This window comes from Mytilus galloprovincialis, chromosome 12, assembly GCF_965363235.1.
Source record: "Mytilus galloprovincialis chromosome 12, xbMytGall1.hap1.1, whole genome shotgun sequence".
Classification (NCBI taxonomy): domain Eukaryota; kingdom Metazoa; phylum Mollusca; class Bivalvia; order Mytilida; family Mytilidae; genus Mytilus; species Mytilus galloprovincialis.
This window is the reverse complement of record NC_134849.1, coordinates 65,425,489-65,569,667: the sequence shown is the minus strand read 5'-3', so window position 1 is coordinate 65,569,667 and position 144,179 is coordinate 65,425,489. Positions and strand designations below refer to the sequence as shown.

The following is a 144,179-nucleotide window of genomic DNA, read 5'->3' as shown; positions in this document are numbered from 1 at the left end:
CAAAGTCAATACCGCATATAGTTATCAATAAAAGGCACTGAAATGACATTGTAAAACAATATTCAAACGAGAAAATAAACGAACAAATTTATGTAAAAAAAATGAACGAAAAACAGCTATGTAACACATAAAAAACGACATTCATTGAATTACAGACTCCTGACTTACCACAAGCACATACATACCGAATAAGGCGGGTTGAACATGTAAGCGGGATCCCCACCTCAACACAAAATCAAATTTGAAATTTTTAAGTGTCACTTTTACCGTTCAAGAGTTATCATGTCCCTTTAAAAAATATAAGAAGTGCTGACTATTTCGTTTCCTTTGTCTTAAATAAGGAGGCCCCTCATGGGGGGGTCCTAGTAATCACATAATCACCATTTTTTTTGCCAATATAATCACATAATCATTAAATATTTGCTTATCTTTAGTAATCAAATTATCATAAACTAAAAATACAGTCCTAGGTAATCAAATAATCATGAAATATTTGGCTTAATAATCAAATAATCATTAAAAAAACGGCAAAGTAATCACATAATCAAAAACCCCATGAGGGCCCTCAATAAGTCTGACTCAATCAAATATTATGAACCTTATACGCGATTCACATTACCCCATAACACAGATCTGTGAAGCTCAATATTGGGTCACGATGGCGTCACTGTTCATGTTTTTTTTTATATGTAAAAAGTTGTGGTACGATTACCAATGATACAAATGTCAACCCGGAGCCTTGAGATAGGAAAACTGCTAAATCTATTGTTTCTGTTCTTTAACTTTAATTTGCCTCAGCCAAATGTTTTGAAACTTATTCACAATGCTTATGGTCACAAAACGGTGAAAATTACGCGAATCCTGCATCTATATGTGGAAGTTTACTCATTTTTTTCACAAGCAGGGGCATCTGTGATTAATAGACATATTCTACATTTATTCAGTAATCAGCTTATTTTCTTCCATTGAATTCTTTTTTAAATAAACTGAACTTGCACATTTTTTTTCAGGATCTCGGTGCAGTTTGGTAACAGACAGTGATATCAAGTTAAATGTGACCAACTTAACAAAGTGTTTCACTAGATTGAGCTCTCTGTCTAAGTGTACTTTAATGGTTCTTAGCATTGAGTTCAGTTTATTGATATGCGTATACCTTCTGTGTGAATTTTTATGATGTAAAAGCAGACTATTCATACCTACATGTCCATGAAATGAAATCTAAGGTAAAATGATTGAAACATTTTGCATTATCTATCACAGCTGGCAGAACATGATGCTACTGAAGCAGTAAATTTTCTTACTTGATATTCACGGAAATTAAAGGATTTAGTTTCATCTGAACCAAACATTCTAAAAAATTGAGAATGGAAATGTGGAATGTGTAAAAGAGACAGTAACAATGTCAAAAGAGCAGAAAGCAGTCAAAGGCCATTTATGAGTCCTCATAGCTGACTATGCGGTATGGGCTTTGCTCATTGTTGAAGGCCGTACGGGGACCTATAGTTGTTAAAGTCTGTGTCATTTTAGTCTTTTGTGGATAGTTGTCTCATTGGCAACCATACCACATCTTCTTTTTTATATCTTCAACAAAGCGAGAAAATCCCTCTTCCAGAGGCGGGCTTCAGATGGCCCTTAACAAAATGTGTACCAGTTCAAACTTCAAATTATAAAATCAACTTACAATTAAAAATATACAAGACTAACAAAAACCAGAGACTCCTGACTTGACGTCAAGGTAATCATACCAAGAGACACATCCAATATGCAAAGGTCAAGAGTCAAAAAGTCATAGTCTGGTCAAGAGATTCTTGTGAAAAAAAAGGATTTTGATAAAAGGGTCATTGTGGTACACTAAACTAACAATATATCTTATGTATCTAATATATCTTAGAAGATGTGGTACGAATGCCAATCATACAGTTAATTCTCCATTTAATTCAAACAAAATATACAAGTTTTACATTGAGGACAAAGGTCAAGCTCACATGAAGTTTCTCGTGCCAATAGACTCATATAGAAAACCTAGGGCAGAGACAGAAACACAAGACATATAATAACTAAACTCAATTGAATGGAACTTGTATTGCAGGTCACTACAATTGCCTTCAACAAAGAATATAAACTCTCGCAACAAAGCAAGATTAACCCCGTCTTTCACTAAAGTTTGAGCAGGATTCTTTGCAACGATTATCTTAACACATATAATTGAGAATCGAGTCGTGCAGTTATGTCAAGAAATTAAAACGGTAAGATTAAACATTAAAACAGTAAAAACTAGCCTAAGGGTTTACCATTAATTTTTAACCCTACCATATGATAGTACTATGGTAAACTTATGGATACACATGATACAGTCATGAAATTGAATATTTGAAATAGTACGACCAGAACAATACAAGACAGAGTTGTAAACAAAAGAAAGTAATGATGCATATCGAATTTTTAATTCCAATGCACAAATTAGGAACCGTAGTTTTCATTCAATTTATTTATCTAAAATGTACGCTTGGGTTAAACAATGGAAATTAACACTGTATATTTATATAAACGATCAATCTTGTAAATTCAAAATAAATAACAGCCATTCATTAAACCAATCAGAAAGCTTTATATTAATACTTGCCGATAAAAGCATAGAACATCTAAGACGATATTTAAAGATATAAAGTCACGCAAGATATTTTTCGATAGAATTAAGGTGTGCGGGAATAATTATTTTCTGCATTTAATTCATCGTGAGACAATTTTGAAACATGGAAACAGATCTATACTACGCTGAAGATGATATTATCAGAAAAGAATTGGTGACGTTACATTCGCCATCACAAATACGCCTATGGGCCAAACAACTCCATCTATCGTCCCATCCTTTAATATCTGAACGAACTTTTGGCTCATAAACAAACCAAACATGAAGGTATTCGATATCCATGTACAAAGTGTCACAAAGCATTCGCTCAGAGCTATAAAACTTGAAATGCAAACACGAAAATCAGTGCTTAGGCAACCCCACTGGGTTACCGACATGTGAATGTATGATTTGTTCCAAGCGTTGTGTGACGGCTAACGGATTACGACAACATCATCAATACAGTCACAGTCCCAAGAGTCAATAACTGAAAAGACCAACACAAGTATTCATGGAGCAACCAGCCGTCAAGAAAACACGCACCAATCCCTCGAAACCAGCCGTTCAGCGTGTCCATTGTCGACGATGTAATGAGTCATTCACCAATAAACGGGACTTGTACCTTCACGGTATGCAACGACACTATCAGATCGGACAGGGGACACAATTGCTAGCGTCTCCTTATGGACAAGGCCCTTATCCTTGGGAGATAGAAGGAGGTGAAAAAGACCTAGCTTTAAAAGAAGTGTACGAGGCCAACGCTCCTTTAATCTTGGAAAATCATCGAAAAGATCACATTCATTCCGTATATAACATACCACTAACGAATGACGTTGACATGCACCAACTCATGCTAGCTGCCGACAGTATATACCAGCGTCATACACGCCTTTAAGCTTACCATAACCTTTGGCGTCATTTTAATTCACACAGAAGAAAAGCGCTACAGGTTTTTCAAACCTTACGAAAACGATTCCGTCTTTGAAGAAACCCTGTTTATTTCAAAGAGAAGGGATCTTGAAAAACTACGGCGGAAACTCACGGACTTAAATCTGCGAGAATACCTGATGAAACAGAGACCCGACACCAAATGGAAACCTTTTCTAGTTACCAATGCGCTATTTGTAATCGACACTACCAATTATACGATAGGAAAAGGAGAAACGTCCCTGCCGGACTATATTAAAGACAAGAATAGCATACAAGCTCTCGTGAAAGACGATAAACATTCTAAGCCATTTACGGATAAACTCTGCGCTTTTCGGTGCTTAGCGTTACACAGAGGACAAACCATCACTAACTTAGAATGCAATGTGCAGCATTATTTTCAACAATGGAATGGCTATCAGAAACGACGAAATGAAAGTACATACGAAGCAAAGCTGTTTCCCGGATTACAGTTACAAGAAATTCCAGAATTTGAATCCTGTTTTCAAGTGAATATAAACGTCTATGAATTAAAGGAAGACGATACGGATTTTTGCGTGTATAAATCTCTCTGTTGTTTAAAAGAGACAATGTATTTAAATATGTACGAACATCACCTCTCTTACATTAAAGACTTTGAGAATATCCATCTAAAAATAAGGAGATGTGGTAAGATTTTGAATGAAATAACTTTCAATCAGAGATCATTGGCCGTAGGGGAAAACAATTTTATACTAGTACATGTATTTAACCATATAAAAATAAGGATATTTGGTATGTTTGCTAATGCGACAATTTTCTACTAGAGACCCGTTGAGGTAGAGGGAAAACAATCCGATGCTAGTATATATATCCATATAACAAATACAGAGATGTGGTAAGATTTCAAATGAAATAACTTTCCATCAGAAACCAATGGGCGTAGGGGGAAAACAATCTAATACTAGTACATGTTTACTAGCACATATTTGTAACCATACAAAAATAAGGAGAATTTGTATGATTGCTAATGTGACAACTTTCCACCAGAGACCAATTGACGTACATGTAGGGTGAAAACAGTCTGATACTAGTATGTAACCATACAAAAATAAGGAGATGTGGTATGATTTCGAATGAAATAACTTTCCACCAGAGACCAATTGACGTAGGGTGAAAACAATCTGATACTACAATGTAACCATATAAAAATAAGGAGATATGGTATGATTGCTAATGGGACAACTTTCCACCACCAGAGACCAATTGACGTAGGGTGAAAACAGTCTGATACTACAATGTTACCATATAAAACAAGGAGATGTGGTATGATTACTAATGCGACAACTTTCCACCAGAGACCAATTGACGTAGGGGGAAAACAATCTGATACTTGTATGTAACCATGTAAAAATAAGGAGATGTGGTATGATTGCTAATGCGACAACTTTCCACCACCAGAGACCAGTTGACGTAGGGGGATAACAATCTGATGCTACAATGTAACCAAATAAAAATATTAATGAGATGTGGTATGATTGCTAATGCGACAACTTTCCACCAGAGACCAATTGACGGAGGGGGGAAACAATCTGATACTAGAATGTAACCATATAAAAATAAGGAGATGTGGTATGATTGCTAATGAGACAACTTTCCGCCACCAGAGACCAATTGACGTAGGGTGAAAACAATCTGATATCAGAATGTAACCATATAAAAATAAGGAGATGTGGTATGATTGCTGATGAGACAACTTTCCGCCACCAGAGACCAATTGACGTAGGGGGATAACAATCTGATACTAGAATGTAACCATATAAAAATAAGGAGATGTGGTATGATTGCTAATGAGACAACTTTCCGCCACCAGAGACCAATTGACGTAGGGGGATAACAATCTCATACTAGAATGTAACCATATAAAAATAAGGAGATGTGGTATGATTGCTAATGAGACAACTTTCCGCCACCAGAGACCAATTGACGTAGGGGGGTAACAATCTGACACTAATATGTAACCTATAAAAATAAGGAGATGTGGTATGATTCTTAATGCGACAACTTTCCACCAGAGCCCAATTTACGTAGGGGGGAAACAATCTGATACTATTAGTTACACAGTGTGCAATTGTCCTAATACGAGAATTTATCGGGTCAATAAAATTCATATCGGGTGAGGCGAAGCCAAACCCGATATGAATTTTTATTGACCCGATAAATTCCGTATTAGGACAATTGAACACTGTGTAACGAATTTATCCTGATTTTGTTATATTACATATTATTATATTCAAATTCAATGTTAGGACAATATCAATAAATATATTTTAGATATTAAATAAAAAAATGTGAAAAATAAAAAATATTATGACTACAAAGCAACTCAATTGTTTTTTTTTTTATTTATTAGGTCAATGGTATAAGGGAGATAATTCCAATTGATGTAATAAATAAGGGAGATAATTCCAATTGACGTAATAAATAAGGGAGATAATTCCAATTGACGTGATAAAAAATTGTACTGAAATTTAATAGGACAATAACAGCCAATCAAATTGCGAGAAATTACTCTAAATCAGGATAATACAATGTAACCATATCAAAATAAGGAGATTTGGTATGATTGCCGATGCGACAACTATCCACCAGAGACAAATTGACGTAGGGGGAAAACAATCTGATACTTGTATGTAACCATGTAAAAATAAGGAGATGTGGTATGATTGCTAATGCGACAACTTTCCACCACCAGAGACCAATTGACGTATAGGGGGATAACAATCTGATGCTACAATGTAACCATATAAAAATAAGAAGATGTGGTATGATTGCTAATGCGACAACTTTCCACCAGAGACCAATTGACGTAAGGGGGAAAACAATCTGATACTACAATGCAACCATATAAAAATAAGGAGATGTGGTATGATTGCGTATGCGACAAATTTCCACCAGAGACCAATTGACGTAGGGAGAAAACAATCTGATACTAGTATGTAACAATATAAAAATAAGGAGATGTGGTATGATTGCTAATGCGACAACTTTCCACCAGAGACCAATTGACGTAGGGGGATAACAATCTGAAGCTAGTATATATATCCATATAAAAATAAAGAGATGTGGTGAGATTCCGAATGAAATAACTTTCCATAAGAGACCAATGAGTGTAAAGAGAAAACAATCTGCTACTAGTGTGTAACATTAAAAAAATAAGGAGATGTGGTATGATTTCGAATGAAATAACTTTCCACCAGAGACCAATTAACGTAAGGGGGAAAACAATCTGATTCTATAATGTAACCATATAAAAATAAGGAGATGTGGTATGATTACCGATGCAACAACTATCCATCAGAAACCAATTGACATAGGGGGAAAACAATGTGATATTAGTATGTAACCATATAAAAATAAGGAGATGTGGTATGATTGCTAATGCGACAACTTTACACAAGAGACCAATTGACATAGGGGCAAAGCAATCTGATTCTAGTATATATCTATATAAAACTAAGAAGATGTGGTATGATTGCTAATTCGACAACTTTCAACAAGAGACCAATTGACGTAGGGGGAAAACAATCTGACACTAGTATGTAACCTATAAAAATAAGGAGATGTGGTATGATTCCTAATGCGACAACTTTCCACCAGAGACCAATTGACGTAAGGGGGAAAAATCTGATACTAGTATGCAACCATATAAAAATAAGGAAATGTGGTTTGATTGCTAATGCGACAACTTTCCACCAGAGACCAATTGACGTAGGGGGGAAACAATCTGATACTACAATGTAACCATATCAAAATAAGGAGATTTGGTATGATTGCCGATGCGACAACTATCCACCAGAGACCAATTGACGTAGGGGGGAAACAATATGATTCTAAAATGTAACTATATAAAAATAAGGAGATGTGGTATAATTGCTAATGCGACAACTTTACACAAGAGACCTATTGACGTAGGGGTAAAAATCTGATACTAGTATGTAACCATATAAAAATAAGGAAGAGGTGGTATGATTGCTAATGCGACAACTTTCAACAAGAGACCAATTGACGTAAGGGGGGAAAATCTGATACTAGTATGCAACCATATAAAAATAAGGAAATGTGGTTTGATTGCTAATGCGACAACTTTCCACCAGAGACCTATTGACGTAGGGGGGAAACAATCTGATACTACAATGTAACCATATCAAAATAAGGAGATTTGGTATGATTGCCGATGCGACAACTATCCACCAGAGACCAATTGACGTAGGGGGGAAACAATATGATTCTAAAATGTAACTATATAAAAATAAGGAGATGTGGTATAATTGCTAATGCGACAACTTTACACAAGAGACCTATTGACGTAGGGGTAAAAATCTGATACTAGTATGTAACCATATAAAAATAAGGAAGATGTGGTATGATTGCTAATGCGACAACTTTCAACAAGAGACCAATTGACGTAGGGGGAAACAATCCGATACTAGTATGTAACCTATAAAAATAAGGAGATGTGGTATGATTCCTAATGCGACAACTTTCCACCAGAGACCAATTGACGTAGGGGGAAAACAATCTGATACTACAATGTTACCATATCAAAATAAGGAGATTTGGTATGATTGCCGATGCGACAACTATCCACCAGAGACCAATTGACGTAGGGGGGAAACAATGTGATACTTGTATGTAACCATATAAAAATAAGGAGATGTGGTATGATTGCTTATGAGAGGTATCCACCAGAGGAGTTTAAATGAAGTGGTTACATGCAATTATAGGACACAGCACATCCTTAAATAATAAGCAAAATCCACACCCAAAGCAAAAATGTAAAGGCTCTGACATGTCTAATGTAAACCCGAAGCAAACATAACTGATTGCAAGAAAGAAAAAAATACACAAATTTTCTCTTTGTGATGTGCATAAAATTAAAAAATGAGAAATATTTAAACCATCGTAAATACTTTAAACAATATGAAAATAAGTAGACGTGGTATGCTTCCCAACAAGACAACTATCAACCAATGAAAGTTCAAATGAAGTGGATGTAAGCAATTATGGGCAATCATATGGCCTTCAACAATGAGAAAATCCCGTACCGATAGTCGGTTATAAAAGGCCTCGACATGAAAAATATCAAACAATTCAATTGAGAAAACCAACGGCCTTATTTATAACAAAACACTTTACGAAAAACAAATATGACTGAAACGAACCAATACAACCAGTGAACTACTGGCCCCTGACTTGGGACAGGCATATATAGAATGTGACGGGGTTAGACATTTTTGTGAGCGCTCAATCCTCCCTTAACCTGGGACAGTGGTATAACAACACAACATAAGAACAAACTATAAAAATCAGTGGAAAAAGGCTTTACTCTTCAGATCGATACAAAGCAGAAAAACATAAAACAAAAACACTGACGGGAGGTGCTTTTTTAGGACTTGAATCTGTCTTTATAAAAACAATTGGTTCAAAAACTATCAAAATTTCAAAATGTTCTCTTTCTTAACATTTTCCACAATCAGCTCATTTCTGATGACCTTTGTTTTTGTAACACTTGACCCCAACAGGAAGTTGTCTATGCATTGGACTAGATAGCAATACGGTCTATTGACATTGCTATAACTTTACAAGAATATGTCTTCATAGGACACAATGCCCCATAACTCAGTCTTGTGTCCATGTTCGGTGATCCGTGCAATTAGCTCTAAATTGTGATTTTGTACTAAATTTTAAGTTAAACCTGAGAGTTGACTAATTTGAAACTATCACAGTTCTTAGTTCAGTGAACCATGTAATCGGGATAAAAATCACCTTCATCTGCTATATCATCTGAAAAGTTCCAATTGTTCTAAATTTTCAAGTGGATGTACCACACCTTCATGATAAACTTTTTAAACCTAAACTTGATACCGAAAGGGCTAAGGTCTGCAGCAACCATTTGATTTTCCGAGGGGGGAGGGGGGCTATGGATTTTTTGTTGGAAAAACAGTTTGTTTCCAGTTTTTGGAGAAAAACAAATTTGTTTTTGACCCTGAGAAAACAAATTGTTTGTTTCACCCTTAGCTGACAATATATGTAATGCTAAAATTGAAAGAAAATCCATAGCCCCGCCTCCAGAAAATAAAATGGTTTCTGCCTAACAAACTGACACACAGAACAAAAAAAACAAAGCCCACCTCCCCCCTTTTTTCGTAGGTTGGAATTTAAATGAATGTTACAACAGTAATAAGCTCTTCATTATTTCAGATACATTGTAGCAAACATAAGCTTTCAATTGGTTTATGTTTTGTTAAAATTAAGTTTAAGTTAATTCATCTGTACTCGATACTTGACTTTTATGTAACATTTATTGAATTCTATTTTTGTCATTCATTATAGATAAATATTTTTTTTCCGTCTCTGAGGGTCTTACTCCAGTGTCCTTCAGTTCGGTAATCTTTATTTTTTATATCATTTTTCTCTATTCTTTATGTTATAGCCGCAAATTTATCTACATTTTTTATGTTCATTATTTATTTTTATTTTTGCCTTATTTTTCTCTATTCTTTATTTTTCTGTAGATTTGCCCCATCATTCTTTATTCTGTTAACCCCATCAGACCCTCATCTATAAGTACTATCTCGTGATTTCAATTGTTTTCTGTCATGTGGTTTTCATTCATATTTAAATCAAACAATTGTCAAAGTTCAAGTATTTTCTACAATTGTTGTGAACTTGTGAAAGTACGTTATTTGATAAAAATGTAAACAATTATTTCCGTATCAGTTTCACATTGTTTGACTCGGTACTGAGACCCCTCATGGGGGGGGGGGGGGGGTCCTAGTAATCACATAATCACCATTTTTTTGCCAATATAATCACATAATCATTAAATATTTGCTTATCTTTGGTAATCAAATAATCATAAACTAAAAATACAGTCCTAGGTAATCAAATAATCATGAAATATTTGGCTTAATAATCAAATAATCATTAAAAAAACGGCCAAGTAATCACATAATCAAAAACCCCATGAAGGCCCTCGGTACTGTGTACAGATTACATACTGAATAGACATCTGGCTTTTGTCGAAGACTGGAAGTTGCACTCTATTTGTCTTTTATTTATTTGTGTCGTTTGGTTGCTGTCGCGTTGGTAAAAGGCTTTAAGCCCACATTCTTTAAACCTAATCATATGTTAGTTTAAGTAATCAGTCTCAGACTAACAAGTCTGCTATATAGAATAGAGTTAATTCCCTTGTAAATATCGGTTGTTGTTCTTGCATTTAAGGCAATTGTTAGATATATATATAGGGAAAACGGTAGTATTTAATTTTCCCAGCATTAGGTTGGCCTTTTGTGTACCCAAGGCAGGTGAAGGAAGTCAAATTAGGAGCGCTGTGATTGGATGTAAGGGTACAATATATTTTTTTATTTATCTATGAATAACTGCAGTGTGTATATTTACAATATAAATTTTAAAACCTATTGAAATATTTTCTAGAGAATTATTCGAAAAGACTTGCAAAATTTCATAAATTTGGTGCAAAATGACGGTGGGCATGGATAACATAAACAAGCTCCGTTGGAAGTTGGTCATGATACTATTTGGCTTTAATTTTTAAAACAGAGTAATAAAGTACTAACACAACATATAACTGTTTTATCCAGGTTTTTATCTTAAAAAGTGGTAAATTTAGAAAATGTTAACATTGTCGCCAATGGCAGAATAAATAGTACCGTTTTCCCTATACTGAAGATAGCAAGGGAAATCAAAGTCACTCAAACTTCAAATCTTTTATACTATTTTGAAGCTTTTGATTAGTACATTTGATTTTTATCACAAAGAATAGAAACTTTTCACTGAGAACAATACTGTGTTGAGAAAAGTGCTGAGTCATCATGATAGGTCAAATTGATTGGTAATGATATACAACTTTATTCTAGGATGTCAATATTAACTATATTGTGTAAAATGCACCATATTATAGTTCTTTTGTATTTGATTTCACCTTTCGCAATGATTTTTTCAATTAGAAACACCAGAATTCAAGTCGCGACAAATATTTTTTACTGAAATGTTTGCCTTTTTTGCTGCTTAATTCCCTAAATGTATAACTTGGGTATTTCTGTAAACATAATCTATTAAAATGGGAAATTGTCTGGTTTAGTTTGTACTGTTTATGGAATTAGGCAATATTTGGTCACATTGAAAGCATTTTCAGTGTTAGAATTGTTCATCTAAGAAAAAAAGAGGCCCACTTGAGGCTAAATTTACATAGAATTTATACTCTCCTGTGTAAAGAATTGTTCACATTCTTGATAATGCATGCAGCAAATATTTCAAAAGTGCTTCATTTTGTAGTTTCTTTCTTTTATTATATCAGACATAAATAATTTTTCATTTCCTACTGTTTGAAAGGACTTTTGTTGGAAATTAATACTCCCAAGGGACATAATTCAGCTTTTTCATTGATTAATGCAGGCAACAAAGGCAACTTTACAGCTGAGTAGTTTGCATATTTAATGTTTAAAGTGTCTAATATCTTTGTTTTCATCATCTCAAGACAGAATAATAGATTTTATAACAAGCTCTAAAAATTGTAACCACAATATGGCATATACTAAAGCATGGAATGGAGATTAGTATGAAAAATCTTGAATTTGTGCATTTCTTGTAAATTTTTGATAAAATGAATACAAATTGAATGGAACTGTCCATTTTATTTGTTTAAATGGAACTATTTATCATTCTTTTTAAATAAGATAAGATATGATTGGATACAGGTTGTTTATTAAGGCTTTTCTGAAAGAAGTAGAGAATGAGGTAAACAAGCATGTAGGGGTGGGGACATAAAATGATCTATGTTTCTTTAAGTACTGGGGACATACAAGTATTTATTATAGCCAAGGTTTTCACAATAGCCCAGTATTGCATTAATAATGTCATAAGAATTCTTTATATCTTTATGTCACAGTATAGGGAAAACGGTAGTATTTAATTTTCCCAGCATTAGGTTGGCCTTTTGTGTACCCAAGGCAGGTGAAGGAAGTCAAATTAGGAGCGCTGTGATTGGATGTAAGGGTACAATATATTTTTTTATTTATCTATGAATAACTGCAGTGTGTATATTTACAATATAAATTTTAAAACCTATTGAAATATTTTCTAGAGAATTATTCGAAAAGACTTGCAAAATTTCATAAATTTGGTGCAAAATGACGGTGGGCATGGATAACATAAACAAGCTCCGTTGGAAGTTGGTCATGATACTATTTGGCTTTAATTTTTAAAACAGAGTAATAAAGTACTAACACAACATATAACTGTTTTATCCAGGTTTTTATCTTAAAAAGTGGTAAATTTAGAAAATGTTAACATTGTCGCCAATGGCAGAATAAATAGTACCGTTTTCCCTATAGGAGCATTACTGTGAAGTTGTGAAAGTACATTGTATGAGAAAAATGTAAACAATAATTTCCTAATAGCAGTTTTAAGTTGTTATAAAATTTATTCATCAATTCAGTGTTTTAAAGGCAAAAATTAAACTTTGTAAAGCAAGAATTTAATACATGCATTCTATTACTGTAAATAAAAGAAAGACAATAATATGCATCAAGTTGTCAATAAAAAGAAGATAATATGTAAGATAAAGAATGACGCACAACATGAACGAAAAAAGAGTGATATACCCAAAAGAGTGATATACCTAAAAGAGTGATATACCTAAAAGACTGATATACATAAAAGAGTGATATACCTAAAAGACTGATATACCTAAAAGAGTGATATACCTACATTTTGTTGTAAAAGAGTGATTTACCTAAAAGATTGATATACATAAAAGACTGTTATACCTAAAAGACTGATATACCTAAATGACTGATATACCTAAAAAAGTGATATACCTAAAAAAGGGATATACCTAAAAGAGTGATATACCTAAAAGAATGATATACCTAAAAGACTGATATACCTAAAAAAGTGATATACCTAAAAAAGGGATATACCTAAAAGAGTGTTATACCTAAAAGAGTGATATACCTTAAAGATTCATATACCTAAAAAAGTGATATACCTAAAAGACTGATATACATAAAAAAGTGATATACCTAAAAAAGGGATATACCTAAAAGAGTGATATACCTAAAAGAATGATATAACTAAAAGACTGATATACCTAAAAGACTGATATACCTAAAAGACTGATATACCTAAAAAAGGGATATACCTAAAAAAGGGATATACCTAAAAGAGTGATATACCTAAAAGAATGATATACCTAAAAGACTGATATATACCTAAAAGACAGATATACCTAAAAGACTGATATACCTAAAAAAGTGATATACCTAAAAAAGGGATATACCTAAAAAAGGGATATACCTAAAAGAGTGATATACCTAAAAGAATGATATACCTAAAAGACTGATATACCTAAAAAAGTGATATACCTAAAAAAGTGATATACCTAAAAGAGTGTTATACCTAAAAGATTGATATACTAAAAGAATGATATACCTCAAAGACTGATATATCTAAAAAGACAGATCTACCTAAAAGAATGATATACCTAAAAGACTAATATACATAAAAGAGTGATATATCTAAAATAGTGATATACCTAAAAGACTGATATACCTAAAAGACTTATATACCTTAAAGAGTGATATACCTAAAAGAGTGATATACCTAAAAGAATGATATATCTAAAAGACAGATATACCTAAAAGAGTGTTATACCAAAAAGAGTGATATATTATATAATACATAAAAGACTGATATACCTAAAAGACTGATATACTTAAAAGACTGATATACCTAAAAGACCAGTGGCGGGTCCAAGGGGGGGGGGGGGTTGGAACCCCCCTTTTTTTTGGCCGATCAATGCATTTGAAAGGGAGCATATAGTTGGAACCCCCCCCCCCCCCCCTTTACTCTGGGTTGGGAACCCCCCCTTTTTAAAATGGCTGGATCCGCGCCTGAAGACTGATATACCGATATACCTAAAAGACTGATATACTTAAAAGAGTTTAGACTGATATACCGATATACCTAAAAGACTGATATACCTAAAAGAGTTTAGACTGTTATACCGATATACCTAAAAGACTGATATACCGATATACCTAAAAGACTGATATACCGATATACCTAAAAGACTGATATACCTACATCAATAACAGTCCACAAAACACTACACAGAAAACTTAAGCAAATGAACCCCACCAACTGTAGATATGAACTCAAGAGTTCCGTTCCTGCTCCAATAGCGAATTTTTGGTAACCCACACTAATGCCCCCACCAGCTGTATATATGAACTCAGGTGCTCCGTAAGGACTAGCAATTTCTGTTCCAGCAGGGAATATTTGGTTACCTACACTAACGCCCCCAACAGCTGTAGATATGAACTCCGGTGCTCCGTAAGGGTTAGCAGTTTCTGTTCCAATAGAGAATATTCGGTAGCCAACACTATTGCCCCCACCAGCTGTAGATATGAACTCAGGTGCTCCGTAAGGGTTATCAGTTTGTGCTCCAATAGATAATATTTGGTAACCAACACTTATGCCCCCAACAGCTGTAGATATGAACTCAGGTGCTCCGTAAGGGTTATCAGTTTGTTTCTGTTCCAATAGATAATATTTGGTAACCAACACTTATGCCCCCAACAGCTGTAGATATGAACTCAGGTGCTCCGTAAGGGTTATCAGTTTGTTTCTGTTCCAATAGATAATATTTGGTAACCAACACTATTGCCCCCACCAGCTGTAGATATGAACTCAGGTGCTCCGTAAGGGTTATCAGTTTCTGTTCCAATAGATAATATTTGGTAATCCACACTAATGCCCCTACCAGCTGTAGATATGAACGCAGGTACACCGCAAGGGTTGCCAGTTCCTGCTGCAATAGAGAATATTTTGTTACCAACACTATTCCCCCCACCAGCTGTAGATATGAACTCAGGTGCTCCGTAAGGGTTATCAGTTTCTGCTCCAATAGAGAATATTTGGTAACCAACACTAATACAGTATTAGTGAATGCAGGAGAGTATGACTCAGGGTTTACGCAGTATATATTGGACGATATCTGTAGTCTTTCGGAACACCGGATGTTATTCGGAACACTTCTGTTCTTTCTATGACCACCTTTCAAATACATGCGCAATAGCTTCTATGACCACCTTTCAAATAAATGCGCAATAGCTTACTAATCTGTTGAAAAAGCATTAGCATCTTAAGTTGCTATAGAGATATTTTACGTATGATTTGAAATTTATTATGATATAATATTTCCTTGCACACGATTACAAGCTGCTAATATTAACCAACATGCGTAGTATAGAGTCAAACGTTGAAACCAGCTGTGTTTAGATATCAGATAAGATTTCATGTAAACAATGCGATTTATATTCTAAACGAGAATAATTAAAAATAAGATCTTTAAAAAAAGTATAAGTAGCATTTTATTTTAGATTTTAAGTTTAGGGAAGATGTACATGATGTAAAAAGCAAGCTATTTATTTTTTATACTGAAATTAAAGGGAAGTCTTTTTTGCATATGATTAAATTACAGTTATTTTTTGTGATTAAATATTGCAACTTTAATAAAAAAAAAATGGTTATTGAAAATGTAATTAAATAGATAATGAATATGAAAAAATAAAATAAAACGGAAACCTACAACTAAAATATATTTTTAAAAAATACACTTGACTATGCAAATGTTTTGTCGTTTTTCGTTTGTTAATACAATACATGCAAACATTAATTTGTTTCTAACTTGAACCTGTTTAAACGATTATTTTTTTTCTACGTTTAAAAAAAGTATGTTTTTCAACAACATGAGCATGAATTATTGAAAGTTTAAATAGGGTCAGAAAAGAATTATTAAACGATGTTTCTACTTCTGTAGCAGTTAGAAAATAACAACAAACGCCTCAAAACGTTTTCAAAACTTTAGTTAGAAACAATTGCACCCTAAAAGTGCCGCTTTAATTACGATCATAAATCTTAAAATTAATCATGCATGCAATTTCGGTAGACTTAATAGGGTCACCGATAAGATATCAAATGTCTATTTTTAGATACCGAGTGATGACAGATGCAGATAGAGATACGAACAAATACTTTCTATTTGTAGTTACATTAGCCAGGGAACTAATTATCACTTCTGTAGTAATTAATTTTAAAATGTTCCTCTTTCATGTCTTTATAAAAACAAAATAATTATTTTTTTGTGAAAACAATCTGATAATGGATTTTCGTTTTTTATAGATTATCATATGTATAAATTTGATATTTAGGTTTTTTATGCATGTAAAATAATTTTATGAAATTTTGAATTTTGTTTTATTAATGATATTTTTTTTAAATTTTTATGAAAAGCAACAAAGCTTTGTGTGATCATTTTGATAATGTACTGATATAAACGCGTTCTCTATAAATTAATTAAAAGCTCTTAGTCTGGATCCTTATCGTTATTAAAATGTGAATAAATAGATATTAAATATGAAGAAAAATCTAAAACTGAAATCTAAATCTAAAATATATTTAAAAAAAGGTATATTTGACTATGCACTTTTAAAGGGCCGAGCCACCTCATCAATAAGATATCAAATGTCTATAGACACCGAGTGATGACAGATGACGCAACGTTTGACATTGCTACCATGAAAAATAGCGTTTAGTAAATATTTGATAGGAAAATATTCTTAGAAAGCTGAAATAGATATGTCAAATAATATATAGAAATGAAGATTGCTTCTTAAATTTTCACATTATGATACAGAGAGAATAAAAATATAATATTCATAGACGTCTTCGGCAGACACAGATTATCAGAAAACAAATTCGAAAAATAAAACTCGAACAATTCATGATATGTTCACGCAAATCTTTGAAATTTTGCATGAACATTCTATGACGTGATATATTTCAGTATTGGTTAACATGGCTGTCTTCATTTAAATTTTGCATAGATATTTTGAAGAAAAAAAATGATGAAATGAAATGTCCCAGGGGAAATTTAGTTTGAAAACTTGAAATATTTCATTGACACAACTCCCTTTCAAGACACAATATGGTACAATTAGGCAAATGTAAATTTACAGGTTACATTTTTTCTTTCAATACAAACCATCTCAGTGATAAGTAGGTTATACAGTGCACCCAAATGACTAGACTAGTATAAGACGGAGAAGAAGGATTGGTCAATATAGGAAACCTACAAGGCTACTTCAGTTCAATTTAAATATTTAGATTATTCTAATGAAATAATCAAATGTCAGAGAGAAAATGTGTTTTTAAAGTGGTAGGAATACCAAAGAGAACTCTCCAGTAAGATACAGTGTAGTCAAAGTAAGGAATTACAGGTTATAATACAGCCTTCAATATTTGGCTCACTTTGAACTGCATCCTACTAAGGGTACCAACACACTGTTATAACAATTCAAACAACATGCTTCTGACTAAGACATGTGCTTATGAATATATCTGTTTTAAAAAATCTAACATACATACCATCAAACATTAATGTAACTATACCATGTAAAAGACACTTTTTAAAAGTTAATGAAAGAACATGTTCAATTATAAAAGGAACACATTACAATTTTCATAATTGTGAATTTAAAAAAAAAACTCATGTTTAACAAAGGGTAATCAGTGATAAATTCAGTTCGTATATGTTATTTTTTTTTAATTTAAATTTCAATTAAGTTTGTTTATTTGTAAGAACTTAAACTTTTCAGAGCACAAATCACGCAAGTTTAAATTGCCAATGCTTACAACCCTAAGCATCACTTAAACCTTGCAGAACTGGTTTAAGGATCTTAATAATACAATAACAATTAAGCCCTTTTTCAAATAACTATGAACATACACTACAGCTCAGATAGATTCTGCTTTGTCTACCGGCCCACCAAAGGAGTGGGCACCGGGTGGACAAAAATTCTACCTTGTCCACTCTGCCCACCCATAAGAGTGGGCATGTAGTTTCTTTTGTTTAATCTAAAAAAACATGCAAGTACAATCACTTGAAAAAAGCAGATAAGCATTTGTAATCAATATTTTTACAAAAAAAAAGAGATTATAGCTAGAGTGGGCACGGGTGGGCAAGTGGAAAAAGCAAAATCAAAAACAGGCTGTTGTGTATCTCAAATTCTAATAAAAACAGCTATAAAGTTTCACGTATTGCATTTCTTTTTTATAAGCACAAAAATCATTAGTTTGTTATTAAGCCTAGAAACCAACTCTTTTCTTAAAAAATATCTAATATTTAATACCAAACATGCATTTTGGGTTTACGATTGCGTTTCTTTTTTTTTAAAGAAAGCAACTTGTTTATCTGTTGTTGCTTTAATACATCTATGTCATTTGGTCTATGGCTGGCAGTCGTCTCATTGTCAATCATACCGTATCTTCATATGTTTGTACTTAAGTTCACTATATCTAAGTAAGCATCCATTCCAACAACCGAAACAAAGGTTGCACTTTGTAAATACACCTGTTTCAAAAACCAAACCTCTTTTGGGGAGATATATAATATTCATAGATAGTTTGTTTTGTTTTTACCTACTGGTTTCCAAATATGATCACTTGGGAATTTTTCACAGCCGCACAGCCATATGTTTTGAAAATAGTACTGCATAGGAGTTTTCCGTTCTAGGATATAATTTTTTAACAAAGCTTTGCAGTAAAAGTTGCACAGTTTTGTTTGTAAAAGGAGAATCTATGGAAGATTGCATTGTCTTTATTTACAGAAGTTCAACCTAAAATGTGAAAATAATTGAGCATTGACAAACTATTAAATAATAGCAAATACATGTTTTTTAACAAAGGAAATTACTTTCTATTTAAGTCAAACATCACCACCGTTTAGTAAGTCTAAATAAATCAGCCTTTGGAGGGACACCTTTGGGATCTTCAAGTTCATTAGAATCAACTGGTTCTGCTAATGCTTTTGGTTCATCAGGCACCAGTTCACTTTCTGCTGCTGGTACAAGTTCAGCATTTGGAAGTTCAGGTACCAGTCCACTTGGTACAACCTCTATATTTGGTGAAACAGGTTCAAGTTCCACTTTTGGTTCAATAGGTTTAATCTCCACCTTTGGTACAAAAGGCACAAGTCCACTTGGTGCTACTGCTGCATGTTCAAACTTTGGGACACAAACATTTGGAGCTCTTAATATTCAAACTCAATCTGGATCACCAGCTACATTTAGAACCACAACATTTGGAGCAGGAACCTTAGGAAGTTCTAGTCAAGTACCTGGATTAGAAATAAAACTTTTGCTGCATTTTTTTATGGTACGCAAACCGGACCTTCACCGTTGGCCTTTGGTGCACAGCAAAATCAAACATCTTTATCCTTTGGTCAAAAAACTAGTAACTAAACATTTAGTGGGTTTCCGACTGTTGCCCAGTCATGTTTTGGTGCAAGTCCTTTTACAAGTCAGCCACAGTCCACATGATTGCTTGGAAAACCAGCACCAACCCCTGCAGCCAACATCTTTGAAAGTTTTACAACATAACTATCTTCAAGCGATTTCCCTACTGCAGGGCCTACCCCGTCTGCTTTCCCCTCATGCGGGGCATCACAAAATGCTTTCCCCTCAACATCAGCTAGTAATATTTCAGACAGACAGAAATATACCCCATTGGATCAGTTAACAACAGAAGAAATCGAAGCATTCCAAGCACCTACATTTACCCTTGGAAAAAATCCAACAAGACCTCCACCAAAAGAACTTTAATGGTTTTATTAAAAGAATGTCTAACAACGCACCTTGTCTGTAATATTATGTCTAAAATCTGAAAAATAATATGGTGACATTAGCTCTGATATGTTAACTTGTAAAGTTTTAGAATGGATTCGGTAGATTCTTAGTTTCTGCAGAAAAACAATTCCTCTTAGGATAGTCAATAGGTCTTGACTGACAGGTTGCTCAATGATTCAGTAACTTGTGTTTTGCCATTTCTTTTTGAATTATGTTGAAATGATTTTTGTCTCGCCTGTGACGAAAGTCGCAGTATCCGAGACATATGTTTTACTATACGGTGGCGGCGGCGTAAACAATTTTGTATAAAGCTTTATATTTCAGAAGGTAGAAGACCTGAATGTTTCATATCTTGTATGCAGATACCTTATGTTACTAAGTTTTGATCTGTCCTTGACCTCTTTTTCATGGTTCAGCGACTGCTAGAAAAAAAAAGATTTATTTTGTCATGTGAATTCCTCACTTGGTAATAGTAATAGGATAACCAAATTTGGTATACGGATTCCTTGCAATGTCTACATGCCGTCAGACAGGGTTTATCTGACCTTCACTTCATTTCACGGATCAGTAATCAAGGTTAAAGTTACGCGATTAGGTCTGTTTCTCAAATATTATAAGCAATATGTCAACTACATGTGATGTATCGAATAACTGAAATGGGTACATGTCAGGCTGGCAGGTTTCATCTGACTTGATCTCATTTTCATGGTTCAATGGTCAGTAAAATTGATAATAGAAATGGAGAATGTGTCAAAGAGACAACAACCCAACCAAAGAGCAAAAAATTAACAACTGAAGGCCACCAATGGGTCTTCAACACAGCAAGAAAATTCCCAACCTTGAGGCCTGCCCTAAACAAAATGTTAAGTTTTTGTAGTTTGGTCTGTTTTTCAAGTACTATGAGCAACAGGTCAACTATATTTGGGGTATAGAATGATTCTGAGATGTACATGTCTGTCTGGCAGGTATCACCTGACCTTGACCTCATTTTTATGTTTCATTGGTCAATGTTAAGCTTTTGTTTTTGGTCTGTTTTTCGGTAATTTAAGCAATAGGTCAAATATATTTGGTATGGAATGATTGTAATGGGTACATGTCAGTCTGGCAAGTTTCATCTGACCTTGACCTCATTTCTATGGTTCATTGGCCAATAATAAGTTTTTTGTCGTTTGTTCTGTTATTCAAGTACTATAAGCAATAGGTCAATTGTATTTGGTGTATGGAAAGATTGTTAGGTGTATGTATGTCTGTATGTCAGCTATCATCTAAATTTGACCTCATTTTCATGGATCATTGGTCAATATTAAGTTTTTTGTTGTTTTTTTTTGGTCCGTTTTTCAATTATCATAAGCAATATGTCAACTATATTTTCTGTATAAAAATGGTGTATATATGTCTGTCTAACAGCGTTTATCTGACCTGAGTTTCTGTCATGCTTTTAGCTAAGCCTTTATCTTTAAGACTTTCAGCATAAAATCAATGGTCAGTAAAGCAGGAGAGACATTTCAGCGTGTGCACTTTTGTTATCAATGTGTTAGATAAGAGAAAGGTTTAAACCATGTTTTTTTTTTAACATTACACTCAGGCTTTCCTTTGTTTATCATAGTGAGTTGTAAGTTTTAAAATTTAACCTTGAGTGCCAAATAAATACTCAAAGCAAGCTTAAGGATGCAAATAGCAGGACATAGATTTTAGACAACAAAAAAGATTTAATATTCACAATTAGATTTCATGTTTCTGATGATGAAAATCAGGTTATTATAAGTTTGATTTTGACAATTTCCGCTTCTTGTGTTTATGAATTTTGGCCCTTGCTTGTCTTTACATTGACACTGATCAGGGGCGGATCCAACCATTTTAAAAAAGATGGGTTCCAACCATATTTACCCATTCAAAAGCATTGATCGTCAAAACAAAGGGTGGTTCCGACCCCTGGAACACCCCCTTGCCCCAACTGGATCCGTCACTGCTGATAAATATAACAAAAAGACGCTTTGCTGTAACCGTGTTTTGTTATTGGTGGATATTGATGGGCATATGTTGTTAAGAACTAAGCAAAACATATCAGTTTATTGTCAATTTTCGTGATTTTCAGGAACTCTGGCCAGATATGAAGATGACCCAATTTTGAGTTATTGCCCCTGAAATATCATATTTGTATATTTCACAGTTTTTTTAAAAAGTATAACAGATAGAGATAAATTTTGAAGGTAAAAAATGACCAGAACAGTAAGATTTACAAATAAGTCAACTTGATGGAAATCACCAAATCACCAAATGACCCCTTATAGGAGTTCTTGCCTTTAAATGATGTTTTTTACCCTTGTTTGGCTTACCTGGCCCACCGTCATGATTGAGTAATTTCCTATTAAAGCAACAAAAATGTTCTCCCAAAAGGGGGGCCCAGGCTACCCCTCATCCCCCTTAAATCCGCCTCTATAACTCTGTCCTATGTACATGTTCAGTGAATCGTGAAGTCAGCTCTTAGTTGCAATTTGTCATCTGTACTAAGTTTCACGTTTAATCTGAGAGTATCCTAATTTCAAACTATCACAGTTCTATGTTCAGTCAACCATGTAATCGGAATAAAAACCGTTATCTGCGATATCCTCTGAAAAGTTCACATTATAATGAGCAACATTTTTGATGTGACATACCACACCTTCATGATAAGCTACTTAAATCTAAACCTGGTACCCGACGGACAAATAACCTGAAACACAGAACAGAAAACATAAAGCACCCCCCCCTTTTTTTTCATCGTAAGTGGGCATTTAAATGAATGATACAACAATAATATGCTCTTCATTATTTGAGATAGCAAACAAAACTTTGATTTCTGCTTTGCATAAAGTTGATACATCTGTTCTGATCTGTTCTTGATACTAGACTTTTATGTGGTATTATTAAATTTTAATTTTATCGTCCATTAATATATATATACACTTTTAACATTTCCATCTAAAGGATCTATCTCGTGATTTCAAGTGTTTTCTGTCACGTGGTCTTCGTTCATATTTGAATCAAATAATTGTCAAAGTTCAAGTAGTTTCTACAATTGTTGTGATATTGTGAAAGTTCATTGTATGCAAATAAATGTAAACAATTATTTCCCCATCAGTCGAAATTTCCTGTTATCAATTTCACATTGTTTGAAAAGGTGCTATATAGATCTTAAAATATTGCATAGACACCTGGCTATAGTCGAAGACATGTTCCACTGTAAATCTCTTAGTAATTTGTGTCGTGTGGTTGCTCTTCCTTTGGTATAAAAAGCCCACATTCTTTAAAAATTATAATTTGTTGGCTGATCATTCAAGGAATCAGTCTCAGACTAACAAGTCTGTTATGTTGTATAGTTCCCTTGTAGATATCGGTTGTGGTTCAGTAAATCTAAAGCAGTTGTAAGATTTACGCATGAGCATATCGAAAAACAAAACAATGGTTATAATAAAGAAATGCATGTCAAATAAAACTAAAACATTGTAGACCTTACAATATATCTACATAAGATGAATAAAGACTGATTCAAGACCCCTTATCAGTATCACGAATGCAAAAATCTTTACAAAAACCGTAGCTTGAAAAGCCATATAATAAAAACAAAAAAGTAAATTATGTTGATTACTAGGATATGTGTTATTATTGCCAAATTGAACGAGACAACTATCCATCAGGGACCAACGAATAAACAATGAACACAACTATCAACCAGGGACCAACGAATAAACAATGAACAAAACTATCAACCAGGGACCAACGAATAAACAATGAGACAACTATCCACAAGGGACTAACGAATAAACAATGAGACAACTATCCACCTGGGACCAACGAATAAACAATGAGACAACTATCCACCAGGGACCACCGAATAAACAATGAACTCAACTATCCACCAAGGACGAACGAATAAACAATGAACATAACTATCAACCAGAGACCACCGAATAAACAATGAGACAACTATCCACCAGGGACCAAGAATAAACAATGAACATAACTATCAACTAGGGACCAACGAATAAACAATGAGACAACTATCCACCAGGGACCAACGAATAACAATGAGACAACTATCAAACAGGGATCAACGAATAAACAATGAGACAACTATCCACCAGGGACCAACGGATAAACAATGAAAACAACTATCCACCAGGGACCAACGAATAAACAATGAACATAACTATCAACTAGGGACCAACGAATAAACAATGAACACAACTATCCACCAGGGACCAACGAATAAACAATGAACTCAACTATCCACAAGAGACCAAAACTATCCACCAGGGACCAACGAATAAACAATGAACACAACTATCAACTAGGGACCAACGAATAAACAATGAGGCAACTATCCACCAGGGACCAACGAATAAACAATGAACTCAACTATCCACAAGAGACCAAAACTATCCACAAGGGACCAACGAATAAACAAAGAACACAACTATCAACCAGGGACCAACGAATAAACAATGATACAACTATCCACCAGGGAACAATGAATAAACAATGAACTCAACTATCAATCAGGGACCAGCGAAAAAACATTGAAACAACTATCCACCAGGGACCAAGGAATAAACAATGAAAACAACTATCCACTAGGGACCAACGAATAAACAATGAGACAACTATCCACCAGGGACCAACGAATAAACAATGAACACAACTATCCACCAGGGACCAACGAATAAACAATGAGACAACTATCCACCAGGGACCAACGAATAAACAATGAGACAACTATCCACTAGGGACCAACGAATAAACAATGAACACAACTATCAACCAGGGACCAACGAATAAACAATGAAAACAACTATCCACCAGGGACCAACGAATAAACAATGAGACAACTATCCACTAGGGACCAACGAATAAACAATGAACACAACTATCAACCAGGGACCAACGAATAAACAATGATACAACTATCCACCAGGGAACAACGAATAAACAATGAAACAACTATCCACCAGGGAACAATGAATAAACAATGAGACAACTATCCACCAGGGACCAACGAATAAACAATGAAAACAACTATCCACCAGGGACCAACGGATAACCAATGAGAACAACTATCCACCAGGGACCAACGGATAAACAATGAAAACAACTATCCACCAGGGACCAACGGATAACCAATGAGAACAACTATCCACCAGGGACCAACGGATAAACAATGAAAACAACTATCAACCAGGGACCAGCGAAAAAACAATGAAACAACTATCCACCAGGGACCAACGGATAAACAATGAAAACAACTATCCACCAGGGACCAACGGATAAACAATGAGAACAACTATCCACCAGGGACCAACGGATAAACAATGAAAACAACTATCAACCAGGGACCAACGAATAAACAATGAGACAATTATCCACCAGGGACCAAGGAATAAACAATGAAAACAACTATCCACCAGGGACCAACGAATAAACAATGAAAACAACTATCCACTAGGGACCAACGAATAAACAATGAACACAACATTCTTCCAGAGACCAACGAATAAACAATGAAAACAACTATCCACCAGGGACCAACGAATAAACAATGAACACAACTATCCACAAGGGACCAACGAATAAACAATAAACACAACTATCCACCAGGGACCAACGAATAAATAATTAACACAACTCATACCGTTTAGTTGGCTATAAAAGGATCCGGGATGACAGTAAATGAAACAATGTAAAAGAGCACACACACGGCCCGAACTATATTACAACAAATAACGAAAAAGGCCTCACTTTGACTCTAGTAAACTGTTTATCCTTGGTTATTTCACCACGTCTTTTTAGGTTTTTTGGCAAACAATAATCAATAATTTCTGGTTTGAAGTTCCGCAATGCATACGCCATGTGTACATAGCTTATTGTGTTTATATCATTAGCGAAGATCCGTACGAAGTTGTTATTGTGGTGTTAAAATCGATATCGTTTGATGAAGCAATACTAGCCCATTTTTACGATAACTTTGAAGCAACGTTTTGAAGGGACAGAAGTAGGAAAACATTACTTATTCTACCAAACCATCTACCATCTATAGTGGCAGCTCAAATATTTAGCACTTCATTCAAATTTTCTAAATTTGCAAAAAATTACTGGTAGGTTTTTTGTTTAATTTGATTTTTTTGTTTACCCTGAATGCGCCTGAAATATTTGCCCATGAACGTTTAACAAAAATGTTGACTGCTTTCCAAGTTTACTTAAGAAATTTTCATCGGAAGTAGAGCAGACCTAAAGTCATTTTTTTTTAATGAATGCTGCAGACCTATTGACAAGTCTGCACCAAACTTGTGGACAAGTGTACTATTGACCAGTCTCGATGACAGGTCTGCCCAAGACCTAAGGACAGGTCTGCTCCTAACCAAACCTAATGACAGGTCTCCTTATGACATATTGCCGTGTTTAAGACTTTTCATATCAGACTTGACTTTTTTTTATTATATAAACAATAATTGTATTGTTCTTTGTAAATTTCAGGACACATATAGATGCATCTATCATATAAAAAAAGGAAAGGAACGTTGTTATACCTTTGTTAATACTGGAAGGCGGATAAAAAGGTTATCCAACGAACGGAAAAAATAAGTTTATATAATGGGATATAACCACATTTGCTCACGTTGCTTCTCTTTGTTCTCCAAGTTTTTCACAGACCAAGCAACCAACCAAGATCTTTGGGGTTTTCCGAGTTAACTGTGCGTCAGTACTTTTATTATTGTCTCGTTTTCACTACACATTTTCTCATCCTGTATCTATTACTAACCGAACTGATGTCTTTTAAGGCAACAAGGCGTTTTCTAAGTACTGCTAAGAAGGATGAATATGATTAGTAATAAAAAAGCATGATAATTTATCCTCACTATGTCAAGATCTTTTTTTCAATTTTTAAGAAAATTTTTTAAAATGTTATATTTCAAAAAGTTATTATAGAAAGACTAAAGACAGGAAGGACCATAAAACGGATTTCTAAAGCTAATATCAATGAAATTAATATAATTATTATAACCATTTGTAAAATATACAATCACAATGAAAGGTCGACCGGGAGATTTGATTGACAACAATGTATCATCATATGATTTTTTTAAATAAATTTCCCCATTGAATGTGTAATTTATAAAAACAACTGTTTATTACTTATAAGTATATATATTCAAATTATTGTACATACAGGAAAAGAGTGAATTCTTTTTGAAAAGCCTCATCTATCGCGGAAGAATTAGATAATTCCTAGAAACACGGTCCATCTTCTCATTAGGACATGTACAAAGGCGGAAATCGAAATTGAAACTTATCTTTGACCTGTAATATTATTTCATATCTGAAAATAGAAATGTATGTATCTGACAACAATATATTAATGTTAAAGAAAAATATATGAATTTGTGATTGGAGATTATATTCACTGATTCTAAGCCGACATATTTAAGAACGTGTTTCGCCGATTTTATGTGATATCTATATAAATGTGCATCTGTTTTGAAAGAAGTACTTCACTATTTCAGAAAATAAAACAGATACATGCATTTTTTTTCGATTTTCAGTTACAGTCGAAATTATGTGCAGAATCTATCTTTGTTTCAAATTGAAAAAAATACTTGGCATAAGTAAAGTTTTATCCTTTCCAGAACTATAGACAAAAGTTCACATAACATTTCATTGCATATAAAAAAAAACATCAATGGAAATTAACCAATTAAAATTAACCTCTTTTTTCCTGTGTACAAGCTCTACATCACTGCACACACGGATATAAAGAACGAGTGATACGGTGCTTTTTGTCCGCAATTTGCTTTTTGTCCGCTTTTGCTTTTTGTCCGATAATTTTGATATATAAAAACCGTATGATGCTTGTTTACAGTTTGACTCTCTTTGGAGTGTACGGGCCTGAACGAAGAAGAATTGATAATACATGTATCGCGAAGAACCTCATTTAATGTTTATACTAGACAAAGAAACAAATGAAAAGAACCAGTTTTAATTTTGTTATGATCTCAATAGCCCTACATTTCTTCTCAAAATTACAAAAAAAAACATAAATCAAAACAATGTATCGACCCCTTCCCCCCCCTTTCCCCCCTTCCATTTAATATACAGTTCAAGTATTTGTGGTTGAGGAGTTCCAAGCACTATACAAGTATACAGATGAAGAAATAAACCAATATCTATGGGGTCTTCCGGGTTAACAGTACGTCAGTGCTTTTATATTGTCTCGTTTTCACTAAATGTTTTCTCTTCCTGTGTTCATTACTCATCGAGCTGAGGCCTTTTAGGCAGCAAGGCGATTTTTCTAACGTGCTGCTCAGAAAGGTAAATATGATATTATATGAAAGCATGATCATGTTCCTTCAAAATGCTAAAAAAAAAGTCAACTTTTAAGAACCATGCTTAAATGCCTTTTACAACCGTGGAAAAATTAGAACTTTAAAAATTTACTATTATCAAAAGTTTTTAAAGAAGGACTCAACATAGGAAGGATCATAAATCAGATGTCTAAAGCAAATATATAAATGAAATAAATATTATAATGATTTTTGAATTACACAAAATCACAATGAAAACCGGAAGATTCCATTGGCGACAATATGTCAGAAAAAGAATGACTTAGTTTGCTGAAGTCTCTCCTATCGCAGAAGGCGGCAATCAAGCTTTAATCTTATAGTTTTGATAAATTTCTAAACCCTGTCAAAACTGAATAATTACATGAATGTCAAAAGAATAGTTTAGTTATCAAAATTTGTTTTACTTCAATTCATGACATATGAAAAAGATGAAATTCCCGGAGAAGCGGAAACCTCTCATCAAACACACAGTAACATGTAGGAAGACGGAAATTCAAATTTGAAACTTAAACTTTGAACTGTGTTATTGTTTAACATCATTAAAACGGAAATATATGTATCAACAATATATCAATTTTGAGAAAAATCTATGCACTGGTGATTGACGATTTAATTATTTTAAGACAAATTTAAATACGTTTTCGTCTATTTAATGTGGTTTCTATACAAAAGTGACCCTTTTTAAAAGGATAACTTTCGTAATGTTTCAGAAAATAAAACAGATAAATAGATAAATGCTTTTCTTTTTTTTCCTTATTGTAGTTAAACGAGCCCAAGTTGCATGCAAAATGTTACCAAAATATGTGATATAGCTCATTTACTTTAACTTGACTTTAATTGAATTTACTGTTTATGAAAACTGCATGTTGACAGAGTGTTACGTATTAGTAATTGAATTGTATTATATATTTTTTTTTCAAAGTCATTTCTTAAATTGCAACGAAAATAATATCGTAAAGGATAACTCATGTGCTCCATTTTTGACTTGAGTAAAACGGTTCCTCAGTATGGTGTCACACCACTAATTCATTCAATTAGCATTAAGAACATGTAAATACAATTGAGAAAGGAAATGGGGAATGTGTCAAAGCGACAACAACCTGACCATAGAGCAGACAACAGCCGAAGGCCACCAATGGGTCTTCAATGTAGCGAGAAAACCTACTCTGACAAATAAATGAAACTTCACTTAAGGTCAAGGATCAGTAAATGAACTAGTCCATAGATTTAAAAAAAAATAGAACTCAATTAGATATTGAAAATATACATCAGAAAATGTACAAAAAGTATATGTCACCGATGGTCCGAGAGGGTACTAAATTACATTGAATATATAGGGGAAATCTATATTAAAATTAGCAAAGACCCATCAAAACAACATTTGATACAAAAATTTAACAATACTTTTAGATATTTGGATGATATATTGGCTCTAAATAATGACGACTTCAGTATGTATACTAAAGAAATTTATCCTGTAGAACTTACTTTAAATAAAGCTAATGATAACAATGACCACTGCCCTTTCCTCGATCTTGATATCTATATCATAAACGGGAAGCTTAATACAAAAATTTATGATAAAAGAGATGATTTTTCATTTCCTATTGTTAATTATCCATTTTTAGATGGTGACGTTCCCTTGTCACCATCTTATGGTGTTTATATATCTCAACTTGTACGATTCGCTCGTGTATGTAACAATGTATTAGATTTTAGCGAGAGAAATTTATGTATTACTGAAAAATTATTACACCAGGGTTTTCGATATCACAAACTGGTCAAAACATTTACTAAATTTTATCACCGGTATAAGGAAATAATTCGTAAATATAACTCAACATGCAGACATCTTATACGTTCAGGTATTTCACATCCAAAATTTTATGGAAATATTCTTTATAAAGCACAAAAATGTCAGTATTCTCCTCAGAAACTAACAAAACCTTTAAATAGACTTATTAAAAGGGGATATAGTTACGATACTGTTGTCAGGTCATTAAAGATTGCATATTTTGGCTTTAACATTGATTCACTGATAGGGTCTTTGCATCGGAACTAAACACATTTATTTCTAAAAAAAAACAGTTGTTGGCATGACACGGGTTATGTTCTTCTCATATATTTTATGATAGTATGATACTAAACCCCTAACGGGAGGGATTGTACCTGATATTCATATGATGAAGACATAATCTTTCAATCAGTTTAATTGAGGTCTGGAGCTGGCATGTCAGTTAACTGCTAGTAGTCTGTTGTTATTTATGTATTATTGTCATTTTATTTATTTTCTTTTGTTACATCTTTTGACATCAGACTCGGACTTCTCTTGAACTGAATTTTAATGTGCGTATTGTTATTCTTTTACTTTTCTACATTGGCTAGAGGTATAGGGGGAGGGTTGAGATCTCATAAACATGTTTAACCCCGCCGCAATTTTGCGCCTGTCCCAAGTCAGGAGCCTCTGGCCTTTGTTAGTCTTGTATGATTTTAAATTTTAGTTTCTTGTGTATAATTCGGAGTTTAGTATGACGTCCATTATCACTGTACTATTATGCATATTTTAGGGGCCAGCTGAAGGACACCTACGGGTGCGGGAATTCTCGCTACATTGAAGACCCATTGGTTGCCTTCGGCTGTTGTTTGCTCTATGGTCGGGTGGTTGTCGCTTTGACATATTCACCATTTCCTTTCTCAATTTTATTTTCTTCTACAATTTTCGGTTTCCGGTAAATTCATTTTTTTCTTCCTCTTTGTCTGTCGAATTAGATGATATTAACAAAAAATATGGTTACCGACTTCGTTTTCCCTGTAGAAGCGACGCAAATCCAACATTTTGGCAAAAAAAAACATCAAAATTCGTGACGTCGTAATTTTTATTACATGTATAACGTCAAGTTCTCATGCTAATAATTTCGTTGATTATGCACGATGATTATATGTTTCGTATTGATAGATTCTTTTTATCATAAGAGTCTGGATAATTATCATTATCATATACTTAGACTCAATAACATATGATTTTTACCGTATGATAATAGCATTAAATTAACGTATATTCCATATTTTTCAAATTGGTGCTTAGCGGGCTGATATGAAAAGTTTATCACATGCTTCGATTGTTATCACATGCCTTTCCGTAACGTTATCACATGGCATTCCGGTGATACTTGGCAAATTCCGGAAAATACACCTCAATGCTACGTTTTCAGTGAAAAAACATTACAAAGTAGTGTACATTACAATTATTTGAATACTGGAAAGTATATTGTGTAAAATAATACTAAAAAAAAAAAACAAAAAAAAACAAAAAAATATTAAATAAATGCATTTTTTTTCGAAGTTTCACTGAAACATCATTTAGAAAGTTTCTTTAAAATAAAAATTCCAAACAATTAATGTTCATTATGTATATTGTTGAATTATTTTTTTGTCGATTCGTCCATATTAAAATGTTATTTTTTTCTCTATTGAGGCATATGATAGAAAGATTTCATATCGAAATGTATAAAATTTTTGGTCTGACGTCCGTGAACTTTTCACTCTTTGAACTTCTGTTTGGGAACCACGTAAAAGGATCAATCCATGAATCTGTTATTTTTCTACATTGTTGAAGCATATGATAAAAAGACCATAACATGTCATTTTTCATATCGCATGTATTATCAACCCTCGGTCAATATCAGCCCTCGAGCCATGGCGGCTCTTGGGCTGATATTGAACCTAGGGCTGATAATACATGCGATATGAAAAATGCCATGTAATAATCTGATATTATTTTTTTTATTTAGTATTACCAATATTCTTTATTCTTTATATTTTAGCACCCCATTATACTTTTTTTCTTTTTTTCTTTTTTGCATTTTATTCTGCAATTTTTTGCCCATTATTCTATATTCCGTAAACCCCAATCAGACCCTCTTTTATGGAACATTTTAAAATGAAATTATACTTTGTAAAAAATATGATACATGAATGTTCATTATCAATATACATATCTAAAACAATTACTAATTCAGACAAAAATACATTGTAAGTACATGAACGCAAAAGTGGTAAAAACTTAAAAATAGAAATCATCAGGGTTACTGTCTACAAGTCGACGCAATAAAAGATGTGATTGAAGCTATATTTTTTTATGCCCCCATTCCTCAACTACCCTTGTACGTCTGTCCGCCCGTCATTCCGTCTGGCCGCCAGTCCTTCCGTCCGTCCGTCCCCCTTTATAGTTATTCCGTAAAACATCTACAGTTTGAATCCTAGAACGTTTTCACAGTAAAATACGCAGACAAACTGACATCTTTGTTAATATCTTTTTTGTTCAATCTGTATAAAATTTATTGTATAAAAGTCTACAAAAACGTTTTAAAAAGTTTACTAAATGGTTATTGTTCCATAATTGTACATATGTGTGCTCGAAGTATATATAGAATCAGTACATGATACATAACATGCGACAAATAAAAGGGGGGGGGGGGTAGTAATAACAGGAAACTAAATTAAACTAAGGCTTGTATGGATGTAAACTTCAATAAAACTGGAAGTTACATAAGGGGGACAGGAAAATAAGAATATATTGCATCACTTACAACAACCTTTAAATTGACCAGTGATTTTTTATTCATTTCTGACCAGCAACACCGAGATAATCCAACGATTTTTTAAGGGTCCGTATTAAGTGTGGACCTAAATGTTCTTTATCTTTGAATATAACGCTTATTCTGTAAAATCTTCAATTAACTATTTTGTAAAATTCTTCTATCATAACATGATTTCTTAATTCAGTACATGGTCTACACTATTGTATTAAATAATTATTTTATTTTCCGTTGTTATTCTTTATAATTTTGCAAACTTTTTTTGTTCAATTTTGACATTCGCCAGTATCCGTTATTCTGCAACTCCCTTTGAGATCTAATCATATGTGACAAACAATTAATGTGCTCTCTGAATTTCGCTTTCTCTCAAGACATTGCACGGTCTTTGTAGTACAGCGTATTTTCCAGAAAATATATCGTGTAAAAACATTTCCAAGGAAACCAAACATACGGAGGTTGAGATATGACATGAAAACAGATGTGCATATTTATGTTTAATATGCCTACAAAAATACCCCCCCCCCCAAAAAAAACAAAAAAAAAACAAAAAAAAAACAAAAAAAAACAAGAAAAAAAAACAATCGCACACAGGCTGAGACATGACTGGAAATATTGTGTTTCTGTTATTTAGTCCATCTACACAAAAAAGGGGGACCTTTAACGGGACTCCGGGATCGGGTGTTTTCAAGCACGGGATTTCGGGATTGATCCTTTCTGGATCCGGCTATTCTTTTTTCGAATTTCGGGATTGCGGGATTTAAATTTCTATAAATTCTGGACCTCGGGATTTCATGTTTTAAAGTCCGGGAATTCAGGATCAGGACCCCTGCCCCCCTCTAAAAATGCATATCATAAGATGTCTTTTCCTTTTCCTTTTTAATTTTCTTTTGGCCTTGTGTTGTTGTCTGGTTGCTGTCTTATTGAAGTACTGACTACTTACGGGATTTACATTTTACTTTAGGTATTGAAAGTCTGTGACACTGTGCATATTTTTCAGTAGGTATATATAGTAGTAGTATGATATAGAGATGTTCTATTTTACTTTCTATAAATCTTACTTTTACCCATCATTACAAACCAGAAAGTCTAAAATTAGCAGTAATTGTACTCTACTGTACTGAGTATTACTCGATCATTCTGAATAAGTCTAAATTTTACTGGAAATTTACTTGACCCCAATCTTAACCATACTTGTATGTACTGATTTGTACTTGACCACAATCTAGACAATACTTTAAAGTCTGAACTAATACTCGACCAGTCTGAAACATTTGTAACTTTAAGACCCTTTACAGCTTAATATTTGGGGAAGGGTTTTGCTCATTGCTGAAGATCTTATAGTGACCTATAATTGCTAACTCCTTCGTCATTTGGTATCTTGTGGAGAGTTGTCTCTTTGGCAATCATACCGCATCTTCTCAGTTCTTATATAAGTATCGCATGCAATTATCTAACCAAATGTCAGGCTTTTCTTAAACTTTTCTATGTGATTTCAAATCTGCGAGGCCAATAATATTTAGGTAATGGTTATGCAATTTTTTTCATTTTTCTGTATACAAAACATACGAAGGGTCATAAAACGGATTTCTAAAGCTAAACATTCTTATTAACGATGCATACCATTTCTCGATACAAAAAATACGTGATTGCCAAACAGATATCTGTCCCATCAGAGACAACTCTCCATCAGAGACAACTCTCCATCAGTGACAACTCTCCATCAGTGACAAATCTCTTTATCAGAGACAACTCTCCATCAGTGACAACTCTCCATCAGAGACAACTATCCATTAGAAACACTCTCCATCAGAGACAACTCTCCATCAGAGACAACTCTCCACAGAGACAACTCTTCATCAGAGACAACTCTCCATCAGACAAACTCTTCATAAAAGACAACTCTCAACCAGAGACAACTCTCCATCAGAGACAATCCTGCATCAGACACATCTTTTCATCACAGATAACTCCCATCAGATACAACTCTCTATCAGAGACAAATCTCTATTACAGACAACTCTCCATTAGAGACAACTTTCCATCAGAGACAACCCTCTATCAGAGACAACTCTCTATCAGAGACAACTCTCTATCAGAGACAACTCTCCACAGAGACAACTCTCTATCAGAGACAACTCTCTATCAGAGACAACTCTCCACAGAGACAACTCTCTATCAGAGACAACTCTCCATCAGAGACAACTCTCTATCAGAGACAACTCTCCACAGAGACAACTCTCTATCAGAGACAACTCTCCATCAGAGACAACTCTCTATCAGAGACAACTCTCTATCAGAGACAACTCTCTATCAGAGACAACTCTCTATCAGAGACAACTCTCCATCAGAGACAACTCTCTATCAGAGACAACTCTCCACAGAGACAACTCTCTATCAGAGACAACTCTCCATCAGTGACAACTCTCCATCAGTGACAAATCTCCACAGAAACAACTCTCCATCAGAGGTAACTTTCAATCTAAGACAACTTTCAATCTGAGACACCTCTCTAACACAGACAACTCTCCATCAGTGACAACAGTCCACAGAAACAACTCTCCATCAGAAACAACTCTCTATTACAAACAACTCTCCATTAGAGACAACTCTCCACAGAGACAACTCTCTATCACAGACAACTCTCTATCAGAGAACTCTCCAACAGAGACAACTCTCCACAGAGACAAATCTCAATCAGAGATAACGCCCCAGCAAAGACAACTCTACATCAAAGACAACTCTTCGTCAGAGACAACTAGTCTGTATACAAGGTATACAAGGTCATGGCGTTTCTCAGACTGTTATGACTAAATTCGTTAGTTCTGTACTGATTGATACTTTAGTCTGAGAGAACAAGATTTATTTGTTTTGTTTTGTTTTTTGTTTTGTTCTTTGTTGTTGTTTTTTGTTTTGTTCTTTGTTGTTGTTTTTTTTTTTGGGGGGGGGGGGGGCGTTGATTTTTTTTAGTAGTTGCATATACTCTTATTTCAGTGCTTTGTGTCTATTGTCTTAAAGTTAGTTGTTTTGTGTCTCATACCGGTCTTTTGAGTTTATCCTATTTCATCTACATAATTTTTAAAGTTTGTTCTTATGTTGTACTATTACGCCACTGTCTCAGTTTATGGAAGGATTGTGCGTTCAAAAACATGTTTTACCCTGTCATATTCTTTAAATAAGTGCCTGTGTTAAATCAGGAGCATGTAGTTAAGTGGTTGTCGTTGGTTCATGTCTTTTGACTCATATTTGATTTTTGTAAATTGTTTTGTTATATATAATAAAGCCGTCATAGTTTTCATTTGGATTGTTTCACATTTTTGATGTCGGGCCTTTCATAGCCGACTATACGGTATGAGTTTTTGTCATTCTTGAAGGCCGAACGGGTACCTTTACGAATTGCTTAAATCCACTTCATTTGAACTCTGATGGATTGTAACCATACCGGACCTCCCTTGTTCTATATTATCTACCTGACTTTTGAACTTGTGTTTTCAATAACTTTCATCAAATATTTGTCACTGGACTTTAAAAATAATCAACCACCAGTCAATCAATTAATTTAATCACGTGATAAATCTATCTATCTTCTTATTTCCGTCACAACTTTGACTAGCACGTGCCGTTGCATGCGTGGCTTATTTACAATTTAAAAGAAATAAACTCTTCACTAATATAACGTTACATTGGTGAACAGAAAAAATAAAATATATAACAGTGATTTAATTAAAAAAGATTGTTACTATGTACATGTTATACAGTGTTTAGGAAATCTGCTCTTTAAAGTCGTCAACTTTTGTACAAAGGATTGCTGAGGTTGGAAGTAGGTTCCATGGTACTTTAATTGTATGCGCATGAAATGAGAATTTGTAAGAATCTTTACTGGTTTGAATTTGTTTATATACTGATTGGTATGCTTATGTCTTGTTCTGCTGTCTGATTTAATAAGAAGATCTTTAGAGTATATTGCTAAATGGTGGTGTGTAATTTTATAGAAAACCACTAGTCTCGTCTGTATTCGTCTCAGTTCTAATGAAGGCCACTGTAGGTGTTCGAGCATATTTGAGACAGAGCTTGTATTGTGGTATCTATTACATGTATAGCGGGAAGCTCTTCGCTGGACCATCTCAATTTGATTGTTTTGATTTTTGTTGTGAGGGTCCAATCCACAAGAGCTGTACTCAAGCTTGGGTCTAACTACCGACATGTATGCCCTTTCTTTTATATGTTTGGATGATTCTTTTAGGTTACGTTTTAGAAAATTTAGTTGTCGGTTTGCATTTGCTGTTCTATTATCTACATGTTTATTTCATTTGAGATCTGATTGGATGGTTATGCACAAATATTTTGTAGCTGTTTCAGTTTGAAGAATGTGACCATGAAGGATGTAGTCATGGTTGACTGGTGTCTTTTTTGTGTGATTCTTAGTATGGAGCATCTGAATCTAAGTCCGATGATTTTGAATATGAATAAGATGGTCTGGTAAGAGCTGACAAAAATGGCGAGCTTAGCGACAGATCAATTGAAATCGGAATAATAAATCAGTAAAAAATCATTCTGCCCTCCCCTCCTCATAATATCAAATAGTCATCTTCTTACTGTTATTGTCCGTGTAGTTTTTTTTATAATATTCATACAGCTTATCGTCCCTACATGGATGTTCTACCAAGGCTGCCTTACCATGAAAACATTTATCACTCAGCTCACATTCTATTATATCTACATTCATAAATTTATTAATGCCATTTACACTTGTTATGTGCCTCTGTCGTCTTAACTATATATCTAAAAGGAAGAGGGAGAGGAGAGACAGAAGATATTTCCAATGCAAAGAAATACAAACAGAAATTAACCTCTTCTGGCTCACTACCGAAGAACCCCAAAACCACGCCCATCTATAGGAGAGTCACGTGGGTGGGGTTAACAGAATAGAGAATAATGGACAAAATATAAAGAATAGAGAAAAATGGACAAAAAAAAAAGAATATAGAATAATGAGGTGCTAAAATATAAAGAATAGCAAAACATGGGCAAAAAGTAAGAAAAATTAAAGAATATAGAAATGAAGGACCGGCTCATCCAACTTCTCAACCCTCCTATCATCGTGCATTTTATTTGGGCTTTTTTTTTAAAGATCAGCTGTTCAATATTTAATACTATGAATCAGTTAGTATACTAGACTCAGGGGTGGGTCCAGGATTTTTGAAACTGAGGGGGGGGGTATTTCCAAAAACGGAATTTATATACCGTCGAGCGGAGCGAGCCGATTTTTTTTTTGGACAACTTTATTGTAAAAAACATATAAATCGTGAGTAACATGAAAACTTTTTTTTTGTTCAAAGGGGGGAGTGTACGACCTCTTCGTCAGCCTGGAACCGCCACTGCGACTGCAACCTTGTCGGATATATTTATCACGAGATTTTCCGGAGAAATAAGTCCTGAAACGAGTTGTACAATATATGCGCACCAGATTTCGCGCCCCCTGTCAAAAGTCTGTTTCCTCTGAGACTATGTGTTATAGTAGTCTCAGGTTTCCTGTAATTGTGAAAGAAATGGAAAAACAGACGATTTTGTTAAAATATACTCTAAGATATAACCAAAGAACACAGAAAAGTAAGTGAATATAAAAAGACTTCAATCGAAAAAAAGTTGGTTTTTCTAGAACATGTAGAACGACAGTCGACATGTAAAAAAATATGAATTTATCAAAATTTATCGTTACCAGTATATAACGACCTATTTACTATGGTTATGAAAAGAAATAAACCATGCGCGTAGCTACGTTTACGTCAAAACCCCCGGGCGTACACTTGAATTTGGTAAAAAAAAATATTTTCATCTATAAGAGGGGGAGGACAGGGAGAAAGGGGGTAGGAGAAAGGAGAAATGGGGTGGGAGAAAGGAGAAAGGGGTAGGAGAAAGGAGGGGAAGGCTGGGAGAAAGGAGAAAAAGTTGGAGAAAGGAGAAAAAATAAAATATCTCTCCTTTTAAAATTTTTTCTAATATTTCAAGAAAAAATATCTCAAAAAGAGATGTTTTATTCTAATGGGAGAAAGGAGAACGGGGGTAGGAGAAAGGAGAAGAGGGGTGGGAGAAGGGAGAAGGGTAACCCCCTGTCCTCCCCCTCCTATAAAATAAAAATGAAAGAGACATTTCGGTCCAAACTTTCGTTGACGGTGCCAATAATATAACTATGTACATGTAGGTTCATTACACGGTTAAAGTTTGAAAGTATCAATAACTTTGTCAAACCTTCGTAAAATTTTACGGTAGCTGGACAAAAACTGTTTATGGTCAAACGAGTATGACTGTATGGAGAGCAAAGTGACGAATTTATATATGATGAGTTTTCCCGTATTTTATGAATAAAAGGAATTTCTTTTTGCATTTACAGGTTAAAGTTAAAATTTGTTACATTATCAATTACTTTTTTTAAACGTTCGTCGAATTTAATTAAACTTTCTTGATTTTTTTTTCATGGTTAATTTCTGAAACAACATTTTGTTCGTTCATTTTTTAGTTTTATACATATACCATCAGGTGGTCGTATTTTTGTGCAATTTAAATCAGACGATCTGGCCACCGTTTAATAACATATTGCACAGGTAGGCAAGCTTTCGAATACTTTCTTACATTGAAATTAGATTACGACTTCGACTGAGAGGGCATGGTATATTAACAACACTTACATGTAGTACACAAATAAAATATTCTTTTTGAAGACAAAAACAGCTAGATGAACTATAAAATGGAACTATCTGTCACATTGATATACGAGGGTCTGGATTGGGGGCAACAGGGAGTTGGGGGGGGGGGGGGGGGGTTCATCATTTCTATATTTCTTTGTTCTGTCATTCTTTTGGTCATTCTTATCTATTCAGTAAGCAATATGCTTATTCTTTAAATTATGTGTCCCTTTTGAATTTGCCACTGTACTATAAAAATGAAACCATTTATCAATTTTTATTAATATCTGATTGAAACCAAACACATAAAAATATAAATATTTCAATTTATTTATGATAAATTGGATATGAGGGATAACAATCAATAGATCAGCTGAAATTAGTTATGTCACCATGATGGAGGTTGGGTGACATATTGTTATTGTGCGATTTTTTTTCCTTCAGGACCCTCATCGAGGTTCGGGCTTACACGTAAAAATGGCCTAGCTACGCCACTGTAAACTAGTTTTGTTTACATTTTCTAAAAATTTTAGAAAAGCCTGAACAATTTTATTTAGTTTTTCAAGTTTTTCAACGCTACATGTATCAATCAAATTATCTTTTTCAAACTAACACTATAAGGCCTAAAAAAAATAATGTTGTGTTTCCGATCACCCCCTTGAAATTTTGAAGGTAGGTAGAGATTTGTTTTTTTTTTGTTTTTTTTTTATTATAATATTATGAAATAAGCTTAAGTTATACATGTATAAAACTCAATTTCCAGTTACCAGACAAAAGTTTGGGATTTAATAGATAGAGATTGATTACCCACTTTAAAAATCTCCCTGAAATAACTTTTAGTTTACCCCTTTTAAAATCCCCCTGAAATAACTTTTAGTTTACCCCCTTTTAAAATACCCCTGAAAAAAAACTAAGTCCAAACCTAAAAAAAATTTGGGCAGCACTTCCCCTAGGAAATTAGCTTTTTGAACCCAATTTCCCTATTTCAGGACCAAAAACTTGGGATTGTCAGAGAAAGAACTTGAGAAGATGTGGGGCAGATTCATTTATAGGAACATGAACCAAACATCATCCCAAACCTACAGATAGACAAATATATTATATATACACTGTACCTGGCAGGACACTTTCTTTTGGCAAAGCATCTGTTGCTTTTCATCAGAATGTCTAAAGCGTTGATTGGCTGACCAGTTTCAGATGGATTAATATCAGGTTCATTTTGAAGAAGGGTCTGGCATGAAAATTTGATAAATTTAATTCTAAAAGATTACATTGTTCCAACAGTTGTGTTATTGTCATCAATCTCGGTCCAGTCATTTTTGCCGGTGGCCGAGCACAAAATTTGTGTTGTGTATTTTTTTTCATCGATGTTAGACATTGGATGAATTTCATTGCTAATGTCAAAAAAGGTGTTACTTTCTGTAAAATTTAGAAATATTTTTTTCTCTGCGAAATGGTCACACTTTCCGCGTTGAACATTGAATAGGACGCGTTGTGTTGCCATGTCTTCTTCTTTGGTATGTATTATCCACCACTATATTGGTGCACCCCATAAATGGGTAAATGTTCATTAATGATATGTATAGTCACATTAAAGGGATTATCTTATCAATACTATTTACATAGAAATTCAATATAAATTCAATATAAACATTTGGGTTAAGAGCCTTAGAATATGTACACCCTTGATGTCTCTTGAGTTTAAAGTCAATGTTCTGAGTTTATAATCACTAATCTGAGTTTATTATCACAGTTCTAAGTTTGACAATCAATGTTCAGAGTTTATGATCAATGATCTTCCACAATGTAGGGAGAAGCACATTTTTCGTGAGCAATCCTCTATTTTAGTGAGAGTCTTTTCACTACATGACAATATTTTCTGTTTTATCAAAACACTAGAGTCAAGAATCAACTGTGTTAATAGACCAAAATCACCAACCAGACTATTCCATGAGCACCTATTTGGATTACTTATGCTGTTTATTATCACTTCCAATTCTTCTATATATGATTTTCTGTATTTAAATAGAGCGTTGCATTTTAAAATGAAATGAACTATATCCTCATCTTCATATTGACACAGTGGACAAACAGAGCTAACTTCATGTTGGTTAAATTTACTTGTGTTGGACTGGAGAACGTAAGTTCCTGTAATTAGACGAGCTTTTATACCACCACGGCGGACATCTTTAATATTGCTTTCAATTGAAGACCAAAGTTTATGAACAGTTCCAATTTTCAAACTTGACAGATCACAGTACGACAGGGTAGATTTATTTTGACATTCAAGTAGTAATTTTTGAGTCCAGAATTTATCAATTGCTAGTTTCACATTCTTTTTCCATAATAATTTACACGGTGGATTAATAACCATTTTAGCCGCACTGGGAAGATCATATTGCACTAGTAGTTTATCTATGTAGGTAAACCAACTGTCTGAAGTTTCTGATTTTGTTGAAATCTGTCTTCTAAGACATGTTCAAACACTGACAAACGAAAATAACTACTGCGCATGCTCCCGCATATATAATTAGCCAAGAAAATTCCACTTTCCAGTACATTCTAAAAATAAGCCTCAAGTTTAAAATTAGCGTTGGTTTTTTTTGGGGCGATAAAAAGATCGAGGGACTTAGATTTTTTATTTTCTTTCAGAAAAAACGGTCGGTAGGTAAACAAATTATTTTTTTTCCCACATCAGCTTTAAAAACTTTTGAGTCGGGGGGGGTCTGAAGGACGGTCGGTCGGGTGACCGGAAACACAACATTTTTTTTTTAGGCCTAAGGTACAAATGTATGGGGAAAATCTGGATTCAGAATATTTTTTTTTGTCATCTGCTTGAACAGAATGTTTTTTTTTCATTAAGTTAGGGATCTAGGAAAAAAACATAAGCCCCCCCCCCCCCCCCCCCAACCCTTTGAAGTTAAATGGTTGTTCCACACACACAAAAAATAAATAAAAAAATAAATAGTCAAATGATGAAAAGAAAATATGAAATGACAAATGTACCCATACAAGAGACAGATTATTCAATATAACTTCAATAAGACAGAAACCCAAAAGCAAAACAACCAAAAGACATGTGAAGGGCAATTTTGCAATGTTTTTTGAATGATAGCCAGTATACATGGTATAGATAGATCCATGATATTTTATAAGTTTTGAAACCAGCGAAGAAATGACTAATTAATACATGTATTTATAATAAATGATTATGTCTCCCATTTATCTATGAAATTGCCAACAAATTAATACATTGAAATAATTTGTATATACTTTTAATTAGCAAGACGTGGGTGTTTTCTACAAATTGTGCAAAAATTAAATTTATTTCAGAAGTTTCTTTACCATGTTTACTGGAGAGCCAAGGGCAGGGGAAATCTGTTAGGCATGTTAAGCATGACTTTTCAAATTCTGGTTCGTCCTGAATATGCATGAAATATTTACCACTGGACGTTAGGCAACCAACAATCATTCAATTAAATTCTCGTTTTATTTTTTCATATTCTCTGTATTTCTCCCTCTCTGTTTTTATGCCCCCGCCGTAGCAGAGGGGACAATAAGCTTTACCCTTGTCTGTCCATACATATGTCATGTATGTAAATGTATGTCCCAATGTTGGTTTCCATTCTCTAACTTAAGTTAAAATTTGCCTCAACCAGATGTTATCAAACTTATGCACAATTTGCATAAAACAGTTTTCAGACAATAACTCAAGAATCCTTTCACCAACTTGCAAGAAATTATGGTGAATAGTTTATATCTATTGACGTGAGCTCCCTTTTGCTTTTTATAAATTTTAGATTTTACGTGTCCGAGTAACAGGGTTTTATTCATAAAAAAGGGTGATTTTCCAGTTTTTGGACAAAAACACAAAAATGCTTTCAGCAGTTCTTATGTAACTTTGGTGAATTGTTTATATCTATTAATGTAAGTTTCCTTTAGAATGTTATAAATTGTACATTTTACATTTCTGAGTTGTGGGGTTTTATTCAAAAGGGGGGATTTTCCAGTTTTCGGACAATAACTCAACAATGCTGTCAGCAATTATCATGAAACTTTGGTGAATTGTTTATATATATTGATGTAAGCTCCCTTTTGATCTTCATAAATTTCTAATATGACTGAGATTTAATTGAACTTTATTTGTTTATAGTCTGACTACAGATTTACTAAGTATTGTGCAACAGCACATTGTATTGCACAACAGCAAAAAATCTTTAATTGAATATAAATTCAATGCATATAACCAAGTTCAAGTTCTTCGACTACATTTATTCTGAAACCTATAATATGTAAAATATTTAATTACAATCCAAATTCAGACCTGTATCAAGCTTGAATATTGTGTCCATTTTGCCCCGACTGTTCAGGGTTGGACCTCTGCGGGAGTATCCAACTGCGCTCAACGAAGCAGTTTATTAGCTCACCTTGACGTCTGTCATCGTCTGTTAACTTGTACAAAAATCTTCTCTAAAATTACTGGGCCAAATTTAACCAAACTTGGCCACAATCATCATTGGGGTATCTAATTTGGGTGGGTGGGGGGGGGGGGGGGGGGAGAGGGGAAACAAACATATTTTAAATTTTGGCCTCAATGTTTAGTTTTCTTGGTTAATGTTAAGTTTGTGTGACAGTTGTAATAAAGGTTTATATTGAGGACTATCAACATAATATCAATGATCAGTAAAGATGGCGAGACATTTCAGAGTGTGCACTCTTGTTCAATGTTGTGTTTGTCAGTCAGATACGATTTTACTCGGATTTACACATTACTTATTACCCATTTTTGGTTTAAAGCTAACGGTCGATTGAACAAAATGAACATCGCTGTCATGAATAATAAAGATGAAAATAAAGTTTGAGATCGTTAGGAAATTTTGGTTTATTAAAAAGGTTGGCAGAGTTAATTTTTATTTTCTTTTAAATTGAAGGTCCATCGGGCGTAGCTAGTAACCAATACAAAAGTCCGATTGCAATAGTGAAAGGTTGCGGACCTCGGACCAATGCTAATTTGAACCCCTGAGTTATTGTTCTTAAATGACAAATTTTAACATTTCTTTTCTTTTTTATGCCCCTCCTACGATAGTATAGGGGCATTATGTTTTCTGGTCTGCCTCTGTCCGTTCGTGCGTCCGTTAGCTTCAGGTTAAAGTTTTTGGTCAAGGTAGATTTTGATGAAGTTGAAGTCCAATCAACTTGAAACTTAGTACACATGTTCCCCATGATATGATCTTTCTAATTTTAATGCCAAATTATAGTTTTGACCCAAATTTCATGGTCCACTGAACATAGAAAATGATAGTGCAAAGTTCAGGTTAAAGTTTTTGGTCAAGGTAGTTTCTGATGAAGTTAAAGTTACATCAACTTGAAACTTAGTACACATGTTCCCTATGATATGATCTTTCTAATTTTAATTCCAAATTAAAGTTTTGACCCCAATTTCACGGTCCACTGAACATAGAAAATGATAGTGTGAGTTGGGCATTCGTGTACTATGGACACATTCTTGTTGCCTATTATTTTGAAAACTATAATAGATAGAAAGAAACTATATGCAATAATGATCAGCAAGACAAGTTCTACAAATATAAAGTCAAATGGTCGAAATAGTTGGTTGACTTGAGTTATTGCCCCTTAAAAGAAAATTTTAACCATTTTTTTGCGTTTTATGCCTTATATCTTAAAAATTATAATAGATACATGTAGATAGAAACTTAAATAAGGCCAATTTAAATTAATTGATAGATTTTCATCCCCGCCCGCACCTCTGAAATCTTCCCGTCCCGATTTTTTTTTATTTTTGAAAAAAATACGATTTCCGGATTTTGTTCATTTCCGTTACCGGTAACCGTCGATAATTTCGTTTCAATAAACACTTCCTGTTTCAAATTTTGGTTTTCGTATTTCTTAGAATATTCTTACTAAATTATTAAGTCGATATATTCTGCTGATCTATGATGACAACATCATTTACCGAGAATAGAGATTGATTACGAGAAAGGCATGAAATATTCGGGTTACGAGTAATACGCTGTGTCCAAGAACGCAAATCGCCGTATGTCACAAATGTTTGTGATTAGAACACCTTGGATTATTTTATTTATACAATAACTTTGTGTCAAGAAATTTGGACTGTGAATGAAAACCAAAAGCGTAAGAATCGTGGAACACATTGGTACAAAAATCATGACTTGAATAAAGGAATTGACACAAACTTGTGAACTTGTTAGATTGGTGACCGTAAATTGAGTTCAAAAAGTCACAAACATACGCATTTCTAATTTATTAATTTATAGCAAGCCCTTAGATTTAGATTTAGCCATGCCTTTCGATTGTAGACAAACAACAAACATCCTCTGTCCCAATACCCACAATAGTCATTAAATAACTTTATGTTCTACATTGTAATTATATTCGCATCTTGGAATCCATGACAAATCGCCCCACACATAATCGCCCCACTTTTTCACAAACTCGCCCCACTTTCTAAAAAAACCGCCCCACTCTTGTTTACCAACTCGCCCCACTTATGAAAAGGGTTAACTCCCATTGCAAATAGGTATGATAACATGTCCCCTTATGAAAAGGGTTAAAATCCCGCTGAAATACGGTCTGTCAACTGGTCCCACTCATGACAAATTATAGATGAACCACTTATAAAAAAAGATGCAATCCCGTTGTATATCTTTGTCCCTGCCCACGTCAATACCTTTGAAAACCTAAGTGAAGTGCTATAAAATCAAATTGCTGTTAAAAACTCTGAATAAAGTTACATATAAATGTTAATCACGCATCAATTGTATGATTATAATACAATTAACAGGTTTCCTTTCAATTGTTATACAAATAACTAAGCTTACAAGTATAAAGTTATTCTCCAATAATGATACGAAAATGTATAAATTTTGCAATTATATTTTAAGAATGTTAAAAAAGTTTAATAAATTTCGTGTTTTTTTTTTGTATTCTGTGTAGATTACAAAAATCCAAATAAGTTTTCATTTAAGTTCGGCTAGTTGGTTGACCTGAAAATTGTATATAGAAGTAGATTTTTCCTTTTTTCAATAAATGGTGCGAGTTGAAAGGGGAAAAATTAACTGGATTTAACCCTTTTCACAAGTGAGGCGATTTTTTTAAAAAGTGGGGCGAGTCGGTTAACCAGGTTGGGGCGATTTTTTAATTTTTTTAATAATGGGGCGAGTTTGTGAAAAAGTGGGGCAATTTGGTGTGGGGCGTTTTGCCAGTGGGGCGATTTGTCCTGCATCTAGCATATTTAAAAGGACCAATCTTATTTTTTCAACACTGTTTGAGTTTTCATTTTATTCTGTACTTATAATACTTGTGTTGCATACCAATGCATTTGCTTCATTTTATTAGGACAACAAACGATTGCTTAGGCAGCAAAATAAAGTTGGTGTAGGTAGTCCAACTGAAGAGAGCATTTCTCCATGTTTTTGCTGTTTACTATAAAATAGGTTTCTAAAGCGGCAATTACATGTAGAACAGTGGTGGCTAATCAGAGATATGTATTTAATGTATTTTGATGTTGGATGTGTACGGATTGATAGTTTAGTCTTAGATGCATGATTTTTTTTATTAGTTGTTATTGGCTTTGAACTAGCTGTCAGATAACTGCGAGTACTATCAGATCTGTTCCTAGTGTCTTTTTGTTATCGGGATCATAAATAAGGCCGTTAGTTTTCTCTTTTGAATTGTTTTACATTGCCATATCTGGGTCTTTTAAAGCTGACTATACGGTATGGGCTTTGCTCATTGTTGAAGGCCATACAGTGACCTATAGTTGTTAATGTCTGTGTCATTTTGGTCTCTTGTGGACAGTTGTCTTATTGGCAATCATACCACATCTTCTTTTTTATATTAAGCATTTGAAAAATCATATACAATACCTTATGCATGTATTTACATGATATAAGCTTATTATTACACTTGCATATATGAATAACACGTGACAAGAAGGTTTCATATGAAATAAAATTTTAAAAATAAAATCCTCCCACCCGCCCCATTTTTTTCAAAAATTTGGATGAAAATCTACTAATTAATTTTAGTTGGCCTAAGCAAATAAAAAATAATTTTGACAATATGGAGGAAATCATCCGACATCTCCTTTTTGGAGTTATTGCCTTTTAATTGCGATTTTTTTCTTGCCTTGATAGAGTTAAAAAGCTAGACAAAGTAGTGCCATTTCTGGTGGTGGCGGCAACAATGTACTAGTTTGTGAATAGGGTCTAGTTTATGGTGAACCATAAGTGGTTACTTAAGGATATTTGGTATGCAGTTGTATTAGCGTTGCCATTGGCACATCTCATTTCCATGCAGATTACTTGGCCATGCCCCCTCAGTAATGGTCCGTTGACGAAAAATTTTGCTTAGTTTAACTTAACATGTACCAGTTTGTGATTTGGTCAGTTCAAGATATGTTAAATGGAATGCATATATATATAAGCCTTAGCACATCTCATTTACATTGAGAATATTTGGCCCTTAATTTTTGTTAATCTTCTTGACTTGACACAGACACATTGTCTAATGTGTTTATAAAGGGGGCAACTATTTTTTTTTAGAATTAAAACTGGGACTAGATTTGTTATTTTTCAACACAAAAAGAATATTATTTAAATACTCTTTTTTTTTTAGGTCTAAAACATAGTGAACGCTGAAGAAAAGAGAACAGAAATATAAAAACAATAATGTCCTGTTAGATATATGTGGCCTACATAGATCTGTTATATAGAAAGAAGGAAAGTGATTCAGGTAAATTGTGCAGTTAATTCAGAATATTATAATACTTTAAAATTATATAAACAGTATTTATTTACATAAATAAATATATACATCAGTCAGGGGACTTACTGAAATAAGTGATTTTTAAATCACTTATTTGAGTAGCAAATTTGAAGTTTTGACACAAATTGTGATTTTGTATTTTTACCAAAATTTAAAAACATATGTTTAAATAATACCTTTTTATTAATAAAATTGAATAAAAATGAACTTTTTGCTTCTTTTATGTAGCAAGGTTTATGCCTTTGATGCTATCATTTATCTGCAAATTATATTTTAGTTGAAAAAATGCTATAATAATGTTTTACATAATGAACTGATACTTTCTTAATTAACAGATTTTTCCCAGCAGTGGGAGTATTTTTCCTGTAAAGTTCATGATCAAGGTTTCATTTTTCAGATGATGTAATAAAACTCTACTGTTCACAATAAAATTTTCACTGTTCAAATTTTCACTGTTCCGGGGTGTTGAAATTAGTGGGGGTTATTAAAATAATGATACTTAAAAATAAGTGATTTTTGGGAAGGAAATTGAGGTATACATATGATACTTACACAAGTGATTTTAATGTCATTATCCTAGATTCAGTACAAGGTCATCACCTGAAATGACCTGGTCATCCTAGACAACACAGATGTTGGTTCTGATAATTTTAGAAACATAATTAGTCTCTGGATCATTAGTATTCTATATTTAAAGCTATAATAAAATTAAATCACTTCTTTTAGTGATTGATTTGTTCTACTGAAATAGGTGATTATTAAAGAAAGACAACTCTTACTTCCAATCTTAATGGAAATAATGTTACTTAAATCAGTGATTTAGAAAATCACTCATTTAAGTAAGTCCCCTGACTGTACATATAAGCTATAATAGGGTTTTCTGTCTAGCATAAAGCAATAAACTATTTCATATCCATGTTGTTGAAATATTCATACACTGTAGCTGTAAACTCATAGTAGAGAAACTGTAAATGTGATGAATTACTAAATGTAGTTTATCAGACAATAGACAAAAATCATATTCAATGTGTTGAGTACATTAACTACAAACTAACAGCTCAGAGTCTGAAAAGTCCATTTTTTTGCTCAACCAGTAATGTTGAGTACAGATTTTAATTGACATACTTGCCCCAACTGTTCAGGGTTTGACCTCTGTGGTCGTATAAAGTTTAAAGGTGACTTGTGTTTAAATGTGTCGATCTCTCTGAAATTGTACTGCAAGGTACCATAACAGGCAGGAATTGAGTTTGGGGGTAATTACTCCAAGGGGGGTTAAAAGAAAAAAAATTGGGGGGGGGGGGTTTCTTCATAATTTTTGGACTTTTATACTGATCAGTCAGGGGCGTTACTTAAACAAGTTATTTTTTTTAGTTACTTATATAAGTAATTTTTGTTTTTAAAAATAATAAAATTACTTAATAGAGTTATTTTAATTTTCAATAGAAACATAGACTAAATGTAGTTTTCATGATTTTAAACAACATTTTATATCATAAAATAAAGAATTTATCAGATTTGAGAGGAGTATAGAGATAAAGGGTTACTTTAAGAATAATGACAAAAATATTACTTGAATAAATTATTTTATACATTTTTGAAAAAAAATAGCAATTACACTTATCTAAGGCACATATGTAATTGATTTGGGTTACACATTATAAATAACTTCAGGTCTTAATTAATTCACAAGTATCTATCTATTTATATCAGTCTACCTTCAAGATTTTAGAAGAAAATGATAATTTGATAGTCCCAAGAGACCAATCTTTGTGTCAGAAAGTTAATTAGTGTTTAGGAAGAATTTGTTTTTATATATCAAGGGAAAAATAACCACATGACTGTGAAAATTATTTAAAGCTAGTAAAATCTGTATTATTGGACACTTATAAAAATAATATTCAGAAAAATAACTTATATAAGTTATATTTAAATTAGCCTCTTGTATAGGTAATTTTAATTGTTACTTGTTTAAGTAATGCCCCTGACTGCTGATATGGCAGGAGATACACACCAAACAAGATGTGTAAATAATAAACTATTATATTATATTAAGTATTGTGCAATAGCATAGGATACAGAATGACTTCATGCTATAATGAATATATCCTAAAAACTTTTCCACTAATTAGCTTTGTATGGTACATGTACCTTTTCTTTTTTAATTCATGACAGGTACATAAAATTTCAGGGAAAGTTTTACCAATATTTATATAAACGTGAAACAAACTGAAATTGAGCTACATGTATTTTTTTATATTTTCAGTTTGAAGATCTACTATTAGTATTTATTGATTCAAGGTCCAGTCAAGTTATTACTATCTATAGGTCAGTGAACATTACATTGATATTGTATTGGAACGTTTAATGATTTTTTTATCAAATGAAAATCAGAAATATATTGAAATTGTAAATGTGAATTAAAGGGGAGATAATCCAGAGCTATAGGATTCATTCTAAATAGTACTAGACCAGTGTTTGTATTAAAGGGGAGATAATCCAGAGCTATAGGATTCATTCTAAATAGCACTAGACCAGTGTTTGTACTAAAGGGGAGATAATCCATAGCTATAGGATTCATTCTAAATAGCACTAGACCAGTGTTTGTACTAAAGGGGAGATAATCCATAGCTATAGGATTCATTCTAAATAGCATTAGACCAGTGTTTGTATTAAAGGGGAGATAATCCAGAGCTATAGGATTCATTCTAAATAACATTAGACCAGTGTTTGTATTAAAGGGGAGATAATCCAGAGCTATAGGATTCATTCTAAATAACATTAGACCAGTGTTTGTATTAAAGGGGAGATAATCCAGAGCTATAGGATTCATTCTAAATAACAGACCAGTGTTTGTAATAAAGGGGAGATAATCCAGAGCTATAGGATTCATTCTAAATAACATTAGACCAGTGTTTGTATTATAGGGGAGATAATCCAGAGCTATAGGATTCATTCTAAATAACATTAGACCAGTGTTTGTATTAAAGGGGAGATAATCCAGAGCTATAGGATTCATTCTAAATAACATTAGACCAGTGTTTGTATTAAAGGGGAGATAATCCAGAGCTATAAGATTCTTTCTAAATAACATTAGACCAGTGTTTGTAATAAAGGGGAGATAATCCAGAGCTATAGGATTCATTCTAAATAACATTAGACCAGTGTTTGTATTAATTCTTTTAGAACAATGTTAAACTTTTGCACTTAGCAACTTTTGTGACTGGATACAAAAAATAAACGGACACAATAACAAAAATTCATGGAAGTTGAAACTAATTAAACATTGAAGCATTACAAAAAGAGTTGTTAACTTAGAACATGTAGAAATCAAATTGTTCTTTATGATTGTAAGATCGGAGGTCTATGTCAATGAGACAGCAACCAATCAACAAAAGAGGTCAACATTTTATTTAAAAATAGATAAGTGTCTGTAATGTGTTGTTTTTATTTCATCTATATTTTCAGTTTGAACATCTATAATGTCTATTATCATGATTATTGTTTTTTATTTAATAATTGTCCAGTCCTTGTGATCATTGTCCAGTCCTTGTGACCATTGTCCAGTCAATGTGACCATTGTCCAGTCAATGTGATCCTTGCCAGTTGACTTCCTATTATAGGTAAGTTTAATTGTATGTGAACTAGATAGAATCATTTACTACTGAAATTTGTTTAAAAAAAGATGCGAATGTAGAATTTTAACTCTGACAGGGGGAGATAATTAACAGATATATTTTACATTCAAAATATCACAACACCAGATTTGTGTAATTTATTTATGTAATAAACAAAACCCTAAAACATCTTGTAAAAGTGAAGGTTTAAAGGTCTATATCAATGAGACAGCATCCAATCAATGAAAGAGGTCAAATTTGTATCTAACAATAGGCAATGATAGACAAGCATCTTTATAATATGTTATAATTATATTTAAACCTGAAATAGAAACATTTATATTCTCATTTTAAACATATATCATCAGTATTTATTTGATCCCTGTCCAGTCAAGTCAATCCCTGTCCAGTCGATTTGATCTCTGTCCAGTCAAGTTGATCCTTGTCCAGTCAAGTTGATCATTGTCCAGTGGAGTTGATCCCTGTCCAGTCAAGTTGATCCTTGTCCAGTGGAGTTGATCCCTGTCCAGTCAAGTTGATCCTTGTCCAGTCAAGTTGATCCTTGTCCAGTGGAGTTGATCCCTGTCCAGTCAAGTTGATCCTTGTCCAGTCAAGTTGATCCTTGTCCAGTCAAGTTGAACCTTGTCCAGTGGATTTGATCCCTGTCCAGTCAGGCTGTTGTTATAGGTAAGTACATCATATGTGAACTACTACATAGGATCAATTTGATACTGAAATTTGTTTCTAATGTTAAATATTCAAACTCATAAAGGGGAGATAATCAACAAATAGTTTGAACTTTCAAAATACCCAAGACCAATATTTTATAGTAAACAAGACACACAAATCAAATTGTATTAAAACGTTTAATGATTTATTTTATCAAATGAAACTCAGAAATATATATATTGGAATTTTAATTGTGAAAATTCTTAAAGGTTAGATAATTTAGAACTTAGCTATTGGATTCATTTTTAATAGCATTAGACAAGTGCTTTTTAATCCTTTTAGAACAAAATTAACATTTTGCACTCAGCAACTTTTGTGACGGGATACAAAAAATAAAATGACACAATTACAAAATAAATTACATTTGGGAGTCGAAACTAATTAAACATTGCAAGCATAATTAAAAATAGAGTTGTTAACTAAGAAATCAACTTGTTCTGTATGAACGTAAGATGGGAGGTATATTTCAATGAGACAACAACCAATCAACAAAAGAGGTCAACGTGGTTTTAAAAAAAAGACAAGTGTCTCTATAACGTGTTGTTTTTATTTCATTTATATTTTCAATTTGAACATCTATTATGTCTATTATTGATTTTTATTTGATAATTGTCCAGTCCTTGTGATCACTGTCCAGTCAATTTAATCATTGTCCAGTCAATTTAATCATTGTCCAGTCAATGTAATCATTGTCCAGTCAATTTAATCCCTGTCCAGTCAATTTGATCCTTGTCCAGTTGAGTTCCTATTAAAAGGTAAGTGTACATTGTATGTGAACTATATAGGCTCATTTACTACTGAAATTTATTTCAAAAGAGACCTGAATGTAGAATTTTAACTCTGACAAGGGGAGAAAATTAACAGATATTATTCACATTCAAAATATCACAAGACCTGTGTTTTTGTAGTAAATAAGACGGTAAAAACAAAGAATGCATCCTGTATGAGTAAAGGTTATGAGGTCACAATCAAAATAGCACAAGACCTGTGGTTTTATGTAGTAAACAAGACACTAAAACAAAACATGCATCCTGTATGAGTAAAGGTTTAGAGGCCTATATCAATGACACAGCAACCAATTAATGAAAGAGGTCAAATTTGTATCAAACAATAAACAAGCATCTTTATAACATGTTACATGTCAACATCAAATAGAAACATTTATATTCTCATTTTAAGCATCTGTCATCAGTATTTACTTGATCCCTGTCCAGTCAAGTTGATCCCTGTCCAGCCAAGTTGATCCCTGTCTAGTCAAGTTGATACCTGTCCAGTCAAGTTGATCATTGACCAGTTGTTTTGATCACTGTCCAGTCAAGCTGGTGTTATAGGTAAGTGTTTATTATATGTGAACTATATTTTAATATACCGTAGATACTCGCCTATAAGTCGATCCGACAATAAGTCAGATGCCCTTTTCATCTCCAAATTCTGAGGATTTAGTCTTGACCCTCGTATAAGTCGGACAAAATTTGGACTTTTTTTTTTGCAGCTGACAATAAAGATGTATTTATTCCTGTTGTTTTGTTCACTGTTTGATTACAGATTAGACATGTGTTGTTTACTTAATGCATCAATGATTTTGTAGGGTATGACTAACAACCTATTGTTTGAGAAAAGCGAACATAAACCAATATGAACCTGAAAAATTTTAAAGTCAATCAATATTTTCACAGCACTCATAAAGGAGCATGTGCACTTCATAATTCTTATTATATTGTGATGATTAAAGGATTGAAAAAATTAAGTGAAGCTAATCAACTTTATATTAAAATAACTCCCAACTCATTAGTGTCATCTGGTCACCTATCACTGATGTTTTTCACACCTTTAGTGAATACAACTCTTTGTCTCTTAATTAGGGGTTATCAATGGATTATATTGGCTTGCCAATCAATTTTGTAATCTTTGTGTTTACCTGAGACATTTTAATGAATAAAATATTTTGATCTTGGGAATGAATCTTAAAATTATTTTTGATTATTGTATGATTTATAAGTATTGAATTGATATCATGATATCACAATAATGACACAATAGCTCCGCTGAATGCATCCTTTTACATAGTTGGTACATTGTTATCTCGTTTTCATTTTTGGTTCTTGGCTCTTTCTTTTTGGATTTATGCACAAACCATTTGACCATCAATACACAAACCGGAAACAGTCGGAAATTCAACACAAATTGACAGAAAAAGGTTAACAGAGAATAAATAAAACACAAAAACAATATTGTAGTCATTTATTTTCAACAAAAACTTTTAATTTAGGGATTTATGTAGGTTTGGCAATCACCAACGTTGTTTTGACCAGGCAATTCACTCCTGACCACTTTTCTCGAGCTTGGATTTTTCCTCTGGTCGCTGGATCTCGCTAATAAGTCGGTACCCCTCTCTGGATTCTGAATTTTACTCCCAAACTTCCGACTTATAAGCGAGTATCTACAGTATATGATCATTTACTTCTGAAATTTGTTTCAAAAGAGAGACACTTGAAGAATTTTAACTCTACCAGGGGGAGGTAATTGACAGATATGTTTCACATTTTATACACCAAAGACACAAAAACAAAGAATGCATCCTGTGTAAGTGAAAGTTTAGAGGCCTATATCAATGACACAGCAACCAATCAATAAAAGAGGTAAAATTGGAATCAAACAACACACAAGCATCTTTATAACATATTATTATAATTTCAACCTGAAATAAAAACATGTATATTCTCATTTTAAACATCTATCATCAGTATTTATTTAATCCCTGTCCAGTCAAGTTGATCCCTGTCTAGTCAAGTTGACCATTGTCTAGTGGAGTTGATCCCTTTCCAGTCAGGCTTTTGTTAAAAGTTAGTACATCATACATGAACTATCATAGGCACTTGACTCAGAAAAAAAATCCAATATACCTTAAAATAACACAAGGTACTTAACTCAAATTTTTGAAAAATTTCACCTGGTTGTGAAATTCCGTTATATTTCAATTTCTCGGTTGTCAATCTCACTAAAATCTGTTATGCCTTAAATATAAATGGATTTATCTACACAATGATGTATAACACGCCTACCTTTGTTGTCTGAATCATTTTGAGCAGGCCTACCCAAGTATATCAACTGTAATTATTTCGTCTACCAACACCCGATCGGAAATATAAGACTCCAGGTAAAGGATTAATTATAAAAAGTATTTAAGAAAAAACTGTTTGTTTCTGTCTGAATCGAACTTAACATCCAGATAGTAAATTTGTAAAAGATTCTGTAAAAAAAAATCCAAATAGTGTTATTTGAGGTATGTGTAATGAGTTACAAGTTTATTTTTTTAAGACTCAAATTTTCCCATTCCATCAATGTCGTTCAGACTCTCTCTGGACTTTACATATAAAATAATATAACTCCAAGAAATATTTATTTTTAGCAAGGGACCTTCCCAAAAAATTTGACTAATCAGAAACCGAGACATATAAAGAGGGTGGAAAGATACCTTTTCCTGCGAGTCAAGCTTCATTCATCTTTATGTCACTATCAACATAAGTAAATCATAAAAAGTGAAGCAGGCAGGACATTTCAGCATGTGCATTCTTGCATTATTAAGAGTAGTGTGTGTTTGAGGAGGGAAAGGGGTCAGTAGGGGGGGAGTCATTTATTGCATGAATTGATAATGTGATTCATATATGTATTCCTTTTTATGCTCCCACCTTAGCAGAGGGGGCATTAAGTTTTACCCTTGTCTGTCCGTCTGTCTGTCCGGCGTAAACATGTCGCACCGTAACTTGAGAATGACTCCTCCAAATTTCATGAAGCTTAATATAGTTGTTTCTTATGATGGTCAAATGATCTGTATACTTTTTGGTGAAAATAAGATTAAAACTTTTTGAGTTACAGCACTTTGTAACTAAAACAGGGGTGTGTTTTTTTCACATGTCGAACCGTATCTAAAAAACGATTCTTGATTATGGCTTAAAACTTTAAACACTTCTTAGTTATATTAATCTTAATATCTGTATACTTTTTGGTGATGATTCAACATTTTTTTTTTAGTTATTGAGTATTTTGTAAAACAGGTGAGGGTTTTTTACATGTCGCGCCGTATCTCAAAAACCATTTATGATTATTGCTTAAAATTTTACACACTTCTTTGTTATATTAATCTAAAGATCTGTATACTTTTTGGTGATGATTAAAAATTTTATTTTTGAGTTCTTGAGTATTTTGTATAACAGGGGAGGTTTTTTTTACATGTCACGCGGTATCTCAAAAATAATTTATGATTGTTGTATTAAAACTTTACACACTTTTTTGTTATATTAATCTAAAGATCTGTATACTTTTTGGTTTTGATTCAAAATTTTATTTTAATGATATTTAGTTTAAAAAAAAAAAAAAAAACAGGGTGGGGGGTTTCACATGTCCCGCCTTGTCTCAAAAACTATATATGGTTATTGCTTTAAACTTTCTCAGAAACTATTTATGATTATTGCATAAAACTTCCACACAAGACGTCGGCTTATCATGCGCTCATGGCGCAGCTGTTTATTGAATTTAGTATTGATTCAAAAACAAGAATATGTGGTATGATTGCCAATGAGACAACTTTCTAACAGAAAAGTGAATGTCAATGTATGATCTCGAGTCACCAAAATGAGGTAAAACATTACATATATATCATAATTCTTCACTTGATTTACAATTTGAAAGGACAATTACATTGTTTTAAATTAAGATATGTGATGAGCTTATGTCACTTATTCAAACTTGGGTTTAAAATTCTGGTATGATAGAAATTTGGTTTAACTATATCAATACTAAATGCTGTAGAAACTATTTCAATTTTTGTCAAGCCTGCGACTTTTGGCAGAGGCCGTGGCTACAGTGGCAGCGTTAGCTAACTTCTTAAAAGCTTTATATTTTAGAAGGTGGAAGATCTGGATGCCTCATGTTACGAAGTTTCCATCAGTCACATGTCCAATGTCCTTGACCTCATTTTCATGGTTCAGTGACTACTTGAAAAAGTTAGCTTTTTTGTAATGTTAAATTCTCTCTTATTATAAGTAATAGGATAACTATATTTGGTATACATGTGCGTACCTTGCAAAATCCTCATGACTGACTTGACCTCGACCTCATTTCATGGATCAGTGAACAAGGTTAAGTTTTGGTGGTCAAGTTCATATCTCAAATACTAAAAGCAATAGGTCAAGTATATTCAGTGTATGGATGGACTGTAAGGTGTACATGTCCAACTGGCAGTTGTCATCTGACCTTGACCTCATTTATCATGTTTCAGTGGTCAAAGTATAGAATTTGAGTTTTGGTCTTTTTTTCTAATACTATATGCAAAAGGTCAACTATATTTGGTGTATGGAAATATTTTATGACCTATATGTCAGTCACACAGGTTTTATTTGACCTTGACCTCATTTTCACGGTTCATTGGTCAGTGTTAAGTTTTTATACAACTGCGAAAATTAAAAAAAATTTGGTCGTGTTTATATTGGTATGACGTTGGCCTTTTCGTCGTCGTCGTCCGAAGACATTTGGTTTTCGCTCTATAACTTTAGTATAAGTAAATAGAAATCTATGAAATTTAAACACAAGGTTTGTGACCACAAAAGGAAGGTTGGGATTGATTTTGGAAGTATTGGTCCCAACAATTTAGGAATTAGAGGCCAAAAGGTTCCAAAATTAAACTTTGTTTGATTTCATCAAATATTGAGTTATTGGGGTTCTTTGATATGCCAAATCTAACCGTTTAGATTCTTTATTTTTGGTCCTGTTTTCAAATTGGTCTACATTAAGGTCCAAAAGGTTCAAAATTAAACTTAGTTTGATTTTAACAAAAATTGAATTCTTGGGGATCTTTGATATGCTGAATCTAAACATGTACTTAAATTTTTGATTATGGGCCCAGTTTTCAACTTGGTCCAAATTGGAGTCCAAAATTAAACTTTGTTCCATGTTAACAAAAATTGAATATATAGAGTTCTTTAATATGCTGAATCTAACCATGTATTTATATTTTTAATATTTGGACCCGGTTATCAAATTGGTCAACATTGAGGTCTAAAGGGTCCAAAATTGAACATTATTTGATTTCATCAAAAATTGAATTCTTGGGGTTCTTTGATATGCTGAATCTAACCATGTATTTAGATTTTGGATATTGGACCATAATAGGTAAATGTCCAATTTAAGTTCATTCATTCTGTGTAAGAAACCTATGTTGTGTCAACTATTTAAGCTAAATCCAAATTCAGAGCTGTATCAAGCTTAAATGTTGTGTCCATACTTGCCCCAACTGTTCAGTGTTTGACCTCTGCGGTCGTATAAAGCTGTGCCCTGCGGAGCATCTGGTTGTGTTTTGGACTTCTTTTTTTTGTCTCGCCTTGAAAAAAAAAGCGAGACATAAGTATGCTGTTTCCTGCGTCGTTGGTGGCGACGGCGTCAACAATGCATTAATTTGTGATAAGGTCTAGTTTACGGTGAACCACAAGTGGTAGGTCAATCATATTTGGTATGCAGTTGTATAAGCATTCGCACATCTCATTTCCATGGAGAATATTTGGCCCTGCCCCTTCAGTCATGGTCTATTGACTGAAACTTTTGACTATTTTACATGTATTAGTTGGTGATTAGGTCAGTTTATAGGGAACCACAAGTGGTAGGTCAATGATATTTGGTATGCAGTTGTATAAGCATTGGCATATCTCATTTCCATGGAGAATATTTGGCCTCACCCCTCAGTCACAGTCTAATGACTTTGAAACTATCTTAGTTTACATGTATTAGTTTATGATTAGATCAGTTTAAGACGAACTGCTAATGTTAAGTCAATGAAATCTAGTATGCAAATTTATTGGTATTTGCAAGTATTGTTTCCATGGAGATTATATAGCCCCAACACCTCTTCATGGTGCATTGACTTTGAAACTTTTACATAGTTTACAAGTTAATGTTTGTGTTTACATGTTCAAAAACAGTATTTGGTTTTCAGTTGCATGTAATAGTAACAATAATGACTCTGACAATAGTTTATAGATATTGTTTTTTTCTATTTTAGGAAATAATGGCAAGTTGGAACTATGTAAGATTTTTTCTTCCTTAAGTCAAACATTCTAGTGCTTTTTGATAGAAAATATAGCATGTGATCATTTGTAGGGATGTCAACTAGTACTCAAATACTCCACACTTCAAAATGATACTTGATTAATTGGTTTTCTGGACCAGCACTTTTGGCTAAAATAAAAAAGAAGATGTGGTATGATTGCCAATGAGACAACTCTTCACAAGAGACCAAATGACACAGACATTAACATATATAGGTCATCGTACGTCCTTCAAAAAGCCCATACCGCATAGTCAACTATAAAAGGCCCAGAAATAACAAAAGTAAAACAATTCAAATGAGGAAAAAAGCGGCTTAATTTATGCACAAAAAAATCAACGATACACAAATATGTAACAGATTAACAAACGACAACCACTGAATTACAGACTCCTGACTTGGGACAGGCACATACATACAGAATGTGGACGGGTTAAACATAAATATGTTTTGTACGTTTCCACAGCAAAGGTTAAATCAGAGCAAATAGTTCGGTTTGTATGGATGTTAATTACAAAGTTGCAAAACAGAATTTACCATAAAACTTTTTGAATACAAACAAATATGTTGCACTCTTCGATATCTCTCAGTGAATAATTGAAATATCAGTGACCAGTCTTTTGTTTACATTGAAAGTATATGTATAACATCTATAAGATTCAGCAGTTTGGTGTTATTTCAAAAATTTCCTCTTCAAATTGTAAATTGAAAGTAATTAACTATGACGTCATATACATAACATCGTTACAGTTATTAGAAAAAACAACAAAAGTGAAGCAAGATGTCTTTTTGATGTTGACGGACTATAAAAAGGTGCGAGGTCGAAATGTAGAACTTGAGCATTATCTTTAAAATTGTGTACGTAAATTCAGTTTTGTTTTTGTTTTAAATTATTGATGTTTGATTGGTCTGCACAAAAAAGTGACATTCAAAAAATGGTCTCCAGTTGAGCCATGGGATAGTGTAAAATGTCTCCCTTGTATTAACCAATAAAAATCTGTAATTTTAAAGTGTTTGATAATTATTATTGTCTGGTGTGAAAACCATTTCAGTTACTACACTCTTTACATTCTGTTAAATGTAAACTCTATTTCTTACTTACAGAAACTTATTGTAGCTGCTGAAAAAGGAAGAGTAGAAGAATTGAAGCTTTGCCTAGCGAACGGAGCTAACATTGATTACCAAGTAGGTAAACTTGTAACATTAAATATCAAATAGGTAAACTTGTAACATTGAATATCAAATAGGTAAACTTGTAACATTGAATTTTAAGTAGGTAAACTTGTAACATTGAGTATCAACAGGAAAACTTGTTACATTGAATATCAAGTAGGTAAACTTGTAACATTGACTATCAAGTAGCTAAACTTGTAACATTGACTATCAAGTAGGTAAACTTGTAACATTGACTATCAAGTAACATGTAGGTAGACTTGTAACATTGACTATCAAATAGGTAAACTTGTAACATTGACTATCAAGTAGGTAAACTTGTAACATTGACTATCAAGTAGGTAAACTTGTAACATTGACTATCAAGTAGGTAAACTTGTAACATTGACTATCAAGTAAAATGAAGGTAGACTTGTAACATTGACTATCAAGTAGGTAGACTTGTAACATTGACTATCAAGTAGGTAAACTTGTAACATTGACTATCAAATAGGTAAACTTGTAACATTGACTATCAAATAGGTAAACTTGTAACATTGACTATCAAATAGGTAAACTTGGAACATTGACTATCAAATAGGTAAACTTGTTACATTGACTATCAAATAGGTAAACTTGTAACATTGACTATCAAGTAGGTAAACTTGTAACATTGACTATCAAGTAGGTAAACTTGTAACATTGACTATCAAGTAAAATGTAGGTAGACTTGTAACATTGACTATCAAGTAGGTAAACTTGTAACATTGACTATCAAATAGGTAAACTTGTAACATTGACTATCAAATAGGTAAACTTGTAACATTGACTATCAAATAGGTAAACTTGTAACATTGACTATCAAATAGGTACACTTGTAACATTGACTATCAAATAGGTAAACTTGTAACATTGACTGTCAAATAGGTAAACTTGTAACATTGACTATCAAATAGGTAAACTTGTTACATTGACTATCAAATAGGTAAACTTGTAACATTGACTGTCAAATAGGTAAACTTGTAACATAGTAGGTTAACTTATCATGACACAAGAATGGTGTGCAACTCAATACATGAAACATTATGACTAAACACTGATTTTCAACACAGAACATGAGACACATCATGACACAACACTGGTGTAAAAAACAGAGCATGTAACACATCAGGACACTACATTGATAAACATGTAACATAGAAGTTAACTTATCATGACACAACAATGTTGTTTAACACAAAACATGACATTATGACGAACCACTGATGCTCAACACAGAACACAAGACACATTATGACACAACACTGATGTTCAACACAGAACATGAGACACATTATGACACAACACTGATGTTCATCATAGAACACGAGACACATCATGATATAACATTGATGTTCAACACAGAACACGAGACACATTATGACACAACACTAATGTTCAACACAGAACACGAGACGCATCATGATACAACACTGATGTTCAACACAGAACATGAGACAAATCATGACACACACAGAACATGAGACATATTATGACACAACACTGATGTTCAATACAGAACATGAGACACATCATGATATAACATTGATGTTCAACACAGAACACAAGACGCATCATGATACAACACTGATGTTCAACACAGAACATGAGAAACATTATGACACAACACTGGTGTAAAACACAGAACACAAGACACATTATTACACAACACTGGTGTTCGACACAGAACACAAGATGCATCATGACACAACACTGATGTTCAACACAGAACATGAGACACATTATGACACAACACTGATGGTCGACACAAAACATGAGACATTTCATGATACAACACTAGTGTTCAATACAAAATAGGAGACACATGCAACAACACGAATGCATTTAAACACAACATGTGACAAATCATGACACAACACTGATGTTTAACACGGAACATGAATCACATGACACAACACTGGTGTTCAACACATGACATGAATCACATGACAGAACATTGATGTTCAACATAGAACATGACACATATCAGGACACAACACTGATTTTCAACACAGGACATATCATATCACAAAACATGAGACAAAACAGGACACAACACTGATGTTAAACACAGAATGTGACACATATCAGGACACAACACTGATGTTCAACACAGAAAATAAGACACAGCACTGACACATACATGTAATCAGAGTACTGCACTAAATCTGAACAACATATGTTCTGCACCTGACAACTGAGAGAAAATAGACAAACAAATATAACAACAAACAACACATGGTCTGGACCTGACTACTCAGAGTAAATAGACATACTAATATAACATCAGACAACACATGGTCTGGACCTGACCTGACTACTCAGAGTAAATAGACATACTAATATAACAACAAACAACACATGTTCTGAACCTAACCTGACTACTCAGAGTAAATAGACAAACAAATATAACAACAAACAACACACGGTCTTGACCTGACCTGACTACTCAGAGTAAATAGACAAACAAATATAACAACACACAACACATGGTCTGGACCTGATTACTGAGAGTAAATAGACAAACAAATATAACAACTAACAACACATGGACTACTCAGAGTAAATAGACAAACAAATGTAACAACAAACAACACATGATCTGGACCTGACCTGACTACTCAGAGTAAATAGACAATTAATATAACAACAAACAACACAGGGTCTGGACTGGACTACTCAAGAGGAAATAGACAAACAAATATGACAACACACAACACATGGTCTGGACCTGACTACTCAGGGTAAATAGACAAACAAATATAACAACTAACAACACATGGACTACTCAGAGTAAATAGACAAACAAATGTAACAACAAACAACACATGATCTGGACCTGACTACTCAAGAGGAAATATACAAACAAATGTAACAACACACAACACATGATCTGGACCTGACTACTCAGAGTAAATAGACAAACAAATATAACAACAAACAACACACGGTCTGGACCTGACCTGACTACTCAGAGTAAATAGACAAACAAATATAACAACACACAACACATGGTCTGGACCTGACTACTGAGAGTAAATAGACAAACTAATATAACAACAAACAACACATGGTCTGTACCTGACCTGACTACTCAGAGTAAATAGACAAACAAATATAACAACACACAACACATGGTCTGGACCTGACCTGACTACTCAGAGTAAATAGATAAACAAATACAACCACTAACAACACATGGCCTGGACCTGACCTGACTACTCAGAGTAAATAGACAAACAAATAAACAACTTACAACACATGGTCTGGACCTGACTACTCAAGAGTAAATAGACAAACAAATACAACAACTTACAACACATGGTCTGGACATGACTACTCAGAGTAAATAGACAAACAAATACAACAACTAACAACACACGGTCTGGACCTGACCTGACTACTCAAGAGTAAATAGACAAACAAATGTAACAACACACAACACATGGTCTGGACATGACTACTCAGAGTAAATAGACAAACAAATATAACAACTTACACCACATGGTCTGGACCTGACTACTCAGAGTAAATAGACAAACAAATATAACAACACACAACACATGGCCTGAACCTGACCTGACTACTCAGAGTAAATATACAAACAAATATAACAACAAACAACACATGGCCTGGACCTGACCTGACTACTCAGAGTAAATATACAAACAAATATAACAACTTTCAACACATGGTCTGGACCTGACCTGACTACTCAGAGTAAATAGACAAACAAATGCAACAACTAACAACACATGGTCTGGACATGACTTCTCAGAGTAAATAGACAAACAAATATAACAACACACAACACATGATCTGGACCTGACCTGACTACTCAGAATAAATAGACAATTAATATAACAACACACAACACATGATCTGGACCTGACCTGACTACTCAGAGTAAATAGACAAACAAATATAACAACAAACAACACACGGTCTTGACCTGACCTGACTACTCAGAGTAAATAGACAAACAAATATAACAACACACAACACATGGTCTGGACCTGATTACTGAGAGTAAATAGACAAACAAATATAACAACTAACAACACATGGACTACTCAGAGTAAATAGACAAACAAATGTAACAACAAACAACACATGATCTGGACCTGACCTGACTACTCAGAGTAAATAGACAATTAATATAACAACAAACAACACAGGGTCTGGACTGGACTACTCAAGAGGAAATAGACAAACAAATATGACAACACACAACACATGGTCTGGACCTGACTACTCAGGGTAAATAGACAAACAAATATAACAACAAACAACACATGATCTGGACCTGACTACTCAAGAGGAAATATACAAACAAATGTAACAACACACAACACATGATCTGGACCTGACTACTCAGAGTAAATAGACAAACAAATATAACAACAAACAACACACGGTCTGGACCTGACCTGACTACTCAGAGTAAATAGACAAACAAATATAACAACACACAACACATGGTCTGGACCTGACTACTGAGAGTAAATAGACAAACAAATACAACAACTAACAACACATGGTCTGGACCTGACTACTCAGAGTAAATAGACAAACAAATATAACAACAAACAACACATGGTCTGGACCTGACTACTCAGAGTAAATAGACAAACAAATATGACAACACACAACACATGGTCTGGACCTGACCTGACTACTCAGAGTAAATAGACAAACAACTATGACAACACACAACACATGGTCTGGACCAGACCTGACTACTCAGAGTAAATAGACAAACAAATATGACAACACACAACACATGGCCTGGACCTGACCTGACTACTCAGAGTAAATAGACAAACAAATATAACAACACACAACACATGGTCTGGACCTGACCTGACTACTCAGAGTAAATAGATAAACAAATACAACCACTAACAACACATGGCCTGGACCTGACCTGACTACTCAGAGTAAATAGACAAACAAATAAACAACTTACAACACATGGTCTGGACCTGACTACTCAAGAGTAAATAGACAAACAAATAAACAACTTACAACACATGGTCTGGACATGACTACTCAGAGTAAATAGACAAACAAATAAACAACTGACAACACATGGTCTGGACCTGACCTGACTACTCAGAGTAAATAGACAAACAAATAAACAACTTACAACACATGGTCTGGACCTGACTACTCAGAGTAAATAGACAAACAAATACAACAACTAACAACACACGGTCTGGACCTGACCTGACTGCTCAAGAGTAAATAGACAAACAAATGTAACAACACACAACACATGGTCTGGACATGACTACTCAGAGTAAATAGACAAACAAATATACAACTTACACCACATGGTCTGGACCTGACTACTCAGAGTAAATAGACAAACAAATATAACAACACACAACACATGGTCTGGACCTGACTACTCAGAGTAAATAGACAAACAAATATAACAACAAACAACACATGGCCTGAACCTGACCTGACTACTCAGAGTAAATATACAAACAAATATAACAACAAACACATGGCCTGGACCTGACCTGACTACTCAGAGTAAATATACAAACAAATATAACAACTTTCAACACATGGTCTGGACCTGACCTGACTACTCAGAGTAAATAGACAAACAAATACAACAACTAACAACACATGGTCTGGACATGACTTCTCAGAGTAAATAGACAAACAAATATAACAACACACAACACATGATCTGGACCTGACCTGACTACTCAGAGTAAATAGACAAACAACTATGACAACACACAACACATGGTCTGGACCAGACCTGACTACTCAGAGTAAATAGACAAACAAATATGATAACACACAACACATGGCCTGGACCTGACCTGACTACTCAGAGTAAATAGACAAACAAATATAACAACACACAACACATGGTCTGGACCTGACCTGACTACTCAGAGTAAATAGATAAACAAATACAACCACTAACAACACATGGCCTGGACCTGACCTGACTACTCAGAGTAAATAGACAAACAAATAAACAACTTACAACACATGGTCTGGACCTGACTACTCAAGAGTAAATAGACAAACAAATAAACAACTTACAACACATGGTCTGGACATGACTACTCAGAGTAAATAGACAAACAAATAAACAACTGACAACACATGGTCTGGACCTGACCTGACTACTCAGAGTAAATAGACAAACAAATAAACAACTTACAACACATGGTCTGGACCTGACTACTCAGAGTAAATAGACAAACAAATACAACAACTAACAACACACGGTCTGGACCTGACTACTCAGAGTAAATAGACAAACTAATATAACAACAAACAACACATGGTCTGGACCTGACTACTCAGAGTAAATAGACAAACAAATATGACAACACACAACACATGGTCTGGACCTGACCTGACTACTCAGAGTAAATAGACAAACAACTATGACAACACACAACACATGGTCTGGACCTGACCTGACTACTCAGAGTAAATAGACAAACAAATATGACAACACACAACACATGGCCTGGACCTGACCTGACTACTCAGAGTAAATAGACAAACAAATATAACAACACACAACACATGGTCTGGACCTGACCTGACTACTCAGAGTAAATAGATAAACAAATACAACCACTAACAACACATGGCCTGGACCTGACCTGACTACTCAGAGTAAATAGACAAACAAATAAACAAGTTACAACACATGGTCTGGACCTGACTACTCAAGAGTAAATAGACAAACAAATAAACAACTTACAACACATGGTCTGGACATGACTACTCAGAGTAAATAGACAAACAAATACAACAACTAACAACACACGATCTGGACCTGACCTGACTACTCAAGAGTAAATAGACAAACAAATGTAACAACACACAACACATGGTCTGGACATGACTACTCAGAGTAAATAGACAAACAAATATAACAACTTACACCACATGGTCTGGACCTGACTACTCAGAGTAAATAGACAAACAAATATAACAACACACAACACATGGCCTGAACCTGACCTGACTACTCAGAGTAAATATACAAACAAATATAACAACAAACAACACATGGCCTGGACCTGACCTGACTACTCAGAGTAAATATACAAACAAATATAACAACTTTCAACACATGGTCTGGACCTGACCTGACTACTCAGAGTAAATAGACAAACAAATACAACAACTAACAACACATGGTCTGGACATGACTTCTCAGAGTAAATAGACAAACAAATATAACAACACACAACACATGATCTGGACCTGACCTGACTACTCAGAATAAATAGACAATTAATATAACAACACACAACACATGATCTGGACCTGACCTGACTACTCAGAGTAAATAGACAAACAAATATAACAACAAACAACACATGGTCTGTACCTGACTACTCACAGTAAATAGACAATAAATATAACAACAAACAACACATGGTCTAGACCTGACTTCTCAGAGTAAATAGACAAACAAATATAACAACAAACAACACACGGTCTGGACCTGACCTGACTACTCAGAGTAAATAGAAAAACAAATATAACAACAAACAACACATGATCTGGACCTGACCTGACTACTCAGAGTAAATAGACAATTAATATAACAACACACAACACATGGCCTGGACCTGACCTGACTACTCAGAGTAAATAGAAAAACAAATATAACAACAAACAACACATGGTCTGGACCTGACCTGACTACTCAGAGTAAATAGACAAACAAATATAACAACACACAACACATGGCCTCGACCTGACCTGACTACTCACAGTAAATAGACAATAAATATAACAACACACAACACATGGTCTGGACTTGACCTGACTACTCAGAGTAAATAGACAAACTAATATAACAACAAACAACACATGGTCTGTACCTGACTACTCACAGTAAATAGACAAACAAATATAACAACACACAACACATGGTCTGGTCTTGACCTGACTACTCAGAGTAAATAGACAAACAAATATAACAAACAACACATGGTCTTGACCTGACCTGACTACTCAGAGTAAATAGACAAACAAATACAACAACAAACAACACATGGTCTTGACCTGACCTGACTACTCAGAGTAAATAGACAAACAAATATAACAAACAACACATGGTCTTGACCTGATTACTCAGAGTAAATAGACAAACAAATATAACAACACACAACACATGGTCTGGACCTGACCTGACTACTCAGAGTAAATAGACAAACAAATATAACAACACACAACACATGGCCTCGACCTGACCTGGCTACGCAGAGTAAATAGACAAACAAATATAACAACACACAACACATGGCCTCGACCTGACCTGGCTACTCAATAAATAGACAAACAACACATGGTCCAGGTTGTCTGATTTGGTACGGGCACAAAATGTTGAGGGCTTAAACCATATTTGCTTTTGTACCATTCCCCCTTGGCCTATCTAGACCATTGGTATTAAAAATAAAACACATAATAATAAAACCTGCACTATTCTATTACCATTGGTCTGTATGTTAACTGATACTTAGTCATTATACTGAGTCAAGATTAAATCAAAATTCTGAATTGAATTAGACAGTTTTAATGGAAAAATGCATGCATGGTTTGATTTTAAAATATTTCTCTTTTTGTTTGAGTTATGGATGGTGAAGTTCTTATTTTGCTTCTTGACATGAAACAATTTTTTACACTTATGTTTCACTTGATGTTGTGTTAACAACTTTAGTCAGGTAGTGATATGTATAAAGATCTAATGTAGAAATATCTTGTAAAAAGGACAAATAGTCATTAGATTCATATAAAATGTAATTCCGTTTTACTCATATAATTGTTCTGAATCTGAAAATACTACTCTTTTTCACTTTTCTTTGTTTTGTTTTTTTAGATTAATGATTATACTGAATCTGCACTAAATCCTGTTGTTAATTAGACATGTTTAATGGACAACAAATGCTTGTATGAATAATAATAATGATAATAATAATAATCTTTATTTAAACATGTTTTAGGATCTCATTTTCTTTATGTTGTAAATCAGGAAATAAAACTTTTTTCATGCTTTTTTGAATAATGTATGAAGGGAATCTACACTACTGTTGTTAATTATACAGGTTTAATGGACAACAAATATTTGTCAGAATCATATAAAGTGGGGTCTCATTTTACTCATAGTATTGTTTTGAATCAGAAAATATATCTTTTTTTCATTTTTCTTTAAAAAAATTATTTTCTTAAAATTTATGATCATACTGAATCTACACTAAATCCTGTTGTCAATCAGACAATTTTAATTAATGTGACTATTTATTTGTGTTTATATTTATTACACAACATTGTCCAGTTTATCAGACAAAGTTTGATGTCAGTTGTATTATTCCAGGTTGGTGGATACACAGCATTAATGGAGGCAGCCAGTGAAGGACATGTGGAAGTGTGTCAGCTTCTTCTGGAGAACAGATGTAACAAAGATATCACAAATGTATGTTATCTACTAAATCTGATTACATTACTTTAAATCAACACTAAATCATGTTGTTAATTAGACAGGTTTAATGAACAAATATTTGTAATAATCATATAAAGTGGGGTCTCATTTTACTCATAGTATTGTTCTGAATCAGAAAATATAACTTTTTCTTTTTTCTTTGAAAAATTTACTTTTATAAAATTAATGATTCAACTGAATTTACACTAAATCCTGTTGTTAATCAGACAGTTTTAATTAATGTGACTGGTCATTTTTGTTTATATTTATTACACAACATTGTCCAGTTTATCAGACAAGTTTTGATGTCAGTTGTATTATTCCAGGATGGTGGATGGACAGCATTAATGTTTGCAGCCAGTGGAGGACATGTGGAAGTGTCTCGACTTCTCCTGGAGAACAGATGTAACAAAGATATCACAAATGTATGTTATCTACTAAATCTGATCACATTACTTTTAATCAAAACAAAATCATGTTGTTAATTAGACAGTTTTAATGAACAACAAATATTATTTGTTAGAATCATATAAAGTGGGGTCTCATTTTACTCGTAGTATTGTTCTGAATCAGAAAATATAACTTTTTCTTTTTTCTTTGAAAAATTTACTTTTATAAAATTAATGATTCAACTGAATTTACACTAAATCCTGTTGTTAATCAGACAGTTTTAATTAATGTGACTGGTCATTTTTGTTTATATTTATTACACAACATTATCCAGTTTATCAGACAAGTTTTGATGTCAGTTGTATTATTCCAGGATACTGGATACACAGCATTAATGTTGGCAGCCATGTATGGACATGTGGAGGTGTCTCGACTACTTCTGGAGAACAAATGTAACAAAGATATCACAATGGTATGTTATCTACTAAATCTGATCACATTACTTTTAATCAACACAAAATCATGTTGTTAATGAGACAGGTTTAATGAACAACAAATATTATTTGTTAGAATTATATAAAGTGGGGTCTCATTTTACTTGTCTCCTCGTACTAAATCAGGAAATATAACTTATTTTCATATTTCTTTGAAAAAGTTTTTTTTTTTTAAATTGATCATTATTCTGAACCATGTTAATCAGACAGATTTAATTATTATATCAACAAATACTTGCTATAATTATATAAAGTGAGATCTCATTTATCTCTGTGCATTGCACTGAATCCCTTGATATAAATATTTTATGCATTTCTTGAAAAAAGGTTAACATGACATTTCTGATGGAAGTTCTGACATCCCACAAAAAAAAACTTGTTTTTATTTGTTGTTTTTATGTACAATATGAATACAAGTGTGACTGGTCATTTTGTTCAGTTTTGACCACTGATTCATGTGATATACATTTTGTTTTTATTTATTACACAACATTATTCAGTTTATCAGACATGTTTTATATCAGTTGTAGGATATGTTGTATTCTATTTATATTGGTAACAAAGTTGTATCCATAATATTTACATGTTATTTGGTATAATTATAGAAATATGGTAAAACAGCTTTACATCTGGCTGCACAGTTTGGAGAGCTACATGTCACAAGATATCTAGTAGAAGAAGGAGGCATCAGTCCCTTTGTAAAAACACATGAGGTAATATATTATAGTAAAGGCTCAGTATTCAACTAGTAAATAATGCATCACTAAAATGATGTTTAAGATAGTTTTGGTCAAATGGAATTTTTTTCTCAAGGTTATAGTTACACAAATGTCATATGATACTTTAAATTGAACTAAAAATATGAAAGTGTTTTATAGACTTGTATGGCTTAGTTTTACTATAAAACACATGAACATAGATGATCATATAAATGAAATCCAGTATTTGTTTTCAAAATCTTCAAAAATAAAATGATTTTGTTTATAGACCACTAATACATTTTGGGTGATTAGTTATACTAAAAGGGAAGAATTTTATTATTCCATAATTTGTAAGCCAAAGTATATGAATATCTCAGTTTTAGGGAAAAGAAGCAATAGTAATAACCTATAAGTAAATGGATAAAATAGTTTTTGATATCAAAAATAATAATTTGTATTGATTCAAAGTTAGACCTGGCAATATCCTGAATATGGCACTTGTTGTCATTAAACAAAATGGAAACAAACAAACTGTCAAAAGACCCATACACCAATCCGTTGTCGTAACAATGATAGTATCAAAATATTCTAGAGCAACACATTGAATAAAGGCAACTGTTACAGTAGTATACCGCTGTTCGAAATTCCTAAATCGATAGAGAAAAAAATAAATCCGGGTTACAAACTAAAACTGAGGGAAAAGCATCGAATATAAGAGAACTACGATACAACAGAAACACAACATTAAAATGTAACACACACAGAAACGAACTATAATATAACAATGGCCATTTTCCTCCCTTGGTACAGGGCATTTTAAAATAAAAATGGTGGGCATGCCAAACCTCCCGCTTTAATGGCGATGTTAATTATAACATTAAACTGACAACATTACAAAACAGGACTACAATACAAATAAATTGGAGAAAATATAGGACAGAGGAACAAATGAATAATAGCCAACAAAAGGTACCAGGTTAAAAATTTAATACGCCAGACATACAAGTTCATCATATATTTATAATTTAATAGTTAAAAAAACATTCGATTGTAACAGTTACTTTATCTAAGTTATCTCTCCTTATATTGGAGTTATCTCCCTTATATGGCAAAGTTTTAAAAACAATTAATAAATCTGTTTTTTGTAAAATATAGCAGTAAATATGATAAATCACATTATTTTCTATATTAACGTGAAAAGTCTTGCACATAAATTACATACAACTTTCGAAATTGCACATTTTATTAAAGATCTCGACTGTTTATTGTCTGTTTTTTTCAAAATCCAATTTGGAGGAAGACACTCCAGCCTCCTTAAGACTGCAAATTTCTTCAAATTCTTGTTTTTAATCTATATAGTTGGAATAGCTGCAGATAAAACTCTTATCTGTGCCATACCATAGATACTCGAGTATAAGTCAATCCACTTATAAGTCGGATGCCTTTTCAGCTTTAAAATCTAAGGATTCAGTCATGACCCGCCTATAAGTCGGTTTAAATTGGGACTTTTTTTTTGGCAGCAGAAAGTAACTGATCATCAGCAAAATCAAGAAATTAAATTGAGATTCATGTATTGAATGAATGTTTGTTTCTTTAAATAAGTGCATGTAGAATTGATGTTCATCCTGATAATTTATTCTTTTGATAATAATAAAGATGTATTCATTTCTTGTTTCTTGTTTTTTTTCACTGTTTTGCCTCATATTGTTTACGTAATGCATCAATGATTTTGTAGTGTATGACCAAACACCTTTTGTTTGAGAAAAACGAATATAATAAACCAACATAAACCTTAACAAAATAAAAGTCAAACGAAAAAAATAAATTAATCCTGTTAATCATTCATAACAGACCAGTCATAGTAATAAATAAACTGAGACATAGGATAGACACCATCAATTAATGGATTATAGAAATCAAGGGACACTAACTAATTAACCTATTAACCTGTCACTGATATTTTTCACACCTATAGTGAATACAACTCTTTGTCACTTAATTAGGGGTTATTCATGGATTATATTGGCTTGTCAATCAATGTTGTAATTTTTAATAAAAACAATAATAACACAATTAGTCGGTTAGATACATTCTTTTTATATATTAAGTACCTTATTATCTTCTTCTGATTTCTGGTTCTTGGCTCTTCCTTTGGAATGATACAAAACCATGTGACCATGAAAAGTCAATAGACAAAACGGAAACAGTGGGAAATTCAACACAAATGTTAACAGAGAGCAAATAAAACACAAAGACAGTTACTGTATTTTAGTCATTTATTTTCTACAAAAGCTATTTATTTAGAGATTTATGTAGTTTTGGTCAGGAAATTCACATCTGACCACCTTTCTTGAGCTTGGATTTTTCCTCTGGTCTCGGGATCTTGCTTATAAGTCGGTACCCCTCTCTGGATTCTGAATTTTACTCCCAAACTTCCAACTTATAAGCGAGTACCTACAGTAATTTATGTATTTCCTTATCTATACAATGTCAGTGTTAACACTAAAAACTATGAAATCTGTAAAATAACAATATACAGTTATAGGAGAGTATGGATAGGATATACAGAATAGAAAATCATGAATGATAGAAAAAAACTTCAGGAATAGAGAGAATTGGACAAAAAGATGATGAATAGAAAATAATGGGGTGCAAAAATATAAAAAATAGAGAAAAATGGGGTGCTAAAATATAAAAAAAAAAACTTGGGAATAATTTGTCCAAAAAATAAAAAATAAAGAGTCAAAAAACAAAAACAAATCCTACAACCCTCATCTAGACATAAGGATGCATTAACAGATTTTAAAAAAAAAACGCGTAGAAAAAATAAAAGCATATGAAATAATCTCAATCTGTCAGTAATTAGTCTAAAAAAAGGCTTCTTTAAGGCTACAGAAAAAGTTATAAAAATATTCAGAATGTTGTTCATGAGTTATATTCTATAATTGAAAATAATATGGTTAGCACCTGTAAAAACAAAATAACACACCACTCAGCTGCTACTGGTCTTGTTTACTGATGATATGTGTTACAAAAGTCTTCTTTGTAATAATCAGATAATGGCAATATAAAGATTTGTATTTCAGGGTAAGACTCCATACGATCTGGCAGCAGCAACGGAATTTGGGCAGAAAAAAGAAGTGATGGAATACTTACAGGTACACATACTTTTAATTACAAATGCTTACACTTAGAATAAATCAGGTACAAAACCAGGACACTCTAGGGGACATTCTTTATGTCTTGAAATAAAAATTTCAAATTCTAATGCAATTTATTTGTTATTACGATTTTGATTGGCCAAATTCATATATTTGAGACGCTAAATTCAACTCTTTACCAGCCTTTCACAAAGCTAAGCCACCATTTTGTATTCAGGAAATTATTGGTTTATGATTTCTTCAATATTAAACAAAATTAGTAGATGTCTTTTATTTAATTCAAGAGTGTTAAGGTGAAAACAAGCTTTGCAAAATTCTATTTGAGATTCTTACACCGCCAGTCTGTCTATAACCTCCTTTTCATGGTTAACTAGTCTCATCTCAGATCAGGTTTGGGGTAATTGTAATTGTAATCATTAGTCGGCTATAATTGATTTCAATTTTTTAAGTAATCATTAATCAACCAAAAATTACAAGTAATTTAATTTAATCAATTACTTTTCAAAACATCTTTTAATCCTGATTTTTTTACAGTAATACATTCTGATTAAATTGATGAAAAATTCTAAAAATTGCCTTTATTTTCAATATGAAAAAATAAAATATTTCATGTCTTGGATAAACCTTTTGTTATTCATTTTAAATAAATAGGATAACTTTATTTAGTATGTGCATACATGTACCTTGTAAGGTCCCCTTGCCTGTCAGACAGTTTTCATGTGACCTCAATCTTATTTCATTGTTCAGTGATCAAGGTTAAGTTTTCATGTTCAAGTCCATATATCAGATACAATAATAAAAAATTATGCTATAATTGGTGTATGAAATGATTGTAAGGTGTACATGTCCAACTGGCAGGTGTCATCTGACCTTCACCTCATTTTCATGGTTCAGTGGAGTAATTTGATTTTTTATGTTGTTCTTTTTTTCTAATATTATATGCAATAGGTCAACTATATTTGGTGTATGGAAGTAAATTACAATGTACATGTCAGTCTTGCAAGTGTATTTGACCTTGACCTCATTTTCATTGTTCATTGCTCATTGTTAAGATTTTGTGTTTTGGATAATTTCTCTTGAACTATAATTAATAGGTCAACTATATTTGGTGTATCAAATGATTGTAAGGTGTATATGTCTGTTTTGTAGGTATCACCTGACCTTGACCTCATGTTCATGGTTGATTGGTCAATATTAAGTTTTTTCATGGTTAAGTTTCTTTCTTGGATTCTATAGGCAATAGGACAACTATATTTGGTGTATGGAATGATTGTAAGGTGTATATGTCTGTCTGGCAGGTATGATTTCACCTTGACCTCATTTTCATGGTTAATTAGTAAATGGTAAGGTTCTTTCTTAGATATCAAAAGTAATAGGTCAACTATATTTAATGCATATATCTATTGTAAGGTGTACATCTCTTGTATTGTTTATCTGACCTTGATCTTCTTTTCATGGTTCATTGGTCATTGTTCAGTTTTCCTGGTTGATATGTTTCTTAGAAACTATAAGCAATAGGTCAACTATATTTTGTGCCTGAAACGATTGTGATTTGTACATGTATTTCCGGTTTGGTTTATCTGATCTTGACCAAATTTTCTTGGATCATGTTAAGTTTATGTGATACTTGAAGTAAAGCTTTATATTTAGGAATAATAACATAAAATCAGTAGCCAGTAAAGGAGGTGAGACATGTCAGCGTGTGCCCTCTTGTTATGTTTTGGTCTGTTTTTCAAATAATTATAGCAACATAAGCAATGTTAAGTTTTTAACCGGATTTTTGTGACAAAAATGTCGATATTGATTTGGGGATGTATGGCGGGCGGCCGGGCGGCAATCAAATGTTGTCCGTGCATTAACTCATGAACCGTTCAACCAAAGCTTTTAAAATTTTAATATGTTATTACTGACAACTATACGAAGGTCAAGTTCAATAATGGCGATTTTGACTTTTACCGTTCAGGAGTTATGGTTCTTGAAAGATTGAAAAATGGAGTTTTCAGTCGTGTCCGTGCATTTACTCATGAACTGTTCTACCAAAGCTTCCCAAATTTTAATATGTTGTTACTGATGACAGAATGGAGGTCAAGTTCCATAATGACGATTTTGACTTTTACTGTTCAGGAGTTATGGTTTTTGAAAGATGGCGTTTCCATTCACGTTGTTGCATTTACTCATGAACCATTCAATCTAAGCTTTTCAAATATTATTATTTCAAAATGTTGATACTGATGACAAAATGGAGGTCAAATTTGATATTGATGATTTTCACTTTCACCATTCATCAGTAATGGTTCTTGTGATATTGCCAGGACACAAATAAATGTAAATAAATCCGGTTTGCTGTCGTTGTGACAGCCTCTTGTTGTGTTTTGGTCTGTTTTTCAATTACCAAAAATTGTAAGGTTTAAATGTCTGTCTGATAGGATTTATCTGACCTTGACCTCAATTTCATAGATCTTTTAAAATTTTAAGTTTGTGTAATACTTTTAGTTAAATTTTATCTTTTAGACTTTCATTTAATCAAAGGTCAGTAAAGGAGGCAAGACATTTCAGTGTGTGCACTCTTGTTATGTTTTGGTCTATTTTTTACATACTTTTAGCAATATGAGCAATATGTCAGCTATATTTTGTATATTGAATAATTGTAAGGTGTGTATGTCTGTTTCGCAGGTAGAATCTGACCTTGACCTAATTTTCATGCATGGTTTATTGGTCAATGTGAAGTTTTTGTTATGGTCTGTTTTTCAATTACCATAAGTCAAAAGACAACTATATTTGGTGTATAAAAAAAATAAGGTGTATATGTCTGTCTGTTAGAATTTATCTGACCTTGACCTCAATGTCAGATCTTTAATGTTTAATTTGTGTAATACTTTTAGTTAAAGCTCTATCTTTAAGACTTTCATGAAATCAATGGTCAGTATAGGAGGCGAGACATTTCAGCGTGTTCACTCTTGTTGAAGACATTTGACCTTTTATTTTTGGAAAACTTTTGTTTTGTTTTAAAGTGATAAATTATTTGCATTTGAGTCAACTCATCAGCTACAGTCCTGATATTACTTAATTGATGAGGAAAGAAGATCTACAAAAAAGTTTAAATGAATTAAATTATGTTGAGTCCTTTGTCATGTTTGTTGTTTTGTTTTTAGCTATAATAAATAGAGAGGTACTTAGTGTCTTTTTTTGTTGGGATTTACAAGTACCCAGCCACGTTCGCTCTATGTTTTTGTTAAATGCATTTCTAATTGTATCCATCTGGTGAGTTTGGCCTTTTTCAATTGATTTGTATAGTTCGTTATGTTGAACTGTTACACCACTGTCCCAGGTTAGGGGAGGGTTGGAATCCCGCTAACATGTTTTACCCCGCCACGTTCTGTATGTATGTTCCTGTCCCAAGTCGGGAGCCTGTAATGCAGTGGTTGTCGTTTGTTGCTGTGTAACATATTTGTTTTTTTGTTTATTTTTTTTTTGTACATTAATTAGGCTGTTAGTTTTCTTGTTTAAATTGTTTTACATTTGTCATTTCGGGGCCTTTTATAGCTTACTATGCGGTATGGGCTTTGCTCATTGTTGAAGGCCTTATGGTGACCTATAATTGTTGATTTAAGTGTTATTTGGTCTCTTGTGAAGAGTTGTCTCATTGGCAATCATACTACATCTTCTTTTTTATAATCATCGTAGATACGAGGATTAAAAATTCTACAGCAGTTGCTTTTTTAGCTCACCTAACCTGAAAGGTCAAGTGAGCTTTTCTCATCACTTTGCGTCGGTCGTCCTGTGTATCAGGTGAGCGACACAGGCTCTTGAGAGCCTCTAGTTCGTCTACAAAAGACTCATCAGTGATGCTTGTATTAAAAAATATTTAAAAAAAATAGATTGGGAATGTGTTCATTGGACACAGATGATGCCCCCTCTTGCATAACATATAAAGTTATAAAGGGACATAACTGAAGAACGGTAATGATGCTAGCTACCCACATTTGTACTTGATCTGAGTTTTGTTGTAATAAATATTGTGTATAAATTTCCTATCACTTGGTTGAGGCAAAGTAGTTAGAGAACGAAAACGAAAAAATCAACAATTTTTATACGACTGCAAAAATTTTAATTTTTTGGTCGTATATTGCTATCACTTTGGCGTCGTCGTCTTGCGTCGTCGTCCGAATACTTTTAGTTTTCGCACTCTAACTTTAGTAAAATTGAATAGAAATCAATGAAATTTTAACCCAAGGTTTATGACCACAAAAGGAAGGTTGGGATTGATTTTGGGAGTTTTGGTCCCAACATTTTAGGAATTAAGGGCCAAAAAAGGGCCCAAATAAGCATTATTCTTGGTTTTCGCACAATAACTTTAGTATAAGTAAATAGAAATCAATGAAATTTAAACACAAGGTTTATGACCACAAAAGGAAGGTTGGGATTGATTTTTGGAGTTGAGGTCACAATATTTTATGAATTAGGGGCCAAAAAGGGGCCCAAATAAGCATTATTTTTGGTTTTTGCACCATAACTTTAGTATAAGAAAATGGAAATCTATGAAATTTAAACACAAGGTTTATGACCAATAAAGGAAGGTTGGGTTTGATTTTGGGAGTTTTGGTCCCAACAGATTAGGAATAAGGGGCCCAAAGGGTGCAAAATTGAACTTTGTGTGATTTCATCAAAAATTGAATAATTGGGGTTCTTTGATATGCAGAATCTAACTATGTATGTAGATTCTTAATTTTTTGTCCCGTTTTCAAATTGGTCTACATTAAGGTCCAAAGGGTCCAAAATTAAACTTAGTTTGATTTTAACAAAAATTGAATCCTTGGGGTTCTCTGATATGCTGAATTTAAAAATGTACTTAGATTTTTAATTATTGGCCTAGTTTTCAAGTTGGTCCAAATGGGGGTCCAAAATTAAACTTTGTTTGATTTCATCAAAAATTGAATAAATGGGTTCTTTGATATGCCAACTCTAACTGTGTATGTAGATTCTTAATTTTTGGTCCAGTTTTCAAATTGATCTACATTAAGGTCCAAATGGTCCAAAATTAAACTAAGTTTGATTTTAACAAAAATTAAATTCTTGGGCTTATTTGATATGCTTTATCTAAACATGTACTTTGATTTTTGATTATGGGTCCAGTTTTCAAGTTGGTCCAAATCAGGATTACATATCAAGTATTGTGCAATAGCATGAAATTTTCAATTGCACAGTATTGCACAATAGCAAGAAATATCTAATTGCACAATATTGTGCAATAGCAATTAATTTTCAATTGGAGTTATCTTTCTTTGTATAGAATAGTAGTTGATAATATATGTTGGAAAATTGCCAGACATGACTATGATGTCATTTTCTATTTTTATTTGCCAATAACTTTATGTAAATAACTTCATTTGAAATTTGCCAATATAAAATGTTGCTGATGAAGCTTTTTTCCCTTATCTTATCTAAAATGTTTTTAGATAATGTATGTTGGACATTTGCCAGACATGATTATGATGTCATTTTCTATTTTTATTTGCCAATAACTTTATGTAAATAACTTCTGATATTGCCAGGACACAAATAAATGTAAATAAATCCGGTTTGCTGTCGTTGTGACAGCCTCTTGTTGTGTTTTGGTCTGTTTTTCAATTACCAAAAATTGTAAGGTTTAAATGTCTGTCTGATAGGATTTATCTGACCTTGACCTCAATTTCATAGATCTTTTAAAATTTTAAGTTTGTGTAATACTTTTAGTTAAATTTTATCTTTTAGACTTTCATTTAATCAAAGGTCAGTAAAGGAGGCAAGACATTTCAGTGTGTGCACTCTTGTTATGTTTTGGTCTATTTTTTACATACTTTTAGCAATATGAGCAATATGTCAGCTATATTTTGTATATTGAATAATTGTAAGGTGTGTATGTCTGTTTCGCAGGTAGAATCTGACCTTGACCTAATTTTCATGCATGGTTTATTGGTCAATGTGAAGTTTTTGTTATGGTCTGTTTTTCAATTACCATAAGTCAAAAGACAACTATATTTGGTGTATAAAAAAAATAAGGTGTATATGTCTGTCTGTTAGAATTTATCTGACCTTGACCTCAATGTCAGATCTTTAATGTTTAATTTGTGTAATACTTTTAGTTAAAGCTCTATCTTTAAGACTTTCATGAAATCAATGGTCAGTATAGGAGGCGAGACATTTCAGCGTGTTCACTCTTGTTGAAGACATTTGACCTTTTATTTTTGGAAAACTTTTGTTTTGTTTTAAAGTGATAAATTATTTGCATTTGAGTCAACTCATCAGCTACAGTCCTGATATTACTTAATTGATGAGGAAAGAAGATCTACAAAAAAGTTTAAATGAATTAAATTATGTTGAGTCCTTTGTCATGTTTGTTGTTTTGTTTTTAGCTATAATAAATAGAGAGGTACTTAGTGTCTTTTTTTGTTGGGATTTACAAGTACCCAGCCACGTTCGCTCTATGTTTTTGTTAAATGCATTTCTAATTGTATCCATCTGGTGAGTTTGGCCTTTTTCAATTGATTTGTATAGTTCGTTATGTTGAACTGTTACACCACTGTCCCAGGTTAGGGGAGGGTTGGAATCCCGCTAACATGTTTTACCCCGCCACGTTCTGTATGTATGTTCCTGTCCCAAGTCGGGAGCCTGTAATGCAGTGGTTGTCGTTTGTTGCTGTGTAACATATTTGTTTTTTTGTTTATTTTTTTTTTGTACATTAATTAGGCTGTTAGTTTTCTTGTTTAAATTGTTTTACATTTGTCATTTCGGGGCCTTTTATAGCTTACTATGCGGTATGGGCTTTGCTCATTGTTGAAGGCCTTATGGTGACCTATAATTGTTGATTTAAGTGTTATTTGGTCTCTTGTGAAGAGTTGTCTCATTGGCAATCATACTACATCTTCTTTTTTATAATCATCGTAGATACGAGGATTAAAAATTCTACAGCAGTTGCTTTTTTAGCTCACCTAACCTGAAAGGTCAAGTGAGCTTTTCTCATCACTTTGCGTCGGTCGTCCTGTGTATCAGGTGAGCGACACAGGCTCTTGAGAGCCTCTAGTTCGTCTACAAAAGACTCATCAGTGATGCTTGTATTAAAAAATATTTAAAAAAAATAGATTGGGAATGTGTTCATTGGACACAGATGATGCCCCCTCTTGCATAACATATAAAGTTATAAAGGGACATAACTGAAGAACGGTAATGATGCTAGCTACCCACATTTGTACTTGATCTGAGTTTTGTTGTAATAAATATTGTGTATAAATTTCCTATCACTTGGTTGAGGCAAAGTAGTTAGAGAACGAAAACGAAAAAATCAACAATTTTTATACGACTGCAAAAATTTTAATTTTTTGGTCGTATATTGCTATCACTTTGGCGTCGTCGTCTTGCGTCGTCGTCCGAATACTTTTAGTTTTCGCACTCTAACTTTAGTAAAATTGAATAGAAATCAATGAAATTTTAACCCAAGGTTTATGACCACAAAAGGAAGGTTGGGATTGATTTTGGGAGTTTTGGTCCCAACATTTTAGGAATTAAGGGCCAAAAAAGGGCCCAAATAAGCATTATTCTTGGTTTTCGCACAATAACTTTAGTATAAGTAAATAGAAATCAATGAAATTTAAACACAAGGTTTATGACCACAAAAGGAAGGTTGGGATTGATTTTTGGAGTTGAGGTCACAATATTTTATGAATTAGGGGCCAAAAAGGGGCCCAAATAAGCATTATTTTTGGTTTTTGCACCATAACTTTAGTATAAGAAAATGGAAATCTATGAAATTTAAACACAAGGTTTATGACCAATAAAGGAAGGTTGGGTTTGATTTTGGGAGTTTTGGTCCCAACAGATTAGGAATAAGGGGCCCAAAGGGTGCAAAATTGAACTTTGTGTGATTTCATCAAAAATTGAATAATTGGGGTTCTTTGATATGCAGAATCTAACTATGTATGTAGATTCTTAATTTTTTGTCCCGTTTTCAAATTGGTCTACATTAAGGTCCAAAGGGTCCAAAATTAAACTTAGTTTGATTTTAACAAAAATTGAATCCTTGGGGTTCTCTGATATGCTGAATTTAAAAATGTACTTAGATTTTTAATTATTGGCCTAGTTTTCAAGTTGGTCCAAATGGGGGTCCAAAATTAAACTTTGTTTGATTTCATCAAAAATTGAATAAATGGGTTCTTTGATATGCCAACTCTAACTGTGTATGTAGATTCTTAATTTTTGGTCCAGTTTTCAAATTGATCTACATTAAGGTCCAAATGGTCCAAAATTAAACTAAGTTTGATTTTAACAAAAATTAAATTCTTGGGCTTATTTGATATGCTTTATCTAAACATGTACTTTGATTTTTGATTATGGGTCCAGTTTTCAAGTTGGTCCAAATCAGGATTACATATCAAGTATTGTGCAATAGCATGAAATTTTCAATTGCACAGTATTGCACAATAGCAAGAAATATCTAATTGCACAATATTGTGCAATAGCAATTAATTTTCAATTGGAGTTATCTTTCTTTGTATAGAATAGTAGTTGATAATATATGTTGGAAAATTGCCAGACATGACTATGATGTCATTTTCTATTTTTATTTGCCAATAACTTTATGTAAATAACTTCATTTGAAATTTGCCAATATAAAATGTTGCTGATGAAGCTTTTTTCCCTTATCTTATCTAAAATGTTTTTAGATAATGTATGTTGGACATTTGCCAGACATGATTATGATGTCATTTTCTATTTTTATTTGCCAATAACTTTATGTAAATAACTTCATTGGAAATTTTCCAATATAAAATGTTGCTGATGAAGTTTTTTTTTCCTTATCTTATCTAAAATATTTTTAGATAATATATGTTGGAAATTTGCCAGACATGACTATGATGTCATTTTCTATTTTTATTTGCCAATAACTTTATGTAAATAACTTCATTGGAAATTTGCCAATATAAAATGTTGCTGATGAAGCTTTTTTTTCCTTATCTTTTCTAAAATGTTTTTAGATAATGTATGTTGGAAATTTGCCAGACATGACTATCATGTCATTTTCTATTTTTATAATTTTCTGATGTATTTAAATGAGTATTTATGGTTGCAAAGTCCATTTAAAATTTGAATTGAGATGATGATGATGATGGAGTGGCTTGACATTTGTTTTGTGTAAAAAACCCATATAATGTCAAAAATTTGATCACAATCCAAATTCAGAGCTGTATCACGCTTAAATGTTTTGTCCATACCTGCCCCAACTGTTCAGGGATTGACCTCTGCGGTCGTATAAAGCTGCACCCTGTGGAGCACCTGGTTCCATTTGTAAAGGGGCATAACTCTAGAACAGTAAAAGTAATACCAACACAATTCAAACTTGCTCTTTATTTTGTGGTACTAAGCATTGTGTAAAAGTGTCATAACATTTGGTTCAGGCTAACTTAAGTTACATAACAGAAAAAAAAAAAATCAATAATTTTTACCATTTGCAACGGGCCATACATGTAACTCTAGATCTAGAATAGTGAAAGTGACTAACATTCAAACTTTATACTTTTCAACTTTGTACATTTTTGTTGATCTGTATTTTGTGGTAATAAGCATTCTGCATAAATTTCATAACATTTGGTTGAGGGAAACTAAAGTTACAGAACAGAAACGAAAAATTCAGCAATTTTTCCATTTGTAAAGGGGTATAACTCTTAATGTGACGCCACCAAAATTCAAACTTAATCTGTATATATTTTGTGGTAATAAGCATTGTGTATAAGTTTTATAACATTTGGTTGAGGCCCGAAACCAAATTTGGGATGTACGGGTGGACGCACGGACCGACGAACCGACGAATGAACGGACGGACAAACGGACGAACCTACACACAGACAGATAAACACTAATATAAGTCATTTTTAAAGGTCAATAACTCCTGTCGTTTCTTGCTTTTTGTCATATTGTCATATTTGTTACATTTTTGTAGATCATGTACAGCTGATAAGTTTATCAAGTGATTAGTAAGCATTTTTTGTTGACATGAATTATTATTGATATTATGATTATGGTCATAACTACAAATTAACTGTTTACAAAACTTTCAGTTTTTAGGAATACTAAGAATTTTCTACCACAGGAATATAGTTTTAGCTGTATTTGGCAAAAACTCTCGGAATAATGGGTCCTCCATATACTTTTCAACTTTGTACTTTATTTGGCCCTTGTTATGCCCCCTCTGTCGCAGAGGGGGCATTAAGTTTTAGCCTTGTCCGTCTGTATATACGTCCGTCTGTTCGTCCATCTGTTTCCTGCTTCAGGTTAAAGTTTTTGGTCAAGGTAGTTTTTGATGAAGTTGAAATCCAATCAACTTGATACTTAGTACACGTTCCCTATGATATGATCTTTCTAATTTTAATGCCAAATAACAGTTTTGACATAGAAAATGATAGTGCGAAATGGGCATCCGTATACTATGGACACATTCTTGTTGTCTATTATCTTGAAAACTATTTTAGATAGATAGAAAATGTTATTTGAAAAAAAAATCAGGCATGCAAGGTCCACAAAAATGACAGTACTAACAAAACAATTGGATAACTCCTTAAGCAGTAATAGCCTTAAACAATATTTTTTTACCTATTGTCTTTGTCCATCTAACAATTTTTCAAAGATCATCTCCTCTGAAAAGAATGTCTATCATATTTATTTAAGTTAGGTTGTTATAGTTTTCTCAATTGAATATTTCATATTTTTCATGTAATGGCCTGAATTATAGGTTGAACTTTGTAAATACAGCTGTTTCTCAAAATACGCCTCTTTTGGGGAGAACTTGAATATTCATAGACAATGAATTTTGTTTACATACTGGTTCCCAGTTATGCTCTCTGTGTTCCATCTCACAGAGACACAACTTGGGAATGTTACCAGTAAATTTAAATGTGCATATTTTGTTTACATTGAAATCTGTGGTAACTTTCATTCGAGGTAGGGGCAGTTAAGAAAATTAGTGTTAGTTTAAACTGAGAGAAGTTCAGGGCATATAAACGTTGAAAATATCCCGCACAGCCCTATATTTTGACCTTTGAAAAAAAATGGGATGCATATGAACTTTCAATTCTAGGATAAGATTTTTTTCAAAACTTCATACATGTAGTAAAAGTGGTACAGTTTTAGTCGTAAAAGGAGTTCCTATTGGAAATTGCATTGTCCATATTTACAGAATTGCATCCTTTATAGCTCACTTCATCATGTTTATGGTACAGGTTTTTATACTACTGCATAAAATGGGTTCGTATAATACTATCACGTCCTGGTGGTTGTCCAAAGACACATTTGGTTTCAGGACAATAACCTGAGGCCAATTAAGAGGAAGGCCTGGGGGCCCAGGCCCCCCTTTTTTTGGAAAATTTTGGTTGATTATATAGGGAATCACTGAAGCATGAGCGGATCGGGCCCCTTCTTAGGCAGTCAGTGGACCCCCACTTATAAAAATTTCTGGATCCACCACTGATAACTTTAGTTTAAGTTAATGGATCTATATGAAATTTTACCAGAAGGTTCAATTCCACAAAAGGAAGGTTGGGATTGATTTTGAGGTTATATTAGCTGGTTTATACCCTAAATATTACGTTAAAGGACACTTTTTTTATATGATGGAAAAGTACTTGATTTACTCGATTTTACATATGCTTAAAATGGAGGTTATCCAAAAGTGGACGGATACATTGTATCAAGACAATTGATAAGTGTGAGATCACTGTGGAATATTGGAATATTCTACAGTTGGAACAATTTTCAATTTAAAGGTGCATTCAAAATGCATTTGCAAATCAACTTGAAGCAAGTTTATGTCTACAAGGGGATGTTCCAAATTCAAAAACCACCTTTACACTTTAAACTATATATCTCTATTAATGTCTCTGGGCTACCCTTTTTCCTGAAAAATTTGTTCGAAATGAATATTATATAATGTAAACATTTGTTTTACAAAGTACATTTGGGGGGGGGGGGGGGGGAGGATATTTTAGAATTTTTATAGTGCAACAAGTGACATGAGTAAAGATATATTCACAGTGCATATTCCTAATTTTTTAGACTGTCATGTCAAAGAAATCTTCAGGCGTGACTGCCGGACTAGGAAAAGAAGGTAATTTTCTTTAACATTGTTTAACTTTATTTCATTATAAGTTTATTATTACTCTAGGAATTGCAGAATAACAACATTTTTTTTTGTACGACGTCAATTAACTGCAATGTATTGATGAGATTTATCACTATAAAATAGATAATAACAAACTATGGAGCTATATAGTGCTAGCAGCTTTCCAATATATGAAATACACCACATAGTAAGTACCATCCCATATATGGTCTTCTGTAGGAATTATAGTACATGTTTATCAGTACTTGCAGGCAATATTCTACCTTTCTAGAATTATTTCTCCAAGAAAAGGGGAAGCAATTATAGACTACACTCTAGTCAGTATCTCAGCTGCTATAAACAGTAGATAAAGTATATTTGATTGATATAGTTGTTGTAACGTGAACATGTCTGTCTGGCAGTTTTCACCTGACCTTGACCTGTTTTTTATGTTGAATTGGTCAATGTTGAGTTTTTGTGTTTAGATATAAAAAGATGTGGTATGAGTGCCAATGAGACAACTCCCTATCCAAGTCACAATTTGTAAAAGTAAACCGTTATAGGTCAATGTTTAGTTTTCATAGTAAGTGTTTGTTTCCCAGGTACTTAAAGCATTAAGTCATCTTGGTATTTAAAACGACTTCACGGCGTACATGTCTGTATGGCAGAGTTGGTGTAACCTTTTTATGTCGGGGAGTTTTGTGGCCAAATATATGTTGTGGGTTTTTCTCATCATTAAAGGCCTTGCTATTACCTATTAATTCATATGTCAAAGTATTTGAAACCTGGTGGATAGTTGTATCATCATGATCATTGAAAATCATACCACATCTTCTTAATTTTATTTTGACCTCAATTTCATGGTTTATTGGCATGATTGGTCAAAGTTAGTTTTTTGGTTATGTCTATTTCGCAGATACGATAAGCAAAAGGTGAACTATGTTTAGTTAATGGAATAAAAATAGAATGTTCATATATACAAAACAAACTCATCATAGATAACAGGACTAAATTTTGTATAAGAAAGACTCATCAGTGACGCTCTCATCCAAAAAGTTAAAAAAAAAAAAAAGCCTAAAAAAGGTACGAAGTTGACGAGCATTTAGGACCAAAATTTCTACAAGTTTTGCCTAATACAGCTAAGGTAATCTATGCCTGAGGTAGAAAAGCCTAAGTGTTTCTAGAATGCAAATTTTTGTAAACAGTTAATTTATGAATTCAACCATATCAATGATAATTCATGTCAGCACAAAAAAGTGCTAACTACTTGGCTAGTGATACCCTCGGGGAAATAAATCTCCACCAGCAGTGTCATTGACCCAGTGGTTGTAAATAAACTCATCATAGATAACAGAACTAAATTTTGTATATTTGCGCCAGACACGCATTTCATCTACAAAAGACTCATCAGTGACGCTCTCAACCAAAAAAAAAACCTAACTGTTTGCAGATACTTGATATTTTCTCTCAAATACTGCAAAACAGAATACCTTCATATTTGGTCAGCAGCTTATTTGATGAGTTGTAACATGTTGACACTTTTATTAGCTCACCTGGCCCGAAGGGCCAAGTGAGCTTTTCCCGTCACTTTGCGTCCGGCATCCGTCGTCCTTCATCGTCCGTCGTCGGTAACTTTTACAAAAATCTTCTCCTCTGAAACTACTGGGCCAAACTTTGCCACAATCATCATTGGGATATCTTGTTTAAAAAATGTGTCCGGTGACCCTGCCAACCAACCATGATGGCCGCCATGGCTTAAAATAGAACATAAGGGGAAAATGTAGATTTTGGCTTATAACTCTGGAACCAAAACATTTAGAGCAAATCTGATATGGGTAAAAAAATTATATCAATTTAAGGTCTATCTGCCCTGAAATTTTGAAACTGGTTGTTGGGTTGCTGCCCCTGAAATTTTTAGATGAATCGGACAACTGGTTGTTGGGTTGCTGCCCCTGAAATTTTTAGATGAATCGCACAACTGGTTGCTTGGGTGCTGCCCCTGAATTGGTAATCTTAAGAACATTTTGCTGTTTTTGGTTATTATCTTTATTATAATGATCAGTTGACTCCTTAAGGAGTAATTGCCCTTTAAAGTCATTTTTTACCAATTATTCGTAAATTTTTATAATCTTTTACAAAAACCTTCTCCTGTAAGACTACTGGAACAAATTTAACCAAAATTAGTCATAATCATTTTTAGGGTGTCTTGTTTAAAAAATAAGTGCGGTGACCCAGCCAACCAACCAAGATGGCTGCCATGGCTAAAAATAGAACATAGGGGGAAACTGTAGATTTTGGCTTATAACTCTGAAACAAAAGCATTTAGAGTTTGTCACGGTGTTAAATTGTTTATCAAGTCAATCTATATCTCCTGTTAAATTTTCAGATGAATTGGACAACTGGTTGTTGGGTTGCTGCCCCCAATTGATATTTTTTAAAGAAAATTTTGCCTTTTTGGTTATTATCTTAAATACTGTATAATCATAGATAGGGATAAACTGTAAACAGCAATAATGTTCAGCAAAATAAGATCTACAAATAAGTCAATGTGACCAAATGGTCAGTTGTCCCCTTAAGGAGTTATTGCCCTTTATAAAAAATCCTTTTTGAATTTTCCTCGGAGTTCAGTATTTTTGTGTTTTTACTTTTTATAGTCAATTTTTGACTATTTTCATTAATTTGGTAAATTTTTGTAAATTTTTACAAAATATTATCCTCCTTAACTAAAGGGCCAAGTTTATTAATGATAGAGAAAATTGTAAGCAATGTTCAGTAAAGTAAGATCTACAAACATATCACCATCACCAAAAGACAATTTTGTCATAAATCCATCTGTGTCCTTTGTTTAATATTTATATAGATCAAGGTGAGTGACACAGGCTCTTAAGAGCCTCCAGTTTAGTTAACATTAGGCATTTTTTGTTATTGAATATTTTTGTTATATAATCATTGTATATAAATATTGAATATATATTTCTAAAGTATGCATAATTTTTTGCACTTTGACTGAATTTTGAATGAATGGCAAAAAATGAAGAGTAACCATGGTAACACTTACAATCAAGCCATAGTAAAGAGCTTAACATCTAAAACTGCTCAACAAATTTGAGACAAACTTCGAATGAAAAAAATACTTAGTTTGCCAGAAAATAGATTGTTATTCAATTTTTTGTTGATCATCTAGCAAGCATGCTTGCTGAAGCTAAATTAAAACTGGAGCTAAATCAAATAGTTATCCAATATGTTTAAAACTGCAGTATGGTTGAAAAGTTAATCAAAATTGTCAAAAAATTCCCTATTAAAATTATTTCCCTTTAATAATCAACAGTTTAACTTAAATACAGAATTTTTTTTTAAATGGAATAATACTATTTAGCCACTGTCTATTTCTATGGTGTAGACACAAATAATACTATTTAGCCACTGTCTATTTCTATGGTGTAGGCACGAATAATACTATTTAGCCACTGTCTATTTCTATGGTGTAGACACGAATAATACTATTTAGCCACTATCTATTTCTATGGTGTAGACACGAATAATACTATTTAGCCACTGTCTATTTCTATGGTGTAGACACGAATAATACTATTTAGCCACTGTCTATTTCTATGGTGTACACACGAATAATACTATTTAGCCACTGTCTATTTCTATGGTGTACACACGAATAATACTATTTAGCCACTGTCTATTTCTATGGTGTACACACGAATAATACTATTTAGCCACTGTCTATTTCTATGGTGTACACACGAATAATACTATTTAGCCACTGTCTATTTCTATGGTGTAGACACGAATAATACTATTTAGCCACTGTCTATTTCTATGGTGTAGACACGAATAATACTATTTAGCCACTGTCTATTTCTATGGTGTAGACACGAATAATACTATTTAGCCACTGTCTATTTCTATGGTGTAGACACGAATAATACTATTTAGCCACTGTCTATTTCTATGGAGAAGACACGAATAATACTATTTAGCCACTGTCTATTTCTATGGTGTAGACACGAATAATACTATTTAGCCTCTGTCTATTTCTATGGTGTAGACACGAATAATACTATTTAGCCACTGTCTATTTCTATGGTGTAGACACGAATAATACTATTTAGCCACTGTCTATTTCTATGGTGTAGACACGAATAATACTATTTAGCCTCTGTCTATTTCTATGGTGTAGACACGAATAATACTATTTAGCCACTGTCTATTTCTATGGTGTAGACACGAATAATACTATTTAGCCACTGTCTATTTCTATGGTGTAGACACAGATTTTTTGGACATCATCAGCAATACATTAATAATTGGAAAATTTGTATTTATACAGATTCCATCCGATCTACCATGTTGAACAAGTTGCTTGGCAGTGGAAGCTACGAATCATTTGACATGCGCTGTATGGTAACCGGCCAGTTTTCGGTAGGGAAATCAAGTCTAGTTAAGCTTTTAGTAGGGGATAATGTTCCAGAAGGGAGACATGCGACTGATGGGATTACCCTCATTGAAGGTCGCTGTGGACTTGATATAGAGACAAGAAATTGGATCATGATTGATAAAGGTAGGAATGCACATTTACATATACATGGATTTAACATTGTATTCATTTAAAGTATGCATAAGGTATTGTTTTACAGGTAATTGATGTAGACAAGTTATATTTTGTGAAGAAATGGCTGTGGTCAGAAGTTTCAGTTGTATGCAGCCAGTCTACCTTAAGTTATCTCCATCATCTCTGTATGTTCCTGTTCCAAGTCTGAAATTCAGTGATTGCTGTTGGTTTCTTTATGTTATTTCTGTTCAGCATTAATGTTTTGTCATTAGTTTAGCTGTTGGTTTATTGTGCCCCATCTAGGGGCATTATATTTTTTGGTCTGTGCGTCCATTCGTTCGTCTATACATCGTCAGGTTAAATTTTTGGGTCAAGGTAGTTTTTGATAAATTAAATTATCTTTGCACTATGATTTACTAAGCATATATATGTATGTAACACTCCCAAATGTGTCCATCCCCCAAATTTAAACGTGTCTGATAATTGTTATTCGCCAAAACGTGTCCACTATAAAATGCTAGAACGTTACATGTTTTTTAGCGCTAATACATGTTTGTCGTTTATGAAGTGAATACATCACACTTCCATGAGGAAGTTTTATCAAGCACCAATTTCATATTTCAATTGTTGATATTCACCCCACATTTACCAAGACAGACTGCAGGGCTTTCCATTGAAATGGAAGTAGAAGGCTGAATTAAAATTATAGGCGGCTATAACATGCGTTCGGCGAAGCCGGACGCTCACCAAGCTGTAAGCTTGGTGCCTTACGGCAGGGGGTCTGGGGGCCGCTCAAGGCCCCCCGAAGCTCTGGCATAAATAGAACAAAATCCTGCATTCTCGCAATCTCCTGGCACCTACTTTAATCTTTCAAATGACCATTTTTTATGTATGAAATTAAAGAAAGAAAAAAAAATCAAAGAAATTTCATTTTTTTTTATGTCTGTTTTTTTATTTTCATTACCTTGTATGCTTAAAATTCATTTACTTTTAAAGGAGTTTTATTTAAATATGCATCCGGTTTGTTAGAAATCTTGATCGATTTATTTTGCATAACTACGTGCATTTGTAAACAAATGACCCCCCCTTTTCTCTCTAAAGACTGTTACGCATGTTTAAATCATACAATTATTTCTCAAGCATTGACAGAAAATTGATATATCTTCTGATTTTCTCTTTTTTTTGTAAACTGTTCAATAAGTCGGATACATAAATCATTTGGAAATGTTATTTATTTGAGGTCGAGTCGACAATATTCTACTTTCGTTTTTGACCTTGATTCTCTGAACACCACGTGGGCTTTGAAAAATGAACTTCAAAAGATACTGTTTTCCAGATTCTGAACAATATGATCTACTACACTTTCTTTAATTTGACTAATATTATTCCATAACACAAGATTGTCATCCTATCTTATTGTCTTCACGTTTTAAAAGCCAAAAAAAGCCAACGAGGTAATGACCATCGGAACATCTCTATTGTTATCGTTCAATGACCACCGGAACGTCTCTCTTGTTATCTTTGAAAAGAAACGATGCATTCTGACTTTAAATAGACAACCAATCAGTGACCTGAATTCATGTGAACTATATTTAGCCCAAGGTAAACATTGACTTTTCATCCTTGTTTATCGTGACCGCGACTTTGCGACAACATACGTCTCTCGGTTGCCTGTAAACATTTGAAAAAGATATTTTTTTCTTTTTGAATTTATATTTTTGGCAGTGAAGTAGCCGGCACTTGAAGTCACCGTAAGCGGTGGATTTCCGCCGGCTACCGGCTTCAATGGAAAGCCCTTCCAAGTTTTAGAATAGTTTAATTGTTTTACAAGAAATTTCTTGGTGTTTCTAAACGTAAGGTTATACAGACAGAAGAAGTAATCGTATCTACAAAATTATTTTTAATTTACTTGTGTTTTACTTTGATAATACTAATGTCGTATTTTTTTTCTTTTTTTCAAAGCTGATGTTATTCTGAAATTGTTTAGCATTTCACAGCGGTCTAATATTTTACTATAATTATTCATCCCATTTTTTATTAACTTTGTATTACATTATATCATAGATCAAATTTATTCGTTCAGTGTATGTTCATTTGGTCAATACGTCTTTTGATTCAGTTAAGTCATTCAAATTGATATTTTATAGTGTGTCTTTCTATGTTGTGATGTTACACTATTGTTTCAGATAAAGGTGAAGGTATGGTACCATTAAAACGTTTAAACTTGCTGCAATTCTTTGCACCTGTCCTAAGTCAGCAATCTGATGTTCAGTAGTTGTCCTTTGTTTATGTGGTTCATATAAAGGTTTCTCATTTCTAATTTTTTTAACATAATTTAGACTGTTAGTTTTATCATTTGAATGGTTTTACACTAGTATTTTTTGGGGGCCCTTTATTGCTTGTGGTAGTTGTGAGCCAAGGCTCCGTGTTGAAGACCGTAAATTGACATATAATGGTTTACTTTTATAAATTGTGATTTGGATGGAGTTAGTTGTCTCATAAGCACTCCTACCGTGCTTCCTTTATATCTATTGTCCTCAATGAGGTCAAAAATGTTTACGGCAATTGCATCAGGGAACATACAAATAATGTTAGTACAGCTGAATTAGTCGTTTACTGAGTGAATAATTTTGTACTATTAAACTCCGATGATCCCTTTTTTTTTTATATCATTCCTGTCTGCGACTATTGCACAGCGGGCTTTCAATTATAGAATTGAAATCCCCTTTTTCAACAGTTCTGAGACAAACTGGTCTACAGGCTTTTATTTAAATTTTAGGTTTCGACTATCATCTTTGGGGTATCTCATTTAAAAAAATGTGTCCGGTGACCCGGCCATCCAACCAAAATGGCTGCCACGGCTAAAAATAGAACATAGGGGTAAAATGCAGTTTTTGGCTTATAACTCAAAAACCGAAGCATTTAGAGAAAATCTGACAGGGTTCAATCGTCTATCAGGTCAAGCAAGATCTATCCGCCCTGATATTTTCACATGGATGGGACAACCTGTTGTTAGGTTACTGCCCTGAATTGGTAATTTTAAGGAAATTTTGCTGTTTTTTGTTATTATCTTGAATATTATTATAGATAGAGATAAACTGTAAACAGCAATAATGTTCAGCAAAACAAGAGCTACAAATAAGTTTCATGACCAAAATAGTCATTTGACACCTTAAGGAGTTATTGCCCTTTATAGTTAATTTTTAGCATTTTTCATAAATTTTTGTAAATTTTCAGAAAATATTTTCAACTGTAATTACTGGGCCAAGTTCATTATAGATAGAGATAATTGTAGCAACAAGAATGTTCAGTAAAGTAAGATCTACAAACACATCACCATCACCAAAACACAATTATGTCAGGAATTTATCTGTGTCCATTGTTTAATATGCACCTAGACCAAGGTGAGCGACACAGGCTCTTGAGAGCCTCTAGTTTTATATTATTCCTGTCTGCGACTATTGCACAGCAGTCTTTCAATTATAGAATTGGAATCCCCTTTTTCAACAGTTCTGAGACAAACTGGTCTACAGGCTTTTATTTAAATTTTAGGTTTCGAGCATCGCTAAAGACACACAAACAAGATACATAAACATCCAGTGACACATATTTCATGCATTATTTGAACGACATCACATTAACAATAAATACCATAGATAGGTTCTATAATTATACCAGGAATTTTTGATTGGGCCTGAATTTTTACGGTTATTCAAGCATGTCAAGATTAATACTAGTTAGGATATCAATCTAAAAAAGGAGAAGGCCTGGTAATGGCTAATTTCGGCCTAAAATTTACAGTACATCAGACATGTCAGATGAAAGATTTTTGACATTTTTTATTCACTCAATTGGTTATTGTAATAGGTTTTGACTGACTTGGTCATTAAAAACTCTAAAACTCAAGCATTTGTCCAGCTTAAATATGAAAAAAAATTCTATCAAACATACCATTTAAAGTCACTTTTCAGATGATTTTTTGTCTAAATGGAAGTAGCCGCATTCGTGTTCACTCTCAACATTTATATATAATATGTATCATTATTGTCATTAAATACAACATATATTTAAATATTAAGAATGAACACAAGTGTGGCCACTTCCATTTTAGACAAAAAACGTCTAAAATTAGCATAAATGTGAAGATATAACAGTTTTTGCATGAAAAAATGATGCTAGTACCTGATGCATGTACATTGTATTATCAATAACAGCCCATATTCATGTAACAAAAACTTGTTTCTTTCAAATAAATAAGTAAAAGTTAATAAACAACTTTGTAAAAGCACTATATTTTGGGGCCAAAAAAGGGTCTTTTGGGCCTTCTCCTTTAGTAGCGAGTACAGACCGATTGTTTACGATTTCAGTGAGACACTGCTTCAATATCCGTTATGTAGTAGAGGCCATATTAAATACCTGGTTGAATGGACGACCCATTTAAACCCATGTTATACTGCTGGTTTAAAAAAGACTTAAAGTTTTTTATTTCTATTTTTTAATAAAATAGTAAAATGAGTACACCTTAATGAGACAGCAATAAGCAAATAAGAGAAGTATTTATAATATGGACACGAATAATCTTTCAGTAAAGAAAAAACATTAAGCTTGATATAGACATGTTTGGGGCATTGGGTATGTTTGGGTGATGATTAAAAAATGGACATATTTGGGTGTTCATACAAATGACACACCTTTGCACCCTTTTTACGTTAAGAAATGTTTCACAGTTCAGTGACGTCATGTGGACACATTTGGGAGGATGGACATGTTTCTAAGTGTTACATACAATGACATATATGTTATTGTGGTGTGGGTAGTTAAGTTATATTTTGTAAAAAAAATGGACGTGGTCTGAAGTTTCAGTTAAATGCCAGTCAACTTTTACCCCAAAAATATTCTGTATGTGCCAGTTCCAAGTCTGCTGTGATTGTTGTTTTATCTGCTTATCATTATTTTTTTTATCATTAATTAGCATACTGCCAACTACAATTTGCGATGGATTTCCCCCATGGAGGCTTCCAAAGGAAAATTTTGAAAGAGCAATTTTTATCTTTCACATACAAATGTTTTTGAAATGTATGAATTGGGCCGTTGTTTTTTTCTGTAAATTGTTTCACTTTTTTTGTGTGTTTTTGTGTCAATTATTTAACTTTTTGTCTTTTCATGACCTTTTATCATGTGTATAACTGACAAAATGAAAGATATGTATGGAATTTACTCAATGTTGAAGACTGCAATGATATACAATTCATTAAAACCTGGTCAATTGGACTTTGTTGCAATGAAGAGTTATACTATTTGCAATTATACCACATCTTAATTTTCACAAAATAAGAAAAAAATAACTTTTTTCCCTGCTTCAATGATCAACTTTATTTTATGCTAAAGTAAGTTTTTTAGTTACTTTGAGTGACTATGTCACTGTTAAGTCTTTACCAAAGTTTATCTATTTGTATGTAATAAATAACATCAATTTTTTTTTCATACAGCAACTTATAATGCCTTGGATGTTGTGTACAATAAGGTATTAATGACCTCCATAGAAGAAGATGAAAGTAAACAAGCAAAACCTGTTGATAGTCAACATGCACATGCAGAAGATAATCCTTCTCAGAAGTCACAAGCTACCAAGTCAACATCTTGGCCTGTGAACGACTCGAGTGAACCCTCTACACAGCCACAAACAGCCCAATCTTTATCACAACAAACGTCCTCTAGTGAGTCTAAAAAACAGCAAATGAAAAAGAAAATGACAACTAAAATGACCAAAAAAGAAATAAGAAAGAGAATGGAGAAAGTCCTCAAAAGTGGGAAATATAAAATGAAAGTTGGCAGACTCATCTTCTGGGACTTTGGAGGACAGTATGTCTATTATACAACACACCAGACATTCATGACTTACAGAGCTTTATTTCTAGTAGTTTTTGATGGTAGTAAGAGATTGAATGAAGAAGTTCCTGATGTACTGTGTTTTCCAGGGCAGCACATGACTCCAACCCCTGCAGGTAATTAAATTGTCATAACCTTTTTAGCTAACTGGATGAATCTGTCAACATATATTTGTTCCACCTAACAGAAGTTCCAATGGAAACTTTGTTATAAACATTGTCATAATATCTATTCCTGTTGTAATAAATATTCTATACCATTTATTCTGTTAGGAACATATACTGTAATATTTATTCCTGTGGAAATAGTATTCCAGAATATCTTTTCCTTTTGGAACTTATATTAATGATGGAACTTCTATTCCGTGACAATCAAAATGTGCTAACAGGTGTTAATGAAATCGACAATTTCGTGGAATGTGAAAGGCACTCAAAGGGAATTTGTGTCTTTTTGTTGTCGGATGTACAAGTACCCCGCCACGTCCACTTGTATTTTTGTCCATCTTATGAGTTAAGCCTTTTTCATCTGATTTGTATAGTTCGTTCTTATGTTGTACTGTTATACCACTGTCCCAGGTTAGCATGGTTTAGGGGAGTGTTGGGATCTCACTAGCATGTTTAACCCCGCCACATTGTTCATGTATGTGCATGTCCTGAGTCAGGAGCCTGTAATTCAGTGGTTGTCGTTTGTTTATGTGTTGTATATTTGTTTTTCGTTCATTTTTTTATATAAATAAGACCGTTAGTTTTCTTGTTTACTTGTTTTAGATTGTTGAAGGCCGTACAGTGACATATAGTTGTTAATGTCTGTGTCATTTTGGTCTCTTGTGGATAGTTGTCTCATTGGCAATCATACCACATCTCCTTTTTTATATAGACATGAAGGCACATCTTCAAATGCAACATAACAACAAATGTTCACTTGTCTTGTTAAAAGTTTAACGATTGTTGCCAATATCAGTAACTGGTAACTGGTTAGGGGCATGCTAGTATGCACCCAGGTTTTGAGGGGTTCTCAATCTTTCGAGTTCCCTATAGTGTTTTGTTGACAGTTGTTAGATTTTTTTAATTTTGTATTTTTTTGTATTGCCTTTCCTTGGTCAAATGGTACAATTTATACAATTAAGCTTAATTAGTAAAATTATAAAAGAAAAATCTGTTGTTCTACGTGTTGCCATTTTCTTACAACGTGATGTTTTACTCTATTTCTAAGCTTCTGGTTTTTAATTGCCTTCCTTTTTTATGAAAGTGATAAAATTAAAATATATTTGAGACAAATTACACATCTGATTATATTGCATTTTAGTTTTATTATGCTTTTAGTCTTCTTACTACACTGGGTGAACTCAATACTGACCTATTGTAAGGTGGTGTATGCTGGCATACCTAGGATCTTGTTTGTTGCCACCCATAAGGACAAGATACCAGTGGTAAGTGAAAAAGATATATGTAGGTCATTTATTGAGGTTTTTCCTTAGATCTTGATTGTATTCACTAAGAAGGACACAGTACCAGAGTGTTCTCATAGTAGCAACATGTAGAACCAAGCTTCATGGGAACATGTTATACTTGGTGATGCATCATCAGGTTCATAGATAAACCATTGTCTATTTTACAGGTACTTTATACATGTGTTATATGTTTAAACATAATGGCTTTTAAAAACACAGGGTCATATATTTTGTAAAAGCATACATTCCTTTACAAACTAGTTTGACTCCAGAAAATAACATACAAAAAGAAAAATGGTAATGCTGACTGTACTGATATTGCAAATATTGTGATTAAAAATAACTCTATTCCAATGGTCAAAAATAAGATGAAGAGGACAAATGTGATTTGCTAAACATATATGTTGATTTAATATCCACATGAAGAAATTTCATACCACACTGGTGTGTTTGTGTATTAATCCTTGATAATTTTGTTGACTTGAACAGTTGATGATGTGTCTTAATACTTTTTAGCTCACCTGGCCCGAAGGGCTAAGTGAGCTTTTCTCATCACTTGGCGTCCGTCGTCCGTCGTCGTCCGTCGTCCGTCGTCGTCCGTCGTCCGTCGTCGTCGTCGTCCGTCGTCGTTAACTTTTACAAAAATGTTCTCCTCTGAAACTACTGGGCCAAATCAAACCAAACTTGGCCACAATCATCATTGGGGTATCTAGTTTAAAAAATGTGTGACGTGACCCGGTCAACCAACCAAGATGGCCGCCACGGCTAAAAATAGAACATAGGGGTAAAATGCAGTTTTTGGCTTATAACTCAAAAACCAAAGCATTTAGAGCAAATCTGACATGGGGTAAAAATGTTCATCAGGTCAAGATCTATCTGCCCTGAAATTTTCAGATGAATCGGTCAATCGGTTGTTGGGTTGCTGCCCCTGAATTGGTAATTTTGAGGAAATTTTGCTGTTTTTGGTTATTATCTTGAATATTATTATAGATAGAGATAAACTGTAAACAGCAATAATGTTCAGCAAAGTAAGATCTACAAATAAGTCAACATGACCAAAATGGTCAGTTGACCCGTTTAGGAGTTATTGCCCTTTATAGTCAATTTTAACCATTTTTCGTTAATTAAAGTAATCTTTTACAAAAATCTTCTCCTCTGAAACTACTGGGCCAAATCAAACCAAACTTGGCCACAATCCTCATTGGCGTATCTAGTTTAAAAAATGTGTGGCGTGACCTGGTCAACCAACCAAGATGGCCGCCACGGCTAAAAATAGAACAAAGGGGTAAAATGCAGTTTTTGGCTTATAACTCAAAAACCAAAGCATTTTGAGGAAATCTGACGGGATTAAAATGTTTATCAGGTCAAGATCTATCTGCCCTGAAATTTTCAGATGAATCGGTCAATCGGTTGTTGGGTTGCTGCCCCTGAATTGGTAATTTTGAGGAAATTTTGCTGTTTTTGGTTATCATCTTGAATATTATTATAGATAGAGATAAACTGTAAACAGCAATAATGTTCAGCAAAGTAAGATCTACAAATAAGTCAACATGACCAAAATGATCAGTTGACCTGTTTAGGAGTTATTGCCCTTTATAGTCAATTTTAACCATTTTTCATAAATTAAATTAATCTTTTACAAAAATCTTCTCCTCTGAAACTACTGGGCCAAATTAATCCAAACTTGGCCACAATCATCTTTGGGGTATCTAGTTTAAAAAATGTGTGGCGTGACCTGGTCAACCAACCAAGATGGCTGCCACCGCTAAAAATAGAACATAGGGGTAAAATGCAGTTTTTGGCTTATAACTCAAAAACCAAAGCATTTTTAGGAAATCTGACATGGGATAAAAATGTTTATCAGGTCAAGATCTATCTGCCCTGAAATTTTCAGATGAATCGGTCAATCGGTTGTTGGGTTGCTGCCCCTGAATGGGTAATTTTGAGGAAATTTTGCTGTTTTTGGTTATTATCTTGAATATTATTATAGATAGAGATAAATTGTAAACAGCAATAATGTTCAGCAAAGTAAGATCTACAAATAAGTCAACATGACCAAAATGGTCAGTTGACCCCTTTAGGAGTTATTGCCCTTTATAGTCAATCTTTAACCATTTTTCATAAATCTAAGTAATCTTTTACAAAATCTCCACTGAAACTACTAGGCCACAATCATCTTTGGGGTATCTAGTTTGAAAAATGTGTCCGATGACCTGGCCATTCAACCAAGATGGCCGCCACGGCTAAAAATAGAACATAGGGGTAAAATGCAGTTTTTGGCTTATAACTATGAATTCAAAGCATCTAGAGCAAATCTGACAAGAAGTTAAATTGTTAATCAAGTCAGTATCTATCTGCCCTGAATTTTTCAGATGAATTGGACAACTGGTTGTTGGGTTGCTGCCCTCCAATTGGTAATTTTTAAAGAAATTTTGCCGTTTTTGGTTATCTTGAATACTATTATAGATAGCGATAAACTGTAAACAGCAATAATGTTCAGCAAAGTAAGATCTACAAATAAGTCAACATGACCTAAATGGTCAATTGACCCCTTAAGGAGTTATTGCCCTTTATAGTGAATTTTTAACAATTTTCATTAATTTGGTAAATATATGTAAATTTTTACCAAATATAGTTCTCTGTTACTAATGGGCAAAGTTCATTATAGATATAATTGTAAGAAGCAAAATCGTTCAGTAAAGTAAGAACTTCAAACACATCACCATCACCAAAATACAATTTTGTCATGAATCCATTTGTGTCCTTTGTTTAATATGCACATAGACCAAGGTGAGAGACACAGGCTCTTTAGAGCCTCTAGTTAGCTCACCTGGCCCGAAGGGCCAAGTGAGCTTTTCTCATCACTTGGCGTCCGTCGTCTGTCGTCGTCCGTCGTCGTCGTCCTGCGTCCGGCGTTAACTTTTACAAAAATCTTCTCCTCTGAAACTACTGGGCCAAATTTAACCAAACTTGGCCACAATCATCATTGAGGTATCTAGTTTGAAAATTGTGTCCGGTGACCTTGCCAACCAACCAAGATGGCCGCCATGGCTAAAAATAGAACATAGGGGGTAAAATGCAGTTTTTGGCTAATAACTCAAAAACCAAACCATTTAGAGCAAATCTGACATGGGGTAAAATTGTTTATCAGGTTAAGATCTATCTGCCTTGAAATTTTCAGATGAATCTGACATTCCGTTGTTAGGTTGCTGCCCCTGAATCAGTAATTTTAAGGAAATTTTGCTGTTTTTGGTTATTATCTTGAATATTATTATAGATAGAGAAAAACTGTAAACAGCAATAATGTTCAGCAAAATAAGATCTACAAATAAGTCAACATGACCAAAATAGTCAGTTGACCACTGTAGGAGTTATTGCCCTTTATAGTCAATTTTTAACCATTTTACGTAAATCTTAGTTATCTTTTAGAAAAAATCTTCTCCTCTGAAACTACTGGGCCAAATTAATTGAAACTTGGCCACAATCATCTTTGGGGTATCTAGTATAAAAATTGTGTCCGGTAACTTGGCCAACCAACCAAGATGGCGGCCATGGCTAAAAATAGAACATGGGAGTAAAATGCAGTTTTTGGCTTATAACCCAAAAAACAAAGCATTAAGAGCAAATCTGACAGAGTTGAAATTGTTGATCAGGTCAAGATCTTTCTGCCCAGGAATTTTCAGATGAATTGGATCATCGGTTGTTAGGTTGCTGCCCCTAAATTGGTAATTTTGAGGAAATTTTGCTGTTTTTTTGTTATTATCTTGAATATTATTATAGATAGAGATAAACTGTAAACAGCAATAATGTACAGTAAAGTAAGAACTAAAAATGAGTCAACATGACCAAAATAGTCAATTGACCCCCTGAGGAGTTATTGCCCTTCTTTTCCACAGAAACTACTGTTATAGATAGAGATAATTGTAAGCAGCAAAAATGTTTAGTAAAGTAAGATCTTCAAACACATCACCATCACCAAAACACAATTTTGTCATGAATTCATTTGTGTACAATGTTTAATATTAACATAGACCAAGGTGAGCGACACAGGCTCTTTAGAGCCTCTAGTTTTAATCATTTGACAATGAAAATGTAATTCCTATTTTTGTCCAAGATGGAACCACCAGCTATAAAGTAGTCAGCACTTTGGTGTTGACCTGAATATCAATTATATGGAAATTTTTATTATCTTACTGTTTGCAAAACTATAACTTATTCGAAATACTATGGATTTTTCTTATCCAAGGCATAGCCATATTTGGCACAACTTTTTGGAATTTTTGATCGATCCCAATTCTCTTCAACTTTGTACTCCTTTGCTTTATAACTAGTTTGATCGGAGCGTCACTGGTGAGTCTTATGGAGACGAATCACGTGTTTGGCGTAACAAATAATAATTCTGGTACCTAAATTGATGATTTTGTCTCAATCTTCATATTTTCCATGGTTTAGACTTAGTGGAGGATATAAGCTCAAGAAATACATGATAACTATAATCTATATATATGTTACAGTAAAAAGGTGAAATAGGGAATTACAAGTAATTACTAAACAATTCAGTAAATACCTGAAATTACTACTCAATTTAGGAATTACATGTATTTACTGTTTGTTTCAGTGATTACAGGTATTCAATGATTTTTTTAGTAATTTTTACAGCTATTTACTAACTTAAGATATAAAATAAGGAAGTAACAGGGTAGGAATTGTTGGGATCAGTTAAGGGTTAGGGAATCAAAGCTCCTTCAACACTGCATGCTCTTTAGTTCTGCTTGTGAATTGAAACAGGAAAATGATTGTTATATAAGTTTTGAAACTCACTCAAAATCTTTGCAACATGCATGCCAATGATATAAATTTAAATATGAGAAATACATTTGTAAGAAGTTTTGAGGCAAATTCTGCTGTTCTTTTTGGTGAAAGACATTTGATTATGCCAAATTTGGTTAAATGATCTTGATAATTCATAATAAAATTAAAATTTCCATTTGACATACTTTGCATATCATTTAGAATAATTTTACATATGAGATGATTAAATTCCTTTTACAAAATAGGTTTAACTACAACTTTTTTTGTCAGAACTTTGTGATGAAGCGGACATTCGCCATAATTAAAATTATATTTTTATGCCCCACCTACGATAGTAGAGGGTCATTATTTTCTGGTCTGTGGCTCCGTTCGTCCTGGTTTTCAGGTCAAGATATATCTGCCCTGAAATTTTCAGATGAATCAGACAACCCGTTGTTGGGTTGCTGCCCCTGAATATGTAATTTTAAGGAAATTTTGCTGTTTTTGGTTATTTTCTTGAATATTGATATAGATAAAGATAAACTGTAAACAGCAATAATGTTCAGCAAAGTAAGATTTACAAATAAGTCAACATGACCGAAATGGTCAGTTGACCCCTTTAGGAGTTATTGCCCTTTATAGTAAATTTTTAACCATTTTTCGTAAATCTTAGTAATCTATTACAAAAATCTTCTCCTCTGAAACTACATGGCCAAATTAATCCAAACTTGGCCACAATCATCTTTATGGTATCTAGTTTAAAAAATGTGTGGCGTGACCCGGCCAACCAACCAAGATGGCCGCCATGGCTAAAAATAGAACATAGGGGTGAAATGTAGATTTTGGCTTATAACTCTGAAACCAAAGCATTTAGAGCAAATCTGACATGGGATAAAATTGTTTATCAAGTGAAAATCTATCAGCTCTGAAACTTTCAAATGAATAGGACAACCAGTTATTGGGTAGCTGCCCCGAAATAAGTAATTTGAAGGAAATTTTGCAGATTTTGGTTATTATCTTGAATATTATTATAGAAAGAGATAAACTGTAAACAGCAATAATGTTCAGCAAAGTAAGATCTATAAATAAGTCAAATGACCAAAATTATCAGTTGACCCCTTTAGGAGTTATTGCCCTTTATAGTCCATTTTGACCAATTTTTCGTAAATTTTTGTAATCTTTTACAAAAATCTTCTCCTCTGAAACTCCTGGGCCAAATTTAACCAAACTTGGCCACAATCATTATTGGGGTATTTAGTTTAAAAATTGTGTGGCGTGACCCGTCCGACCAACCAAGATGGCTGCCATGGCTAATAATAGAACATAGAGGGGAAATGTAGATTTTGGCTTATATCTCTGACACCAAAGCATTTAGAGCAAATCAATCTGATTGAGTAAAATTGTTTATCAGGTCAAGATCTATCTGCCCTGAAATTTTCAGACAAATCAGACAACCTGTTGTTGGGTTGCTGACCCCGAATTAGTAAGTTTAAGGAAATTTTGCAGATTTTGGTTATTATCTTGAATATTATTATAGATAGAGATAAACTGTAAACAGCAATAATGTTCAGCAAAATAAGATCTACAAATAAGTCAACATGACCAAAATTTTCAATTGACCCCTTAAGGAGTTATTGCCCTTTATAGTCAATTGTTAACAACATGTTTTTAGGAAATATTTTCCACTGTAATTACTGGGCCAAGTTCTTTATAGAGAGCAATATTTATAGCAACAAGAATGTTCAGTAAAGAAAGATCTACAAACACATCACCATCACAAAAACACCATTTTGTCATGAATTTATCTGTGTCCATTGGTAATATGCACATAGACCAAGGTGAGCGACACAGGCTCTTGAGAGCCTCTAGTTTAATCAACAGCATTGTCCTATATAAGTTATAAATAAAGTTGAATTCTTTGCTTCACTGTTTTACGTCATGCCCACTAACAAATTGAAAACTTACTTACGCCTTATTTTTAGTCCAGATTTTTAGTATTCGTATTGTTATCTTAGAAAGTCTTACTGATTAAAATACTACAATAGGTAACAATTTGACAATTTAGTAGTGTCAACCCTGTGGTTATGACCCGTGTATATAGCATATTAATCCTGAATACAACGTTTGGTGGTGCGCCTGTCAGATGCGGAACATACAGATAAGGTAATAGGTAACAGGTGAATATACTATTGGTATCGGTAGCGGACTCGACCCGGAACTTCTTAATTATTGGCAATATTAATTACGTGGAAAACAAAAGGGCCTGGAGTGGTGTAATTTTTAATCTACACCTTTGTACTATATTAGTTATATATAAAGTTGAATTCTGTGATTCGTCGTTTTTACGTGATGACGGCTGACAAATTGGACCTCGTAATCTTAGTATTATAGATAGGGTTTAGCTTTTCCCTTGGCATTTAGACTCTGTCACCTTGTTAATTAAACAATTTCAATAACTCATGTTTAGATATCTATTTTTTTAGTCGTGCATTTTCAAAAAACATAACTAGTATTCAATGGGGTCGAATTTTTCACTTGCAAGTGAATAACTCATCAGCCATGTTTTTTTAAAGTACCAAAAAAGCGAACTAAAATCTCATTCAACAAAAAAAAATCATATCTAACTTTTTGTATTAAAGAGCAAATGCCCCTTTAACAAAAAGGTATATTTAAGGATTATTAACTGAATTTTGGTCAGCTGACTGAGGGTATCACAAGCCCAGTCATAAGTCAGCACTTTTTGTGCTGACATGAATTGTCATTGATATGGTTATATTTATAAATTTACTGTTACAAATGTTTGAATTTTTTGAAATACTAAGGCTTTTCTACTTCAGGCATAGATTACCTCAGGTGTATTTGGCAAACTTTTAGGAATTTTGGTCCTCAATGCTCTTCAACTTCGTACTTTATTTGGCATTTTTAACTTTTTGGGATTCGAGCGTCACTGATGAGTCTTGTAGAAGAAACGTGCCTCTGGCTTATATACTAAATTTAATCCGGGTACATGTGGTATCTATGATGAGTTTATTTTGATCGGCTGACCATATTACAACATTGATTGACAGCTGTTAGTAAATAGATGACAAAAATCATTTAAATATTAGTAATTATTGGTAATAGCTAGGCAGTTTAAGGAATTACTTGTATTAACTAAGTGCAATTTTAGTAATAACATGTAATTCCTAATTTCAACTATTTACAGTAACATATACATTATTTTATGTACATGTATTTAGAAACAAAGTAACAAAAGAAGATGTTACCATGCAGTGTAGTTCTGTAGCTGTCAATGACAAATATCCATAAAAACAAAACAAAAAATAATTGTACAACAGTCTTTTGTAATCACTTAAACCAGTTCTTTGAATAATAATTATATCATATTCCTCTACAAGTATGACGTCAATCATTTGCAAAGCATCCTATTCAGCCTTCACATGTGTACTTAAAGATGATAATTTTTGACAGGAAGATGTGGAAACCAGACGTGCACTATTGTACAGCGAAGTAGAGGAACTATTTAAAGATCACGAGGGAAGAAATCATCTTGTCCTTGACAAAAAAATATTTGTCAATGCAACTGATAAAAATGATCAAGAAATTGAATCCCTGAAGAAAGCCATCACAGAGCTTACTTTCGATCATCCATGTTGGGGGGAGAGGATGCCAAACGCTTGGGTCCCCCTTGAACTGGAGATTGCTGAATTGGTAGCTGCAGGAAAACAAATCCTGTCATTGGTAGAACTTAAAGAATTGAATTCAATCAGCAAGGTGTCCGTCCTGGATTCAGTACAACTTCATGACTTCCTACACTTCCAACATTCTCTTGGGAAGCTTATCTACTTTAATACTATTCAGCTCCAAAATTATGTGATAATTAACCCGCTACTCATGGTGGAGGTCATGAGATCCTTTGTGACAGGTATTAATCAATTACGTCTCTAATGTTGTTATAACTTGTGTCCAATCCCTTTTGCTACTTTTGCAAATAAAATATGTTTAAACTATTAATCAATTGAAAACTAAGAGTTACTGACTTATTTCATGCAGATGTCATTGTTGTACATAATGAGGCCATTGAGCAGAACTGATGTATGGCTTTTATTTTGTCTTCATGCTGTTTATTATTCTTTCTTTAATGTCCTTTTGCATTCTTTATGATCCTCCGACGTTGCACAGCTATGTAAATGACAATTGACTCATCAGTGAGTGTATCTGTCCATTCGAAACACATCAGTATTCAGAGACTGTTTGCCATAATGATTTGTTATCACAACCCCCATAGTCAGCACTTTTTGTGCTGACATGAATTGTCATTGATATGGTTATATTTATAAATTTACTGTTAACAAATTTTTGAATTTTTGGAATTACTTAGGCTTTTCTACCTCAGGCATAAATCACCTTAGCTGTATTTGGCAAAACTTTTAGGAATTTTTGTTCTCAATGCTCTACAACTTCGTACTTTATTTGGCCTTTTTTACTTTTTTGGATTCGAGCGTCACTGATGAGTCTTTTGTAGACAAAACACCCGTCTGGCATATATACTAAATTTAGTTCTGGTATTTAAATGAGTTTATTTGACTTGTTAGGATTAGCTGTCGTCATATTCTCTCCATCCTGTTCTATTATCACTTTTATTGGACCATTTTTAGCTCACCTGACCTGAAAGGTCAAGTGAGCTTTTCTCATCACTTGGCGTCTGGCGTCCTTAAACTTTTACAAAAATCTTCTCCTCTGAAACTACTGGGTTAAATTTAACCAAAATTGGCAACAATCATCCTTGGGGTATTTAGTTTAAAAAATGTGTCCGATGACCTGGCCATCAAACCAAGATGGTCGCCATGGCTAAAAATAGAACACAGGGGTAAAATGTATATTTTGGTTTATATCTTCAAAACCAATGCATTTAGATCTATCTGCCCTGAAATTTTCAGACGAATCCGACAACCTGTTGTTGGGTTGCTGCCCCCTGAATTGGTGATTTTAAGGAAATTTTGCAGTCTGGTTATTATCTGGATTACTATTATAGATAGAGATAAACTGTAAACAGCAATAATGTTCTGCAAAATAAGACCTACAAATAAGTCAACATGACCAAAATTGTTAGAGAAACCCTTAAGGAGTTATTGTCCTTTATAATCAATATTGAACTTTTCATTATTTTTGTAAATTATACAAAAATCTTCTTTTTTAAAACTATGGGCCAAATTTAACCAAACTTGGCCACAATCATTACTAGGGTATCTATTTTAAAAAAGTGTCTAATCGCCCTGCCTACCAACCAAGATGGCCGACATCAGTAAATACAGTAACAGGTGAGCGACACAGGCTCTTGGAGCCTCTAGTTTCACAGGAGCAAAGGGACTTTTACATAGTAAGATTAGTTGCTGTCATATTCTTTCCACCCTGCTTTATCATCAGTTTTTATATTTGACTAGTTTTACAGGAGTAATTAAAGGGACTTTTACCATTTAATTTAATAGCTTGACCACAAAACCTTATGCATCATATTGTGTGGGTATCATTCTTTTTGTTTAATTTGATGTTACACAGCAGATTGTTGTCCTATAGGAATTTGTTCAAAATAAAAAAATTATCAATGAGGGAAAATAAAAAAAATAAAAACAATTTTGTTTATTTTTAGATGAAGGATTTTGGCCAAAGAAAAGAAGAATACAGGAAACTTTCAGGAGAATGTCAGAAAGTGGGATCATACATCGAGAAGACTTGTATCAGATATGGAAACAGAAGGACTTCCGTGCAGTTTTACCATACAAAGAGTTTATATTCAACATACTCATTCATTTAGATATTTTGGCAGAGCAACGGAGGTATGATACAGCTTCGGGAAGTCGGTTACCAGTAGAGATGTTCTTTGTTCCATGTATGGTCACACAACGAAATACCACCAGCTTTATGGACAAAGAGTGTACACCAGTGAGAGCTATATGCTTAGCATTTGTTTTTAAAGGGACTGTCATACCACCAGCTTTGCCTAATCGTCTGATTAGTGCCTGTTTGAGCATGTGGACTCTGAAGCAATATGAAGGTAGAAAGCTCCTCTTTTCAGGATTTGTTGTAGTCTCATTTGACAAGTCACATGATATTGTAGTTTGTGTTGAAGGCAACAAGATTCTTCTGTATATAGTCCATAAAACCTCGGCTGGACTTATAGTACGAGATATAGCTACTGTAGTTAAGGAATGTTTGGTTACAACACTGGAGAGAATTTCGGATTTCTATCAGTCCACAATCCATGTAAAACGCTGTCAACAATTACCGTTCCATCTTGAATATTCATGTTCTGAGATGAAATGCTTCATTGATGAAGAGGAAGCTTTACAGTCAAATGAATGGGTTTGTGACACACATAACATAACCCATAGAGCAGGAAACTCCACTATTTGGAACCAAGAAAAGGTATATATTAGATACATTGTATATGGTCATTAAGAAAATCACTGATAAATTCAAAGAAAAAATAACACCAAGATTGAAATCTTAGGACAGATGATGTTAGATTTAAAAAAAAAAAGGTAAATACGAAAAAATAAATTGAAATCTTAAATAGGTAATGCTTGAACTTTGCAAAACTCATTTGGTTAATGAAAACAAACAATGAGAAGTGTTTTATTTTCTATTTTGTATTGGGTAGGTGCTGGTAAATGACACTACTTGTAAAATTAACCTCTAGTAATTTATGTGTTAAATTAACTATTCAAAGTCTATTTGCATAATTATAATTCCAATGCAATTTATTAACAAAATCCCAGGAATACAATTTAACTTTAGCATTCTATCAAAAAGTATACCCCTTTTCTAAATAAGTAAATAGAATTATGAACTCAGTAAGTTATGAGAGTTACGGACAATACATTTCTGTTATGTTTATCATTTACTCAATCTGAATAAAATTTCATGGGTAACAGATTAAGTGTGTGTTTTTCTTTTGTATCGTTTACATGATTTAAAAACAGAATGGCATCTGTTGATCAATTTTTTTGGCAGTCAGGAGGGTATAAGAACATTCGTTGTTCGATCTGCTAGTCAAGTGTGTTTTGTTTATAAGGGAAAAGTTGTCTGCTTAGTTTAAACATATTTATTTATAGTGGATTGGGAAACAAGTTTTGCAACTTAAATTACTCCCTTTCCACTTTGCGGGTGCGAGTGCTGCCTTATAGTGGCATTAGCCTACTCTTTTTCGAAATCTACACGGGCGTCTTTAACGTGCAAGAGATATGGCTCTCTCTTAACACGGGTCAGCCATTTATCATCCCCTTCCGACGGACTATCATCGTGTCCTCAAGACCATACTCACAGATGGTGTCAAGGAAGAACCGAAAATTGAGTTCCTGAAATTTTCACTCCAAACAGGAATCGAACCGCAAACCTTTGTGTTAGTAGTCCGATGCACTAACCACTTCACCACGGCTTTCTTGTCTGTTTAATTCAGATCCCTCTACAAATACATGTGTTTTGCATTCATACGTATAAAAATGCGTTTTTTTAATTTTTTCGTTTGGGCTTGCATTATATTTGCCTTCTGGTTTAAATGAAATGTTCATCCTATGTCGACTCTTCAAAATTAAATAGTCTAAATTGAGTACTAAACTAGGGTAAATTGTATGGCCTTCTAAAAACGATAGTAATTGTCCAAATCCCGATGTGGTGTACTCATTTTTTTGCACCTTTTCATTGCGGTATAACATCTATTCCATAAGTTTATTGTTTTCTGTTTGGTATTAAATTAATAATCAAGATCCATTTTGTTACATCTAATGATCCTTTTATTTGGCATGATTGCCAAAAGCTGTCAGCAGAGGTTTATGCACATCCGCTGTTCGATATGCTAGTCAAATGCGTTTTACTAAATTAGACTCATCTACTTTTGTGGTATTTAGGAAAATGTTTATATAATCCAATTATCCTATTTCAAATCTTCAAAATTTAAGAGTCCATCCTACATTGAGGTAGATAATATGGCCTTCCAAATACCGTGTCGTTTTCTAACATCACTGACGAGACATTAATTGATGATATTAGGATATAGTGTACTTTTGCTCCTTTTGGTTGCGGTATACCATCTTTTCTGCAAGTTTATTGTTTTCTGCCTTTTAGTATTAAATTATTAGTTAAGATCCAACATCTGGTGGTCCGTGTATTTGACAATCGCCATTGACAGTCAGCAGGGTTTAAGAATATCCGTTGTACGACCTGCTGGTCAAATGCGGTTTTGTTTATAAATATACATTTTCGCTTTTTTTTTGCCTTTAAAAAAATGTTGTTTGTGCTGCATTCAGACGTCTCTACCAAGAAATTTATTTTGCATACACACGTATTAAAATTGTGTTTTTTCATTATTTATATATATTATTTCTCCAGGAGAAAGAACAGTGTGAGCCGAATTGTCCAGGTAAGAATTCTTTAACTATGTTAAGAATTTTCCAATCTGTGGTGTAAGAAGGAGATATGAGAATTATATTTAATACTGTAATTACACTGAATTTTGTCTTTTAATTTATGACTTCTTTTTCAAATGTGACGCATAAACATACTGTTTAGTCTTTTAATTGTAATCATGGTAATAGTAAGGGAGTTTTCTATTTTGTTTCACAATAACAAGCTTTGAAAAAGATTGTAATAAATTGATTGTATATTATTAATGGAACTAAAATAATAGAAAAAAATGTAAGGGTCTGTTTCCTTGTTTTTGAGATATAAGCATTGAAAGATTGGCAGGAAATGATTCTTTCTAGATTATTCACACTTTTAACATAAGCAACTTTTTTCCTTCCAAAACTGAAATAACAGATTTTTTAAGATTTTCAAATATGACTGTTAAACTATGTGTTAACCTATAGCTGTACAATGTAACCTATGGGAATGCAACAAGAGTATAAATCTCAATAACCGCAAATTATACCATAGCTATCTATGGTATAATTTTCACAATTATACCATGGATTGTTGTGTACGATTTTCGAAAAGAAAAACAAAGATGGCGAGACCTAAAAAAGGCCGCCTGAATTTTTAAATTGACATATGAACAACAGAGTCAATGTGGGGCCACTAAGCTAAACTGCCCGCTTTGCACCAGCCGATATAAATGAATGCCTAGGGTGGGAATCGAACCCACGTACACCAACTCCGTTGTCCCTATATTTTTAAATGAACAAAAAATTGTCAAGAACAAATTTAAAAAAAAGGTATAAATGTGTTAAAATTTAATTATCAAATTATACATGAAAATATAAGTTGATTTTCGGTGATTCAGAATCTGATGTCTACTTCGATTGTAGTCACATAGCCTCCATTGTACAGCCATATGAATATATTTGGTAAAAGAGTTTAAAATTGCTGAGGCACATTTTTTTGGGGAGGAGGGAGCGGAAGGCACGCCCTTTTCAAAGAGCTTCATGTGTGGTAGATGCGTAGTCCTTTTTTTAAATATAGTTTTACCTTAAATGTTGACTTGCTAGACCCCTCCCCCTTCAAAAATCCTGGATTCTCATCCGATTTGATATAAATCTAAACTGTTAACGATGTTGCTTAAGTAATAACAATTATGTTTGAGAATTAAAATAGATAGGTTCCTTTAAATGAAGCTGAATATATAAAACAATAGAATAAACATCGCATGCAATTTTAATCGTGGACATTTTGAATACCCTGTTAATTAATGCGTCGACTTGGGCTTCTGGTACAAATTAAAACATGGAATTATTCATCCAAACTCACTAAAAGATTCTTGAGATTCAAATTTCCACGGAATTATAAAATTAGTCAAAAGTAAAAAATTATCGTTTCGAACATTTAAAATTTTGATAAAATAAAAAAATACACTAACCCTTTGCAGTTCAACTTTTAATCTGGGGTTCCGGAAAACTTTTAAAATATCTCTTGCAGCCATATGCAAAACATCCAATTTCTTTTGTCTGTAACGTTACCCGTCACCAATGTAGATGTGCATCCATCGCTGTCGAAAAATCTTGTCCAACTGATGTTCCCGCTGTTTCAGAAGCCCTTGCTTATTTCAGAAAGTAGGCGGAGCTTAATGTGTAAGGTCCAAAAAGGGTAATTTGACTGATTCGTATTAAAGTATTTTTAAAGTAAACTAACAAAAATATATGAAATACACATTTTTAAACAGCAATATATGCGATAGGTTAAAACAGATATTTCATATATTTTGGATAGTTTTGTGGTGTACATGTCTCGTGAGGTTATTGCCGGGAATTTCAACAAAAGCTATGGTATAATTTATGAAACACCACAAAACTATCCAAAAGATATGAAATATCTATAACTTATATACTATACACTGGAACTGCGTGGATAAAACCAGAGAACTTTGATTGCCTAACATAAGTTCAAGAACAAGTGACACTTAACTTATGTAAAACTATTTGTTAACCAACATTAATAAAATTAAAAAACCAATTGTTCAGAGAACAATTGAAGGCCTTTCCACATCAAAGAAATTTTGTAAAGAAGCTACTTTCTTCAGACTGATGCGATAAATAATGGTTTTGATATATTTGAAAGTGAACTAAAGTAGATAATATGCTACTTCCGGTTAAGTTAATGTTACTTTTGGTCTCATATGATAGCTTTTTTCACACTGATTCCAAAAATATATAGTTTCTATATACATGATATACTTTTGCCTGTAAACCGGGATGTAATTGACCACTTCCGGTTTACAGAAAGTCACTTCTAGTCTTTAGTGATTGATAAATGTATTTAAATTACAAAATGTATGGATTCTGAGTACTTTGATATGAAAAAAGTGCAAAAAAAGCTACTTCCAGTTTTCTCAAGGTCACTTCCGGTTGTCATTTTTCAAGGTCATATGTCACCTAACCTTTTGTACAAAGTCATATGGCTTTATAATGAACTTAGTTGAAGTTTATATCAAATAACTATATATTGAGACATTTCAGGGGCACTATCTCCTATAAGATGCACTTTAATTGTATTAGATCAAATGTAACATATCTTTATTACAATAAAGCAAACATTTTGCGCTTGTTTTTGTCGAGCCTGCAACTTTTGTTGCAGAAAGCTCGACATAGGGAAAGTGATCCGGCGGCGGCGGCGCCTTTAGCTTACCTCTTAAAAGCTTTATATTTTAGAAGGTAGAAGACTTGGATGCTTCATACTTTGTATATAGATGCCTCATGCTACGAAGTTTCCGTCAGTCACATGTCCAATATCCTTGACCTCATTTTCATGGTTCAGTGACCACTTGAAAAAAATGTTTCGGATTTTTTGTATTAATGTTGAATTCTCTCTTATTATAGGTAGTAGGATAACTATATTTGATATGTGCGTACCTTGCAAGGTCCTCATGTCTGTCAGACAGTTTTCACTTGACCTCGACCTCACTTCATGCATCAGTGAACAAGGTTAAGTTTTGGTGGTCAAGTCCATATCTCAGATACTATAAGCAATAGGGCTAGTATATTCGGTGTATGGAAGGACTGTAAGATGTACATGTCCAACTGGCAGGTGTCATCTAACCTTGACCTCATTTTCATGGTTCAGTGGTTATAGTTAAATTTTTGTGTTTTGGTCTGTTTTTTTCATACTATATGCAATAGGTCTACTATATTTGTTGTATGGAATGATTGTAAAGTGTACATGTCTAGCGGGCAGATGTCATGTGACCTTGACCTCATTTTCATGGTTCAGTGGTCAAAGTTAAGTTTTTGAGTTTTGGTCTTTTTATCTAATACTATATGCCATAAGTCAACTATATTTGGTGTATGGAAATATTTTATGATCTTTATGTCAGTTGCGCAGGTTTTATTTGACCGTGACCTCATTTTCACGGTTTATTGCACAGTGTTAATTTTTTGTGTTTTGGTCTATTTTTCTTAAACTATAAGTAATAGGTCAACTATATATGTTGTATAGAAGCATTGTTAGCTGTACATGTCTGCCTGGCATAGTTCATCTTACCTTGACCTCATTTTCAAGGTTCATTGGTCTTTGTTTAGTTATCTTGGTTAATGTTAAGTTTATGTGACAGTTGTTATAAAGCTTAGCTTTATACTTAGGACTATCAACATAATATCAATGATTAGTATAGAAGGCAAGACATTTCAGCCTGTGCACTCTTGTTTAATGTATATCTTTAAAACTGTTGGATAAAATCTCAAAACAAGGCAAAATCAAAATTTAGAACTTGACCGTGACCTTTGACCTTGACCTCATTTTCTAAGTTAAGACCTAGGGGCCTTAAAAAAAACATTACAAGGTTATATGGTTAATAGTTGGTGAGTTGAAAACACATACCGACAAATTTATTTTGTAAAGGTAGATAACTCCTAAGAATCGCTTCCAAATTAGCAAAAAATTCCTGAGGATGTAACGAACAATTTGTTCAAAGAATTTTGTCGATATCTTTTTTCGTTACAAAGGATATGCACTCTGATGATAAACAGTAAATAGGGAGATAACTCTTACAAAGAAAATGGTTCGGCTTAGCAGGGTGAAATTTAATGGTGCATAAACTATACGATACAATATAAGAAATATCTAAGCGACATATTGCGAAACAAACAGTTATCGCAAGAACAAAATGTGGCGGGAAAAAAAAATAATAATCAGAACAAATACAATAATTATAAAACAGAATTTCTATCATGACAATGCCACAGAACGTAATATGTAAAGAACGTTACAACATTGTATCTAAAACATTGGTAATTAAAGTAATAACTATTACATTCAGCCAACGTCAACCCTTAAAGTTATATATTTGTCAGTGCATAACATTATTTTTATTATGTTATCATGACATTATCACAGCATATGTTAATGACCCAACATTAATAGTCCTGACCTTCAGCCAACGTCTAAAACACGTTGTATGCTGGATGTATGTATGTACTGGTAAATGCCTCCGATATCCGAAGAACCCCTCGAAAACTGCGAGGGTACAGTGGCATCCATGTACACTCCCTTACGGGATTAATGGAGATGTGTCACTAACGTATGTTTATACGACAATTATTTTTACAAGGACAATCAATCCCCACCCAACACAAAGGGAGTGCTAGGACACCGGGCAGTCTGTTATTATGGTGGAGGAAGCCGAAGTACTCGGAGAGAACCACCGGGCCACTCGGTGGAAGCAGACAAACCAGAGAGATATCAGAAGATTGATCTCCAGGTCAAAGTAAGGGACAACTTTGACCAACCGAGGCCCCCAAAGTACCCATTCTAGTTTAAACTCCGGTCTGGGTACCAGAGATGTGTGTGAGAGGGTGAAAATTACCCTTCTGATGTGCTGATATTTTTAGCACCCCGAGTGAGAATCGAACTCGGGACATTCAGCACTGTAGCCATCGGTCTTAACCACTAGACCACGAACTCACACACTTACAATGATGTACATTTCTGCTTGTCAGAGTTTATTTGACATTAACCTTATTTTTCGTGGTTCATTGCTCAATGGTTTTGAGATTAGGTCAGTTTTTCAGATACTATAAGGAGTGGGTCAGTCTAGCAGCGTTCAATTGACCTTGACTTCATCGGTAATTGGTGGACATTGAGTTTTAATGTTAAGTCTGTTTCTCAAAAACTATATTAATTAAGCCATATGGCAACTATGTTTGGTGTATGGAATTATGAAAAAAAAGTGCACCTATGCATTTTGGCTTCGCAAATCATATGTGTATATGACTTTTATCTTACTTTTATGGATTCTGTAATGTTCAAGTTTTATTGGAATTTATAGTAAAACCTTGACCAGAAAGACTTTCAACATTCAAGTATAATCAGATAAGCAGTCAATAATCTCAGCATGTTCACTCTTGGTATCATATTAAGCTAATTATTCTGAAAAACTGAGATGACAATAGAGAAACACTACACACTGCCAAGACTCTGAAAAGACCATAATGTGTGCTCAAACAGATTTAATATGACAAGACTCGAGATAATCTCAACAGTACTTAACTTTACTTATCTGTACTTGACCTTGATGTAGACTTTACTTAATAAGTCTGATTGCGTCTTGATCAGTTGGTAATATTCTTAATATGGTCTCAACAAATGCAAGACCAGTCTTTGTATTTAAATCTAATATGTACTGGTGCGTCAGTCAACACTCATAAAAAAGAAGATGTGGCATGATTGGTAATGAGACAATTGTCCACAAGAGACCAAAATGACAGACATTAACAACTAGGTCACCGTACGGCCTTCAACAATGAACAAAGCCAATACCGTATAGTCAGCTATTAAAGGCCCTGATATGACAATGTAAATGTCAAACTATATATGGTTTATGCAATAACTGGAATTGGTTTATGTCGGTCAAGTTTGTTAAACAATAGGTCAATTATAGTTGGTGTATGGATTGATATTAAGGTGTACATGTCTGTCAAGCAGGTATCATCTGATCTTGACCTCATGATCATGGTTCATTAGGTAATGTAAAGTTTTTGTGTTTTAGTCCGTTGTTCAAGTACTCTAAGCAATATCATCATCATAATGTTGGTGTATGACATGCTTGTGTAAAGGTGTTAATGTTGTCTAGCAGATATCATTTGACGTTGAACTCATTGACATGGTTCATTGATCAATGTTAAGTTTCATTTTAAGGTGGTCTGTTTTTCAATTATAAATAATAGATCAGTTATATTATGTGTATACAAATTGTAAGTTGTAAATGTCTGTTTGACATGATTTATCTGACCCGTGATGCTTTAAGTTAAACCGTATCTTTAAAACTTTCAACATCTATGTAGATGTTTCGGTCTGTCATTCCAGATTTATGGAACATTAATTGTCAGATTTTTAACATACTGTTACCAAAACCTTAGTTTACTTCGATTGATTTAGTAGAAACTTTAAATACTATTAAAATTGGTGAACATAACAAACTGGTTTAAACTGTATCATCAGGCATGCTTCTGTACATATCTATTTAATGTGCCTTCGAAATATCCAATATTAGCTTGCATGAATTTCAAAATGCACAACAAGGGTGTACTATGTTCTCCTAGTGTAACTTTGTGTTGTTTTCTGTAAGTGGGATGCTATTTGTATTATTATTTTCAGGTTTAAGTGATGATGCTTTAAACCAGAGACCAAGTGATATTGAACTGTTGCGTTTTTCAATCAAATGTGCATCAGGCCATATGCATGAGTTAGTGACATTTCTGGAAATGTCTGATCAATGGGATACTATCACAGAAAATTATCCCACAAATAAAGAAGTTGCGAAATTTGTTATTTTATTAAAATGGAAGGAGAAGAAAGAAAAGAACAATTTTAGAGCATTAGCAGAAGCTCTGACAAACATGGAAATATCATCACATGTTTTGTGTCAAGTAAGTGTATACCTATTGTGTAATGAATAAAACCAATTTGAAAATTTGACATTGTGAACATGTTTAAAAGTTCTATATATGGACACTTTTAATATGTATTTATTTGTGTCATCAATCAACATGAATTCAATATATATTTAGATGACGTACTCACTTGTAAGGCTTGCTAGAGGCACTTGTCTGTTTTACACACTGTATTTGCTCTTATGTGTCCTTTGTGGTCTTTAGTCTCTTCTGCAATGAATGATATACATATTTAATATTCATATACAGTTGCACATATGACAACTTTTTGTTTAAGGCTTGATATTTCAAAGAAATGATTGTTTGGTGTAAATGTTGGTCTTCTAAGTATTGAACATGACCTATTCCCAAGTATAACTGTCTTGCTTAATGTTATTAGACGTGTCTCAGTATTTGTACATCCAACATTAATGAATTCAGTTATGATGTCTCATTTGTAATTCTGGTTTGATGTTGTTTTATGTCTTATCTTTTATGGTTTTAAATCCATTTTTATTTTCTTTATGTTTGTAAAAGTAAAGATATTAATCACCTAGATCATGTATATGATTTTTAGGTTTAAAGCAACTATATGCACAGGATGTATTCGTTTCTTTTAAAGTTTTTATTTAAAAGGAAATCAAGGTTATAACATACAAATAATTACACTCTTACTACACAATTTTATCTTAATATTCTTGTAATGTTTAGGAAATACATCCTTACAAACTGAAACCCAATTTCATATTTGGAAATTTAGCTCAGGGACGTCATTTTTTGTAACGTTGAAAAATTCATGTGAGGCACATTTCATTTATTTATATTCTGTTGTGCTTTATTTGTAATATGTCGTAAATTAGTTGTAGGTGTTTGTTGTTATTATTTGATTTACATGTTGAAATGGATTATTGTATATTGTTTATTTATGTACTTGTGTGTACATGTACTGAATGTTCTTGCATGTATTTGTACTTTATTCATGTCACATACCGTAGTCAATTTAGCAGTATTTTTAATATTGCTGTATAAGCGGAAGGTTTTGTTCGTTAAAAAAACAGATGCAACCTACCATTTTTATACGACCGCAAAAATTGAAAATTTTTGGTCGTATATTGGTATTATGTTGGCGTCGTCGTCGTCATTTTCCGAATACTTTTAGTTTTCGCACTCTAACTTTAGTAAAAGTGAATAGAAATCTATGAAATTTTGACACAAGGTTGATGACCACAAAAGGAAGGTTGGGATTGATTTTGGGAGTTTTGGTCTCAACATTTTAGGAATTAGGGGCCAAAAAGGGCCCAAATAAGCATTTTCGTGGTTTTCGCACTATAACTTTAGTTTAAGTAAATAGAAATCTATGAAATTTTGACACAAGGTTTATAACCGCAAACGGCAGGTTGGGATTGATTTTGGGAGTTTTGGTTCCAACAGTTTAGGAAATAAGGGCCAAAAAAGGGCCCAAATAAGCATTATTCCTGGTTTTTCGCACAATAACTTTAGTATAAGTAAATAGAAATCAATGAAATTTAAACACAAGGTTTATGACCACAAAAGGAGGTTGGGATTGATTTTGGGAGTTTAGGTCCCAACAGTTTAGGAATTATGGGCCAAAAAGGGGCCCAAATAAGCATTATTCTTGGTTTTTGCACCATAACTTTAGTATAAGTAAATAGAAATATATGAAATTTAAACGCAAGGTTTATGACCATAAAAGGAAGGTTGGGTTTGATTTTGGGAGTTTTGGTCCCAACAGTTTAGGAATAAGGTGCCCAAAGGGTCCAAAATTGAACTTTGTTTGATTTCATCAAAAATTGAATAATTAGGGTTCGTTGATATGCCGAATCTAACTGTGCATGTAGATTCTTAATTTTTGGTCCCGTTTTCAAATTGGTCTACATTATATAAGGTCCAAAGGTTCCAAAATTAAACTTAGTTTGATTTTAACAAAAAATGAATCCTTGGGGTTCTTTGATATGCTGAATCTAAAAATGTACTTAGATTTTTTATCATTGGCGCAGTTTTCAAGTTGGTCCAAATCGGGGTCCAAAATTAAACTTTGTTTGATTTCATCAAAAATTGAATAGTTGGGGTTCTTTGATATGCCAAATCTAACTGTGTATGTAGATTCTTAATTTTTGGTCCCGTTTTCAAATTGGTCTACATTAAAGTCCTAAGGGTCCAAAATTAAACTTAAGTTTGATTTTAACAAAATTGAATTCTTGGGCTTTTTTGATATGCTGAATCTAAACATGTACTTAGATTTTTGATTATGGACCCAGTTTTCAAGTTGGTTCAAATCAGGATCCAAAATTATTATATTAAGTATTGTGCAATAGCAAGAAATTTTCAATTGCACAGTATTCAGCAATAGCAAGAAATCTTCAATTGCACAGTATTGTGCTATAGCAAGAAATTTTCAATTGCACAGTATTGCGCAATAGCAAGAAATCTTCAATTGCACAGTATTGTGCAATAGCAAATATTTTCAATTGCACAGTATTGTGCAATAGCAAGAAATATCTAATTACACAATATTGTGCAATAGCAAGAAATTTTCAAATGGAGTTATCTTTCTTTGTCCAGAATAGTAGTTGAATCAACTTAAATCATTGTTTTATACACTATGCAATGTATATTCACTTTTACTATCAACTGATAAATTAAAACAATCTTTACCATTCAGTGATATTTTACATTTTGATTTTTAAGTTCATTAGACCACATTCATTCTGTGTCAGAAACCTATGCTGTGTCAACTAATTAATCACAATCCAACTTTAGAGCTGATCCAGCTTGAATGTTGTGTCCATACTTGGCCCAACCGTTCAGGGTTCAACCTCTGCGGTCATATAAAGCTGCACCCTGCAGAGCATCTGGTTTTAAATCTCCTGTACCAAGTCAGGAATATGGCAATTGTTATCTAATTTTAAAAGGCCCTATTGTTTATTGTTTAAAGTCAAACAAGGATAAATTTGGTAAATTGCCTATCTTTTCCAGCTTAATTTCTGACAAAATGTTTCGACAATTATCATTTACATCTAAAGTAGTCAGCAAAACAGAAGTACATTTAAGGGAACTGTTCGGTGAACATTCAAAAGAATCCGCCAGTCAAACTTTATGCGTTCAAGGCCATTGTTTAGATCTTTTTTTTTAAATGGGTATGTGTTTTCTGAAAGCTTTTAAAACAATAACCTTGTCAAACCTTCATGGAATTTTATAACATTTGGACTGAACATGCTGAAGATTGATTTGTTTAATTTGCAGTATCTAAGACAAAATCTTGAAAGCTTTAATTTATGTTCTTTTCATGTTTAGAACACAAGTCCTGAAGGACACATGTGAGTTCATGCAATCACTCGGCGTCCGTCATCTGTCGTTGTCGTCGTGAACTATTTCAAGAATCGTCACTCTAAAACTACTGTACCAAATATCTTTTAACTTTAACTTAATGTTTCTAAGGGTAGTTTCTGACGAACCGAACAACCAATTGTTGAGTTGCTGCTTCTTTATTGGTAAATGGTAATTTCTAAGGAAATTTTGCAGTTTTTTGTTATTATCTTAGTTAGTATGACCAAAATTGGCAATTGAGCCCTGAAGAAATCGTTACCCTTTAAAGACAATTTTAATCACTTTGTTCATCATGCTTGATAACATTAAAAACATATTCTTCTCTGAAACTACAAGACCCAAACACTTTTTAACTTTATTTGAATGTTCCTTATGGAAAATGGTTTATACATTGTATTCAAAGTTTTGATCATTTAACAAACATGGCCACCATGGCTAAAAATAGGACATAGGGGTCCACTGCTGTTTATATGAAAAAACACTATAGCAGTTAGAGCCAAGTGGTATGGAGTTAAAGTGATGAATAAGTCAAGATATATCTGCTATGACATTTTAAACCAATTGAACCACCTTTTGTAGGTGAAATTCTAAATGGCTATAAATGTTCAACTAAGTTAAATCTACAAATAAGTCACAATGATAAAAATAGTCAATTCACCCTTTCAATAGTTGTTGCCCTTCAAACGTTTTACGTTTTACATTTTTAAGGTCTTTCCCCTACGTGAGGAAAGACCTTATTGTTTTTCTAATGGTTTTTTTTCTTCCAACATTTTTTTGACATGCCCTCCCCCCGTTTCTATTGAAGTCATCAAGACCAAATGTTGACCATCGATAGATCTCATTATAACGTATTATTAGATGAGGCTGTGTAGGATTTCATCATCCCCTTTGAGAGTTATTTTCCCTTGAAGCATTTTTTTTTATTTGCATTTTTCCTAAAAAGTATTAGAGATAGAATAGAATTGAAAATGGCAGCATGTACAGGAACAGATGACAATGTTAATAAACATAAACGATTAGTAGGTTATTTACCCTGGTATGGAGTTATTCCCCTTGAAAAATTATACATTTTTGGAAAATTTTTATTTCGAGAACCAGATATTCTTTAATTTGCACTCAAGGTCAAAGGTCACTGAGTGCAAAACAAAATATGCTGTAATCTCGACGACCTCTACATTTTATACACACGCTCAATAATGTTCAAAATTTGCATCAAGATAATTCAAAAAAGTATAGTATTGTGTGTATATCTTTGAAAAGGTAACAGATATCAACCTACTATAAGCTTAAAAAATGAACAGTATTTTAAGACCTTCAATTTGAGGTCAATGTCAGGTCATGATTAAATTTCACCTTGACCTTCAAAGAGTACTATGACCTTGACCTTGTGACATTTAACAGATCAAGTGGTCCTGAGTTGAATGGTAGTAGTCCAATGTCTTTACGACTTCCGGTTCTCAAGTTTGGTATTGCATCATATATTTGATGATTCATTGTGACCTTGATGAACTTTGAAATTGTCCCAATTTTTTTTCTACAATGATGTCCTTTAAGTGCAGATCATTTATCATTTATCAGATTTGAGATATCTATTGTCGTTTTAGAGGTAATGCAGTTTGAAATTTTGCGAGCGGAGGCATGTATTTCTGAATCAACAACAGGTTACCACCTAAAATGTTTTAGAAATTGAAGAGGTTAACATTGTTATATGTTTGACCAAGTACAAAAAACTTTCCGTGGAAGAAAAACCCAAAAAATCAATTTGAAATTTTCATGTTTTGCATTGACTTTTTACGTTTCATAACTTCTATTTATATAGTTGATATTGCATCATTTTTGGCACTTTGTCAAATGGGGTCATTTGATATATCAAATTGAAGGTCTCAATAAACTCTACTCTAAAATGAAAATTTTAAACCCACTTTTCATCCCAGGGGTAAGGGTGGGGTCATTTAGTGCAAAAATTTAATTATTCAGATTATAAGGTTGTCGCATACCAAATGAAAGAACATAAAGCGTACATTTCAAATTTTAAATTGAAGTCCCCCAAAAATTTGTTGGGTGGGGTCATTGAGTGCAAAAAAAAATTCTTTTAAGATAAGGTTGTTGTATATCAAATGAAAGGTCATGATGTATACATTTGAAATATTAAATTCCTGACCTCCAAAAATGAGTTGGATGTGGTTATTTAGTGCAAAAATCAAACTTTCTAGAACATTGCGTTGTCGCATATCAAATGAAAGATCATCAAGTCTATGTTACATTTATCATACTTCCGATCTCGAAAATGTAGGCGGATGAGGTCATAAAGTGTAAAAAGCGAAAAGTTTCAGAAGGTATGCTTGTCGTTATCAAACAAAAGGTCGTACAAATTACATTACGAAAACATCACTTTTACAGGAAAGACCTTTCAGTTGTTTTACAAACAATTGAGATACTAGTTGTGAAAGTTTTTCTTTTTAAAAATTATCTTTTTCTGAAAATACTTAGCCACATGCTTCAACAGTTTAATTTAATGGTTCTTAGGCTATTTAGTTTATTTTCTTTGGTTACATCTCCTGACATCAGACTTGGACTTCTCTTGAACTGAATTTTAATGTGCGTATTGTTATGCGTCTACTTTTCGGCATTGGCTAGAGGTATAGGGGGAGGGTTGAGATCTCACAAACATGTTTAACCCCGCCGCATTTTTGCGCCTGTCCCAAGTCAGGAGCCTCTGGCTTTGTTAGTCTTGTATTATGTTAACTTTAGTTTCTTGTGTACAATTTGGAGTTTAGTATGGGGTTCATTATCACTGAATCAGTATATATTTGTTTAGGGGCCAGCTGAAGGACGCCTCCGGGTGCGAGAATTTCTCGTTGCATTGAAGACAAGTTGGTGACCTTCTGGTGTTGTCTGCTCTATGGTTGTTGTCTCTTTGGCACATTCCCCATTTCCATTCTCAATTTTATTATATCTAACTGCCAGGGGTCTTTAGGCCAATATGGCACCTTATTGTCAGGTTACTGTTCAAAGATAGTAAGTTTTTAAGAAATTTTATAGTTTTGGGTTATTTAGTAATTTTGATATTATTAGCTCACCTGACCTGAAAGGTCAAGTGAGCTTTTCTCATCTGACTTGGCATCCGTCGTCTGGTGCCCTGCATCTGTCGTCCGTAAACTTTTACAAAAATCTTCTCCTCTGAAACTACTGGGTCAAATTTAACCAAACTTGGCCACAATCATCCTTGGGGTATCTAGTTTAAAAAATGTGTCCGATGACCTGGCCATCAAACCAAGATGGCCGCCATGGCTAAAAATAGAACACAGGGGTAAAATGTATAGTTTGGCTTATATCTTTAAAACCAAAGCATTTAGAGCAAATCTGACATGGGGGTAAAATTGTTGATCAGGTCAAGATCTATCTGCCCTGAAATTTTCAGATGAATCGGACAAACTGTTGTTGGATTGCTGCCCCTGAATTGGTAATTTTAAGGAAATTTTGCAGTTTTTGGTTATTATCTTGAATACTATTATAGATAGAGATAAACTGTAAACAGCAATAATGTTCAGCAAAATAAGACCTACATATAAGTCACATGAGAAAAATTGTCAGTCAACCCCTTAAGGAGTTATTGCCTTTTATAGTCAATTTTAACAACTTTTTCGTCATTTTTTGTAACTCGTACACAAATCTTCTTCTCTGAAACTACTGGGCCAAATTTAAAGTAACTTGGCCACAATCATAATTGTGGTATATAATTTTAAAAATGCACCTGATGACCCCACCTACCAAACAAAATGGCCGCCATGGGCTAAAATTAGAACATAATAGTAAAATGCAGTTTTTGCTTTATATCTTTGAAACTAAAACATTTAGGGCAAATTTTTTAAGATTTAATAAAATTAACGGTACCAATTTTCTTGCACCAGATGCGCATTTCGACAATACATGTCTCTTCAGTGATGCTCGTGGCCAAAACATTTGAAATCCAAAGCTTATATAAAAGATGAAGAGCTATAATAAATGTCCATCAGAATAAGATCTATATCCTCAAAAATTTTCAGATGAATCCTACAACCCGTTGTTGGGTTGCTGCCCTAAAATTGGTAATTTTAAGGCAATTTTGCAGTTTTTGGTTATTATCTTGAATACTATTATAGATAGAGATAAACTGTAAACAGCAATAATATTCAGCAAAGTAAGATCTCTGGGTAATTAAGTCAACATGACCAAAATTGTCAGAGAACCCCTTAAGGAGTTATTGTCCTTTATAATCAATATTGAACAACTTTTCGTCATTTTTGTAACTTGTACAAAAACCTTCTTTTCTAGAACTATGGGCCAAATTTAACCAATCTTGGCCACAATCATTACTAGGGTATATATTTTAAAACAATGTGTCTAATGACCCCGCCTACCAACCAAGATGGCCGACATCAGTAAAAACAGTAACAGGTGAGTGACACAAGCTCTTGAAAGTCTCTAGTTATAGAAAGAGAGAAAGTGTAAATAACAATTTTGTTCAACAAGTAAGATCTACAACTAGTCAAATTCCTTAAACTGAAATTACAGGTGAACGCTATTATGCTTTAATAGGATCTACAACTAGTCAAATTCCTTAAACTGAAATTACAGGTGAACGCTATTATGCTTTAATAGGATCTACAACTAGTCAAATTCCTTAAACTGAAATTACAGGTGAACGCTATTATGCTTTAATAGGATCTACAACTAGTCAAATTCCTTAAACTGAAATTACAGGTGAGCGCTATTATGCTTTAATAGGATCTACAACTAGTCAAATTCCTTAAACTGAAATTACAGGTCAACGGTATTATGCTTTAATAGGATCTACAACTAGTTAAATTCCTTAAACTGAAATTACAGGTGAGCGCTATTATGCTTTAATAGGATCTACAACTAGTCAAATTCCTTAAACTGAAATTACAGGTCAACGGTATTATGCTTTAATAGGATCTACAACTAGTCAAATTCCTTAAACTGAAATTACAGGTGAGCGCTATTATGCTTTAATAGGATCTACAACTAGTCAAATTCCTTAAACTGAAATTACAGGTCAACGGTATTATGCTTTAATAGGATCTACAACTAGTTAAATTCCTTAAACTGAAATTACAGCTGAGCGCTATTATGCTTTAATAGGATCTACAACTAGTCAAATTCCTTAAACTGAAATTACAGCTGAGCGCTATTATGCTTTAATAGGATCTACAACTAGTCAAATTCCTTAAACTGAAATTACAGGTGAGCGCTATTATGCTTTAATAGGATCTACAACTAGTCAAATTCCTTAAACTGAAATTACAGGTGAGCGCTATTATGCTTTAATAGGCGTCTTGTTTAATGATACATGAACTTAGTTTATTTCGGTTAAAAAGTAGAAACAGGATGGGGTTAAAATTTGTTACACTTCAAATACTTTGTCAAACCTTCATAGAAATTTATAAAAAAAATAATATTTAGAGATAACGTTTGATGCAAAGTTTTGAAAATATATTTTCATTTACATTATTTTTCTCATTAAATGGACTAATTATTTGTGTTTACAATTAGAATGTACAGACCGTCTGCGATTTCATTTTTATGACATATAAAAAGGTTGTAAACCGTCATGATGTGTTCTGAAACTTGGACAGACGCTAATCTCCAAGACCCAAATATAGCATCTCAAGGAAAAGTTTGATTTTTTTTAAATTCTGAATTCTTATGATAAATGGACTCTTTGTTAAATCAACTTTAAATTATAAACCTGCCAGCAGCAATAATAGGTGATCAGCGGGGATACGTGGAACCCGGCCTTATGAATTTTTATGGTTCAGTGACTGCTTGAAAATAAATAGTTTTTGTAAATCCAGAAAAAAATTGTTTTTAAACACACAAACTTTATATAGTGTATAATTTTCATTTTTTCAGGTAAGAAGAATCAGAATTGCAGAAACAGGTATGTAATTAGCATCTGTAAATGACAAATATAGTAGATTCTTCTGAATAGATTCTGATGTAACTTGTTGGAAGATTTAAACATAACTTAATAGCTGTAAATATTTTTGTTAACCTAATAGGTAAATACTGTAAATTCAGAAATTATCGCAAGGTTTTTATTAATGTGAATAGTGCGACGGGGTTAGTATTGCAACAATTGTAACTTGTATTCTGATATCTGATATATGGCAGATTCCAAAAAGAAAAGAAAATTTCCGTCAAAAAGAACAAATTAAGAAAAATAATACAACTGTTATTTGAATGATAATATGTGAATGTTTTATTGAATAGTAATGTTATATAAAGCAAGCAAACCAATTATTGGATATGATTGTTTCCATTAAAAGTAGAAATGATCAAAACAAGTTGAAAAATGTGAAATGTTTGTCGGAAATTACTTTCCATTTTTTGACAAGGTTCATGTTTTACGAGGCTTTAAGTTGACACTGATATAATGGTTTTTATTAGTGTAGTCTGATTATTCAAACATCCCTGTTTCCAAATCTTTTGCTTTTCTGTTGTTAAAAACATCTGTAATATATTTTTATGCCCCACCTACGATAGTAGAGGGGCATTATGTTTTCTGGTCTGTGCGTCCGTCCGTCCGTCTGTTCGTACGTCCGTCCGTCTGTCCCGCTTCAGGTTAAAGTTTTTGGTCAAGGTAGTTTTTGATGAAGTTGAAGTCCAAACAACTTGAAACTTAGTATACATGTGCCCTATGATATGATCTTTCTAATTTAAATGCCAAATTATAGTTTTGACCCCAATTTTACGGTTCACTGAACATAGAAAATGATAGTGCAAATTTCAGGTTAAAGTTTTTGGTCAAGGTAGATAGGTTGATAAGATCATACTAATTTTAATGCCAAATTAGAGAATTTATTCCAATTTCACGGTCTACTAAACATAGAAAATGATAGTGCGAGTGGGGCATCCGTGTACTGTGGACACATTCTTGTTTTTTCAATTTCAAATACCTTACTTATTAGATGCTCGTCTGTCAATAAATGTTATGATAGCAACTGTTTCATAAAAACTTGCCACATCATTGTAGGTACTTATATAAGCCTGTTAAAATTGTATTTCATAATGTACATAAAACATACACATTTTGGATCTTTCAATTTACATTATTTAATCAATAGTTTTATCAAATCTGTTGCTAACATAATTTCTGTCAAACTTGTCATTTTATGTTAGCAACATTTGGATGTTAGAGTTATCTGTCCTGGGTTGAAATCTTTTTGAATTTCAGGAAGCAGTATTTTGCAGGAGTTCTTTATATGACTTTCAACTAGAATAAGATCTCCAATGTTGGTTAAAAATCTCAAATATATATTGTCCGTCAAATTTATTTATGTAAGGGTGCAATCAACAGTTTTTTCTACGACGTCACATTTTAAGGGACCATGCATAAGTGACACTTAGTTGTGGACTGATTAATAAAGATACTTGTATAAAACTAGATATCACTGGAATCAGAATGTTCTCTAGTTTATAATGAAATAAAAATAATGTGTACATTTAATATATTAAAAATATTCCATTCAATGAACATGGGGGAAAAAGGTCTAATTTGAACATAAAAAACTTGAAACCAGGTCATGTGCACACCCATGAACACATGATCCATGCACATTTTACATAATCAAAACTGTATGAAATTTGTAGGTTTTTACCTGGCCTTTCAAAAAAATCTTGTTTCAGGGTACGGTTTCCTGCTCCGAAAAGAGCTACAGTGGCTGCAAATAAGTTTTCAATTTTCACTGCCAAAAAAACGGGATGTTTACAGTGTTGTCTCCCCTCAAAACATGTAAAGGTTAGAGGTATAGGGGGAGGGTTGAGATCTCACAAATATGTTTAACCCCGCCGCATTTTTGCGCCTGTCCCAAGTCAGGAGCCTCTGGCCTTTGTTAGTCTTGTATTATTTTAATTTTAGTTTCTTGTGTACAATTTGGAAATTAGTATGGCGTTCATTATCACTGGACTAGTATATATTTGTTTAGGGGCCAGCTGAGGGACGCCTCCGGGTGCGGAAATTTCTCGCTACATTGAAGACCTGTTGGTGACCCTCTGCTGTTGTTTTTTTATTTGGTCGGGTTGTTGTCTCTTTGACACATTCCCCATTTCCATTCTCAATTTTAAAGTTAATATAATTTTTAAAATTATTTCAATCATTCAACCTGTTTTAATTGAAAGCTAATTAACTAATTTTTACAATCAAATACAAAAAACATGATACTTTTTCACCAATTGAGTAAATAAACAGGGGTTTCCCTCCATGGTTATTTTTAGTCGGGGAATAACCCCTAGTTTTTTATACGAAACTGTTTATTGCACCCTAAGCACAATCTTATGTTAGCAACAAGTCCATCAACATCTTATGTTAGCAACACTATTTAGTCCGTCAAATTTTATGTTAGCTACAATAATGTCCGTAAAATCTTACGTTAGCAACAAAAAAGTCCGTCAAATATTATGTTAGCAACAAAAAAGTCTGTCAAATGTTATGTTAGCAACAAAAAAGTCCGTCAAGTATTATGTTAGCAACAATAAAGTCTGTCAATTCTTATGTTAGCAACAACTTAATTTCTGTCAAATTTTATGTTAGCAGCATTGTTCATGTCTGTCAAATCTTATGTTTAGCAACTCCAAGATAATCCTTTTTAAAAGTTATTCCAATTCCTTTTTTATTGGTGCAGATGTTCAGAAATGTTTTATTCCAATTTACCTTTCATATCAAATCAAGATATACATCCAAACCTTGAAAATACTGAAGATTTTTTGTGTTGCTAACATAAGAATTTTCCGTCAAAATGTCTGTCAATTTTGTTATGATAGCAACATTTTTTTAAGGTGTTCTTTATTTTAAAAATATAATGTGAATAGATCTATTTTTTGTCAAAAAGTGTTTACTTATATAAGTATAACATGTATTTCAAAACAGAACTTCATTGGTGTTGATTTTGTTAAACATAATTTTGGGAACTTTTCAACTTTCTTATTTGGAATCTGCCATATGCATTTGTATGCATAATTGCCTTAAATCACAATAATTGATCTCGCATTATTGCTCGTTCTTCATCAATCACAATAAGCATACAATTCGTGGTCTACTCTATTTATCCTATTGTATATTTATAGGATTTGTCTATATCGTTACATATCTATGTTAATGGCATTACAAATATAAATAATAAAAGATTACGTTGGTGGCATAAAACAAACTATGCCTAAATTTTCTCTTTAGGTAACAGATATTTTAAATCAAAGTATTATTTACGAGCAGTCAACAATCAAATACCGAGAACAAAACAAGAAATAGAATATTCTCAATAATTCATTCCGCTGATATTATTTTAATAGACAGGCTTCAAGCTGTGGTAAACATGGTAAACACAATAATATATTCTTTGAAGATGGAAGACTGAAAAAAAACACCATTCTTACATCAGACCGTTATATTTGCGACAAAAAAAATCAATATTAATACAACCAAATGATATGAGGTCTAAACTTCCGGTCTGAGTTCCACAGACCATCATGTGTATTTAGTGATATGTGTTGTTTGAAGAATATTTTTGATTTATTTTAAACAGGACCAGTCTGATAGCAAGTGAAACTAATTATTATTAAGGCTTTTATATTGATCAGGTCTGAATTTAAAAACAATGTTAACAAGGGATACATATTATAGTTATTTGATTTATAGCAAAAGTGGCCGATTAAACCATAATGTTAAAAAAAGCCCCCTTTTATCCTGATTTATCCTCCAAATATATATGTATACATTATTTATTAACACTACAGATCTGTGTAATATATGACAATTACAGAATTATAAGATGAAAGCATTCAGGAATATTTAAGGTGTTTTATACCATTCCTGACTTGAAGATCGTTTAAACACTCCCCTTTTGTTGGAGAAATTTGGTTGATTATATAGGAAATCACTGAAGCATGACTAGAGCCTCCCCCCCCCCTTTCCAGTGATCTGGAAGGTTTTTTCTTCCCTATGGGCCCAGGGCCCCTCAAAAATAAATTCAATGGGTCATTTTAAAAAATAATTGGCCATGTTGTCAAATAAGTGGGCCATTTGAATTGACTTCTGTAAAAAAAATTTGGCAAGGAGGTGTTGGTACTTACCTTTATGATTTGAAATAAAATCATGGATATTGTTCCTGTGATTTGGTTATTTCAATTTCAATGAATATACAATAACTTCTTCCAACCCGAACAATATTTAAGTTAACCTTTATAAATTTACAATGTTTAAACTGGTACTGTTACCTTGTTCATGTTCATGTTTGTTTTTTTTGTACATTAAATTTTCAGGTTCGTTCGCGCCCAATACACTTTTGCACACTACACGTTCGCACCTCGCACGTTCGCACTCTACACGTTCGCGCCCAATTTTAATTAAAATTCCAGTTGAATAATTGGAAAATCATGATTGTTGTTATAAATTGCTTTGGTGTAAGTAAAACATTCAAGATTTTAAATGAAAAACACAAAAGATATAATTGTTTTTAACAGCTTTGTCCCTTTGATCTGAAACAATAAAATATATATATAGCAATACACTATTATAACACAAAAATGATAAAATTTATTCAACACACAAAACAAAACGTAGTCAGAATCTCACTTTATTTTGAAACAAGTCAATGAAACAAAGTTATAGCAACACACTAACCAAAACATGATTAAGAGTTATTCAACACAAAATAAAACGTTGACAGAATCCCACTTTATTTAGAAAGGATTATTATTCTTTTTAACAATACACTATCCAAAACATGATAAAGATTTATTCAACACAAAAAAAAAATACTGTCTCACTTTATTTTGAGACAATGACAACAAATATAAGAAAACACTTGCCAAAACTTGCTTACAAAGCTATAGTTATTAAACACAAAACCAATTAAAATTGGGCGCGAACATGTAGGGTGCGAACGGACTTTGGGTGCGAACATGTTGGGTGCGAAAGTGAAAGGGGGTGAACTTGAATGAGTGCGAACGTGAATGAACGCGAACAGCCCCGGATTTAGGTCAGTATACGTCAGCGGGCCCCACCTTAGTTCTAGATCCACCACTGCACGCTGAAGCCTGATATATAATTTAACATTGATGTTATTTGGCTTGAACGTATATATTCCTAAGTAAACGTGAGTACATAGTAAAGTCCACATCCACTAGTACAAACATAGGACTTTTCATAACCAAACCGTACTTTGAATCCCTATCTGAAGCATCCTTCTAAAATTACCAGACTTGTATATGTGGTTCATACGTGTTTTTCGTTTGTCTTTTCTCATCACTTGGCGTCCGTCATCATTCGTCTTCTGTCATTCGTCGTTGTTAACTTTTATAAAAATCTTCTCCTGAAACTACTGGGCCAAATTTAACCAAACATGGACAAAATCATTATTATGGTATCTAGTTTAAAAATTGTGTCCAGTGACCCAGCCAACCAACCAGGATGGCCACCATAGCTAAAAATAGATTATAGGGGTAAAAGCAGTTTTTGGCTTGTAATTCAAAAACCAAAGCATTTAGAGCAAATCTGACAGGGGGTGAAGATCTATCTGCTCTAAAATTATCAGTTCAATTGAACAACTGGTTGTTTGCTGCCCCTGAATTGGTAATTTTAAGGAAATTTTGCCGCTTTTGTTATTATCTTGAATATTATTATACATGTAGATAGAGACAAACTGTAAATAGCAATAATTTATTGCCCTTTATTGTCAATTTTTATACGGCCGTCAAAATTTTGAGAACGACTTATCCAAATTTCATGAAACTTTAAGTAGTTGTTTCTTATGATGGTCAAATGATCTGTATACTTTTTGATGAAAATAAGATTAAAACTTTTTGAGTTATGGCACTTTGTAACTAAAACAGGGGTGTGTTTTTTTCACATGTCGCAAAAGCGATTTTTGTCAAGCCTGTAACTTTTGTTGCAGAAAGCTCGACATAGGAATAGTGATCCTGCAGCGGCGGCGTTAGCTCACTTCTTAAAAGCTTTATATTTTAGAAGGTGGAAGACCTGGATGCTTCATACTTTGTATATAGATGCTTCATGTTACAAAGTTACCGTCAAGTCAAATGTCCAATGTCCTTGTCCTCATTTTCATGGTTCAGTGACCACTTGAAAAAAAAGTTCAATTTTTTTGTAATGTTGAATTCTCTCTTATTATAAGTAATAGGATAACTATATTTGATATGTGCCTACTTTGCAAGGTCCTCATGTCTGTCAGACAGTTTTCACTTGACCTCGACCTCATTTCATGGATCAGTGAACAAGGTTAAGTTTTGGTGGTCAAGTCCATATCTCAGATACTATAAGCAATAGGGATAGTATATTCGGTGTATGGAAGGGCTGTAAGGTGTACATGTCCAACTGGCAGGTGTCTTTCTTTAACGAAACGCGCATATGATGTACGTCTCGAGTTATTGTTTAAAACATAAAAGGTAACATGTTTTGTTTATTTTCAAGTCAATATATAGACAAACCTTGTATCTGTCGAATTAAACTATACCCCTTGCATCTCTGACAAGTTTTAATTTTATTTAATTATTCATAAATGTATTTGGGATTATTTAAGCTTCTTTGGTCAAAAAGGGGTCTTACAGAACCTACTCCTTTGATACGACTGTCATACAAGTGAGAGGTTTAGCGCTATAACACCAGGTTCATTCAACCATTTCCTAATTTAGAAAATGCCTGTATCAAGTCAGGAATATGACATCTTGACCTCATTTTCATGGTTCAGTGGTTATAGTTAAATTTTTGTGTTTTGGTCTGTTTTTCTCATACTATATGCAATAGGTCTACTATATTTGTTGTATGGAATGATTGTAAGGTGTACATATCTAGCGGGCAGATGTCATGTAACCTTGACCTCATTTTCATGGTTCAGTGGTCAAAGTTAAGTTTTTGAGTTTTGGTCTTTTTAACTAATACTATATATGCCATAGGTCAACTATATTTGGTGCATGGAAATATTTTATGATCTTTATGTCAGTCGCACAGGTTTTATTTGACCGTGACCTCATTTTCACGGTTCATTGCTCAGTGTTAAGTTTTTGTGCTTTGGTCTTTTTTTCTTTAAACTATAAGTAATGGGTCAACTATATATGTTGTATAGAAGCATTGTTAGCTGTACATGTCTGCCTGGCATGGTTCATATGACCTTGACCTCATTTTCAAGGTGCATTGCTCTTTGTTTAGTTATCTTGGTTAATGTTAAGTTTATTTGACAGTTGTAATAAAGCTTAGCTTGTAAAGTTAAGCTTTATACTTAGGACTATCAGCATAATATCAATGATTAGTATAGAAGGCGAGACATTTCAGTGTGTGCACTCTTGTTGATTATTGCTTAAAACGATTCAAAATTTCATTTTTGAGTTATTCAGTATTTTGTAAAAAGGGGGAGGGTATTTTATTACATGTCGCGCTGTATCTCAAAAACGATTTATGATTATTCCTTAAAACTTTACACACTTCTTTATTATATTAATCCTAAGATCTGTTATACTTTTTGGTGATGATTCAAATTTTATTTTTGAGTTATTGAGTATTTTGTAAAAAAGGTAGAGGTTTTTTTTACATGTCGCGCCGTATCTCAAAAACAATTTATGATTATTGCTTAAAACTTTACACACTTCTTTGTTATATTAATCTGAAGATCTGTATACTTTTTGGTTTTGATTCAAAATTTTATTTTAGTGATATTTAGTTTTTGTCGAGCCTGCAACTTTTGTTGCAGAAAGCTCGACATAGGGATAGTGATCCAGCGGCGGCTACGGCGGCGGCGGCGGTGTTAGCTAACTTCTTTAAAGCTTTATATTTTAGAAGGTGGAAGACCTGGATGCTTCATACTTTGTATATAGATACCTCATGTTACGAAGTTTCTGTCAGTCACATGTCCAATGTCCTTGACCTCATTTTCATGGTTCAGTGACCACTTGAAAAAAAAGTTAAGATTTTTTGTAATGTTGAATTCTCTCTTATTATAAGTAATAGGATAACTATATTTGATATGTGCGTACCTTGAAAGGTCCTCATATCTGTCAGACAGTTTTCAGTTGACCTCGACCTCATTTCATGGATCAGTGAACAAGGTTAAGTTTTGGTGGTCAAGTCCATATCTCAGATACTACAAGCAATAGGGCTAGTATATTCGGTGTATGGAAGGACTGTAAGGTGTACATGTCCAACTGGCAGGTGTCATCTGACCTTGACCTCATTTTCATGGTTCAGTGGAATTATAGTTAAATTTTTGTGTTTTGGTCTGTTTTTCTCATACTATATGCAATAGGTCTACTATATTTGTTGTATGGAATGATTGTAAGGTGTACATATCTAGCGGGCAGATGTCATGTGACCTTGACCTCATTTTCATGGTTCAGTGGTCAAAGTTAAGTTTTTGAGTTTTGGTCTTTTTATCTAATACTATATGCCGTAGGTCATCTATATTTGGTGTATGGAAATATTTTATGATCTTTATGTCAGTCGCGCAGGTTTTATTTGACCGTGACCTCATTTTCACGGTTCACTGCACAGTGTTAAGTTTCTGTGTTTTGGTCTATTTTTCTAAACTATAAGTAATAGGTCAACTATATATGTTGTATAGAAGCATTGTTAGCTGTACATGTCTGCCTGGCATGGTTCATCTGACCTTGACCTCATTTTCAAGGTTCATTTGTCTTTGTTTAGTTATCTTGGTTAATGTTAAGTTTATGTGACAGTTGTATTAAAGCTTAGCTTTATACTTAGGACTATCAACATAATATCAATTATTAGTATAGAAGGCGAGACATTTCAGTGTGTGCACTCTTGTTTGTAAAAAAAAAGGAGGGGTTTCACATGTCCTGCCGTATCTCAAAACCAATATATGGTTATTGCTTAAAACTTTCTCAGAAACCACTTATGATTTTACATAAAACTTCTACACAAGACGACGGGCGTATCATGCGCTCATGGGGCAGCTGTTTATTAACAATTTTCATAAAATTTGTAAATTTTTACTAAACATTTTTCACTGAAACTACTGGGCCAATCATTACAGATAGAGATAATTGTTAGCAGCAAGAATGGTTAGTAAAGTAAGATCTACAATCACAATCATTAAAACACAATTTTGTCATGAATCTATCTGTGCCCTTTGTTGAATATTCACATAGACCAAGGTGAGCGACACAGGCTCTTAAGAGCCTCTAGTTTATATAAATTAGACTGTTGGTTTTCTCGTTTGAATGGTTTTATACTTGGGGTAATTTATTATCTTGCTGTTTGTTGTGAGACAAGGCTTCGTGTTGAAGGTCGTACCTTGACCTATAATGGTTTACTTTTATAAATTGTGACTTGGGTGAACAGTTGTCAAAGTTACCAGACATGGTTTGCACTGCGGTCGCCATTTTAGCATTTTGCAAGAGAAAAAAAAGAAACAATCGTTGAACTTTGAGACACATTTACTCTAATTTCCATATCTCACAAAATTCATATTAGTAGTCCAGTTGTCTTTGTAAACTCATATGATATTCTGCCATTAAGACAAAATCATCAGTGTTCAAAATGACACAGGTGCACGATCCTTTTATGTTATTATTCAGTAAAAACAATTTAAGATCATTAAGATAATAGAAAAAAGCAAATGGAAGAGGTGTTCTCCCTGCCTTACTCAAAAGGAAAGGAATAAAAGAAAAATCTGAACAATCTGATCAAAAATGAATTAGAAATCTGTCCTTTAATCAAATGTTGTTAAAGTTTCAACCAGACACCAGGCAGCCAAACAGTTTTCTAAGGCCGCTATATATAGTAGTTGGTCTATAATATATCATCGAACTACTGGTTTTCCTTATTTTTCAAATAGGCTATATTAAATTATTTGTGTTAATTTATACTGTCATTTCAGACATTCCGTCAGAATACCTAGATTGTATTCCAACAGATGAAATTTTAGATGCTTTAGCTCCAAAAATCGGTCAGGTATTTTTCCAACTTGGCACTGAAATGGGGCTCGCAACTGCAACACTGGAAAGTATTCAGTATAAATATCCACGACAGCTAATAGAACAGAACAGAGAAGTCTTGTTCACTTGGAGAGATGACAGAACAGTGACACCTACAATACGGATACTTGTACAGGCATTAGCAAACATTGGAAAAGGAACACTTTTACAGAACGTTTTTGAGAATGTGGATCCTAATACTCTTAGAGGTTCAGAAAACGTGACAGGTATCGGTGCAAAACCAAAGAAAAAGTCAGAGCAAGTACCACTGAGTCAGCAAAAGATGCCAAAGAATTGTTCAATAGCTTAAAAGGCATCACAAAGTATGGTCAGATCCTACTTGAGGAAATATAAACTGTAATAAAGACAAGAATTGAACATCATGAATTAATCCAGCCGCGTTCTGTCTAACATGAATATTGTTAAATAAATTGTATCTTTGTTTTGTATGTTATGTTTTTAAGTGAATAGAGAAGGTTTGTTTCTTGTCTGACACTACAGTTATCATTTAATTCCTATCTATTGTTCAGGTTTTTTTCAAATTATTGTTGTAACTGCATATAATAGTAATAGTTTTATCTTTTTAAACCTATGTTTTTACCTAATGACTACATGTAAGTCATGATTCAAATATTTCGAAAAATGATATATGATTTAGATTGCAACTTGCATTATACTCTATACACGGCCAAATATTTCTATAATTTTGAATAAACATTGAATAAAATAAAAGTCAGAAGATGTAGTACGATTGCCGGTGAAACAAACATCCATCAAAGATCAAATGACTTGGATGAACCTGACTATTGGTCACTGTACGACCTTCTACAATGAGCTGAAGCAATACCATATACTGTAAACATGGAAGTTTTTGCGCAGGGGATTTTTTTGCTTAATTTGTCAAATATCCCAAGCATAAATAGTTTGAAAATAATGCAAAGAAATAATTCATATATCCCAAGCATAAATAGTTTGAAAAGAAAGCAAAGAAATAACTCATCATAAGAAGCTCTACTTTTCATTGAAATCCCAAAAATATCCATTGTAGTCGGCTATAAATGTGCCCGAAACAGAAAGTAACAAATAAAACTAACTACTTTTTATCTCACCTTTCAAAAGGAAATGTGAGCTTTTATCATCACTTGACGTCCTTCATCGTTCGTCCGTCGTCGTCTCTCCTGTGTAAACTAATTTAAACATCTTCTTCTCTGAAACAACTGAACTAATTCCAACCAAATGTAAGCTGAATTATCCTTAGAATATGTAGAATAACACTAGTGTTTTATTTTCTGATTCGGCAAAACATGGCCGCAACGGCTAAACATAGGACATATAGGGGTAAAATGCAGTGTTTCAATTGGCTTATACGTGTATCTCAAAAACAGAAGTCTTTAAAGCAAACCAGACAAGAAGTTTAAGTTTTCATTAGGTCAAGTTCTATCTGCCCTGAAATGATCAGCCAAATCGGATTTTTAAGTTATCGCCCTTTGAATTGATGATTTTCAGGACATATTGCAGTTTTAGGTTATTATCTTGAATATAATTATAGATACAGATAAACTGTAATCATCACAGGTGTTCAGCAAAGTACCGAATTATATTACAGACCAGATTTGTTATAACATGAGCAACACGACAGGTGCCACATGTGGAGCAGGATCTGCTTACCCTTCTGGAGCACTGAGATCACCCCATGTTTTTTGGTGGGGTTCGTGATGCTTATTCTTTAGTTTTCTATGATGTGTCATGTGTACTATTGTTTGTCTTTTTCATTTCTAGCCATTGCGTTGTCAGTTTATTTTCGATTTATAAGTTTGACTGTCCCTATGCTACCTTTTGTCCCCCTTTTATCATATATGCCTCCTTTTGGTAAAATGGCACATTGTCGGGGACATACGGTTTTAAAAAATGTTTTATTTTCCTTGAATAGTCTAGTATCCCTTGTCGTTCTGTTTATGAAACACTGTTTGAAATCAATTATTAGCTCACCTGGCCTAAAAGGCCATGTGAGCTTTTCTCATCACTTGGCGTCCGTCGTCGTCGTCGACGTCGTCGTCTGTCGTCGTTAACAATTTTTCAAACATCTTCTCCTCTGAAACTACTGAATGGATTTGAATGAAACTTAGCATGATTGTTCCTTAGATTATCCTGCACAAAGTGTGTGCTTCGATTTTTGATCCGTCAAAAAACATGGCCGCCGTTACTTAAAATAGAACATAGGGGTCAAATGCAGTTTTTGGCTTATATCTCAAAAACGAAAGCATTTAGAGCAAATCTGACATGGGGTAAAAATGTTCATTAGGTCAAGATCTATCAGCCCTGAAATTTTCAGATGAATCAAACAAACCATTGTTGGGTTGCTGCCACTTAATTGGTAATTTTAAGGAAATTTTGCAGTTTTTGGTCATTATCTTGAATATTATTATAGATAAAGATAAACTGTAAACAGCAAAAATGATCAGCAAAGTAAGATCTACAAATAAGTTAATATGACCAAAATTGTCAATTGACCCCTTAAGGGGTTATTGTCCTTTAATGACAATTTTTCACAATTTGTTCATCATATTTGCTAACTTTAAAAAATCTTCTCCTCTAAAACTACTAAACCAAATTCAACCAAACTTCAACTGAATGATCAGTAGGGTGTATAAAATAAAGTTTGTGCTTTATTTTTTATTTCGTCAAAAAACATGGCCGTCATGTCTAAAAATAGAACACATGCAAAATGCAGTTTTTGGCTTATATCTCAAAAACTCCAGCATTTAGAGCAAATAAGACAAGAAGTTGAAGTATTTATTAGGTCAAGGTCTACCTGTCCTGAAATTTTCAGCCGAATTGGGTAACTGGTTTTTCAGGTATAATGCCCCTGAATTGATGATTTTAAAGAAATTTTGCAGTTTTTGGTTATTATCTTGAATATTATTATAGATACAGATAAACTGTTAATAGCAAAAATGTTAAGCAAAGTAAGATCAACAAATAAGTCAATTTGACCAAAATTGTCAATTGACCCCTTACGGAGTTATTGCCCTTTAAAGACTTTTTTCACAATTTGTTCATCATGTTGACTTACTTTAAAAAATCTTCTCCTTTGAAACTGCTGTATCAATTTCAGCCAAACTTAGGCTAAATGAGTTTCAGAGTATCTAGTATAAATTTTATATTTCATTTCCTTGTATGTCAGAAACATAGCTCCTATGGCTAAAATAGAACATAGGAGAAAATGATTTTTTTTTTTGCTTTTGAAGAAAATAGGACGATTCAAAGAACATTTAAATAAATTGAAAAGCCAAAATAATCATTGATGAGAGATTTAACCAAAAAAATTAAGGTGAGCGATTCAGGCTCTTGAGAGCCTCTTGTATTCCTTCCTTGTCTTTCTGTTAATGAAACAAAGGTTGAAACCAATGGCATCCCTTCCTTGTCGTTCTGTAAATGAAGCAAAAGTTGAAACCAATGATATCCCTTCCTTGTCGTTCTGTTAATGAAACAAAGGTTGAAACCAATGATATCCCTTCCATGTAATTCTGTTAATACAACAAAGGTTGAAACCAATGATATCCCTTCCTTGTCATTCTGTTTATGAAACCATGCCTCGACAATAACGCTTGTCCGATTGCCCGGTACGAGAGGGAAAAAAGGTCGGACAAGTAAGAGCTGTATCAAGCTTGTCCGTTGGGACAAGTGCAATTATTCTAAAAAAAAAATTATTCCAATTTTGATAAACAAATAATTATAAACAAAAAACAAGAAAACAAATATTGATTTGACATGTTTCTGTATTCTGTTCATTCAAATGCAAAACATTTTTCTTCAACATGTTTATCTTGCAGCCGATACTTTTTAACTGGTTCTTTGTCAAGTACTTTTTTAGCAGGTAAAAGGTATACTATTCTCGGAAACCAGTCTTACTAATCCGAATCAATGATGCGCTTTGTAGATAAGGTAACTTTACAGGCCTCAGAACATAATTATTCTTCCCCTTGGCTACAATGCATTTTTTAGTTAAAGTCAAATTGAATTAAAAAATTTGCACCGCCACAAACATACAATAAATTTAACTGCTTATAGACCATTATTATTCTAATAAAATATACTTGTCCCAGTACAATCCATCAGTGCTTTTTCTTTTGAGGGCCCTATTAGCATGCCAATGGTAGGATTTGAATCTTGAATAAATGACGAAGGCTGATTTCTACACTACTTTCATTTTGGCCAAATCACTACTTTCACTTTCAACAATCATTTTTTTCCACGTGTTTTACTTATTTCAATATATATGCAACTGATACGACCACTCAAATAGTAAACATTTCAAAGAAAACAGTAGACAGATTACTTGGGAAGAAATACCCCATATAATAATTGGGAACTATATTCCACGAACAAAGGGAATTAATTGTGATCTGAGGCCTACAGGACAGTAAGTTTGCCACCTCGGAAGATTCAGCTCCAAGTTTAATGGACAGTTTGGCACCGTAGGAAACATATTTAGTAGACATGATTGATAGACAGTTTGGCATCGTGGAAGACATATTTAGTAGACAGGATTGATAGACAGGGCGGGAGACATTTCGGGACCAAGACAAATCAGTACCTCATTTCATTACCTTATTCTGTTCCTTATAATAAATACCATACCCGTATTTTTTTTCATTTACCATAAAAATTCACAAAATCATATTTGATCATAAGAAAAAAAAACAATATTTGCAATATGGTGACCTATAGTTGTTAATCAGACGGTGCCTCATGTTTAGAGTCTGATAAGACTGGCATTGATGAAAACTAGAAATCAATGGTGTCCCCTCGTTTTCCATTATTTATAAAAGTATTGAAGTTGTGAAGATTTTGCCTATTTTTTTCTTTTAATTTGTTAATGGTGTGAAATAGTTGTGTAATGGATAGAGAGGTCAAATACTCTATAATGATAATGCACTTTTTAAGAGACATGGGTTGCATTTACTTAGATCTTTGGAAACTTGAGTATCCACATCTGATTTATAGGAAAATTAGAGTGT

The 144,179-nt window shown here is 33.3% G+C and overlaps 1 protein-coding gene and 2 long non-coding RNA genes across 4 annotated transcripts in view; all 3 read left to right on the top strand.

Annotated features, from left to right (window-relative positions):
- LOC143054565 (uncharacterized) overlaps window positions 1-2,277 on the top strand; it is a 3,701-nt gene extending 1,424 nt beyond the window's left edge. Inside the window, exon 2 of the long non-coding RNA XR_012971734.1 lies at window positions 1,011-2,277. This is a non-coding gene — a long non-coding RNA (uncharacterized LOC143054565). The remainder of the gene's footprint in view (window positions 1-1,010) is intronic.
- A 26,293-nt stretch (window positions 2,278-28,570) lies between these two features.
- Window positions 28,571-139,602, top strand: LOC143054574 (uncharacterized). 2 transcript variants are annotated; one of them, XM_076227594.1, is made up of 23 exons: window positions 28,571-28,653; window positions 48,622-48,738; window positions 51,035-51,096; window positions 52,296-52,391; window positions 52,776-53,072; window positions 54,294-54,445; window positions 60,166-60,189; window positions 61,315-61,395; window positions 70,781-70,879; window positions 71,212-71,310; window positions 71,649-71,747; window positions 72,375-72,482; window positions 75,557-75,628; window positions 87,710-87,761; window positions 92,098-92,328; window positions 97,809-98,324; window positions 99,531-99,637; window positions 107,921-108,374; window positions 110,100-110,875; window positions 112,838-112,868; window positions 119,531-119,802; window positions 129,070-129,097; window positions 139,062-139,602. In XM_076227594.1, the coding sequence occupies exons 7-23, from the start codon at window positions 60,172-60,174 to the stop codon at window positions 139,466-139,468; spliced, it is 3,450 nt and encodes a 1,149-aa protein (XP_076083709.1). In that variant the 5' UTR covers window positions 28,571-28,653; window positions 48,622-48,738; window positions 51,035-51,096; window positions 52,296-52,391; window positions 52,776-53,072; window positions 54,294-54,445; window positions 60,166-60,171; the 3' UTR covers window positions 139,469-139,602. The 2 variants fall into 2 exon arrangements, with proteins under 2 accessions (XP_076083709.1, XP_076083710.1); XM_076227595.1 differs by having other exon boundaries at window positions 52,754-53,072.
- On the top strand, window positions 130,672-132,714 carry LOC143053443 (uncharacterized). Its single transcript, XR_012971348.1, has 2 exons — window positions 130,672-130,957; window positions 131,286-132,714. It is a non-coding gene; the product is annotated as an uncharacterized LOC143053443 (long non-coding RNA).
- Window positions 139,603-144,179: the final 4,577 nt, after the last annotated feature.

Coding starts and splice junctions, on each gene's coding strand:
- LOC143054574 (XM_076227594.1), top strand. Junction 61,396..70,780: donor GAGCTAACATTGATTACCAA/GTAGGTAAACTT, acceptor GTATTATTCCAG/GTTGGTGGATACACAGCATT. Junction 129,098..139,061: donor AATCAGAATTGCAGAAACAG/GTATGTAATTAG, acceptor CTGTCATTTCAG/ACATTCCGTCAGAATACCTA.